This window comes from Clarias gariepinus, chromosome 15, assembly GCF_024256425.1.
Source record: "Clarias gariepinus isolate MV-2021 ecotype Netherlands chromosome 15, CGAR_prim_01v2, whole genome shotgun sequence".
Lineage (NCBI taxonomy): Eukaryota > Metazoa > Chordata > Actinopteri > Siluriformes > Clariidae > Clarias > Clarias gariepinus.
Window position 1 is genome coordinate 24,703,148 of NC_071114.1, and position 134,743 is coordinate 24,837,890.

Here is a 134,743-nt window from a genome sequence, read left to right on the forward strand (position 1 = left end):
TGCTCCACCTCTGAACTTTCAAACAGCACGAACACCGACAAAAACACAAACCTCACGATAAGGAAAGCGCTTGAAATGCTATCTTATCAGGCATGTGGTATTGCCAAATTTTTCTTTTGTAACACTTCTGAGAATCTGGATTATAAACCGTATTTTATGCATTAATTATATATTTTACCTCATTATAATGGTACTGTTACTCATATCTATTTAGATTTTCACAAACGTTGCTCCTTGAACATTCTTTGTATTGCTGTTCTCATACATTGCTGTTCTCATACATACAGTAGGAGGAGTAAAACACTCTGGGATGTAATGACAGGGTAATGATAGAGCTTAGTGGGTAACACTGTCACCTGTCATTTCAAGGGTTAGAGGTTTGAAAGCTCCCTCCTGCCCTTGTGCATGGGGTTTGCATGTTCTCTCTGTGCTTCTCTTGTTTCTTTTGTTGGGTTTCCTCCTGGTACTCTGGTTTTCATCACAGCCATGCATTGTAGATTAACTGGCTTTTCCAAATTACCTATAGCATATAATTGGATGTTTGTGTTGGTGTGTGTTCTTGTGCCCTGTTGGCTGGCATCCTATCCAGTATCCTACACCTTGTGCCCTGATTTGCTGGCATAGGATCGATGCCCCCCCACAATCCTACACACAATAAGCGGAATGGATGGGATGCAATGTTTGGGAAACTAGGGTGATAACTCCAGTTGGCATTGGCTCACATCACATCAGTACATAACTGATTATTTCCATATAACAGCATGCCCAAAAACTGTTTTAATCTTTACAATTTACCAATACCAATTCGTTTGCAAAGGTGCGATCACCTTTTCACAAAAAAAACCTACTGTATTAGTCTAACTAAGGTAGCTTTAGTCTATCTTTTTATACAGAAGATCCAAAAAACTGTGATAACACTCTAAACACTAGCACTCTAAACCTGTTTCTATGTCTAGACAAAAACCAATGATGTAATACTCAATGGAATCTGGTACATAATACAATACTATGTGATTTCGATAATTAGAGTAGAGATTCGATATTTGACACCACTACTGTATTTGCTATGTTTTAGGGTACACTTGGATTTCGTAGCATATCTGATCAATATGTGACCATCTTTAGTTAGAATCTGGGGTAGAACTGCAGTTAAACCTTCATTGACCAGGCTATAGACAATAACTCTTTAAAATATTGTTTTTTGCTTCAGTTTACAAAAAAATGAAAAAAAAAAAAATACATATGAGTTGTTAGTCCTTTAATATTAATCATCCATCCATCCATCCTTCCATCTGGGAAGCTCTGTAGTCCAACTAGGGACCATGGAGGCCAATGGTTACCATTTATTCCCATTTCATGACATTCACACAGCTGTTCATACACTATGGACAATTTGGGAACACCAGTTAACCTGCTCTGCATGTCTTTGGACTGTGGGAGGAAACCTGAGTACACAAAGGAAACCCACCAGGCACGGGACTCCATGCACACCGACCTCAGAGCAGGAATCAAGCCCGGATATCCTGGGGATGAAAGATGACAGTTCTAACCACTAAGCCACCATGCCGCCCCAAAATTGATCATAATCAGTACAATTAATTCATGTCAGTCAATGTCTTTTAAATAAGTGTATTGATTAAAAATTGATCTGTCGTTTTACCCCCCCATCACAAGCTTGTAATGAATATCCTTTCAACACACTTATGACTTATGACTTAACTATCGTCTCATCGTCTATACCACATTATCCTGTACTGTATACAGTGTGCGGGGGGCCTGGAGCCTACCCCAGGGGACTTAGGGCACGAGGCAGGGTACACCCTGGACAGGTTGTCAATCCATTTTAATTACTTATGTTGTTTTTGTTTACAGCGATGTCACCTCAGGCATGCTCATTATCGATATTTTGATTCTAAATCCAGATCCGGATTCCTGCGGAGCAACTTTGTGACATCTTTTGTTAAATTATCTTCAAATATAACTTTTGATTAAACTTAAATGAACAAAAGCAAATAAAAATGATTTAGGTAAATTTTTATTTTTATATGCCCGAAAGCATTTACGTGTTAAACATTTACAAAGAATTTTGATACTTGCAACTATGCTTTCAGTTACAAATGTAAATCTCAGTCATCTTTTTCTATTTAAATAATGAATTTAATGCATTAAAGCCCCATATAATCATTGTCTTTTGTAAAACTCTCACTGATCTCTCACTCAAATCCACTGCACTAAAAAGCAAACAGAGCTTTAGGCCCGGTGATGAATGAAGAGCTAAAGCTTGCCAAACATGTGTGGAATTGCAGTAGGCCACTAGATGACCCTTAGTGACCCAGATCTTGTGGAGGAAATTTCAGCCACTTGCACACTGACATGGGAACATGTCAGGTATGAACAGGTTTTTTAAAAAAGCTGTTTGCTCTGGATGTTTTGTCTGAGCTCACAGATGTGTGACTAGTGGATAAAGGCAGGCAATGCCAGCCGGAGAAATACCACCAGGTCAACGTGTTTGGTCTTGGACAAGGTTCAGAAGTAACGGCATCTTGAATCATTGTTGTAAAGGTCTCGATGAAGATCAGCTTTCAAACCTAATGCCTGGTTTCTAATTGCATTAAATTTGTGGTAATGGTTACTTTTTATTTTATTTTACATACCTTTTTTTATCTTGCCTTCTCAATACGCAACTGTCATTCTTAGTTGCCTTGTGCTCTTTATTATTTGACTTTACTTAAAGTCTTAGCTAGGGATACAGTAAAAATAATGTAGCACACTCACACTGGGTAAAACTTTAATATCCTATTTACTATTTACCCTCTGTCCTATTTAGTGATAATCTTTCCATTATTATATTAATCCAATAATGATTCTGCTGTTAATTTGAACAAATTACAAACCTGTTTTTCTGAACCTATAAACCCAGGTTAAATTAGCAACCACACCTTTTTTTGGGGGAAAAATATAGCTCTTACAGAGTCAACACATCAACAATGCACAGTATGCAAGGAGTGTTTGGAGTAAGAAAGCAGATGAAGAAAGCAGATGAAGAAGAAGAAGAAGAAGAAAAAACAACAAACTACCATGCACTAAATTATTAACTTCCCCATAAAAATGAGTGAAAACAAAAACTCATAATATTACAATTCCAAATTATTAAATTAACAATATCTGAAGTTGTAGTATTTTATCACTTAAATGTAATGTACTGTATTGATAAATGTATTGTTTTAGAGAAAGTTTGTTTTTAGTCACCATACTTTTGCATTAAATTACATTTCCATGTTTATAATAAATGTGAAATGCACTTCTATGGACATCACGTAAGCTATAAAATAAAACATAATGGTAAAATGATCAAGCTTATTAAAATGAAGAAATTAATTGTCATTATTATTATTTTTTTTTTAGTCTATTTCCTCTCAGGGTTTCTTCCTCGTGCCATCTCGGGGAGTTTTCTTGCCACCGTTTCCTTTTGCTCATTAGGAACTGTTAAAATAAGAAATTAGTACCATTTTCAATTTATTTCCAGATTCTTTTTTTTAACTGCTTTGTGAAAAAATTTATTGTTAAAAGTGTGCTATACAAGTAGTATTTAATTGAATATTAAATGGAATTAATGGTCAATCAAGCATAAAAAACAAGAATAGTGTAATAGACTTATTAAAATGTAGTCATTTCTTTTTATATTTTATGTTGTTGTTGTTTTGACACAAATTCTATTGAAAAATAGTTGAAAAAGCCACAAAAATTTTATTTTTATATTACTTTTCAACATAATTATCCTTATGAATAACTTATTTTGAGACTAATATGTTAAAAATTAGCTTTAGCCATTCAACTTTAACTTTTTTCTCTTGATTATTGAAAATATTGAAAATACCTATTGAAAAAATATAAAATTTTCTCATTGTATTTAATTTCAATTTCTCAGGCAAGCATTAAATTATTCCATACCATCTCCATCTTGGGGTGGTCATGCCATTATCATGATTATGCAGAATGAACCTAAAGTAAGTTGACACAACTCCTAGTGTATTATATTCAAATTAAGGATACATGTGCATAAAAAAAAACAGTAACACAATTCCGAGTCAGTTTTATAAATTATCAATTTTGTAAGAAGAACATATGGAAATACATTGTAAGTGCGTAACCCAGCACAAGACACAAGTAAACACAGTAAGGCACTTTAGGACAAACCAACGAAATTAAGGGGTATTGTTCAATATGTGCCGAGGTTGCAGTAAGGTTCACAACATCTTGCACAGTTTCTGCTCAACCAGTCACAGAAAACGCAGAACAGGTTTTACACAATGGCAGTAAATCATTAGATTAATTAAAGTGTAGCATTGGCAGCACAGGTGCTTTGTTGTTAGCACCGTTGCCCTACACCTCCAGGGTTGGGGGTTTAAATCTGCACTTCGTTCCTGTGTGAGTGGAGCTTGCGTGTTCCCCCCGTGCTTCGGTATAGGAAATGCATGTTCCCTCGCATGTACTATACTCTGGTGTCCTAGCACAGTCCAAAGATATGCAGTGTAGGTTGATTGGTGTCTCCATACTCCCTATAGTGTGTGACTGGGCGTGTAAGTGTGTGCTTGTGCCCTGCAATGGGTTGGGCTTCAGTCAGGTTGTACCTTTTGTTCAGAGTTCCCTGGGATAGGCTCCAGGCCCCCTTAGACCCTACACTGGATAGGCGGCATGGATAATGGATGGAAGTTTAGCATTCATGTCTGCTTTGCATATATACCTTATTTATTTCTTAGATCCATACTTAGACATGTAATTTTGCGTTACTACCTAGAACTGAAATTATATTAAGAATTAAAAGCATCTAATTCATTCCAAAAAAAAAAAATTGCATAAGTGCTCAGTCCTGTTGCTGTGAAAACCCTAAATTATTTCTGGTGCAATCAGTGTTCATGAGATTTGAATATAGATATTGTATATGATCTCACTAGCCCCAGAGCTTGTTATAAAAAAACTTACAAACAACATACCAAGCCTGGGGCAAAGATAATATCAGTTAGGGTTTGGTTATACAAATGCATTACAAACATTGAACGGTCTGGCCACAAAGAGGTCAAGGGTAACTCCGAAAGTGCTGGAGAAACCCACAGCTCAGATCGGAAATATGTATTGGAGACATGTACTTGGAAACATGTTAACAGTTTTTCTAGTCTGGTGAGAACAAAATGTGACCTTCATATGACCTTGGCACAAAGTGATACATTTGGCATCGATCTAGAACTACTCATCATCAAAAGAATGTCAGCACCACAGTGAAGCATAGTAGCGGTAACACAATGTTCTGGGCGTGTTCTAAATCAGCAGTGACTGGGAGACTGGTTAGAGTTAGGGACAAAATGGATGAAGCCAAATATGCTGCAGTAGACTTTAGAGTAAGTGGAGCTTCAAATTCCAACAGGATAAACAGGATAAACCCTAAGCATACTGCCAGCAGTGTTTTTCAATTCTGGGCCCCATCCTTCAAAGAAGGCATTTGAAAGTGGATTTTGTCACAGTGTAGCGAATAAGGCTCTCCCATTTTAAAGGCTCTTTCAAATATAGACAACATATGTGACCTTCTTTTTCCTGGCAACAAAGGATGCAACTACTTTGTAAGGAGGGGGAATTAAAGACCGGAAGAGATGAAGGAGGCTGCAGTACCCAAGGATTTTAAAAATAAAAATATTAGAAAAAGTATATAATATATAAATGTAAACATTTAATAAAACACAAATTATATATTTTTTTAAAAGAGTAATCCACTTAATTAAAAAAAAAATTGTTGCAAGTGTTGTTGCATACACAACCTACGACAAAACCTTTTTTTTTTTTTTTTACCATGATCATTTTGATTTATAAATAATTTATACTTAATATTTTAGTGATGCAATGGTAAGGGCAAAAACCGTAGAGCAGACAACTCCAAGTAGTCAGCAAAGGCCACAGGCCTAGAAGACCACCATGATTCTACAAAGAATAATACATTGTATAATATGTTTTAATGTATTGTTTTTTTTTTTTTTTTAAACCCTTAAAACTCAATGGGCATGTACATGTGTGGGCAACACAGAATTGGTCAATGACTGATTAAAAAATAAATCCTATGTTGTGTGTTGATGGGGGAGGCTTTAGACATCTAAGGATGCATCTGGATTTTCAGATATGTCATGTAGAACCAAAGTATTATTACTTTTATTAATTTGTTTCCTTTTTTATGGTTAAAATTAAATAATATTCTATTTATCATATTGTCTAGGTTGTGCTAAAAAGGATCTGTCAGTCTATATTGCACAACCCTTTAATATTCATTAAAACAAGCTCTGGGCTTTAAGGGATACTGTAATACATACTTTAATATTCCATTTATAATGATCTTTTAAAGGTACTACAGACAAACAAGAGACTACTTGTAAGGCATTGTCTATATTACTGTACCAAGTTAAAACGCTCTCACGCATTGTTATCAAATGAGACGTCTGCACCGATGAGAACAGAAACTCAGACCCTGCTTATACACTCCACACAATGCTGAGGAAAAAGAAGAATTTCTTAACACCAGGACGCAGGACTTTGTTATCCATACCCGGAGACATGCTTGACCTCTGAAACCAGCTTTGACCTTTGACCTTGCCATTTCACACCTACTAATAATGGACAAATCAGCTTGAAAAGATTCCACCTAGTAATTAAAATCTTCATAAAAGACTTAAGTGTTAGTTCTTATTCACACACCTGATCTCTTACAACCAGAATAAAAAAAAAAAGTTGCTGTACTGTATATAGCATGGGATGTTTTTTCTTTTGTAAGATTTGCAGAGTTATTTTTTGGTACCTATGGCAAAGCAGGTAGACCTTTGCAAACATTTACAAAGCACATCAGAGCACAAAACATGGATAAACACACGCTTTCCTCTGAGATATGCAGGCATACATTTGACCTGTCAAAGTCTATATGTGAAAAAGTCTGGAACAAAAAAAATGCCTGCCTGTACACAAAGCAGCAAGGTGCATTCAAATGCCAACAATGCACAGACAACTAAGATTTGTTTTCGGGTAAGCTATTCACGCCTTCAAGGGAAGGATAAATCAATATAATAATTTAAATGTTTGCTTCTTTTAGAGAATTTGATGCAAACTATGTCATGATTTAAGACCAAAAATGATCTATTAAAATTTGATTAAAAAGGTTTGTGCATTTGCTGAGAATCGAACCTGGGCCTTTTGTGCACAAAAGAGATGATGTTACTAATTAGTTCTTGCCTATCTGGCTGAACGGTTGTTCTAACTAGTATCAGCTGGTTTAGTTTATGTATTAAACAAAAATGCAGCAGGACTTTTACTTTATGAATCCGGGGTGTCCACCTCTGCACAACAAAAGTTAAAGCTTGCGAATTTTTTAAATGATTGTGTATGAGTGCTGCAACCCACTTTTTGACATGATGCCTAATTTCGCTTTTTGGCCACCAAATAAGAGTAAATAATTTTAAATTAATTTTCATTTTAAATTGACACCACCAGGTATTTTTGCACTTTTTAACTTTCAACACGATTTTAAAAACTGCCTTTAATAATTCCCCCATTAAACACACTGTGCATTCCTTCGGCAATTTTATCCGTTCGAGAGCGCAGTATGATTCTCATAGGGGACCACCTAATGTGGTTTCCCACACTCCACTTCAACCATCTCATCCGGGACTTGCCCCGCGGAACAAAAGAAGTAAATCAAGCCATACTGCTTCCCACAGATGGACTGCCTCCTTTTGTCGACGAAAGCATGCAAAATAGTATTTACAGACGACAGATTGAGCATAAAGAGGTTCCTTTTGAGAGCAGACGTATGGAGTGTGTGCAGACCGCATGCTCTCTTGAGTCCCTCCCTCCTTACATGGCTGAGCTCTTTCACAGCAGCCTGAGGATTTCAGAGCCAGCTGGCCTTCCAGAGCAGGCAAGGCTATAAGGTCAAAAAAGGGATGTGACATGCAAGTCATGTTCAGAACTTAAACAGAGCCCAACAGATGCAGAACATGTCGCACCGAGAAGCATAAGTGCTCATTAAGTAGGTGTGACATTCACCTGGATTCTTCGACTTTTTGTGTCATTGCAGACTGGGAACATGCTTCAAACAAGAAGAGTCAATCAATATGATGATTGGGGTAGAGTCTCTTTTTTGAAGACAGCCTTTGTTGTGATTCTTCTTTATTGTTGCCAACGAAACTTAAAGATCTGGCATGGATCATTGGCAGGTTACACAAAGTTGCACAAGATCACTCATATTACCGCGGGGTTTGATGTTGAGATAATATCCTCAAGCAAATCACATGTTTGGGAACATGAATGAAAATTAAACAATATTTTTTACGATGTTGTTTTAAGATTACAAATGTCAGATTTTAAGAGTCATTAAATATAAACTGACATGAACTTTACCTGACATTAAGGTAAATTCTTATATTGTTATAGGGTAGAAAAGGTATAAAAACACTGAGGCATTATGTAAAAGTAAAAAATATTCATCAACTCAATATAATAAGGCAACACAGTGGCCTAGTGGTTAGCACTGTCGCCGCACACTCACAGGTTCCGGGTTCGATTCCCGCTTTGGGATGGTGTGCATGAAGTTTGCATGTTCTCCCTGTGTTTGACGGGTTTCCTCCTACAGTCCAAAGACATGCAGATTAGGCTAACTGACATTCCAAAATGGCCCAGTGTGTGTTTAAGTGTGTGCCCGGCAGTGGAATGGCACCATTGGAAGTCTCCTGGGGTAGGCTCCAGGCCTCCTGCACCCCTGTTTAGGTTCAAGATGAATAAATGAAATACATTTCAGATTTTTTGTTATTTGAGAATGACAGGACTTATGCATATTTTGTCTGATTATAATTATCATGTTACAAGTAAAATAAGTAAAAATTTACAGTTCAATTAAATTTTACTTGTAAAGCGCAATTGTTAAAAGTGCTATACAAATAAAATTAAATTGAATTGAATGTACCTCTGACTGTGATAAAGACACAAAATCTTTACCGTATCAACAAATGACATTTTTCTGTATTAAATACCATCCCATTTAAAAAAAAGCTACACACCCGGGCCCAAAAAAGTCCAGTGTGGATTTTAATGAGAAAATATTTACCCAATTATTACTTTAATTTGATAATTGGATAATTACCGCAGTGATTGATATGTTTCAGCTGGCAGCAACTCGTTTAACCCTAACTGATGCAGTAAGTAGTTTCTTGTTTCTTAAGCAACTACAGAAAACATTTCCCATGGTCGTGGAAACGAAGTTACCCAGTTTTAAACCAGACTGACCCTATTCCAGAGTGATGGAGGCATCAGGGTAAGATGGGAAGTGCATGGACCAATGCAACCATCATGCATAGGGCCCACTGGTTAAGCCTCTAGAGGGAGTGTTATGATCTGGGGTTGCTTTTGTTGGTTAGGTATAGGCTCAAAACAAAAAAAAATTGTAAATGAATAGATTATTTTTCCACCATTTTGACCTTATTGAAAGTGTTTTTAAGAGTCTGCTAGAGAAAACTTTATGGACCGGCTCAATTCTCCTGTCATCAAAACAAGATCTCAGCCAAAGAAATAATGGACAGAAATAAATCTTGTGATATTGTTGTCAAAGCACTGAAACAGCAAATGCATGCTGTGATCAAAGTTAAGGGCGGTCCAATGAAATATTAGTGTGTGTGATTTATTTTTTTGGGGCCTGGCAGTGTATTTACAACTGAGGATTATAGTTATTATCCAGTCTGACTGGTCGCTTAAGTTCAGTTTGTTTAATTCCAACCTCAACAACTTAAAAACAAGTAGGTCTATAAATAATGCCAACTTAGCCCAATATGGCTATTAATAAATAGCAAGAATTTTGTTATGCAATTTTAAATAAAAGCCTAATTTTTTAATGGTTGTAATATGTTCAGTTAAAATAAACAGCATGCTAGTCACCGTTCCACCATCACCAATTTTTTTTTCTTATTTTTTCCACTTTTCATAAAAGTGTACTAGGAATTTTAAAAAGGAAACACTAATTAATATCATAAAAAAGACTGCAATAAAAAAAAAAAAGGCTGTGTAACGGCCAGATCAGAGTTCATCTTTGAGAGCTGAACTTCATGACACAGTTGTAGATGATTGATTCAGGGTGTCAAAAGCATAGGAAGCAAAGATAACAGCTTAACAGCAGTCCCAGTGTGTAAACTCAGTGTGTGCTCTTAGAAAAATGACGAACAAACACAGCCTGGTTGTCATGGGCTCATTTGTAACCATGCAGATGAAACAAGATGTCCAAGTCTGATTAAGCAACAAGATTTATCCAGGTTTACGAAGTGTTGAACAAACACAGTGCCACATACAATATGGGGGAGGTATTGTATTGTATTGTATTGTATTGTATTACTCTCTGTAATGTGTGTCTCAGGGAAGATCATTTGACCTGACATGCATTACCGAGTTCTGCACGGTGCAACTGACGGTACATTAAGCATTTATGGAGCTCAGCATTGCATTCTAGGTCAAATCAAAGGCATATTCTATGTTCACAAAAAGTTCTAAATGATGTCTATATAATAAGCATGCATAAAATAAATCCTCTGTGCAAAATAATCTTAAGACAAAGAAATCTATTTGAAGAATCTGTACGATATATACAGCAAATTTTATTACATCAGCTTGTGTCTGTCATACTGTACATTTCTGTGTCTAAATTGTTACTATTGTAATGACGAATGGTCACATTAATATAAAGCCAGAACCACCGTCTCAGCTTCTGTTCCAGAAAATTTATCATCTTCCTATGAAAATTCACAATAGAGACTACATTCATCTACAGTATACTGTATTTTCTGATTTTTCCCAAGTCAGCAAAAGGCAACAACATTTATCTTAGAGTTACTTGGAGTTGAAGTGGCTGTAGCTTTATACACACATCTGGATTCGTCCTTGCAGGTAGGCACATGCATAACATACACATGCACAAACACTGAGCGGTGTGAAGGTGTGCCAGCATATGGATGACATTTTCATAGCTTGTCACATGGATTGTGGACAAACAGGTAGGTGGCAAACATGCAAATATAATAGGTTTCCTCACTCTAGGTGAGGGCTGTGTACTTGGTTCACTTGTGTAAATGTTTAAATAGACCCATGGTTCTCACAAGTAAAAAGATTAACTGTTTGAAAAACAAAAAAAATCTTGTAAAACACATACATGCTAATGGCAATACTTTTTTTAAATGATTTAATTATTTAAAAAAAACTTTTATTTATTTATTTAGTTTTTTTGCAAGCATGTTACACTTAAAAATTCCACGATTAATCTTTTCTGATGTGTTTTATCATGTTGCGTTTTAATTAGTTAAATTTGCATTATAAAATAAAACAAATTGTAATCAAGCTCATCATGGTGTAGGGGTTTCCAGCTATTTTGATAATTCATCGATCGTAAAACTTGCCCTGACAACACGCCAAATTCATTAAGCCCTAGAACTCATCAGTTGCATTAAGCAAATTACACCCGTTAACCCAAGTCGTAAATATCCTGCAGTAGATAAATATATTGTCATATTTGTTTTGTTGCCTAGTTATTTATATATTAATGTAGAAAGTAAAGGTGTTTTGTGTCACAGTAGAGCTTGTTCACAGAAAGACTCCTCCAGGGATTTGGCAGCAATTTTATTATACTGAAATCATACCGTATAAGATTGCGTGGTGGAAATTTTGGTAGAGACCGCGATGGAGTGTTTTTTTTTTTGTTAAGGACTGTGTTCAAGACTTCGGTAGAGACCATGTTGAAGACAGACAGACTGTGTTTGAGATTGTGTTTAGGACTGATGGATAGTGTGTCTTAGATTGCGTTTAAAAATGCGTTGCAGACTGGCGTGTTTTGGGAAAAGATTCTTAAGTTAAAGAGTGTGTTTCAGACTTGCTGCTTTTGGGACATCGCTTGAGACAATGGCGATTGTGTTCAATATTGTATTAAGGACAAGTGATTGAGATTGTTTCATACTGTGGAAGAAAAGACTGTGATTAAGACCGGAGAAGTTTTGAGACAGTGTTGGAAACTGTTTGGAGACAGTGTTTTACACTGGGTCCTGGAGACCCCTGAATGATGGATTTGAGACTGTGGCGGAGGCCGTGTTGAAATCTCTGATGTTGACTATATTTGAGCCTGTGCTAAGATGTTTTTAAATGTGCTCAAAACTGTAATAAGACCATAGTACACTGTGTTGTAGAATGTTTTGGATACAGTGCTGCTATTGGTTATTGTATTGTGTGTTTTGAGACTGTGTTGAAGTGTACGCTAGAGATTTTAAAAGTGTGTGAGAAATGCTTCACTAAGTCATGTTTGAAACAACTTGTTTAAAAAAGTGATTTATGACAGTACAACTTCCATGTATTTAAGGGAGGGATGTTAAAAGAATGTTTAAAAAGATTCATTATGAAGGCACCATTGCTCAGATACCTATAAGAGACAGGTATTTAAACGATGTCAAAATTGTAGCGTTTTAAGAGGATCGTTCTGGCTAACACCCACAACGATCACAGTACATGTCATTTATGGTCCGATTTATCTGTTGTTAACAGCATTTATAGGTTTTTACACCAGTGTTGTTAAACACATGCAATAACCCACACTGTAATAAATCACTAGGGGAAGTCTTTAAAATGCGTATCATACCTAAGGTAAACTTGGATGAAAGAGACTTTAAAAATACTACTGTATCAGCAGGTAAAACTCACTCACTCATTATCTCTACCGCCGTGCACACACATACAGTATACACACACTTTATGGGCAATTTGGGAATGCCAATTAAACTAATCTGCATGTCTTCGGACTGTGCAAGGAAACCCACCAAGCATGGGGAGAACATGCAAACCAAGGCGGGAATTGAACCCAGGACCCTGGAGGTGCAAGGCGACAGTACAATAACGTGCAAACTAAATTGTAAGGTGTAAATGCTTCCATGCTATTACTCAGCGTGTTTATGTGAAAAGCTCATAAAACTTTCCACAGTTTGCCAACAACAAAGTAGTATGTTGTGACGTCAAATGAGAACAACACATTGTGTAACAGGGTATGGTTTTAATGCTACATAGTTTAATATTTTTCGTTACTTGTAAAATGGGTGGGTTTCAGCTATAAAAATCAGGGGGAAAACTAAAATGCTTTTATTTTCATGTTTTGATCATAAAATGTCTACAGTATGAATCAGAAACAAAAGACTAGACCTTGTCATTCCAATACGCTGAGAGAACATATGAATCACCACAGACTAGGGGGGATTTTTTTAGACTAGATAGGCTGGTATAAATATCACTATCAGTATCCAAAACTCCACTGAAATGGTTTTCCAAGTCGCCTAACGCCAAATAGTCCTGACAGTCTGTCCACCTTCTATGCTAGACAGACCTACTGTTCTGATCTCTACTTCTGTCATTCCCCCACAAGCCTCCTGGTATCTTTTTCACAGCATCTTGGGCTAAACTGCTCAAACAAAGAGAGGGGGGATTTTACACAGAGACTTTAACACGGGTACCTGTAGGGCAGGAGTTCACTTTGAAATTCTAGAGAGTCCCATGTTGTGTTGTCAGACTGGCGCTATGAGGACAGATATGGTATGTTAGTTCCATTTTTTTTGTAGCCAAGTATAATGGATAAAACACAGCCTGTGTGTGATGGCTTTTGGCACGTTGATGGTGCTTGGCACGTGCAAAGGGCAGTGGTGGTGGTGTTATTGTAGGGTGTGTATAGTGTCATGTTTGATTTGGGTATGTTGCCTTTTCTCACACTTCTCCTTAGACAGTATGGCTTTACAACGTGTTATATGTCTCATCAGCACTGGTCATGATTTGGCCACATGCCTTTTATGGGCTAATTTCCCATCAGCCCCATCAGGTCACATATCCCGGTTACAACGTATGTTCAACGGATTTATGTTTCACCCTTAATTTATGTTCTAATTGAAGTTATGTAGGTTCTCTATGTAGTGACCAACTTTCAGTTGTTTGTCACTATTTTTGCCACATTTTCCCAGGTCTTTTCATGTTCATGAAATTTCTAATTCTTGCATTGGCTTCAGTGATTTTGGTGTTTTCTTGTTAATTAAAAGTATGCTCCTGCATTCCTCTCCATGTCTACCTGATATAGGTTTTTGCAATATATATTACAATACTTATATATACAATATATAATACTTCTATACCTTTCATTTTATTCTACTATATTTTTAAGCCTCTTGCAATATAGTTTGGATTATCATGTATTATGCACATTATATTCCTTTTCCCACCATGCTATTTATCAAGGAAATAATAGTGACTAAATAATATGTTATGGGTAATAACCAAGTTTAGCTATAATGTTTAGGTACTTAATAAGAAGTTCCTTTTTTTAGATAATTAAGTCGCAAAAATTTCAAGTGTGTGACCATGCTTGATAGGTAATGATTTCTGGGATACTCACCTTTTTTATACCAAATCTATAGTAATAGTAATAATAGTAATAAATTTTATTAATATGGATTTCTTTTAAATAAAAATTTAACATGACAGTTGTTAATGATAACATTATCTTTACTAATGGTAAGTTGAACGAATAATACTTATTTATATTGAAGTAAAGTAAGAAGCTCATACAGGATTTCTTTTCCTCCTCCTATGTATACCCTGTGGTGCTAAATGGTGTTGTTACATGATGCAATCTAAACTAATTTCCTCTGTGTGTGCGTGCGTGCGTGCGTGCGTGTGTGTGTGTGTGTTTAGCATTACCCACAGGAGGTTACGGTCAAGGCTAATTTAAGGCAAAATTGCTATTGCTAACCATGGGAATTAAAACATCAGATCAACACACACTCCTACAGTACATGCAAAATGATCATGCAGAATATACACCAATCAGACAATTCCACAGCCTAAATGATTTGATGAAATTTGCACAAGCAACAGGGATGGCCACAGTCTTAAGAAGATTGGTGAGAAAGGCTAGTTTAAGAACTTGGGACAGCTTCACAAGAATGAGTCAGAGTCAGTGCATCAAGAGCCACCACAAATAGACTTCTTCAGGAAATGGGTTCCAAGTGTCCCAGATAAGGCACTTCTGACTACAAATACTAGGAATACAACAGTAGGAGCCATTTCCTGAAGTCATCTATGCATGGTGGCTCTTGGAGCACTGACTCCAGCCTCACTCCACTCCTTGTGAAGCTCTCCCAAGTTCCTAAATTGGATTAAAAAGATTGGTAAGCAAAGCCAATTTACGAACTTGAGAAAGCTTGGCTGAAGTCAATGTATCAAGAGCCACCATTCATAGACTTATTCAGGAAATGGGCTTCTACTGATGCATTCCTAGTATTCATAGTCAGAAGTGTATTTTTTTAGCTAAGTAGAAAAAGAACTAGACTGTTGCTCAGAGGTCCAAAGTTATCTTTTCAGAAGTAAATTTCGCATTTAATTTGGAATCGAGGTTCCAAAGTCTGTAGGAAGAGTGGAGAGGCACAGAATTCACGTTGCTTGATGTCCAATGTGAAGTTTTCACTACAGTATCTGTAATAGTTTAGGGAGTCATGTCATCTACTGGTGTTGGTACCCTTTGTTTTTTTAACTCTATAGTCAAAGCTACCATCTACCAGGAGATTTTAGATCACTTTATATGTCTGTCTGCTGATAGGCTTTATGGAGATACCAATTTCACCTCATAAAACTGGTTTCTTGAACATGACACTGAGTTCACTTTACTCAAATGTCCTACACACTCACCAGATTAAACAGTAAAACAGACTTGCAGCTGGCATGTTAACATTGACAAAATCTCTTAGGAATGTTTCCAGCACCTTGTTGAATCTATGACATGAAAAATTGAGGCAGATTTGGAAGCAAAAGGGGATCTAACCTGGGAAAAAAAGATGGCATGAAGATGCATTCATGTGGGTTTTACTTGACATATACTCGCTAACTGTAAACCATGTTTGAGATTAAGTACACCACTTTATGGAAACAGTATTTTCTTATAGCAGTGCCCTTATTCAGCAGGATAATGTTCCCTCTCATACTCCAAAAAATGTTCAGCAATGGTTTGAGGAACATTCCAACAAGGTTAGGGTGTTTACTTGGTTTCTGACCTTACTAGATCTCAATTCAATTGAACATCTGTGGGATATGCTGGACATAATTCTGATCTATGAGGACCCCCTGCTCACAACTTACAGGACCTAAAGGATCTGCTGCTAACGTCTTGGTGCCAGATACAGTACCGCAACATAACTTCAAAGATCTTGTGGAGTCCATACCTCCAGTACGTACACAGAGTTAGATAGATGGTTAGATATCTGTTTATGCTGTTATGGCAGATTGGTGTACAGTATATTTATTAATTCTAGCTTCACATTGATGCAACTATAAACATAAAACTTCCACTCACCCAAAGGGATAGGTAATAAATCTAAATGTGTCGACTGTATGTAGAGAATAAGCTATATATTCATTACAGCTCATTAATATCAACCAGAAGCAGTGGGACAAACAATGGTGGTAAGTGATTGTTTATTGGAAACCAAGGGGATGGTGATTAGTCATTGGAAATGTTGGCGCACACCAGCGCAATTCAGTCAGGTTTTTCACTTTGGTGGTAAATCATCTAAACCTGAACTTTTAACTAATTTAAACAGCAGCTGTGATAAGATATAGGAAACCATATTAGAACATTAGGACATTTAAAAGTGTATTTTTTTTGGTAATAAAGTTGTTAAATCGCTTTGAACGTCACATAGCTGGAAACACCATGAATAACATGGCCGCTTCTTGATGCCTTCACTAACCACCAACCACAGCCTTCCTCACATTGCTCGTTTGATTAGAACAGCTCTTCTAGTAAAATTTTACAACTAGCACTACGTGGGAAAAAAAATCAACAGATCTAGCAGATATCTATATACACATGTTCCATGAGTCATATAGATTTGCCTTTGCACATCTTTTACCTTCCAAGCTCCTGATAATGGGGGCTTCCCCCTCCTGAGCTCCTGGGTTAATGCACATGTGGCCATTAATTAAGGAGCCTTAAAGCCTCCCTCTGGCGTGCCAGCACAGGCCCAGCAACTCATCTCATTCTATTTAGGTCAGATTTTTGACAAGCCTCAAACATTACCATGTTTAACTTAAAAGCATGCAAAAGTCTTAAATTTGGAACGACATACAAAAGCGTTGAGCCGTAAATCTTACAAACAGTACTTCTGTTTAATATTTGTGCTTAACGGTTATAAAGGAAGAGCATTCAGACTTGGTACAAGGACAAATTTATAGGATTTTGTCTCCTATTCTTCAGCAGTAAAGCACAAACAGTAATGGGAACTCCCCAGCTGGAACACACAGCACAGTAAAATCCTCATAACACAGTTGCTGAAATATACCAGACTAAGCGAAAGCCCAAAAATCAACACAAGAAGCTGAATGTTGCATAGTGCAATACAATCGCAGTTATTTGTACTGAACACAAACCCCCTTATAAACTGTTATTTATGATAACACCAGATGATAGGTTTTTGTAAAGTATTACCATAACACAATTTCAGTTCTGAGGTTTTGGGAAGACTCTAGTTCTTTTTTCCCAGAGCACAATTCTGTAGAAATCATCCATTCCCTGGAACCACTAAAGCAGTGGTTAGTTAATCATTCTCACTTCCACATAGTAAACCCTATAGCTAAATTCTCCATTAATTAAAACTCCATTATGGGATTAGCTCTTTGTTAATTAGGTCTTTTATTAGATAATTAGATAATTATTGAATAATCAGATATTTTTTTTACATTCTTACTTTCTTCCGTCTTTCCCCTGAAATACGTTGTTGTGTCCTCATCCACATCTGGCCAATTAACAACTGCTCTAGCAAGAAATGGCTTTTATGCCAATGCCCCTTTTTTGTTAGCAAAGCAACATTTAAGCCATGCATATAGGATTTTAAGAAGTGGTACTTCAAGCAGAATTTTCAATTAAAGAGGGTCTGTACAGATTTCACATGTCAAGTCAGGCTATCCCAGTAACCATGGCATGGGGTTGAAATATGAAATAATAGGGATGGGACACCAGGTTCCACACACATTCACATACACAATTAGAAAAAAATGTAAATATTCAATTAATCTATTCTCATGGTTTGGGAAAGTGAGAAAAAACTAGTGAACAAAAATTAAAAGTGGCATAAAGTGAACATGTAGGTGACACTGACTGACACTAACCCAAGCTCAGGATCAAACTGAGGACCCTTGAACAGGAGATGGAATATGACAGCATTATACCTGGGTAAAAGTTCTTAGAAAACATTTAATACTTTTTCACAAAGTTATTGTATATCTACAAATCAAAAATTGAACGTTGGAGTGTTCAGAAAACATTTCTGTACTTCTTCGTTCTCATGCATATAATACAAATCAATCTTTTGAGAAGCCAATTTGAAATGGAAAGCATCTCTCTTCAGCCTCCAGCTGAATAGCAGCTCAAGTGCACTGCTTTGAAAGGTGATGAAGTCTGTTACTTGTCACAGGGCAAATAACCGATAGTCTCCCTGGTTCCTCCTCAGTCATATTGCTCCTTGAGAAGTGTCTGGTAACACATTAAGCTTTGGTCTAAATGGCTCAGTTCTTCATGTTTGGTGCCTGTCTCTTTCTCCCTCCTGGTAGAAAGGACTTTAAAAGCGTCAGTCGACACAAAAGGGATCTGGGGCATGACGTAGATGCTATTGTGCACCATTGTGCTGACTGGCTCTGATGTCTGTCAGCAGCAGACCATCTCTACTTGATCAGGCGACTGTCAGCCAGGGGCTTTGGGTGGCATCAATCACCAAGTCGCTTCTTGTCCCCCCCAAGTTGCTAGTTTTTTCACAGCTACACAAGGACAAGTGACATGCAAGTGTCATACTAGAACCCACTGCTGAAAAGACTTTCTTTTCCTCCTTAAAGGGTTTTTAACCTGCTGGGAAGGGGTTTCATGGATCTGTGTAGTAATTCTGACAACTTCTTTGGTTCATATTTGTGCTCCAGCAGACACAATTTGAAATAAGATTAACTCACAGACTCATTTATCATCTGTACCACTTTATTCTGTATTCGGTGTCACAGGGGTACTAGGGTTTAACATAGGAGACTTAGTGCATGAGGCGTTGTAAACCCTGGAAAAATTAGCCTAATCTGCAGGTCTTTGGACTGTGGGAGGGTACCCACCAAGCACAGGAAAAGCATGGAAACTCCATCCACACAGACAGGACTTAACCCTGGCCAGGATTCAAACCCAAACCCAAGGTGACTGCGCTAACCACTACACCACCGTGCCACCAACTCACAGATTCATGGGGTCTAAATGACAGATCTCTTTCATGCATTGATTCATGATGCCGGAAGATGGTGGTTTTTGAGCCTATCATAAAAACTAGATTCTAATTGAGGGAGGAAACCAGAGAACCCAGGGGAAAATGCACACCGACAGTAACCCAAGTTCAGGAAGTATAAAGACATCCTTTATAATTAGACTGCAATATTTTGTTTCCTATTTGGCTGTCCTCAGTTTCTTCTGTAATGAAATATTGTGTGCTCCTGTATATGACACGGTCATAGGTAGCAGTTATTTTGCAGACATTAGTCCAAATGTGTTTAATATTCCAAATGAAATGCTGCCTCATTTACAAATGAGTATAAGCCAAGATGATCTAGACTGTTCAATAGTTGGTGGCATTTCACCATTCATTCTGTTCCACCATTTTAATTAGAATACATCACCATTATATATTTCACCTCTATTTCATCAACCCCTCTGGACCGAACCCTTCACACCTCAATAAACAAATTTTGTCACTTCTAATCCGACTCAAGGGTCTAATATTATCTTCTGGGAGATTTGAGTGCTTTTGGGAGTATGCTTCAGCAACCCACTTTACTCTGAGCCTTTGTTCGTCAACAGCGCTTCCCTGTTTGCAGCTTAAAACAGAACTGCCTTTGGGACTAATGAAGGTCATCTTACTGAGCTGTAGATCAAACCCGAATGGCCATTGTCCCTAGGGGAAACATAAGAGAAGAGCATTTCTTAAGGTGTAATGCTTCTCTGACTACATTCCCCGGTGAAAGGCAAGCTATTTTTTCATTGTTATCCACGAACACACTGTGGGGCATTAGCGTTTATTTATATTCTTGTTGAACTGAGAAAAAAGTTAGTATTTACTCCAACATACAAAGATCCATCAAATTGTTATAATGAAACCTGTTTGTTTTTGGGGTTTCTGGTATGGACCTGACATTTAGGCCTGGTCCACAGATTTTCAATAGGGTTGTGACTCCAAAAACCTAAAATTAGCCTGCTTTACCCATTTTACAACCAGCTTTTATGTGTGTCTGGGGACATTGTCTTGACTTGTGTAGAGCTACAGTACCATCCTCTCACTCAGGTCTACACCGAGCCTCTTGGACTTTCGCATTGCACTGTGTGTTGGCTGATTGAATAAGTGCTATCACACAAACCCTTCTTATGTTTGCACCGAGAAGCAACCAGCAGTAGTCCATCAGGGTTACTAAGAGGAAGCTCAGTGGCCTTTGTTTTTGACACATTATAAACATATCAGGTTTTACAGCGGGCGGCTAGGTGGCGTAGTGGTTAGTGCTTTCACCTTGTACCTCCAGGTTCTGGTTTAATTCCAGCCTCGGGTCTGTGTGCATGGAGGTTGCATGTCCACCCCGTGCTTCGTAGTCTGTGTTTCCTCCCACAGTCCAAAGACATGCAGATTGAGCCATTTGGTGTCCCCAATTTTTCCCATTGTGTGTGTGTGTGTGTGTATGCCCTGCAATGGACTGATTGAACACCCATTTGAGGGAGTACCGCACCTCGTGCCCTTAGTCTCCTGGCATAGGCTCCAGGCCCCCTGTGACCCTGTGGACAGGATAAAGCAGCATAGACAATGAATAAGCAAATGTGGACTTTTAGCACCAATTAATTAATAAAGTGGGTCTTTTGTATAGTTTTGCTCCTGTATGTAGAATTTTAAATTTTCCTGTTTTGAAAATTTAAAACTTTAAAATTATTTAAACCTTGTGTTTCCTAATTATTAAAAAAATTAAAGATTTAAGTTGTATAATCTTTTAACTCAAGATAAAAGGATAATATTAAACAAATAATTGAAAGCTCATTATTACATAAGTGTATGCATATTTTAGACTGCAGTTGTAATGTACATAAACAATATTTTCTTCATTGCTCATATTGCTTGTTTAGAGTAAAATCAGGTAAAAAAAATATTTTTTTACTCGTGGCATGCACGGTAAGGTAAAGGAATACTATAGTGAGAAATATTGCACATAATACAAACTCATACTGTAGTCTCATTATTTTATTCTAAATGAACAAAGTCACACTAAATGTTGAATTTTAACTTCTGTGTATTTTACATGCTTTTAATACGCATCACTGGACTTCAGGTCTCAGGTCCCCCTGATTGAGAGCATGATTTAGGAATCACTTTGAATGTCAAAAGCAGCCACACACCCCTCTGGTGTTATAATGTATGTGTTATGCCTCTTAACAAGACGTGTGATTACCTTAAGCTGCTCTGAGGCTCGACACGTTTGCACTTTCATCATGTCTGAGAAACATGCACCCAGAGGGCAGCGTGGATCACCAGGACAGCTCAGCAAGCCCACTACATTACACAATCCCATGTGAAATAGAAGGGTAATTAACAAGTCAATAACTGACATGTTTTATAAGCAAGGTAGAGTAAAAAGTGTGGTCAGCAGTTTTTTAAAGGAAGTGTAAAGTTTTCTTAATAATTTCATTATGATAAACAAACACAAAAGCCAAACAAAAACAACAGAACTATAAGACTATAACAAGACTACAGTAGCATTAAAATGATTATGCTAATACTAATATTAAAGCAAATGCATAAAAATGGAGACAAACCTAGAACAAAAGTCAAAATCAGAAAAAGTTAATATATAAAATAAATTTCACACTTATTTTTAATGTGCCAAACAAAATGACAACCGTTAAAAAATACTGTATATTTACTTTTTTAAAAGAGTTTAATTAGATTTTAAGAATAATGTATTGGAAACAGATACAAGAATATTTAATAAAGCTCACCTAAAAGATTCAAAGCACTTCTGGTTGAAACTGGAGCTAAACATTGGGAATGGGATCCTGCACAACACAATTAAACAGTCTTGTGAGCGTAAGGTTTTTCCTTTCGTGTGGCCGTGGGTGAGCGCTCAGTTATGACGCTTGCATTACAAACAAATAAACAAACCTTCGTTACATGCATTTACGGTGCACAATTATTCATCATTCATTTATTCATTCATTCATGCATTAGAAAGCAGCTGATCAGTGTTGCAGAGTTTAAAATGACACTATTAGTTTGTTAATATACAGTATATAGGATCAGGTCATGCAATGCTATGAGAAATATAAAAAACCCAAGAGCTATCAATCTCAGACCCTACAGGACTTATTGAGCATGTTCAATGTTAAAGTCCACGACAGCACGATTAAAATAAGACTGAACACGTACGGTTTACTTCAAAGGGTTGTCAGAAAGAAAGCTCTTCTGTCTAAAAAAGAACGTGGAAGCATGGTTAAGGTTCGCAAAACTGCATCTGAAAAAACCACAAGGCTTTTGCCACTGTTGGGCCCTTGAGCAAAGCCATTAACCCTCAACTTCTTAGATGTATATATGTAATAATCATGTTCAATACGGGCAGAGTAGCTCATTCATTAAGGCATTGGGCTATGGTTCAGAAGGTCCCAAATTCAAACCCCACCACCACCATGTTGCCCCTTTTGGGCCCTTGAGAAAAACCCTTAACCCTCAACTTCTCAGATGTATAATAAGATTATTATTTTTTTTTTTTAAGTAAGGTACTTTGGATAAGAGCGTCTGCCAAATGTAAACTTGAACATGACCAAAGTGGAGTTGATTTCTTTAAGTTATTGCTGGTAAAGGTGGATTTACAAGCTATTGAATTAGGAGGTACTTTATATTGCCAGCCTTTTATTTATTTAATTCTTTTGGTTTCTTCTTTTGTTAAATAAATACACAGTAATGACACAGTAAAATTGTATATGTTGTTGTTCATCTGAGGTTGTATTTGCCTAATACTAAGACCATGTATAATCGAATGATTTTCATAATGTTTTTACATAAAAAACAAAGAATTAAAAGAGGGGGCACTAACTTTTTCACACGTATATATATCGTACACAAATGCACCAGCGATTATAGCTTAATGAATCTCCATTTGATGCTTTAATGTTTCTACAAGTTTTGTCCAGTTTTTAATCCAGTTCTTTTCCAAATGTTAATTTCGTCCCGGCAGCTCTATTAACGGCTCTATTTTTTTTAAATCAAAACTTCTATAAATTACTTATCTGACATTTTTATCGTAGGTGATTAACTAACTTATATGTGATTTTATTTAATCTGGAAAAAAAAAGTCAAGGGCGGGTTGTGAACTTAAATACCCTAAAAAAAAACTATGCAAAAAAAAAAGAAAGGAAGGGGAAAAAACCCTCTTTGTGGTCTCAGTAAACCACTACAAGCTCTAATTAACCGCATGTACACCTGAGAGGGGATTATCTAGGATCAGGTTGTGCTTTGGCAGGAGTCTAGTCGTTGCACATTCATTTCGATCCATTGGTGTGATAAGGCCTGAGGTCAGACACCTACACAATAGCTGGGCTGATTCACAGTCTGTGTCGAGACAGAGTAGGACAGCAAAGATTTTTGGCCCTCTTACCGAACTTTAAGCATATATTCTCTTTTTGGATTCCATTAAGCCCCAGAAACATCTCTGGTCTACAGAGTCTGGGCTAAATAGAATTTATTTTTATACAAGAGACGTGAGTCACGAAATCAAGACATCTGTGTGAGTGAGTGAGTGTGTGCACATGTTGCTATAATCTAGACAAAGATAGTGGGGAATTCGTATTATTCTATTCATTGACCATGTCATAATAGAGGTAGTGGGGAAGAGGGTTTATCTGGTGGAACGTTTCTATTGATGTGGGAAGTAGGAAATCACAATCATAAACACTAACACTACATGCTGCCTCAGGAATGTCATTTCAACAATGTTGGATTACTACTGATAAAGTCTCTTCCTTATTTTCCTTATCCACAGAGCCATAACTTTTTATTTATGTACTGAATGTCATACAGTCTTAAGTACAGTGCAAGACTCTATTAAAGACTGTATGAAAAGAAGCTTTCTTCCCCCGTAACTTAAATAAAATAGACATCAATATGCTGTATACAGTAGGTACAGTACCAATCAAAAGTTTGGACACCACATTGAATATATTTTGTTTACATTCTAGAACAATAATGGACATGAAATAAGACATATGCTATTAGGCAAAAAAGTAACAAAATGTTGTTGTTTTTTTAAATCACCAATTAACAAACCACCTCAAAAAAGCACAAAGCACCTCGGATTAGAGCCGTTATAGAGAACCAGTACAGATACATCTCAATATCAGCTGTTCAAAGGAGATTATTGCATATTTTGGATGCCTTTAGTATTGTTTTACAAGGTAGTAAGAAATAAATAGGGAAAATAAGGAAAGACCATAAAATTAGCCGGTGTGCTTGAACTTTTAACTGGTAGTGTAGCTGTTGTATAAAAGCAAATGCTTGTCATAGTTGCTTCTCATAGAAGTAGCACATATAAAATGGTTTATTAACATTATCTGAGAAATATCAGACAAAAAGTCGTTATGCTGAGAATCTATGGTGTGCTATTATAGGAAAACAGTTAACTCCAGAGTGGTAATGGCCCTTGTGATGTTGCAATTGACTGCATCACACCACCCAGTCATTGATTATTTTTCTATTACAAAACATTCTGCCGTGCTGTATTCCCTACTTACCTAATGTCTATTGGCTAACTGTCGAATTTCACATTGACTAGAAAATCCTACTTTAAAAGCTCAGAATAATTCAGCTTTATATTATATTAAAAGTATACTTTATTTAACAAAGTGACTTTATTTAAGTTCTCCTGAAAAAGCAGGGGAGATGTAGAGCAGGCATTCTTAAAATGTTTGTAGCTAAGGACCTATTAAAGTTGTTAAAATAACTGAATATGTTAAAAAACAGCCCAAATGCTGAAGATATCAGAGCAGTGCTGATATCCAGCACAACACCACTCCCTTGCCAGTGGTATTGCTTTTATACAACAGTTCCACAAACATTATATATTATCAACATATTATGGTTTGTATGTTTATTTAACCAGTTATTTTGCTCCTCTAACACATATACGTCCACGTCTAGTGAAACTAACTACCTGTACCCGGAGTCTGGCGACTGACAGCTAGCATAAATAACAGGCGTGGAAGTAGTTTTAAGATCTCACCAGTATTATGTACCCAAAAAGAGAGAAGAATAAACCATGGAGGAGGTGGACAGTCCTGAGAAAAAATTTGAGTACTTTTTATTTCCACTTATTTTGATTTAAATTATCCGCTAACTCCAAGGTTTCCCACAATCCCTTGTTCCACACACCAAGTAGTACCAAGTAGGGAGATTGAGATTCAGCCTTGTTTTAGAAGCTACTTAGCTTTGTAGCTTGTTTTATCCGTAGACAGGCAATGATGGTTTAGAGGCATTTCAGAACAACTTAGAAGCAATTATAAAGGAGACTAAGTGTTGTTTAAGATGGCGTAATATTATCAGAGGTCTTTTCTTGCTAAAAGTGTAAATGTGGGTTTATACGGCCAGCTGCTCTCCCCTCTTTCCAATACTGCAGGCTGTACTACATACTTTCCTTCATGATGGCAAAAAAAACAAAACAAAAAAAAAAACAGTGTATCGAGAGTAAGAACACCTGTGACATGGAGTGATGCACATAGTTAAATATCCCAGTGCTGTTATGCTCTATTATTAACACTCATGGAATGCCTCTATAAGCCAATCCATTTAGATTGCTAAATCAGAACTAACTGTTATATAATATACAGGTGAAATTCGAAAAAATTTGAATATTGTGCAAAAGTTCATTTATTTCAGTAATGCAACTTAAAAGGTGAAATTAATATATGAGATAGACTCATTAGATGTAACGCAAGATAGTTCAAGAAAAAGAAGTAGGATGTTACCAAAGTTCTGTATCAAAGCACATTAATAGAAAGTTATGTGGAAGGGAAAAGTGTGGAAGAAAAAGGTGCACAAGCAGCAGGTATGACTGCAGCTTAAAGAGGATTGTCAGGAAAAGGCCATTCAAAAGTGTTGGGGACTTTCACAAGGAGTGGACTGAGGCTGGAGTCAGTGCATTAAGAGCCACCACAGACGGATCCTGGACATGAGCTTCAAATGTCGTATTCCTCTTGTCAAGCCACTTCTGAACACCAAACAACGTCAGAAGCATCTTACCTGGGCTGAAGAAAAAAAGAACTGGTTAGTTGCTCAGTGGTTCAAAGTCCACTTTTCTGATGAGAGCAACTTTTGCATCTCATTTGGAAATTAAGAACCCAGAGTCTGGAGAAAGAATGGAGAGGCACACACTGGAAGATGTCCAGTGTGAAGTTTCCACAGGCTGTGTTGATTTGGGGAGCCATGTCATCTGCTGGTGTTGGTCCACTGTCAAGGGTCAACGCAGGCATCTACCAGATTTTGAAGCACTTCATGCTTCCTTCCGCAGACGAGCTTTATGGGGATGCTGACTTCATTTTCCAGCAGGACTTGGCACCTGCACACACTCAGCCCAAACCAAGTACTGAGCACAGATGCATCCTTGTACAATCCTTGTTTTATTGATTGCATGTAATATTCTAATTTTCTGAGATTGTGGATTTGGGGTTTTCATGAGCTGTATGTTATAATTATCTCAATTATTAAAAATCACAGCTTGAACTTTCTTGCTTTGCATGTAATGAGTCTATCTCATATAGTAGTTTTAAATTTAAAGTTGCATTACTGAAATAAATGAACTTTTGTACAATATAAAAATTTTTCGAGTTTTATCTGTAATATGAATAATTGTATATGCAAGAAGGCAGACAGTGTTTTCCACTAGTTGTGATATTTTGCCCTGTATCACGGCATAAGAAGCAATTTGGGGTGGGGGGGGGGGGGGTGATGCATTTGGCTGTTTTATGTGTTTCAGATAAATGATGGGGAGCTGTCTAAATTTCAGAGGGAAAAAACAGGGTTTTTTAAAATTATTTGTTTAAATGATTTATTCATAGACTGTGGTTCACTATGTATAAATTCATTTAAATATTTTTATGTTGTTAATTTATAAGCCACTTTAAGATCTTGAATTCAAAACCAAAAAAAAAATAATAATAAATAAAAAGATAATATTATTATCATTATTATTATGTCTAGAGGGAAAAAAAGAGAATTACAACAGGAAAGTCGGGCTGTTTGCTTAAATGCACTTGACTAAATCAGCTGAACTCCTTTCAAAACAACTCTTTCTTTCTTTTCCCCCTGATCACTTCTCTGCCAACATTTTAAAAGCATACCCCCAGGGATAAGAACAATGTGTGAGAGCTGATGCTATCTGTGTGGCTGAGGTCTGCAGCAGCAGGAGAATGGTAGCATTGTACATTGTACACTTACTGTATAGTGGAGATGGAGCACAGCGAACAAGCACCTGAGAGAAACCAGAGAGATCTGCCAGATCACACCAATCCCACCAGACCGTGCCTTTATTTCTCAAGTAATGGCAGGAAAAAAAAACTTTTTGGGAAGATTACGGAAGCCAAGTTGAACTGGAGGGTATTTATGCATGCAAACCTGCAGAATGTTTACAATATTTACCATTTGATAAATGAGCATGTTGAAAAATCCACATTTGTTCTAATATAAACTGAAACAAAGCTGATCACACACTAGCCTGGACGTGCACACAGAGAGGCTGCATTGTGGTCTGTTCCCTAGAGGCCATGCCTAAATAGATGCTGACATTTCTTCAAGAGAAAAAAAAAGCCATGTAAAGAAGTGAAAAGAGGACACTGAATGCACTACTTGACTCTGCTATGGTATGGTCATTGGAGGATTAGGTGTGGATGGTACACACATATCTCATGTTACACACTGTCAGACTTTAACAGTTGACCCCCCATCTGATGTTTGTGGGTCTGGTTTCACCTTGTGTAGAGCATGTTGTTGCAACACAAGGCATTACAATTTATAACCTCACAGTCAGTGATATTCAGAATCTAAAACAAAAAGAGTAACAAGTTCACTGTATGGTCATTTTATAATGGAAATAAAGTATGGACGATGGAGACTTTTAGAGTATAACTTTCTACAGTATTAGTCTGTCTAATAGCTGTATATGTATTTTTATCCATTTAAAAGACATTGTTTGTTCAGTCCAAATAACATAATAATGTATAATATAATAACATAATATATAATAGTTTCTTCATCCATCTAGGAACCTCTGTAGAACAACTAGAAACTGTGGAGGCCAATGGTGACCATTGTATTTATTCCCATTTTTGCACTTTGCTAAGAGTACTTTGGATAGGAGCGTCTACCAAATGTAAATCTGCATGTCTTTGGACTGTGGGAGGAAATCGGTGTACCCCACTAAGCACAGGGAGAACATGCAAACTCCATGTACACAGGCCCCCCAGGTAGGAATCGAACCCAGAACCTGGAGGTGCAAGGCACCATGCTATAATGGATCCTTTAATACCTTTAAAATTGTAGAAATATATGGAACAGTTTAATTATTTAAACTTTAATGCTTTATATATTGATTTAAATGATACAGATTATATATATATATATATATATATATATATATATATATATGCAGGAGCACAGGGCAGAAAAGTTTGTCTTTTAAAGCTATAGTTAATTACTGTACTTTGATGGTTGGCGCTAGGCTAAGGGCGTTTTCTCACTTGGTCCCGGGACCTGTTGATTTTTGTCTGTGATCATGCAATTGTTCCAATCGCTGGAACCAACCCAGCGACATGTGTACGCACCCATGCTCAAAAGAGAAAGTGACATCATAACTATCTGACTTCGTACATTTACATTTAGATTTACATTTAGGCATTTGGCAGACACTCTTATCCAGAGCGACTTACATTTTTATCTCATTACACATCTGAGCTGTTGAGGGTTAATGGCCTTGCTCAAGGGCCCACCAGTGGCAACTTGGTGGTTGTGGGGTTTGAACCTGTGATCTTCCGAACCGTAGTCCAATGCCTTAACCACTGAGCTATCCCTGGCTCGTACACAAACAAATGTGGCTGCTAAAGAATTTCTGTGAAGTAATGCTGAAGTACAGTGTTTGCTTGAATGTTATAATGTGCAGGCAAACCTGCAGGGGATTGGGGAGGGGGAGAAATCGTGCCTGGGAGTGGGACAGACAGAAGAATTGTTTCCAGTGAGAAAACACCTACGTTTTTTAGTAATCAAAATAAAGACCATCTCACAGTTCACAGTTGCCTATAAACCAACATCAGTAAAACACTTGCACTTATACCTCGGCTTATCCACATGAATGCTAGTGCAGTGTAATGCAGAGATGAATTTTGACCTCCTTGGTCTTAAGACATTTTACCATGGTACAGTATAGCTACCATGGTAGCCTGATGGTACCAGTGCCATGGTGTATATACAGTAATACCACAGTATTTTTGACTATCATTTTGCTTATTGCTGATAGGACATGTGCCACACTATGGTACAGGGTTCTATCAGGTGACATAGTTTGGTACAAAAGTGTATGTATTATAGTATGGTTCATGGTTCTACTTTATACTGTAGTATGGTACTATGGAACACATACCAGGATACTGTCAAAAATATATTATACATGTTTATGTACGGGAAGGGTGATATTTATATGGTATGGTACCATTGTACTGTATGTATGTAACATTAATTAATTAACATAACTCTTAATATTACATAAAGTAAAATTGTACTACAGTAACTGTGCTATACTATACCAGTAGTATTTACTAACATATCTTAACAGTAGGCTGATTGGCATTTGCAGTGTGTGAGTGAGTGTGTGTGTGTGCACCTTGCATTGAGTTCATCCAGGGTGTACGCTGCCTTGTGCAATTTTCCTTTCAAAAGAAGAGTATTCCTTTTAATTTTTCCTAGCTTTACTGCAAGACCATGTTGATTTAAGGACACTCACTGTGTCTAAAGATATCTAAAAGCTTTCTATACAATAGTAAGTTCCAATTAGTAATTAAATTAGAGAAAAGTCTACACGGAAACATAATGAGAAATGTTTGCGATGTACAGGACTGTCTATCACATCCTAGGTTTATTCTTCTCACTTTTGGCTACATAGTCCCGATAAGGATTTAAAACTACTTCCACCCCTGGTAATTATACCACATGTATAAATCACCAGCTCAGCCAGTCGCAGTTAGTCAGTTCCGCCAGCTGTGGATGGATTGTGTTGGTGGAGCAAAATAACTGTTTAAATCAATAAACTCAGGCTGTGCCCTCTCGCCTACGACCATATGGCAGCCGTGCTGATATCCAGCACAACAGCATTCCCTCTCATGTGATATTGGTTAAATAAACATATTATTCAGAGAATTATTATAGTTGGTACATAATACTGGGCAGGGCTCATCATTAAACAATACATACTTGGTTTGTTGAAGAAGACTCCTTCTTCTTTTTATTCTCCCAGAATATTACATTTCTTTTTGGAAGATGATACTGATACACACAACAAAAAGTACAGACAACATTTATCTCTTAAATCAGACCATTGAGCAAAATATGGTACATTTGGCCAGTGTCTTCATCCTTATATATATACTGTGTGTGTGTGTGTGTGTGTGTGTGTGTGTGTGTGTGTGTGTGTGTTATATGGAAGTAATCAAATCTAAACACATAGAAGGAACAAACATATATTGAGTTGTAATACCTACTATATACAAATACAGATAAGGAATAATGTATAAAATGTACGATTTAGATTTTCTATTTTTGTTTTTAATATATTGCTTTAAATGATATTTGGGGTAAAAAAAAAAAAAAAGAACTGAGTAATAATGAATGTTCTTACTTAAAGATATGAAGCCAGCCAGCCACTGCAGCACTCTCATTCACTCACTGATGCTCTATACTGCTTATCCTGTACAGGGTCAGGGAAGTCCTGGAGACTATCCCAGGAGACTCAGGGCACACAGAAATACTTGTCTGGATGGGATGTCTGTCCGTTGGACTCACGCACACACTTTCAAAAACTATAGGTAAATTGGAAATGCCAGTTAGCTTAATGTGCATGTCTTTGAATTGTGAGAGGAAACCAAACTAGGCGGAGGAAACACACAAGAGAACATTCAAACTACGAAGGCGGGAGGATTGTACACACTCAGAGGAAAGCACAATCAAACCTCTTTTAATTATGCTGGCTTACAAACACTCATGATTGGCTTGTGTTGTTGTGATCTACGGGAGAAAGACTATGCAGTCCCTCCTACACAGCGAGTATGGCCAAGTTTGCTCTCTTGAATCCCAGGCACAGATGGCTGTGGCCTTTAAGAACCAGGAATTCAAGAACCAGACAAATTTGTTAGAAAGTGCACTCACTCACTCACTCACTCACTCATCGCCTATACCGCTTTCTCCTGTATTCAGGGTCACGGGGTGCTTGGAGCCTATTCTGGGAGACTTAGTGCACAAGGCGGGGTGTTAGAAACTATCAGTACAAATAAACAAAAAAACGCATAAACAGGATTAAAAATAAATTAATTAATTAAAAATATATATATTAAAAAAGTCCACGAATTAAATCAGGTATAAACTTGAGTTTGGAGAACTGTTAGAACCAGAAGTCACATATTATGCAAAAAGTGCTGACATTTCTCCCTCGAAGTTCCCGAATGGTTTTCGAGTGTTTCTGGAGCCATGGAGGCATGGAATTCATATTTAGGTAAAGATTCATTACTTTCTCAGCTTTAACCACACCTACTTTGGGTTTAAATCAAACATACAAGTGTTAAAAGCACCAAACAGATACAGAAGAAGAAACAGATCTTGGCATTTTATTACACAACTCATACTGTATGCACATAGCTGTAAGTGATGTATTATAGGGTTTTTTTTTAAGCTAAGGTTAATGTAAGACCAAATTCCCCTTGGCTTAATGAAGGTTTAATCATTCTGTTTGGAAATCACAGCCCGACTTCAGTGTTCGTATTACAAGAAGTCGTAAGCAAAGCTTTCATGGGAGCTGCAGGAGACGTTTGTTTGTCTGAATGAAAGAAGGCTTTGTGGCTTGTTTTTTTTTTTTTTTTTTTTTATTCAGGCTTTAGCTGGGCATCTTTACACACAGCTGAGAGTCCGGCTGCCAAACACTAAGTAAAAGCCGGACAATGAGACGAGCTCTGGGTCTCTGCTCTTTACTCCAAGAGCCCTTCAGGGGATACAGGCAATCGCCGTTGTGACCCGCGAAAAAGAATATTCGCTGAATCTCAATACTGTTAAAAGAGATTTCTGGATACAATTTTACTAAAAAAAATCATTTTACATTCATCAAAGCAGAGTTTGCATGTTATAATTTTATATAATGGAGTTGAGTCCAATAAGTTATTCCTGGATTATGGACTATCTTTTTGTTTGTATGACTTAAAGACCATGTATGCGCCATGGTCATGAGCAGGATAGGTGTTCCACAAGGGACTGCATTAGCCCCTTTTCTTTTCATTCTATACACCTCTAACTTCAGATAAAACAGTGATCTGTACTATCTGCAAAAATGTTCTGATGCCTTAGGAATGGACGGGAGAATTAATCCAGAGATCTGACTGATTGGTGTAAATTGGACCATCTGCAATGGAACATCACCAAAACAAAGCCAAAGGTTATAGACTTTAGAGTGACCACATCCCTCAATGTACTGTCGCCATTGTGATTGAGTGTGTGGAGGTAGTCAACAATTACTAGTATCAGGGGGTGCATTTGGATAACAGACATAAAACACATTCAAAAGTTAACGCTTTATCAGTCTGTTGTAACCCTGTGTTATGTTAACAAAGCAAAAGAGCACATTACACATGTATGGAGCGTTTTATATATATATATATATATATATATATATATATATATATATATATATATATATATATATATATATATATATATGGACAAAAGTATTTGGCCAAATTTACAATGACATTGTACCCAAATACTTTAATAAGGAGTTTGTCAGGGAGCAACCCTGCGGTGTTCTGCTGTTGATGTTTAGGAGTCGTGTCCCATACATTGACTTTGTGAGTTCCTCACACACCTTGTTCTCAATCAGCGCTGGGCTTTATATCTATCCGAATTTATGCTTTTCCAATTAGCCGAGTTAAACTGCAGATGTATGTGTAATGTAAGTGCATGAACAGCTGCCGCAGAATTAAACAACGCCAGCAGAGAGCATTAAGTCTGAGAGCTTTTCAAAGCAGGAGGAATGTTAACCTCGTTAGAGGCCCATCTATGGCTCTGAGGAAGTGGAGGAGTGTCTAATGGGTCCTGAGACTTGATTATCTTCCAATGTGGTTCACTCGGGTATAAATAACTAGACAGGATCAATTTATCTTCACTCAGAAAAGCTTTCGGGGTTCTGGGAGCAAAATGTGCATATTAGCAAGCGGGAAAAGAGCACCTTAAACTACCTTAACTGTCATCTGATTCATTTGTTCGCAATAACATACTGATAACTGAGAGTGTGTGAGTTCAGCTGTGCCAAGAATGCAGCTGAGAGAGAGAGAGAGAGAGAGAGAGAGAGAGAGAGACTGCACATATGTGTTCATATTAGCTGTGTTTGTAGCTGGGCACAGCTGGCTTTTCCTTTTTTCTTTCAGTCCATTTCCTCTCATTCACCCAGACATTGACCTCACGAACACACACACACACACACACACACACACACCTACACACACACCTACACACACACACACACACACACACACACACACACATACACACACACCCCTACACACCTACACACACACCTACACACACACACACACACACACACACACACACACACACACTTGATGCAGAGCCTAACAACATCAATATGTTTCTCTAATATAACTAGTTGAGACATTAAATGAGTTTTTTCTCTTATGGAAAATTCCCTCTCAATCACCTGAGCCATGATCATAGGTTTCATAAAAACATCATCCCAACTGCAGTTTTCTAGTTAAACTAAGACTCACGGCTATTTCATTCTAAAACCAGACTAATATGTGAATGTGTGGTAGTAGTAAATATGCAGTGTCACTATTATCACCTTAAATATTTTATTACTTTATTTTCAGTTTTTTTTTTCTAGGTTAACCATCTTATCTTATCCTCACCCGTGTGCAGACCCTGATGCCTGCGTGCTACCATTACGTGCAAATAAAGTGTGCGGTCAACTCGCTGCAGCTTTAATGTTTTGGCAGGCAGTACTTCTGCTTGTCATATGCACTGGACGCTCTGCAATCGGATCTGGAGTTTCAGTAGCTCTGAGATGATGAGATTGACCTGATGTACCCTGTTTTCACCCTTCCTTCAGTGAAGACATAAAAGTTGATGATGATGCATGCTGCCAACTTTTACATTGGGGCGAAACATCTGTGACATGCCTATGATGGAACTACCTGCACACTACCTGATTTTAAGAATATATATAGCGTTTTAAGAGAACAATAGATGAAAGGGGGCCAAAATATATGGAGTCACTGGTAACACTCTGATGTTGCAAATATTCCTAAAAGCAGCATGTCCTCCATCCATTGTTTATACTGCTTATCCACCGTAGTGTCACAGGGGGTCTGCAGTCTATCCAGGGAAACTTAGAGCACTAGACATTGGTACATTTCGAATGGGGTGCCAACCCATTGCCACGCACATACACTCACACATCTAATCACACACTACAGACATGTCATTAATCCTACATGGCATGTCATTGGACATTAGGAAGACACCCAGAGTACCTAGAGAAAACCCACCAAATTCCTTGCAGGCACTGAGGTGATAATCCAACCCCCAACCCTAAAGGTCCAAGCCAACATTGCTAACCACTAAATCAAGCAATTTCGCAATGATCTACATTGTTGTTAAATAAAGAACATTGCCTTAGACTGTTTATCCATTTATAGTTGCATTTAATGTAGTAGACTGTCTACAAACCCTGTTTTAATTTGTGTCATAGCAACTATACAGAGCTGTCAACAGTTTAGCTTGTCCTATTACTGAGAAACTACAAAACTCTCCATCCTGTATTGGACACCTTTGAGTTGACACTGGAGACTTCTTATAGGAAATGTTACTTAATTCCATTCGGAGCATCTGCAATACAAATTCCTGCATAAGCTTATTGTTATTATAGAAATAATAATTTATTAGAGCAAGGGCACCAAAATTTCTCTTACACACCTAACATCTGCCGGAGAGCACTGTTATAGAAAACAAATGAACAACTTTTGACAAATAAGAATCAAGCATTGATATTGTTCCTGTAGTATAAGGATATGTGAACCATGATTAGGAAGAACACTAAGAACACTGTATACTGTATTGTATATTAATTTATATTATTATGATTAAAGTGAAATACACTTAAAGAATATATATTGGCAGTATATCATATATCAGTAGAATGTGATAAATTATTATTGAGAATTATTACTCTCTAGCATACAAGGTTATATACTGTATAACACAACTGTTAATTTATAACTCCAATATAAGCTGATTTTATAAGCTTTATACATCCACGTTTTGAACAAAGCATGACACATACCTGCCTGATTTTTTTAACAAAAAGCCGACACATTGTGACGAGTCGTAACACTTCTTTCGGTCATATGATCAGTAAGGCAAATACATTTCCTGTGCAACCCAACAGCTGCCAGGAGGGGTCTGAATGTGTTCAAACTGATTCTGGAGAATGTTGAAGCCAAGAAAACAAGATTTTTACTTTGTTACTGAAGCACTTTAGTATTAATTCAGAAGGTATGTTTTATTAACGTCCACTATACTGTACATTCTGCGGAATAGAACATTATGCAACTTAGATGTTGTTTGATCAACATGTTATATTCTTAACAAAAGTTAGTGAGATAATGTTGTGTAAGTCTTGTGGTGAAGCAGTTAAACAACAGTACAAAACTAGTAAAAGAGTGAATTGTGTACATGGGATGACATGGGATGTACTTACTGTGTGATGATGCTGTAAACTTAAGTTTTGTGCTGGTAATAACGTTTTTTTTTTTTTTCGCATAATCAGTAATAAAAAGGTTTCACTGCAAAAGCACACTCAATGCATGAGTTTGCAATTTTTTTATTTGGTTTGTTTCATTAAACCTCAACCAACATGATATTGATACCAAATTGCATACTTATATAACCACAAGCACAACTTTAGGCTGATTGCTCCACTGGGGCAAAACTGTGAGACTTCACAGAAAAAGAAAAAAAAACTTTCCACTTATATAACCCAAACTATTTCCAAATGAAACATGCACAAAATATTTTCTAGAATTTGCTCCATGCTTTTTCTTTCTATCACTTCTTGCATCATTTGGACGCATGTTTCACTCAATACTGCAAAAATGGAATTATTTCATTTTGCTGTCAAACTGTTCATTTGAACAATTTTCAGAATAACATTATGCCCCTGATCTGAACTTTATAAAAAGCTGTTCGTTTTTCCAGCCTGGTCTATGTTTTTTTCTTTTTTTTTTCCTAAACAAGCACAATGCTGATTTCCACCCTGCTAAAGGAAGGTGAAATTCCTTTCTGCATCATTACACCTAAACACAGTGAGCCTGGGTGGCCACACTAAAACCTCACTCACTGAAGACCTATAAGGGCTCACACATGCCCTGAGTCCAGAGCTCTTCATTTAACACATTAAAAACTCGATGACAGCAAAATGTTCCTGTGCTGTTCTGGGAAAATTGCAAACTATTATTTTACTCAATTAGTTTTTCTACAGATTATCATTTAGGAAACTATAAGAAGATGAGAAATGCATGATGGGAAATAATATATTCTTAAATACCCAGGTTTAATTAACATGATTAGGGGGCCATTACTGGCATTTTTGTTTTCCTCCAAATTATCTTTTAACCTAAAACATCTTACTTTCCCACCATACTATGTGCAGATTTATATTTAAAAAAAAAAAAAAAAAGTACATGGTGCTTTAGGGCATTAGGGCGTGAATCACAATGTACAGTATGTGAAATCTAAAACTTTAACTGTAAGACAATCCACCTCACCTGGGTTGTGTTATGCCAAGACAAATGTTCCACTGCAATACAAAGTCTACTCCAGACCTGTAACCATGCAGGTTCTTTATTACTGATATCTAATTATAAATCGAAATCAAATGAAAATGATATTGGGAGTAAACAGAGATTGTCCTTTAAACAGATTGATATAAACACATGAATTGTTTTCACTGCTTTGCTATGAATTTACAGCATCATTGGTACCTGCCTGAGTTGTGATACTCAATTTATTAGAAAAATAAAATCATTAGGAGGTGCAAACAAATCACAACTGCATGAACAGGATTAAAAAACAGCAGTCCATCTTTTAGTTAAAACTAGTTATAAACTCGAGTAAAGCAGCTGAGCTGAGCTAGAATTCACACACACCATACTGACAGGTCTGAAAGCTCTATGTCTGCGGGGTTTCCCCACTACAAATACCATCCATATATTTACCCTAGTGTAAAGGAAGCATACTTAAGTACTTTAATAGTATAATCAAAGTGCATTTTTTATTCAATGTACTATATAAAATATACATTAATTATACAACTGTTTATTTAAAAAAAATTATATTTTAACATATTATTTTAAATGATGTGCGTCATATAAAAGTAGATTTTTAAATTTAATTTTAGTGTACTGTAAAAAAAAAAAATATATATATATATATATATATATATATATATATATATATATATATGTGTGTGTGTATATTTCTACAAATATTTTACAAATGCCTAGAAAAATGTATACGTTCTTGCTTTAGTGTGCTGTGCGGAAATACAATCATATAAATGTATTTCTTCACACACTGAAGCATACTTAAACATAAACATATCTAGTTATCAATATAACTTTGTATTGAGTGTACTTTTGAAAATGTATATCTTATAAAATAATTATCTATCTTAAAAAATATATATATCTTATAAAGATTTATTTAAAATAGTATAATTTAGGAAATAAGCTTAAATAAAAATATTTCTTCAAATGTTGACACATAAATGAAAATATGAAATAAAATACACTTTAAGTGTAATGCAAATCTGTCTAATAATTGCATATTAAATGCACTTAAGTGAAACTGCAGTTGTATGAAAAAAGCACTCTAAAATATAACAAAATGCATTTACGTTATATTTAAATATTTATTTTTAAGAGAATTTAATTTGTCATAAGTTATTGGAAAATAGTAATTAGCATGAAAGTATGTACTTTCTATAATAAGTACCCTTCAAATACATGTTTGTTTGACATGGGTAACATCAACACATTATAATACTCATCCACGTTCTATACCGCTTATCCTGTACATGATCCGTGAGGCCTGGAGTCGATCCTAGGGGACGCGGGACAGTAGGCAGCTTACACCCTGGATGTAGTGCCAAGCCGTCACAGGGCATACAAGCATGCATAAACCCATGTAAAACATTTAAATATTTACAATTTTTCATTTTGTACAGTAATACACTGTAACTCATAGGCCTGTGTTCTTTGTCTTAGCAATTACAATAATCATTTCTGAGAAATAAATAAATAATCAAAGTTACTTTATCCATTCATATAGTGGTTTGCTTTTTTCGTTGGTTGGATAGGATTTCTTTTTTTGTACATCATCCACCAAAATAAAAAGATACCAATCTGACACTAAGTGGACCTGCATGTAATGAGTCTCTGTTGTTGCAATTCAGTCGAGAGATTGTGTGTGTGTTTTTTGTGAATGTGCATGTGTGTGTGTATAGATAGTAAGGTACAGGCATGTGAATGACAAAGTGATAAGCACTTACATAAGAGCTGTCTTGTATACAAACAAGAAAGAGAAGATTATAGACTAGATAAAGAAATAATAATAAAGAACTTGTTATCGCTGTCGCGGCAGGCTTATTGCTCAAAGCACCGCCGGGTAAGAATCATGATAGCATGCTAGGCTGAAAATACTTTGCAGTTTACAGCAGGGTAGAGGATTTGAGTAAACATGGATTTCAGGAACTAATTTGAGGTAGTAATGTTAAAATTATTGTAAATTATTTAATTCATTTAGTCCAAAAAAAAAAAAAAATCCCAGACCATTTCAAATGTTTTCTGTTTGCTTAGATATTCTCATACTTTTGTCTTATATTTACAGTATTTATTTACAAAAAACAAAGTGAGATAACTGAACTAATAATTGACATCTTCTTAATCACCTGAAGAAACTGGACATAACCTATGGGGGAAAAATATCCATATATATAAATTTCAGTTGACATTATATACTATAGTGTAGATATAGTAGAATTAAGCAATATCATGCTGTTGTTCTAAATATACGAGGGTGGAGCCTGATATTCAGCACAACATCAGGACGTCGAGTGTGATATCGCTTTTATACAACAGTTCCACAAATGTAATTTATTATTAACAAATTAAGATTTGTTTGTTTTTTACCCAATTATTTTTCTCCTTTTGAACAAATCATTCCATGATCGGTGGAACTCGTGTTGAGCTGGAGACAGTTAGCGTCTGACCGTGTAATTAACAAGGGCAAACTTTTTTTTTATTATTTATTATTATTCTTACCGGTACTATGTAACCAAAAGGTGAGAAGAGGAGAATAAACCATAGAGGCGGTGGATAATCCTGAGGAACTTAAAGAAATTACTTTATATTTCCTTTTATTTCACTTTTAGAATATCAGCTAAGTTCAGGATTTCAGAGTTGACTCCCAAACAGTGTTAAATGGAAAGCTAGTGAACTCTGCAGAGTGTGCAATCCCTTGTTCCACGCACAAAGTAGTGCCCTTCAAAGGAATGATTTAAAGGCAATTACTAAAAAACAAAAGTGTTGTTTAAGATCACATAATTTTATCAGATGTGTTTTCTTGCTTGTGGGTTTTGGCAAGCAGATGCTCTCTCCCTTCTTTTCAGTACCATGGACCGTATCAACCAACTTTCACTCATGCTGGTGACTGACAGGTCCAGTGCTCTTATGGACTACAGTGTGGGAGAAAATTAACTAGGCAATATTTAATGGCTATAGAACTTGTAGTATCGCTGGAGCACCACCCCATGATGCACCACCCCATTTTGCTCTTACTGTGCAGGCGTGGTTAGACCAGCATTTTCCAGGACATTAGCTGGGACAATGCAGACCTCAGGAGCAGCCTCCAAGAAGTCCAGATCTCTCTCCATTGGATTTTTTCTGTGGGGCAACACAAAGGACAAGGTTTACAGGACAAGGTCTCTCAAGATATGTAATAAAGTACATATACAAATTCGTTTTAAAGAATTTGTATTGAAAATATGGACTTTATTACCATAAAAGGTTTGTAATGCCTAGTTACTTTTCACCCACCCTGTATATCCCTACTCATCTAGTCCAATAAGATTATTCAGTTGGAAATAACTCTTGTAACTTGTGCCATTCTTGATCAGGTACCAGAAAATAAATCTGGAACACCAGACTTGACCTGGCCAATGAGAAAAGAACAGCTCAAGCTTTCTAGTGGCAAGCATTCCAGTAGATTATGTAGTGAAAAAATGTGCTCGATGTGTCCCGTTACTGATACGAGAATGTGGGTAAAATCATGTTATCTTCCTACAACTTTTAGTGCATTCCTCTCTGCTGCACTTTCACAGTTCTGTGACTTTGTTGTGCCTGAGTGCACAAAAGGCACCTTGTTACACCCCAACGATCCTCGACAGACATCAGAGAGGAAATGGTGGATATCTCGGCTAAAGGTTTCCTTCATGAAAACATTTTTGTCAAACAAAACTGAGTGGCCAAAGTTGCATCGCTCGATTGCAATCGCACCTTTACTGTATGTTCAGGAAAAACAAAGTAAATTAATGTCTCATGTGACAAGTCAATGAAAATATGAAACAACTTGAACAGAGAAATAGTTAAGCTCAGCATTTACCAATAGACCATTTGCTCTGATTAGAAGAAGATTACAGATATGGCCAGGAGAATAAGGTTAATTGTACAGCTAAGAGGATGCAAAAGCTGTAGTAATGAAAGAGGTTGGAGTCTCTTTTAAACGCTAAGGCTGAGCTTACAATGCATTTGAGAATATTTACAGTATACATTCTTTAAGTGTGTGTTCTGTGATTAATTTACTTTATTAATTTCATAAAATACACTCCGACCATGAAACAAGCTAAAATTGAAAAAAAAAATTAAAAAAGTATCTACGGGGCTATAACTGTAACCCATTTACAGATGTGCTTCGCTCAAATATTTATTTTTTAAGACACACCATATCCACATTTTCATACTGCATATTCAAAATTTATGATTAGCACCCATGTGACAAGGAAGTGTACTAATAAGTACTGTTTTTTTTTCTATGAAAGTATATACCTTATGCTCAAAAGGTTGGAATTACATGCAAATTTCTTTGTTTTTATTTAATGCTTGATTTCCTACATCCTACAACAATATTGGGGATTCCAAAACTATGGAATTACAATTATAAAATCAGGTAGTTATGTAACAACAACAGCAACAACAGTCACTTGTTATTTTAAGACACGGAGGTTAGCCTTTCTGGAATAATTTTTGCAATGCACAGTATTGTGTCAAGTGCATTTGCAAAACCCAACCAAGCATCGTGATGAAACTGGCTTTAATGAAGACCTTCCCAGGAAAACAAGACCAAAACCTACCTCTGCTGCAGAGCAGAAGTTCATTTAGCCTCAGAAATCACCAATTAACAACCAGCACCTCAGATTAGAGCCGTTATGAAGGCTTTACTGATCATGAGTAGTAGTATATATATGAATAGTAGTATGAGTAGTAGTACAGTGTATATATATAAACAAAGCATTACCACTGCAGGTTTTGTTCTGTGGTTTAATAAAAACACAGACTTGACAAACAAAAGGCAGCAAACCACAATGATCACCTGATCTCCTTCTACTGTGTATAACAGTTAAATAGTGTGGTAAATCACACCACAAAAAAACTAACAAGGCTATGAACTTGTTTGCGTTTTGTTGTTTGGTGCCAGCTTGATAAAACCCATTATGGTAGGAATTGCGCAATCAAAGAAAGATTTGTTTTGGATTTGTTTATACTGACAGGGTTGGGTATCATCAAGAGTACATCTATTGTCCCATTAGTATCTTTAACCTGTAACAAAGGTAGAGTAAAACATTTTTAAACATTTTAAAAATTATATATATATATATATATATATATATATATATATATATATATACCCCCATATTCATATATTTGTATATTTTGTAATTTTTTTATTATGCCCTTATTTGTACAGTTTGTATATTTTACTAGTTACATTTATTTTCTTTTGTATTTCATTTCTTTTTATCAATATTTATTCCTTATATATAGTTTTTTTTTTCTTTTTAAGGTCACCGGCGGTCGTACAAGCATTTCACTGCATATCGTACTGTGTATGACTGTGTATGTAACAAATAAAATTTGAATTTGAAAATAAAATTAGAATAAAATTTGAATTTAGAGGACTTCAAGATGGACGCAACTACTTTACCTTTTAAGGGAAATGATGCAGGTACAAACAGTGACAATGATAAGGTAAAGTAGAATTAGGTGCCTTTACTTCTGAAAGAATACATACAATGCACAAGGTCTATAGAATGGAGAGCTTTTTAGGGAAAACAGAAACACAAGTATCAAATTTTACTTTTCCTCTAGTTACATTTAATTTGTATTTTTTCCCCGGGAGGGAACATGAAGTATACATTGCCTATGCCTTAGATGCAATGTACATACTTCTGGCAGCAGCACCATTCATTCGCAGAAACAAAGGTGATGCTGAGGTGCTCTCATCACAGGCTGTCTTTTCTCCCACTAGCATGTATTTCAACATGGGAAGCTCTATGATGTACCTTTTACAGTAATTAGCTTTTAAACTAAAGAAACCTTTGTTGTCCCTAATGTCCAATTATGTACCTAAAATTGTCTTGCAAGCATTCTAAAGTCAGGTGTCCAGGTAAAATATACATATTAAAGGTACAAAAGTACCACAGCGACAACAAGAGTATAATTTGTTAGCTCTACTTCTAACAATGTGCATTGTGCATTGGCTCTAGCAAGGTTAAATCTATTATACATAATGATAGTATGTATGTCCTTAAATTCAACCTAAAAGTTGGAAGATGTACTTTTTACATTTTACCCTAAATTATTATTATTATTTTATCTTAATAGATTTTTTAAATCTATAAATATTTAATTGTTGTTTTGTATTGTCCCCATTTCAAACTCCTGTGCTTAAAGGAATGAAAGCAATGCAACCTGAGCTGGCTTTCTCTCCCAGCCTTATCCTGTTATCCACTGACAGATACAATTACACCCACTTTTCTTGCCCATCTGCTAAAAAAAATGGCTTAGCATTACCTCTTCTCTCATCTCATCCTTTAAAAACACTTTATTTTGGGAGGTAACATAGCATGCATTTTCCTCCAGTAGGATTCTCAGACACTGCCAGTTGAATACCTTGCAGCTATTCCTGCAAAGAACCAAGATCTGTCTCCCAACGGGTCGTTCCCTGTAGACCGGCGGGAGGCAGGTATGGGGTATCCTGGCTCTCAGATAACATAAACAGTAGCTCTTCTCTGAGCTCCTTGAAAAGTGAGCCGAGTCAAAAGGGAGAAAAGAAATCATTCCAGTGTCGTGACTTCATTCTCATGACTGTAGGTGAGGATGTTGATTGACTGGTAAATTAAGAGATTAGTCTTATGGCTCAAATCCATCCTCAACACTACAGTGTGTTAACAGTAAAGACCTTAACGTATCTCACACTCCCTTCTCCTGTAACTTCTAAACAAATTGCCTAGGTATTTAAACTTTTGGGAGCATGCCATACTTTTTCTGAGAGAGGAGCATTAAATATTAATGTGATAATTATGCTTATTCATTGATGCTCCAGAAGCCTACTTGCCAAACTTACTATCCCAGTCCTTCCACCATGTTTGGCACATATTTTAAAAATATAACTAAATAAGGTACTATTGGATAAATATAGAGTCATAATAAAAATCAAGTTTAATCCAGATCCATAAACACCTACCTTTCTAGGCATATTTTTTTTATTGCTGACTGGCCACCTTATTAGGTACACCTGAATATTTATGCAATTATGCAATCAGTCTGTCATTTGGCAGCAGTGTGGAAGCAGTGTTTGGACTGTTCAAAAACTACTAATCGGCTGGAATTCTCATACCTAACTAAAACAGGCATGTCACTAGGTCTTCAGCTGTCCAGTTTTGGTAACCCTCTGCTCATTGTAGACTCAGCTTTCTGTTTTTGGCTGACAGGATTGGAATGCGATTTGGTCTTCTGCTCTTCTACCATATTTGCATCAAGGCTCTGTGTGTTGTGTTTGATGAGATGCTTTTCTGCTCACCATGGTTGCCAAGAGTGATTATTTGAGTTAGCTCTCCTGTCAGCTTAAACTAATCTGACCAAGCTCTTGGCACATCAAACTCTAGTGTTTATGATAAACAGTTTTGTACCCAAGTCTTCCTCAGACAATAATTGGTAACCTCAAAGTGCACTTCATGTAAACTTAAATGCATTTTCTGTTAGGCAATTGCATTTTTGACCATATATTCTTCCTCATGTTTCTGCCTCATGTCATCTCAGGGAGTTTTTCCCTTGCCATCGTCACCTCCGGCATGCTCATTAAGTATAAATCAACAATGCCATAGATCTATACATTTTTGTTGAATTTAAAATGTATATAATGAATATGTATCTCAGGAAAGTTGCTTTGTGCCAAAATCTATTGTTAAAAATGCTACAAAAATCGAATTAAAATGAAATATTTTCACTTCTCAGCTGAAATGAGTTCAGCTGGGAACCAAACACCAATGCAGATTCAGTCTTACAACTGTCGATGACAAGAGACAATCAGAATGTCATAATTTCAATGTTAATTTGGACAACAAGATTATATGAAAAAGTTGAAAACAAAATGCCGAGATTGAGGTCTCAGAGCTAATCCAGTGGTTAACATTACTCAATTTTTAACAAATTACAAATTAAGTCATTTAGAGTGCAACTATATCTGGAATTATAGGATTTATTTGACTTATATACAGGCTTGATAAACATTTAACCAGAATTAGTTTGGTCTTTACAACTATATTAAGCTTCAATAATTAATCAGTTAATTAGAAACTGCAACAGCCTTTGAAAAGAAGTGTCTGTGGTGTAATCTTAACAATCACCCTCAAACCTTGGTACAAATTAACACTGACGTCAACAGTAAACAGTAAAATGTGATACATGTACAACAAAAAATAAGATCTGTGCAGTCTAACTGACTAAGTGCACCTTTGCCAGAGGTTTTATAATTAGTTTTTTTTATATTGCATGAACAACAGTCAAAGAGTCCAGGTGTTAATTATCCATATTACAGCTAAATCTCCTGTGGTTTATTGAATCTTACAGTGTTTATTTCAGTCCAGACGGATATAAATACAAACAGTCATCATGTCTTAATTCAACTCTGGGGAATTTTCCTGTCCCTGTGTGTGTTGCTATACCAGAGACTCGAAAACAGGGGCAATGTCTGAGTCTTGGCTGTGCATGGAGCTGAGTCCTGTGTCTGAATCATCATCATTGGTGCTACATGCTTTAGCAGCAAGTCCTCTGGCCTGCTCAACCCATGCACCATGTCTACTCTCTGCGTCTTCATCAAGTCTATCAGTGTCCTTCAGCACATCACACCCGTCCCCCTCCTTGTCTTCCTCTAAATCGAGTGAGTCCACTTTTTCGAGCAAATCTCTCAGCTCTTTGTCTCTTGCCCTCCAGATGTCCTGAGTCAAGTCCAAATCATTCCTAACTGCCTCTAAATCTGTGTTGAGCCTCAGGCCGATGTACAAACTCGCGTCGAGTTGAGTCCTAATCCGCTCCTCCTCCAAGAGCGGATCGTCCTTTGGAGGCATTTCACATTCGTTTATCTTCCATGTTTCATTTATTTCCCTGAGAGCGATGTTATTTTCACAGTCCTTGTTAGCCAGTTCGTCCTGTCTCCGCTTCATCCACCTCTGGTTTAGCTCCTCCTGGATATCTCTGGTGATGCTGTCCAGAAGAACCTGACGTTCGGTTAGATCCTCCTGCAGCCTGATGACCTCCTCACACTTTCGGGCGTACTCCTCCAACTGGGCAACAGTCTGTTCTCCATCGACGGGGCACGGATGCTTGTATGGCGCTCCCTCCACCAGGTAGGTCTCCTGGACATAGTTGGCACCATGCGTTCTTACTCTGTCCAAGTGCACCTTGGCCTCGTAGAGCTCGATCTCGCGGTCCAGCTCCTGGATGCGCTCCACCTGCTGCCGGATGGTGTGATCCTGAGAGACCACCAGATGCACCAGGGTCTCCATTCTCTCCGCGTCCTTGCACTGCGCCTTGGCACGCTTCTTATTGATTCGCTCCAACTTCCTGAACGCCTTTCGGACCACGCGCCGTTGCTTCTCGGGCGACAGGCCCATGGTGGCTTGGCGCACGTTGCCCTCGCGCACGCATAAGTTCTGGCGGCTGGGCACGAGGCGCGCCTCTGCGCTCCGTGGCGCGCTGCTGGCTAACGACGCGTCCTGCTTGACGAGGACAAAGCACACGTTCTCCTGCTCTTCGCCCCATGCGTTCCACAAGCGCAGGATTTTCGTCTTGTTCGGCAAAACGCGCTCGAATCCGCGCCACTTCTCCACAATGCAGTAAGCGCGCGCTGACGCGGACGCGCGCCCCTGCGAGTTTTGCTCCTCCAGCAGGACTTTAATAACGTCTGCACACGTGGTGCGCTTAGATAAACCCGACACGAGCTTCTCCTCCCGGCAAACCCACACGGAAATTCTGCTCTCTTCATCCTCCATCTCTGACACTCGAGCTCATCAGAAGTTTTGTGCGCTTCCAGAAATCTCGGTAACGGGTGCCGGTAAGAATCCACACACTCTGGGCATAAATCCGGTCAAAAGTCTCTTGCAAAATACTTTTTTTTTTTCGTCAAAAAAATAACAGATCACCATAAAGTCCCACGAGCGTCCATGTGTTTGCCGTGGACTGAGCGCGCGCGCACACTTCACACCGCGTCTCCTGTTCGCGAGCTCACTTCGCTGTTGTGCGTCTCTGTTTTGATGACTTGACATCAAAGAAGGAGTAAGCTCCGCCCATTTGGGGGGAACTAGCGCGCGCACTTGCTCAAGAAAAAATATTGTTTACAGCATAAAAAGAATATTTATAATGACAAGGTGCAAATCACTTTACTTCAAATATGCAACTGCAATAACAAAAGATTTATTTATGTGAACAAAATGCCAAAGTAAGGGACATCAAAATCATAACAGGGCATTATTATTTTAATTATAGTCTACATTATTATTATTACTACCTCCACTACTACCCTGTTATGATTTTTATTTATTTTATATACTTTTTTGATGATATTTATATATTTTTATTTATATTCTTGTATTATTACATTCTAATAATAATAATAATAATAATAAGCAGAAGAAGAAGATAAGGGCACAGAGGCCTAGTGTTTAACACTGTCACCTGTGGCACCCCATCAAAGGGTGCACTTAACTAATCACACAAGGCAATTTACAGCGATCTGGGTAAATGTTTCTACAGTCTTGCTGTACACACTGTTAACATTAGTATGCAGAAATTTCAAATGAAATAAACTATATTTAATTCAGAATGGGTAGAACTGCGCTTAGATCTGTGACTTTACACCTCCAGTGTTGAGGGTTTGAATCCCGCCTTTGAGTCTGTGCGCATGGAATATGCATATTCTCCCTGTGCATGGTGAATTGCCTCCCGGCCAATGTGTACATAGCATAAGTGGTGTAAAAAACGACTGACTGAACGATTAATTATAAATGGACAAAAAATTATTAAACAAAACATTTGAATTGTTGGAAAATTGCTGTTGTTGGAAAATTGTTGAACAAAATACTCATGCTGTAAAGGGTAAATAAACTCTGCTTCACATTGGGCCACATCACACACGCACATAATTGATTATTTTCTTTCAACAGCACAGCCCCCTCACATTTTATTCCTTACTTGTTTTTTTTTCCTTGGGTACCCTAGTCCATCATTAGGTGTGTGTGTTGGGGGGGGCGGGTGATTGTGTTAGCCTTCAGCTGCAGCTTTGCAAAAAAAAAAGATTTTTCACAAAATATTAAAGCTTTTTTACTTGACCCCCCTGATTAATGCCATCATTACAGTTTTCATTAGTGTGTAAATGTTCTCAGAGACTAAAAAGACAAATGACAACTTTACTGACATGAATAAATAAATAAGTTAAACAGCACTGGCACGAACATAAGCAGTGGCCCAGAAAGCTGTATCTTATTTTCATCCATATAATCTGGGCATGTTTGTTATTCGACTACACATTGTGAAATCAGTCGACATACAAACTATAATCATTCATGTGTAAGCATTTTTAAAAATCTTTTGTAAAAGAATAAAGGCATGCAAAAGAGCAGTTTCCTTGATATCAGTTTTCCATTAAAGATTGAAATAGAGCACAGCAACCAAGATTAAAAACTCCATCAGTTTTGAGTTTCTGGTGAATGGGACACGTCTGTTTACCAGAATCACCTAATAAATAAAGTAATCCTGGTGTTCTTTTAGACTGATCTCACATAACATATTATTTGATTTGTACTTTACATAGTTTGGACATGAGAGAAGTTCCTACAGTACATAGAGAATAGTTGATCAAGCTCGCCCCCTCGTGTCTGCAATCGGTATTACTTTATACATTACAGGTATATCCACTACTATTTTAAACATTAATAATAAAAAAAACGGTATAAGGATAGTATGGGTCTCAATTACTTTAAGCAAAAAAATAGATCTAAATAGGTCTTTCAAAAATAGATCAAAAAGAAAAGAGTATATATATATATATATATATATTTAACATCAGAACATTTTATATATCCTATCTTTTTCTCCTTTTAAAACACAACTATTAACCACCTGCCTAATATTGTGAAAGTCCTCTTGTGCCACCAAAACATCTCTGCTGTGATATCTGGCATGAAGGCATTAGCAGCAGATCCTTGATGTCCTGTAAGATGTGATGTGCAACCTCCATGGATCAGACCAAACCATCTATATAATGAAAATACAAATATTATTTACCAGACTTTCTTCCCTCTTTTTGTTCCATGGTGCAGTTCTTTACTCTCCTCACATGCTCATTCTAGGGAAAACCTAGCAGTTTAGGGATGCTCTGACCCAGTAATCTGGCCATCACAATTTCTCTATTGTGAGAGTCTTTTAGATCCATATGCTTCCCTGCATACCCATATGCTTACACTATACATAGGCCTTACATTTAGATTCATCACATTTTGAAGATGCTCTTATCCAGAGTGAAGTGCATTTCCCATTTATACAACTGAGCAGCTGAGGGTTAAAGGCCCAGCAGTGGCAGATTGGCGGTACTGGCATTAGAAAACATTTCAGAACCTTATGATCAAAAGCAAGTGTCAATGCTAGGACACGGTTATATAAAATATCTTTGCATACCAGAGGATTAGAATTTCCCTTTATTTTCCAGCATGACAATGTGCATGACAAGGTGAGCTCCACAAGAACAGGCCTGTTCAAATCCAGGCCTGAAGGGCCAGTTTCCAGCTGGGGAAACAGTTTGGGAAATTTTCTGCTTAAACACAGCTGATTCAACTGATCTTGTTAATTGCCAGGTTTAGTGGGTGTGTTTAAAATGTTGGCCCTTGAGTTCTGGATTTAAACACCCCTGATGTAGAACTCAAGATCCCTGACATTAACAGAACATGCCAGACCTCTTCGTGTTTCTTACCATAGGTAGGTCATAAATCCAGCAGAAAGCTTTTCCAGAAGAATGATTATAACAAAATGGTCACATGTGCATGAACATTTGTCCACAAATTGTACCTATATGCCATATTTATGGAAATATTATTTATTACATAAAAGTGTAACATTAAACATTTCCAGGTGTGGGAACTCTCTCGCCATCAAACTGCTGCTTAATTTCAAGGATGTACAGTCGTTTTTTCCTTATTTATTTTATTCAATATGGTATACATACAAAGTATCTAGAAAGCTACAAAATATCTACCACTTTATCAAGAAGGCATCAAAAATGTTACAGAGCAAAGACAAGACCATATGCAGTAAGGAACACATACACATAGCAGGTTTTCCCGTCTCCTCTCTTTCTCACCTTTGCTCCAGCGCTTCACTATCATTCATGATATTAAAAGATCTCACGCTTTTGTACCAAGAAAAGCCAGAATATATAATTTTATACAAAGCACCTTTTTACAAAAAAAAATCTCTGCACACAAACCCAATAGTTTTCTTTCTTTTTTTTTAAAAATGATACTATTTTGAACTAGAGAATAGTTCACTTTAAAGCCAACTTTTTAAATGGTAACGAACAAAGAAGGTACCAGTACCTACACATAGACAAAAATACAAACCAAGAAACAAAAGAGCTAGACTGCTGACGTGCGGTCATCATTCCTCTGGAAAGCGACTGCTCAGTGTCCATCACTATCGACAATTAATGTCCTTCTAACGTCCGGCGTACGATCGTTGTGTATTCAGCTCCCAGATGAAGTAAAGGCGGGGAGGCTGCGATCGTCTTCAGGATCTTCTGGAAGAGAAGGTTCGTGGTGCCAGCAGCGCAGCAGTAACAGCATCACGGCCACACGGGGCTCCCAAATATACTGATGTCATCACAAAAAAAAAAAAAGTACACATAGAACAATAATACATGAAAAAATAAAAAATCTCCATACGCAACTCACACAATGTGAACCAGAACAGAAGAATAAATGGGGGAAACAAAACCGAAATAATTTGCTTTTTTTTCCTGTTACGCATAATAAAGTCCACAGTTTACATTTAACAGTACAACACAAAGATCAGTTAAACTATTAAAACCATATGACAGCAGTTTAGAAACGAATGAAATGAAAGAAAAAAATGGGCGTATAGTGTTAAACTGTGCTGAAGATTCGTAGATTTCATCCAATATAATGGACTTTTAAAATCCACTTCATATAGTGTTCATATATTCTCCTAAAGAAAATGTCAGTGTTCTCATAAAAAAAAGGAAAATAAAATGTAAAAATATCACAAAGGGCTTCCAATTTACAGTAACAAGCAGTCTTTACCAAGATCTGATTGAACACAAATTAAACATATTTTACAACAGAACAAATAATAATAATGAATAATCTCTGATTAAAAGTCGATAACGTTATATTTTAACTATTTAACCACCGTCCCTTGTCGTTTACTATAAACTTTTAGCAAGGCATTGTGGTGAATATTTGACTTTACATCCACTTATTTGGTTCTGATCATAGTCATGCAAAATACGATTTGTCTTTTCTAAGCTGGAAAAAAAAACAAAAACAAACGTGAACCAAAGGCACTTGTATGCTACAGTGCAGGAAACGAGGAGGAGATTCATCGTGCCTCCAGGGATTCTTAAAAATTTTTTGGTCTTTACTGATAAGAAAGGCATGGCTAGTTCGGTAGTGTTTTACTAGATTTCTAGGATGTAGTGGTAGCTTGAGCTGATGTGCACGCTAGCCACGCTAGTCTTTTTCTCGTTAGACCACGAAACAATGATCTCAGCTCAGTTTTCTCAGCTCACGTGAACATAGGCATCCGTTAAGGCACTGTGCTTTGATACGCTTTGGCAGCTCTGTGACTGTACACTTCCATGGAACGACGTGGGACGAGGACGTGAAAAGTCTTCCAGCTTAGGAAAGAGCTCACAGTTTTAGTGGCATCTTTTTTTTGTTTGTTTTTTGAAGCAAAAAAACAAATCTCTCACAGCCATGGTTAAGGCTCGCAGTTTTAGGAGGCCACAGAGGCTTGGTGTTGGGGTTCAAGGCAGCAGAGGACACTGGGACTGGAACTTAAAGGACTGGTGACAAACGGGACAGGTTACTGATTAAACGGATGATAGAATCTTCCCTGATGTCTGGAGATAATATGATTGTGTCTCGTCGAATAAACTGAAAACATAGGTTCGCTTGATAAGGCATGTCCCAGAAGAATCCAAGTGCTCAGGACATTTTGACAATCAGCTCGCCTCTGGTGTTAGATGTAGTGCTTTCTGTTTTGTTTTTTTTATTATTTAGGGTGCTTTCATACATACAGTCCATTTGAATCGAAAGTGTTTTCGTCCTCGGTGCAGGTTTAGGCAGGTGAGAAGTCATTTGGCATTGATTGGCTAGCATTTCATATGCAGACGAGACTGAATTCTTTTAACCAATCATAACACAAAATGGCAGGATTTATCGTAAAATATAGGAAGTCTGACGTAACTAAAAAAGTCTCTCTCCAGTGTTTATTAGATTTTATAACATGAAGTAAAAATATGATTCGACTCTTCATCGAAAAACCTCTTGATGACATACATTGAATGTTTTAAACTGGTATTTTATGTTTGTTTATCTTGGTTGTGTTCACATTGCACAATTCAGATTTTTTTTCCCGCCCAGATCAGATGTGTCCATCTTAACTATTTACATTCATGACACATATCTGTCTTTATTATGAGCACAACTGTCTACTAACATCTCCCACATTCATAAAGACTTCTTAAACACTTCTTAAACACTTCCTAAACTCAAGGCGTGCTTAAGCGCTCCAAGCATTTATTTAAAATACAAATTAGAATTTTTTATTAAGCGGTTTTGCCCGATTGGAATCTGCTGAGAATATAACAGAGAAGGGAGATTTTTTCAGTTGGGTCAGGCTTCATATATTTTACCATAAATCCTGCCTTCTGCGTTATGATTGGTTAAAAGAATTCAGTCTCGTCTGCGTATGAAATGCGAGCCAATTAATGCCAACTCCGGTGTTCTCACAGAGTTTACCGATCAAGAATCTTGTCATCTCACCTTATTTTACCCCATCGTGGGGCAAACGTGCACAGAAAAGATATTTATTCCAACAAGAGAGAAACAATCGGATTAAGTGTATTCATTGCTAAAATGTATCTATTAATCAAATTATTAAAGGTTTACACCCCCCTCTTATTCCGATCGGGCCGGATAGTGTCAGACTGTTCCAACTGACGTTTACGTGATGCAGTTTTATTCCGATTGGACTATTATTCTAATTATTATTGGAATATTAACAGATCTGATCAATGGCTAATCAGACTTTTGTATGTTTCCAAACTCTGACCAAGCATGGCAGTAGCTCAGATCTGCTTTAAAAGATGATATTTTTTCTGTAGACAAAGTCCTGGTAGAAATAAAAAAAAAAAAACAGATCTACGTCTCCTTCACAGACATGACTCATCATTTTTGTGATTTCTACACATTTCTACTTGTCTTATTTTTCTCACTGTTCTTTCCGCACATATATTTCTGATTAATGAATAAAAATATGTATTTCAAAAATATGTAATCAGCCCTTCGTTTGGTTTGTTTAAATATGCGCGATGTGAAACTGAAAAGAAAACATAATGAAAGTATTCAATTCACACTGATTTGGGTTTGGCAAATGGAGTACTAGGTGTGAAAGCGCCCTTTGATCACTAAAACGTTAGCAGAAATTATTTGCAGTATAGTAGATAGAGTACAGGTTATTATTTATTTTATTGCAGCTGAGACACAGGAGAGTTTTCAAGGGCTGGACGTTTAAATTCCCTGAATGCTACAGATGCCAAAATCCAGTAACTGTATTATTATTATTATTATTATTATTATTTATTAATATTTTGATGGACTTTACAGTTATTCCTCTCTAATTAACCAAATGTTTGGAACTTAAATACTTTTTTCAATCTTTGGAAAGACTATGGGTATGTGGGTATGTACAGGTATACACAGACACGTACACATTCATAAACGGTATTGTTTTATAAGAACCTAAAGGCTAAATCTGTTTTAAGGTGTACATTAATTAGAATAGGGTTAGAACCTAAAACATCGTCTTTCTTGGACAGATTTAATCTAATTCGAGCCGACCTTGAGGTCTAACGATACTGCCGCTTTATATATACATACAACCTATGGAGAAAAGTCGATTCCTTTAAAATGATTCTTTCCTGTATCAAAACATAATACAACTGTACCGTGTTTCACAGCTGCAGTCAAAACATCGAACACATATACATTAATAAAAAGGCTGGAAAAAATAATAATAACAATAAGCATCACCCGGATGAGAGCTCGAATCGCTGCGGGTGAGGGTTGAACTAGAGGCACTGCCACTTTTTTTTTTTTGTGTGTTTGTTTTTTTAAATTGAGGTTCAGAGTCTATAGGACAGATCCGCTGGCTGGCATGAGCTTCATTCTTTCACCAGTCTGTAGATGTGATGCTGAGCTCCGTGCTCGCTGTTCGACACCTCAAACACACACGCCATGCACAGCAGGGTCTCCTGTGTGTCTCTGTTTGTGACCACCTGTGGGGAGAGACGGAGAGATTCAGAGGAGCTGACACTTAAATGAAGCTATTTTCAACTGAATCAACGAGAAAAGAATGGAGGAGTTGGAGGAGGAGGGGAAAAAAGGTGAAGGTCACGTGATGCCTTCCCGGAGAACTCCCTTTTTAACGCTAGTACAACAAAATACTACACAACAGGACACCAACGCCCTTATATCATATATACTTATACATAATTAAAAAAAACAATGGTTCCACTATGATGCCTTTAAGATTTTTACATAGTTGTTGCCTTCTGTGGATAAAATGAAGAAGAATCCAGTGTGGGCCGTGGGAATGTCTGGTTCACATTGTGGGAATCTGCATTCTATTAATTATGTATCTAATGCAATTGCACTGTTTAAACACCAGAGGACGCATATTGTTGCAGAGGACCTATTATGCCAAGTTCACTTTTTGTCATTTTTAAACAATGAGTCTCTAATACAGTATGTATGTATGTCCAATGAGAGAAAAAAACATTTCCTGCTTTCTTCAACTTTTGTGACCTCATATAAGAAGATTCTTATTCTCTGTTCCTTTTTGGGGGTGTGGCACAGTAACACCTCCAACAGTGCATTAAGAGGAGAAGTAAAATAAAGGGAGTTAAAGGTATTTAAAAAATGACCTAGGACCAAGTTCTTAAAGAAATAGCAAAATACAGGACCTTTAAAGTATAATTATTAAACCATTTTCTCTGATTCGGGAACATTCCTAATTCAGTGCAAATTTCAAAGAATCTCTAAAAAAAAGTTTTTATTATAATAGATTACATGAATATATCTGTTTGTAGAAATTTTTGACTTGCTTCATGCACTCATTGCTTATAATGGGGTGGCTCAGTCGACTAATGCTCTATGTTGTTGATTTGAGGATCCGAGGGATCTGGGTTCGGACCCTGCCATCGGTGGGTTGCGGCACCCTATACTATCCAGCCACTGCATACAGTTCCGGTTCCAAACCCGGTTAAAAAAATGAGGGGGTTATGTCAGGAATATCTGGCATAAAACCTGTGCCATGTTGTGTGCGCACTGGAGTGTCTGCTGTAGCGAACCCACTTGATGGGAGCAACTGAAAGAAAGTCTTTCAGAGTTTTTTTATTATTATTATTTTAATAAACAAATGTAAAAACATTTTAAACCCATTCACAATTGCTGAAAAAAATGGCAGGAATGCTGACCTGTCCCCATCCAGGAGAGTACGGGTGTGACTCACCACCCCCCTCTATGGGCTGGGGTGGCAGCGAATGATCCAGTAAAAACAAACGATCCAGTGACTCACCAATAGGATAGTGAAGTTCTCCAGCACGCTGTTCATCATGTACTTCTCGGGAAGGTGTTTGAGCTTGTGGATGAAGTTGATCATGTATTCGCACATGGGAGAGCGGCTTATCCGGTACACGAAGCGGCCGTTTTCAAAACGAGCGTATTCCGTCTGGAAATAATTATACAAGTTAGTATTTCTTATAAGGTCACTTGTTCAAGTTTTTAATAATGCCTAATCTAATCCCACCATAACTCTCATCCTGATTAGCACTAAGACAAACATATTGTACATAAAACCCTACCTCAACTTTCTCCACCACCTGCTTGCCAAATGAGCAGACTTTAGTGGAGCAGGTGATGGTCATGTTCTCCGGGCTCTCGTACTGGCTGGTGACGCCATAAAAGGCCCCGGTTTCCTCCTGAACGTTGCAGTTCAAGTCAGCCTGAAAAGAACCAAAAGGGTTTCAGTGAGACTGTAGTGCTACTAGAATTACAGTCTTGCACATTAATCGATACATACTGTACATAATAGACTAATGTAAAATATGGTGTCTGGTATACATCTGCCATCTAGTGGACATCTTGTGTAGTGCAGGCTGACACATCACCATCTGTTTAAATGCATTACGGAGTAAAATAAGGAATCATCGCTGTGAAATCTGTATCCCTTACATCGGTACTTTGTCTTATAATACACTATTCATGTTCAGCACCGCGCTAAGCTGACAGTCCAGTCCTTTAGACACCAGTTAAATAGCACCTTATCAGGGTAGCCTTTTAAAAGCAGATGATAAAGAAATATATTAAATGGAACGTTACTTAAAAGCTATTTTATCCTTGTGAAGAAAAAAAAAGCTTTCATTGGCCTGTTTTCTTTCATTAAGACATGATGGTCATTATAGAAATTAATAAGAGGGACAAAAAAAAAAAAAAAAACCACAAATATTCCTTTGCAGCATGCTCTTCCTTCATTAAAGCAGCCCTATTAGATTTTCACATAATACCCCAGAGAGGCATTATTGTGCAGATTCTAGGTTTCGTTTGAAATTCAGATCGGCTCGTCACTTCAAACGGAATTCGAGCGGGCTCGCGTTCGCCGACGACGCTGCCCACTTTAACGATTGCCACTAGTTAGCATTTGGTTTTGGGTAAAACATGCGCGATGTTTAAACAGCTATTAAAGCTGCAAGCCGGGCCCCTCCTGATTGTTTAGAAATATTACACTGAATTAGCGAGGGCTTTGATCTGGCACTTTTCCTGCTTACGCCACGCCAAATATAGCAGCCAAATGGTCCGGAGCATATGCAGACTCAGACTGAAGTGGGTTGTTGTATTCAAGCAGTTCTGGGCACGGGTTCAAAAATTCAGCGAGGGCACGGAACAGTGTGCGAATGTACAAAGAGTGTATAATAGACTGCACACTCGGGCGCTGGATATGAAAGTAGATTGCATATGCTGTATATATGCAGCGTCACTGCGGATCAATAGAGCATTCCTCTGACCGATCACGGTTATGGGCTCTTCCAGGATGACCCTGGCACAAAGGAGGCTCGAAGAGGATGTAAGGAATGTAAATCGTATGCTTTGCCCTTCACAGTCTGAACACTTACTGTATGAGGACTGTATCTCTACCACCTTTTTTTTTTTCAAGGTTTTGGTGTAGCTGTGTTCATAAGCATGTATTTGTTATATAAATCACAAAATTGATTTAAATGACTCTTAATTTAGTGCTTAATTATAAAAATTACAACAAAAACAAATGGCCTAACCTGCATAAGGGAGATAAAATGCTGTGTGAGCTCCAGGCCACTTACCCAGAACTTTATGAGGAAGAAGGAATTCTGTGGTCCTTTGCCAAAAAGCTCTTTCAGCCCTCCTTTCTTCTCTGGGAATTTGTCATAAATTTGACGGATGTCCACCGACTCCAGCAGGGCATCGCTGTAGGAGTGATTTGTCTGTCCGATGTGTACAAATAGGTGCTTATTGTACTGTAAAGGAAAGCAGACAGAGACTCAGAGACCCGGAAAACGTGATGCTTTTTAAACGCTGGAAACCTCCGCGCTGCCTTGGCGCTTTACATTTGCGACACACATGCTCCTAAAGCCTTCATATGAACTCGTAAAAGCTAATGGTCTGACAAATGAGCCGTGTCATCCGTTATCGATAGTGGAACGAAAGCGTCTGGAGAAGCAGACTAACTGAGACGGATCGACGCCGTCACGAAAAAAAAAATACCCCTGGCTTTGCTCTATCTCAGGGTCGGCATTTTGAGAGGCTTGAAATGCGTTTGGCCTTGTCCCTTGCCTTTTCGCTGGAATACACACACCTTGAACGTTGAGATTGTTCAGGACATTAGCGGCAATCGATAAAACATGTTTCATATCTGTAACATTGTTGTCAAAATAAAAATCTTCAGGCTTTCGATATACACATTTTCCTGGCTTAAGCTGAATATGGTTCGTTCCCTACCAAATAAGCTTGTCCTGTGCTAGCTTAGAAAAGTTGCCCTCAAAACCACATGTTCCAGAGCGACTGTCTGTATGATCGATATGTGTGATGTATGATCAATAAGCATTAAATTGCCTCTATGTGTCACGATAAACACTATAAACTATCAACACTATAAACACTGCCTGGCCCAAAAAGGTTTGATGCATCAATCAAAGAAAACAACTAAGCAAAACACTAAAACTGGGTTACGATCCCTTCAAGACATTATCAAAACCTGAGAGGATGGTCCTGGACCGTCAAAAAAAAACATGAACGTGAATCAGTTAAACTCTTGGTGACGTTGAATTGTTAAAAAAAAATCAAAAATAAAAACCAGAGCTATTTGATGTAAGGTGTGAATTTGTTAAAGACCATAAAAATTGGATTTTGGAGCAACGGCAAAAGGTCATGTCGTTTGATGAGTCCAGATTGATTTCAGAGTGATGGGCGTAACTGGGTGAGAAGGGAAATGCATGGAGCGATGCACCCATCATGCATAGTGGCCGCTTTTCTCTGGAGATAGTGTTGTGATCTGGGGTTGCTTCAGTTGGTCAGGTCTAGGCTCAGCAACGTTGTGTCGCAATAAAATGAAGTCAGCTGACGACCTAAATGTACCGAATGACCAGGTTATCACATGAATGGGGTTTTTCTTTCCTGATGGCACAGGCATATTTCAGATCTCAAATTGTGAAAAATGCTTCTGGGAGAGTGAGGAATCATTTTCACACAGGAACTGGCCAACAAACGGTGTACTGTAATTAAATCTAAAGGTGACTAAATGAAATCTTATTGTATGCACGGTATCTCTTAACCACAGTTAAAAAGTCTATTGTTTTTAAATGCTCCAGATGTTGAAGCATCATTGGAAGCGCTCCAGAACGACCCGTCCTTCACTCTTAACACTCACCGAGTCCGGCTCCCTCTGCTGCTCCAGAAAAGCCGAGAACTCGACCAGCCTGAGCTTGCTGGTTCCAATGGAGCGGCCCTGCCACGCTGGTACTGTGGGTGCTGGTGCTGCTGTGGACTCGTAACCTGCTCGGACACACGCAGAGGTTAGCAATAAGATACGGCGCTCGCGTTATGAGCCTCCTGAATCAAAGGGAAATACAAAATATGACGTACTTGAAATTGCTGTTGTGACGGTGGGCTGGATAGGGTACGCCTGCTGCGCAAAGGGCTTGATGCTGAAACAGAATGAAAGAGAGGTTTAAGACACATATCTCTGAAGGTTTTGCGAATCAAGAAAAAGGAAATAACACGCATAGTAATCTACAAAATATAAACAGACCATGGAATTCTTGGGAAGTAGCTCCGCTATTATTTTTACCCAGTGAAGGGGCCAGGGTCATGGTTTCTTGTTTTATACAGGCTCAGAAGTTACCACTTAGACTAGGCATGAGACGACAGACTATGCCCATGATACGAGACATGATATAAGCATGTCACATTCCGTGCTTTTATTGTACGTATGAAAAAAAGTACAACGTTGATCTTATTTTTTACATTCCTCCAAAGTTCTGGCCAAATTATTGATTGTTTAAATATCATGTCTCCAACAAAGATCTTTTTTTCCTTTTGCAAAAAACAAGGGTACTTTTGTGGAAGGTGTGGGAAATTTTTGCGAAAAATCTGTAAATTTGAGACCATTTATCGGGTGTAAGCTTCAACGTATCGAGTTCACTGACAGAAGATTTGACGGATTAACGAAATCAACTAAATTGCGCAGCTCTACTCCTGTCCCTTTCAGTGAAAGATCGTTTCCGACACGCGTACTTCCTTAACATTTGGCCCGACCGCTGTTGTGGCTGAGAATGCAGAAAGCAGTTTTTCATACAGTCTGTCTGTTTTATCAGCATAGCAAGGGGTCAAAAATCATAAATAATGGCAACCTACTGGTAGAGTGTGGATGCCGTTAAAGTGGAAGTTGAAAGCTAGATGGGAGGCAGATGAAAGGACGCTAAGGGGAAGACTAGCACAAAGAAAAGGAAAACGTTGACACACTTACTCTTGTGAGGATCCTGGCTGTCCCGTAGATATCATGCCCTGCCAAAGCTGGAGAATTAGATACATAAATAGACAACAAAGCACAGCGTATCCACACTCACACACACTTTCTGCAGGCCTGTGATACTCGGACGATCTGAGTGTTAGCCCACTTCCTGTAAACCCAGGTGTACTAACGTGCCATGCTGGCCTGTTATCTAGACTACGACAGTGGTGTACTTATCAGATGTGGATGTGTGCGATAGATATGGGCATGCTGAGTAAGTGTGTGTGTGTGTAATGGGATTGGGCTTTCTTACCCCAGCCGCTCCGGGGAAGGCGGGTCGAGGGATGCCTGGCAAGCCCAGCTTGTTGTGGATAGCCGTAGCTGAGACGATCTGTGCCGAGGACATGGATGCCATGCTCTGGAGGGCTTTGTCCTTCACGGTCTGATCCTGTATAAAAAGTATTTACGGTTCAAAGAGGATGGGGCGGGCGGGGGAAGGTGGGGGGGGGGCTTCCAACAGCAAAAGGGAAAGATGTGCTCGGCATTGTATGTTACGAAGACCAAGCCAGACAAGCAAAGGAGCTATAAAGTGCATCGCTTCATGGCCATGAAAGCATTCGCTTCGAGAAAAAAAGAATGTGCACTCGAATCAGACCCGGCGATTGATTAAAATAAGTGTCTGTGCATCGGCTGTACACTGAGAAGAATGTCTTTCATATACTTAAACTCGCATTCATTAGTCAGATAAGAAAGCAGGTCCATCCGTCCATCATATTAACCAGCGTGTTAGCGTCATCGCCAGAAGTGTCCGACAAATCGAATGTCTTTAAGCAGTACAAAGTACGCAATAATAACCTTATTTTCTCCAGCGTGTTACATTTTCCCTCTACATTGAGCCATCAAGGCTGCCGAACAGAGTCGACAACACGAAGCTAATGGTGAATGCAGGCGTGGAGGACACTGTGGTTGAGAGTCTTTCTCTTTTATATACTGACTGATTAACTTGAGCTTTAATTTCCTGATGAGGCTAAAGGCGAATCCTGCACACAGACATTTAGGTTTGTTTTTTCGATTCAAGGCATGCTTACAATTTTACACACATCACAGTGCCAAGGGTTAATTAAGAAGTTGGAAGAGTCGGGCGCAAACCTACGAGTGCACAAAGGCTACAAAAGACATCCTTCCTTATACCAACATGGTCTTATTAAAGCAAATAAAATATATATTTTATTTTAAATAAATAAATAAAATGAACATCTCTCCGTGCAATGTCAAAAAAAACGCACAAAGAGTTAGCAGATGATAATTCAGGAGAAGCAGACGGAGCTGAATGCCAGCAGGCCGGTGCAGATGTGATCGAACAGAGGCGGTGGGCGTGAGCTGGAGGTCAGCATGCTGGTAGGGTTGTGTGTTGTTTGTGTGTGTGTTGTTTGCATGTGTACTGTTTGTGTGCGGGCACACATAAAGGTGTGGCCTGGAGAAGATGCAGGCACGCAGAAAGCAGAGCAAGACAAGCACACTCAGGACAGGGTACAAGTACTTACCATGCTCATCACCTAAACAGAAACAGACAAGGCTTCACTGTAATCGTACACTTCACACACCGCTCACATCAGCACACAGCATGGACATGCGCCGTCATGTTTACCAACAGCTGGTTCATTTATTTTTCTGGTGAATTAACCAACCATACAGCTTCATAGGGTCCAAAACGTCTGAGTCGACTGCCAAGAACGGTTCTTTTAGAACCCGAGGATGTGAAAAGTTTCGGAAAACCATAACATGTAGAGATGCTCTGATTGCAATTTTTCTAGCCAGGTTCTGTTTTTTATCTATCCATTTATTTATGTATTAATTTTCCTTCTAAGAACCAAAATCGACACGGTTCAAAAAACCTTTTGTAAGTTCAGTTTAAAAAAAAAATCTAAATCAATTATATGTACAGTACTGTGCAGAAGTGTTGAGCTTTCTCTACTGTTCTTCATTCTTTTACTCATCGTCTGTACCGCTTTATCCTGTATTCAGGGTCACAGGGGGCCTGGAGCCCATCCAGGAGACTTAGGGCACGAGGCGGGGTACACTCTGGACAGTGTGCCAGTCCATCATAGGGCACACACACTTATTCACACTCAATACTTTCAAACAGTACTGTATAAAATAAAACATGTTCTACTAAGTACCTTTTACATACTTCCTAGGGTTGCTGGACGTTCTCAGTGTTTCAGTGTTACTGGTCAGAGATTTATTTTTTAAACAAATAAATTTGAAATTAAAAATTCAGCACATATTATATGAGAATAAAGCGCAGATGCACATGACTGGCTAGTGCTGCTAGGATTGACAGATGGCTATAGCACGATCCGACCCTGCGATCTTTGGATGAAAGAGCAAACGTGTTTGTGTAGCGCCACCCGGGAGAGCATGTGCGATCGGTATGGAACCATTTGCATTGGAGGCTGATCGCTCACTGGCAGATCGAACGGTGCATCTCTAATATGTACTTATCTGATCTTGCGGGATTTTCATGCAGAACAATCGCTAGACTTTACACAGGAAGCCCAGAGACTGAAATCTGGTGCAAAAGAAAACCGAAAAAAAATCTAGTAAGCGAATATTTCTTTGGTGGAAATGTCTGTTGATATTGTGATTTCAGAGGATAGTCGCCAGATTGGTTTCTCCTGCCATGTAATTGTAATGAACACTCTTTATAACCGCGTTGGGCAGAAAAGCATCTTAGAACATGCTAGGCGTGCAGGAGACCTCATAGTGTTCCTTTCCTTTAAATGTATGGAAAGCGCCACTATTTATTATCAAAGGTACGAGAAGATGTTATGATATTAATAGTGAATTTGTGGGTTTTTTCCCCTCGATAAATGTTCCCTCCATTCTTTGAAAATGGGTTTGCATCTACAGTACGTGTCAGTGTTTTATTTTACTCTTATTCAGCTACATGCAAGATCGAAAATGACGGAAAATCATTTTGTGGTTTCCTATTGACCCTAAACTTGATCTTTACAGTTAACCACATCAGTCTGAACTTGTGCTCTACTAAATAAATAAACCTATAATTAAACCTTTGAACAAGCCCTATTATGAAACCTTTTATACAAAAATCATTTTTTAGTCATATTTTAGACTTTCAAATGGGTCTCTGTCCTTTTCCCATTTTTATTTTGGCTAGGGTTTAACAAGCCAATTAAAGTCAGCCCTAATGTGACCTCATACAAGAATAGCCCCTCCCCCATCATGTTGCTCAGCTCTGCTGCTCTCTGGTGGCATGTGTCTCAGCAGTAGCTCATTTACATTTAAAAAAAATGTTTGAGTTATGGAAGAATGCATTATTTGAGGAGTACTTGAGCTGGAGCTTTAATCCCTATATGAGGAGCACTTGAAAAGCTTAGTCATCTTAATCAGGTCATGTCGTAGGGCAGAGAAAATAAAAACGTGAATTCTGTCTGGGCCACATCACACCCTTAAACACCAAGTAAAACAAAATGATTCTAGTGTAATGAAGAAATTATATGAGCTATATCACTGTATGCACTATTAGTGCAGAGTAAATGTTTAATATCTATCTTTTCCAACAGCTTGTCTTCGAGCTCTGCAGAATTTTTTCTTTTAATAAAGTTGTAGGTCTCTACTACAGCAGGGAATATAGTTTAGGATCTGGAGTCAATTACTGAATCACACCGAACGCTGACGTGTTTCTGAATCATTTTTAGACATGGATCTGACTTGCATCAAAAGCAGCAGACAGACATCAACTTCCACCAGAGTTGCCGCAGCGAACTTACGCTCTGTACTAAAGATTCCCTTTAAAAAACAATCTAATCAAATCAGAAATTATATATTCATTTTTTTGACTTCACTACTAGTCAAAAGAAGGACAATCCCTTCTTACTCAATGGTCTTTCCCCATTTTTATTTCTTTCTACACTGTAAGGCCTTGTTCACACGGGCGTTAAAATCGAGCGTTTTTCTTGCGTTCGTAGAGCTGAGGTTTTTTTTTACACATAGGAGTCAATGAGAGTGTTCACACGGGCTTTGGTGACGTGCGATTGCCCGGGTGCACGTTTATACGGCCTAAAAAAAACGTTGCATGCAGCTTTTTCTTGCTGTTCAAATCCCAACGAACGCATGGAAAACGCTTCTAGTGCGTTTTCTTCGCGTTCATTTTACGCTTCGGCGGACCGGATATATCCCATGATCCTACATGCTAAACATAGGGAAATGCGGGAAAAAAATAAATAAATAAAGAGGGTGAAGAAGTGCTAACAAGGCCTTAATGAACCTCTCGGGAACTTCTAAGAGGTAAGTTTTGGTCTTGTTTTCCTGGGAAGGTCTTCATGAGAGCCAGTTTCATCATGGAGCTTGATGGGTTTTACAAATGTACTCGACACAATACTGTTCTTGCGAGAACTGTTCCAGAATAGCCGATCTTCATGTGTTGAAATTACATCTGACTGTTGTTGGTGTGGTTACTTAATTGTATAATTTTTCAAAAAAAAAAAACTGGTAGAAAATAAATCCAAATTTGTGACTGGTACTGTACATATGGTTCTGTTGAATATCAAGAATGTTAATTACTAGAAAAATATGCCAGTTTGATCTGAACTGAAAGTTATTTCTTAATGACTAAGACCTCTTAATGAGTCAGAACACTCCTCTACCTTACTCATCACTAGTCATTAAGAAACGCATGTTTTATTTCCCCAAGTGATGAATGATGCAACAATGTCTAGCAGCTGATGAAATAAGAACCGTTCTCTTGGCAGACACCAGACTTTTGAACCCTACTGTAACTGAATCAGGATCAATACTCAGGTTTAACTCAAACATCATATAACATTCAGGATCAGACCGAAAGTCAGGAGCTGACCGATCTTAAAGGAAGATTTGCAGCTGATGATATGGAGGCTTTAGCTCATTGTGGCCACCTTTCATTACAAACTATCCCCCCGAGAGCAGCGCCGTAATGACTGTCATTTCACTTAACATGTCTCGGATAAAGGGACGCCGGGACGGTTTACTCTAATGCACCGGGAGCCAGCTCGAATTCTTCCCTGCTTCTAATTTGCTTTAGATGAGAGGAGACAGAAAGGCGTACAAAAGGCGGACTGCTTCTAGTCTGCAGCCGCCGGTGGCCCTGAAAGATCAGCCATTCATGGTGGAAAAACACACACACGGAAAGAGAGAGAGAGAGAGAGAGAGAGAGAGAGAGAGAAAGAGAAAGAGAGAGAGAGAGAGAAAAAAAGAGAGGGGCACTCATGCACACTCATGCAGCGACACAAATGAAGGGTCATTAATCCTTCTGAGTAAACTGGGAACTGTGGAAAAGTGTGCCAGTCAAAAGTGTTTGTCATCTCTTTAACAGGGAGAAGGGAGATAGAAGGAAGAAAGAAAGAAAGAAAAAAGAAATACAGGGTGGAGGAAAGTCAGAACGAAAGCTGAGGAACTTCAAGGTCACCCACGTGACTCCTTAAATAACAGGTCAAGTTATTATTAGATTACACATCATACAAAAGTCTTTTAAAAACTCTGACGTGGCCTTTATTAAAAAAAAAAAAAAAGGCGGGGGGGGGGGAGGGGGAGTGGGGAAGAAATCTGAAAAGTGTGTGCATGTGTGTGTGTGTATAAGAGAGAGAGATGTGAGCGGGGTGGGTGGGGGGTGGGATTTCAATAGTTTCATTAATGCAGCATGAGGTAAGCATTTGACAGCCAGATAAAAGAGGACAAAGAGAGTGAGAGAGCGCCTGAGAGAACCTGACGTTAAGCATGCGAATGGCTTTAATGGTCCATCTTCAGGCCCGAGAGGGGGGCGGGGGGGAGAGAAAAACAAAAACGACTTCATTACAGCACAGCCAAGAATGCAAGTGTGCATCGAAATCCCAGCCTCGGGTTGCAAAGGTCACGGCCACGAGTGTAAGGTTAAGCTTAACTGCTGACCGTCTGACCTCTGACCTCAGCAGCTCACCGCCAGCCTGAGCGCTCTGCCAGCATGCCTGCAAACATCTCAATCTCAACGAACCTCACACACACATACACACATCATGCATTCTACACTGAACGTTAGCTTAGACTCATCAGCTCTAACTGTATCTGTAAAATATAAATATGTTCCTTGTCCTAAATTTGGATAAAAGAATAATTCAGTGCGTTGGATTTTTTTTTTTTTCTTCTTCTTCTTCACTTCGCCTCCACCCACATCGCCTGCTCTCTATTCAGGTCAGCTTTATAAGCTAATAATAAAGGCACTCGAACTACACTCGCACTACAAAGAGGTCCCAAGGGTTAGGTAGCTTCAAAGCAGATGCACTTAGTGGTCAATGAAGGCACAGCAGCATAAACAGTCATAAAAAAGAGACACTAACCACCAAACGGCCACAGTGTAAGTGTACGTGTGTGTGTGTGTACGTGTGTGTGTGTGTGTGTCTGTGTGTGAGAGGGAAATAGGTAAAGAGACGGGCGAAGAAATGAATTATACATGCTAAAGCACACACACGATACATTGACATGCAAAAGGTTACAGGTGACAGGAAGACAGGAAGTCGGCGTGGCAACCACAGGGCCGAGAAGCAGAGAAGCGCATACCTTTAGCTTGGAATGAAACTCGCGAGATTTCCGCCGGGCAAGAACCTGAATGTGACTAGACACCTGTGGGGTCAGGGAGCGGGGGGAGGGAAGACAAAGGAAAAAACAGCCTGTAACCATAGTGATAAACTCCCCACCCCCGTGACAGGGAGGGGGGGGCGGGGGGGCGGAGTCAGACCTACCTTGATGGCGGCTTGGATTTCACGAACTTTCTTTCTTGCTAAGACCTGTATGTGACTAGACACCTCCATTTTTGAAAAGAAAAAACAAAAGAATACAGAAAAGTGATTACACGTTTTTTTTCCCCCACCGAAAGAACACTCAAGGAAGGATTTAACAGCAGGGCGTACTAGGAAAGAGGAAAAGCGCGGCCCATGCTCGAAGCCACCAGCCGCACCGGCTTGACTCGCCCTGGGCTCTTGAGTGAGCTGATTAAAGAGGATGCAGGCTCCTTAAGCACATTAAGAAACAGCAGATGTGCTCAGCTGCACGCTGAATGAGAACGGGCATGTCTAGTAGCCTTTAGGGACCGAGCGCTTTACCTAGCGGCCTGGGTAGCTTGCACTTCTGATAAGCGCTGCGTCACTGTGATTGGGGAGGTCGAGATCCCGAGGAGAAAAAAGGGAGGGGGGGGGGGGGATATTTGGCGTGCTAATAACGGCTGCCACTCCGCACTTACTTCGCCGCCACAAAGTCACTTGCACGTATCTGAGTGGCGCAAGTGCTCCTTTGACCTTTCCAATTTAATTACAACAATCACTTCAGCTAAGAAGAAGCTTATGCAAATCAAATTAGGATGTAATTGTGGCCATGTTTGCACATCTTTGTAATGCTGTTACCTCGCTCTTTGCTTGAAGTACCCATGAAAATGACATTTTAAATTAAACCATATTCTATGTCTGAACAATATTTTAATTAGGGATGGGAATCACCAGGGACCACCTGATACGATATTATCACCATACCTACAGCAGGTATGATTTGATTTGTATTGCAATTCTCTAAATATCGATACACTTACTTACTTATAAAAGTAAATATAAATATAAATAATACATATAAAAATATATTTGTAAAAAATTATATATACATTCAATATAAATATCCCAATAAAAAATCAAATTATTATTATTATTATTATTATTAGCTTTTTTTTTTTTTTTTACAATTCTAGAAAATTAATTTGCTCCTACACAGGACGCTATGCTATAAGTATCATGATTTTATTAATATTGATATATATTCAATGTGGCTTAGTGTGTTAAGGCTCTGAGTTATTGATTGAAAGGTCAGCGGTTTGAGCCACGGCTCCATCAGGTTGCCGCTGTTGGGCCCTTGAGCAAGGCCCTTAACCTCTCTCTGCTCCAGGAACAGCGTATAATGGCTGACCCTGAGGTCTGACCCCAGACTACTAACAAGAAGCTGAGATTTGCAAACAGAAAAGAATTTCACTGTGCAATAATGTATATGTGGCTGAACTTTTATATATCAATCTCCAGATTCAATATTATTATTATTATTATCATTATTATTATCATTATTATTTTGTTACAATTCTAAACAAACAGCAAATAATTCGCTCCTACCACACAGGATGCTGCCTGCCAATATGCAAATAGTTAGGAACGCACCACCTGTAGGATTATGCAGGAACTGCAATATTTTACTGAATCAAAGGAAATCTTCTATAAATTTTAAAAAGATTTTCAAAAGATATTTTAAAGTCACTGTGATGCATCACTGAATTGATTCCCTCATCTCTAATTTTAATGTTTCAAATAAAAAGGCATGGATCCCATCAAGAATCATCTGAAACAGCTGGCTGGATCGTTATGTCGCTGCTTGTCAGCTCGGTCGTGTCAGATGTCATAAATCAGGTCTGGGTGAACATTTTTATCGCAGCTATTTATTAAACATGGACTAAAACTGAGTCAGAAAAATGTTCATCACTAAGAGAAACTACGTTGTTCTATATATTACACTTGTCTAATACCTGAGGTTGGTTTGATTCGAGTGAGGGAGGAATTGGAGTGTCCTAGGCATGAGATTCTTCAGCTACTTTTTTCTTAATAGTTTTTAATGCAGATTATTGATCTGCAAACCATGAGTTTATAACCACAAAGTACACACCATACAAAACTTTAAGGGATGTGTCTCATTACCCCCTTGTTCCATACACCAGAGAACTCTGTGCACTACGTAGTACTTTAACTGAGCACAGGCTTTAACACGTAATGAGTCTCTATCACTACTGACTTAGACTAAATAGATGTGTGGGATGATGTTTTTCCCCCACTGTGAGAGAGATATCTTTATTGCTATTTCTTCTTTCAGTCTGTGTGTGTGTGTGTGTGTGTGTGTGTGTGTTGGTAAGTGTTGGCCAGAGCCCCAGTTCAGAGTCGTGCCGTCATGCAGCCGAATGAAAAAGCCTGCTGGAGGAGTCTCTGCATAGTGCTCCACTTCCAAGGTCAAATCAGTCCATTTACTCCCAGCCAGTGCATGCAGCAAAGCTCCATGCTAGCATGTGTGTGAGTGTGTTTAGAAAACTATTATTTTCTATGTAAATGCTATGTGAGGCTATTTATTTAAAAAAAAAAAAAAAAAAAACACCCATCAACCACAACATTAAAACCACTGACAGGTCAGTTGAACAACACAGATTATTAAATAACACTGGCACTTGTGAAGGGCTGGGATATATTACGCAACAAAGCATAGAGTTAGTCCTGGAAGTCGAGGTGTTCCTAAGCAGAAAAACTGGGCAGGAGTAAGGATCTGAGCGACTATGACTTCGGCCAAATTGTTATGGCAGGACGACTGGATCAAACCTTCTCCAAAACAGAAGGTCACGTGGGGTAATCACAGTATGGCTTGGTTAGTACCCACCAAAAATGGTCTGAAGAATGTCAACAATAACAACAGTGAACCAGAGACATGGTCATGGGCATCCAAAGCTCACTGATGAGGGTGAGGAGCAAAGTCTAGCTCATCTGGTCCGATCCCACAGGAGAGATACCTAGCACAAGTTGCTGAAAAAGTCAATGCTGGTTCTGATGAAAAGGTGACAGAACACAGAGTGTTCTGAGTAGGGTGGGGCTGAGTGGCAGAAGAAAGATCAGAGAGCCCCCTGTCTACCGATGAAAGCATCTACAATGTGCATGTGAGCATCGCAATTTGATCATAGAGCAATGGAAGAAGATGGCCTGGTCTGAAGAACCGTGTCTTCCTCTACATTATGTGAACAACCAGGCGCTTACCTCGGGAATCATGCACTATGGGAAGACAGCAAGAGGCAGTGTGATGCTCTGGGTAGTGATCTGCAAGGAAATTATTGGTCCTACCATTCACGTGGATATTACTTTGACGTGTAGCTAGGGCCGCAAGATTCTTGTTCTCCATGGGAATTGAGATGACAATGCTTACACAATTCTTATTTTTTTTAACCAAAACATTTATTGCACTAAATTAAAAAAAAGAAATGTTTTGTCTACAAAGGACTTTCAACTCTAATAACAAAAGTCACTTTCCTTATTTCCTAATATTTTTATTTGACCTTAAAAGCTGTTGAACATAAACAGAACATCAAAGATAATTCTATGTTAACAATATTACTTTTTTATCAGAATACATAATAATAAAACTAATAATTATTATTATTACCTTGTTCTGATACAAATAATAATATAACTGAACGCATGCAATGATAAAGTATACTTGCTGCCAAATGCAAGAACAGAAGAAAATGTAGTGGATTGGCCCATACGCATTAATTTATACTGAGGATTGGATCAAAAGGATCCAATCAGATGCAAGCTGTTAGAACGTACCCAATCTCTGATTAACCAGATTCTGATTGGCTGGTACGTCCCTTCTCTAGCCTCTTATTGGCTGTGGATTGATTGTGCATTAATATTGGAACGGCGTAAACAAGAAACCGAGATATGACAAGTGATCGAGCTGTAGGACCAAATCATCTGCAAATCTCTGACCTGATTGGTGAATTATGGTGTTTTGTGTTAACTAGTCACACTTATTGTGACTTTAAGGTAAGCCTTTATTGACACGTATACAGTATTTTACTGCTGGGGTCAGAGCACAGGGTCAGCCACAATAAGGCACCTCTGGAGCAGACAGAGTTAAGAGCCTTGCTTAAGGACCCATCAATAGCAATCCGTATCCATTGCTCAGTGCCTAAACCCACTGAGCTACCACAAGTAAATAAACGGACATGTGAATGCAGCATGATCTGAATGCTGGAGAATACATGCAAGTGAATTGCAGTCATTCAGAAACGAGATTGGATGTACAGTATGTTTGAATCGAGATAATGACCTGTTTTTCCGATTAATCGTGCAGCCCAACATTTTTGCTTGCCAAGTACAGCCCTTCATGAAAACAGTGTTCCCTGATAGCAGTACACTCTTTCAGCAGGTTAATGTCCCCCTATACGCTGCAAAGAACGAACATAGCTCAAGAATGGTTTGAGGAACACAACAGTGTTCTAGATGATGACCTGGTCTTCAAATTCCCCTCAATCTGATCAAGAGTGCTTGAGGATTTGCTGGACAAAAAAGTTTGGTCCTTATAGAGGGACATGACCTCTGTGGATCAGAGCTGTTTTGGTGGCACAAGTAAGGGGGCGAGCACACGATATTAGGCAGGTAGTTTTAATGTTGTGGCTGATTAAGTGTAATAACCAATCAGTGTGTGTTGGCGAGGTACTCTTCCACAATCTTTTATGCAAAAGCTCAGGCAGCAGGCAGGCACGCTCAACATACAGTAAATGGCCTTCCTCCATTATGTGCATGCGGCGCTGGTTCTTACCTGCTTCCTCGTCCTTGTCTTCCCAGTTCGCAGTTTGATGTATCTGGCAATCAGCTCGTTCCGACCTGAAAGTGAAGCAAAGTGAGAAGATGACCTATCCGCCCTGACGGCCTTCACGCATTCACCATCAAAATCCTGTTCTGCATTCAGCCTCACTATGTGTGATTATGACATGGCACGAGGCTGTTTTCTGTCCCCCAAACAAACAAACAAACATGTGTCATTTAAATGCAAACGCACGCCACACATGGTATTAGCATGAAAAAAGCCGTGTGACTCTATAGCCTTTCAAATTAATCTAATTTAAGGCCAATTTCTTCAAAGCCTCACGTCGTGAAAGGAAACAGATCCCGACATTCATACTGTTACGGCCCGTAATGGCAAAGGAAATATGTCTATTTAACGCAGTGCTGTTCTCGCTAAATTATAATTAAAGCATGGCTTTGTAGTGATTTCCAATTAATGACAGCTCCAAACATTCTTTCGCCCTTGGCTCACCCCTAATTGCCCATGCAAGGCACAATGACCCCTACTTCGCCCTTTTCATATGTTAATAACATGCCGCTACCTCAAAACTATTACGCAAATTATAGGTACGCAGCCACTCTAATTACGTGTCCAGCTGTATCCAACGGTTGCCATAGAACTAGCGTTTTCGATTTGAAATCTGGGCCATGGTAAGATAACCAGCTTTTATAAACAGGCACAATGTCAAAGTGGAGTACAAGTTTTACTTTAACATTAAACTATTAGGTTATTTTGAAGCCTGTGCTATAAATAGTCTAACTCAAAAATCATACACTAGAAAACCTTGTTTTCCTTGAACCAAGCATAGTATGTGATAAAAAAAAAAAAATACTGTAACAGATCCTATTAATATACTGTACAGAGGAAAAAAAGGCCCCTAGTTCGCTGTTTCTAAAGCCGATTGTCTATTATCTTGTAGCTATTAATACAAATTTATAAAAAATTTTAACTAAAGGCAGCTCATCCGCCCAGACATACAAAGGTGAGTCAATAATAACCCATAATAAAACTTCTTTTGGCTGTGTGGCCTTTTCGGCGTTTGCGTTTGAGGCTACTGTCTCCCCAGTCACTGCTGTGCAGGTGTGAACGTGTTAAATCGGTTTATTTGTAACTGTGGTGCGAGCAAAAATGGATGCCTCCCTTATGAATTGCACGAAAAGAAGAGCAGCGTGCAGTGATTCGTTTTTTTTCTTTTTCTGGGGTCCGAGGGTGTACATGGTGTCATTATTTATCGAAGACTTTCTTTGCAGTATGGACAAAGCGATACTCTAATGAGGGTGAAGGTTTCTCAAAGGGGAATCATTGGTGACGAGACATGGATTCATCACTACGAGCCTGAAAGTAAACGGCAGGGAAAAATCCTCAATCATCAACCAAGAAAAGGTACAAAAGTCAACCATCAGGTGGAAAATTTATGGTTACAGATTTCTGGGATTCTCAAGGACCAGTATTGGAACATTATCAGAAAAAACATTCAATAATCAACAGTGCTCGTTACAGTGAGATTTTTATTTAAAAAGCTGAAGCCTAAACTTCATCTTAAACTCAAGAAGACAGCGATCCAAAGGGGTTGTGATCCCGCCTGATGATGCACACCTCCACACTTCTGTCGACATGCTGCAAAAGCTCAGTTTTGAGGTGTTAAAGCATCCTCCCTATAGTCCTGATCTCACTTTTTCGGACTCTCACCTCCCTAAAAGCAGCCCTACGCGGACGATGATTCACTTCTGATGAAGAAGTGAAGACGGCAGTGCATTTCTGGCTTGCAGCTCAGCCTAAAAATTTTTTTTATACTTTTTTAACAATAACATGAAATTAAATATGAAAGCTTGTTGACAGGTAGACAAATTGTTTTGAAAAGCAAGGCGAGCAATGATGTATTTGTCTTTTATGGATACTTTTTGCTTCACCCTTGTAACAGAGACAGGGAGAGAAGACTGATTATATTAGATTAGAGTATAGACTTCGGTACAAGAGATGCTGCTGGCTGCGGCAATACTAGGGTGTGTGAAATGAGGGCACGCAGACACACACATACACACACACACGCAGGCTGCAGCCTCTGCCTGCTGTGCACAGGGTGAGCTCGCTGTGTTCAGGTGGGCTAGATGAAAGCCAGCAGGGACGGGTAATGCCTCTTGAGCTTCTGCCATTACACACCTGTCGCGTGAAAAAGAAGCTCTCTGTGTCTGTGTGTGAGTGTGAGTGTGGGCACTTTCCTTTGCCGGCTAAAGGAAGACCACCTTTCCATCAAGTACTGATGTCCACACACTCCGCAGCTCTGCTCTTTGCTTAATAAATAGCCTTCGATCAATGAGATTGATCAATGAATATTAATACATCCAAAAGATCTAAAGCTTGATTTAAAAGCTTATGTAAATTGTTAGACTTGTACATTATACTGCTCAGGAGCATGTTCTGTCTTTATATGCTTAATCACGATGTCAGACATACCTTTTGGGGAATGACAAAAAAAACACACACACCATTTTAAGGCCCCACCCGACAGGTGTGCACTACTGCCTAGCCTCGGGCCTGTGTCTATGTGTATGTGTGTGTGTGTGCACAAATTTTGGATGAGTCAAAGTGTGGGGGCAGTCTCTACTACTTCTTCGGTAAGGTACCAACAGTCACGTGACTCAAGAACAAATAAACAGCATCTGGGAGATCTGCAGCTCCAGCACGCCACCCCAGCATGCCTGCACTGTAATCTCTTCCAGATGAAGCCGAGGCCCTCGCCACTTTCAATAATTCACACACTGTGTACACATAACATGACAATAAGGCCCATTCATGCAGACGCCCCATTCCTAGATCAAAGCTCACAATCGGCCAGCTGTAAGCATGCTTACTGCTGAATAATTCATTCTTTTCACCGGTTTGCAGAGGGGAAAAAAAGCCACCATGCTCAGCGGGACAGTGTGCTTTCTCTCCTATGTTTGCAGTGCAAAACAATGCTGGCACAAAGAAAAGTGCACAAAAGAAAGAAGCAGGCCAAATTCAAGGCCTTCAAATCCCCTGCCGCACAAGCTACCCCCCATGACGTTTCGAAGGAGTAATTCTGTACGTCTTATAAGCTAATCAGCACTAGCGGTTTATTTAAGAACAGAGTAGAGCCATTACACGTGGCCCAAGTTGCCCCTGCCCCATGGAGGTTTCTTAATAAAAGTATTAAAAGGAGGCTTTTCGACGAACCCGGCATGTTCGGTACTAACTGTACGCTGTATTGGTCATGACTGCTAAACTTCGTGTGGCAAAGTTTGAGGAACTTACTTTTCTAAGAAATAAGATCAAAAGAAAAAGTGTTCAAACTATTAATCGCCAAATTGCAAACGAGACTGCCCGGGTCTAGTTTTAAATTTAGATTTTAGGCTTTTAATCCTGTTTAAATTTGAGCAGACATCCTGACGTTAGTCCCTATTGCTTCCACATGTACTTTTTTTAAAAACCCACAGCCTTGGTCCTTGTTATTATTACATGCTTTCCAGGCTTTGGCAGGGGAAAAGACATGGAGCTGCTTTCATCAATGCATTTCATTTGTAAGGTACATACTGTAATAAGACTGATTTAGCAGTCAGCTGGTCGTATCCCTATACAGCACCTCCTACTAGAATGGACAGTGTCGGGGAAAAAAAAAAAAAACCTAAACCACTCCTATTAAGATCCGGCTAGTAAAGAACTGGTTAAGGATGTCAGAGATGCCATTACTTAAAACAGCAGGGGAAGGATTATATATTTATGAGGTCACCACAAAGATTAGAGTCCTAGTTTTTGTGGGAGATTGAAAGTGTTTTCTCCACCCTCTTTGGTAAAGGAAAAAAAAAAAGTGTTGTATCTGAATAAGTTGTGGAGGTCTGGAGACATATCAATAGCCCTCCATTGGCAGTGGCCCACAATGGAGCCTTGAGGTACCCCCACCACCCAGAATGGCCTCCAGCAGCTGACTTCTCATTCTATTAGAAACCCAGTTCTACCCCCCCTTGTCCAAGGCTGATGGAACTGCCTCCCTTTCCTAACTCCCTGCTGAGGGGCTTTCAGGAGACCCTCCACAGTGTAGAGACTCCCTCATCCTTTACCCTTCATATGCAGAGAGAGTGAGAGAGAGAAAACCTCAAAGAAAACCTCTGAGCATGCATTAGAGGTGATGTTAAATCCAGCCACCAGGCAGGCAGAGGATCTTTCCCGAAACTAGGCGGAGCACTGATTATCTGCACGGTTTGAGCTCGAGATGTGGAAGTCAGCTGAGCGGGGGGATAGCTAACCGCTTTTATTGAAAAGTTCCCCCTTTTTCAATTTATCCCTCCCCTGCCTCTTTGCTTGTCTCTGTCCAGACCCTCCCTCAATCAGTAGGGTTTACACAGCTGCTCGGTCTGCACAGCTACCCTTGACTACCCCCTTCGCAGCTCTTCTAACCTCCACCCCCTACTGCTTACAACTGAGGCCAGCCTGATTTACAACATATTCACTTTCCACTGGCACTTTCTGACCATGTTCCATCACACTCCTTTCATTTAGGGGGAAGATTTCAACTAGACTGCTTTTAATTCCCTCCTCAGTGAATTATTTCCTTTGGGTTTTTTTTTTATTGCTTCTTTCTCAGGGTCGTCCAAACAGTCCAACTGGCAGAGCGCAAGCAGTTTTTGAACTTTTATTTCAAAGCATAAATTTGTAATCTTAATTAATGTGTCTAGACTCGCCCACTATTTGAGGTTTGCTCCAAGAGCCTGAGTCTTAAATTGAAGTGCCACTAAATGAGCAAGTCATTACAGTAAATAAAAGAGAAAATGTGTCATATTATGCACTTCATTATCACCATTACGCCGGTTGAAGGACTACCGTTCGAGCTGCAGATTTGGTTTCGGAAATGAATCGGTGGTCAAGAAGATCTACAGTCCCCCAGAATAAGCAACACGTGGCATACCCCTCCTTTTCCTTCTCAGGTCTCAGCCGTAGTCCTCTCCACCACTGCCAAACCTAATATCCATCTTCCACTTAAAGAGGATGAAGGACAACTGCCATTGATTCGGCACACTGGGAAAAAATAGGGGCAAATACGGTCCCAGCTTACTCCCTGCTGTCACAACTTAGCATAGATGATAAATCAGAGGAAGACGCTAAACAGCATCCTCATTTACTTACCACATATTCAAGCATTTTTTTTATTATTGCTAACAACATTGCTGTGCAATCTTATTTTGCAAAGCAATTATTTGCTCTAATAGGAAAAACCATGCTCGCATCTGGTCCAGTGATGATGTCAGTGCATGCCGTATTGTGCTAGCGCAGGGTGAGAGTCAGCCAGCGGCACTTGCACACATGCGAGGCATCTTTTCATGTGGAATTTTTTTTCCTTGCACAGCACTCTGGGACACAAGAGGTAGTTTTTCAAAGCATGCAGAGCTCTGGTTGATCTCCGCAGCACATCTGAATATGTCGTTAGTTCTCATTAGGTCGTAACTTGGTGCGTGTTATTTGTGACAGAGGCACCACCACGACAATTTTGCCTCTGCTTAACATTAATTAGCCCCCATGAAACTCAACATGCACACTGCATATACACCAGTGCAATTATCTGGGACAATGCTGTGGAACTTTTTTTTTTAATCAAAAGCCTTTAGCAGGAACTCTCAGTAAAAAAAATCTGTCTTGGCAGTTGGTAGTTTACTTGGTAGTTTGTAAAAATCAGACATTACACTAATTGTCTTGTGTGTATGTTTACAGTGAAACCAGATCCGTTAGTGTAGGAACATTAAGTCGGTTCGGTTTGATCTTAATGAAAGCAGTGGTGGCGACTGTCCTGTTCCAGTGTAGGGTATCAAGCCCAGACAATACTCCTGCTTTTCCTGTCATGCGTGATAGATGACTCAAGGGTCCTGGGCTTCCATTAGCATTAGAATGGACTAAACCAACAATATGGAGGCATTCAGGCAACCCCCAGACTCCAAGGATCACTGGCAAGGTTTGGAAGCCTGACAGTGTTGGTGTGTGTGTGTTTTTAAAGGTGGATAGGAAGGAAGTCTTTTACTCCCGTGTACCACAGAGTTCCACGAAACACTACTACTGAGGATGAGAAGTGGTTTCAAAAGAAGCTGAAGCTGAGTGTCTTAGAAGCTGAACAGGATTTAAATGTCTAAAGTGTCTTAGAAACATTAAAAGCATTTAAATGTCTAAAGTACCTTAGATACATCATACAGAAAAAAAGTATCTGGGATTTTCTTTTGTGTTTTTTCTTTTTTTTTTTCTTTTTTCGAAACATCGTTCTGGAACATGTTGCAATTGTTGCATCATTCACTTTATTTATTTTATTTTCCCAGAAAGCCAATGCACTTTACACAAGTCCCATATTTGACCAACATCTATAAAATAAAAAGTGCCTAAATATCAGAACTCATCTATTTAATCAAATTCAGAGTGAATAGGAAAGCCAAACCGGAGGGGCAAGTGCTCTTGTTCTGAGATGCATGCTAAATATGACCTCTTGAATAAGTATGGCTTAAGAGCTTTTGTTGGTTAGCGTGTGCTGCTCTCAGTCATAATTAGGGGAAGGGGGACAAGAGCTCGGTGTGCCCGACCAATGAAATCCATTTAGAAAGTGCACTGGATAACAGCTGCCAAGCCCAACATCTGACTCCTGCCAACCAGCTGCCGATTATGGCTTGCTTAAGCTCCCAAATGGTGGGGGCCTCAGGCTTTAGAGATGACCAAGCCTGAGAACGGCTTCAAGGCCAAAGTCACCCCGCCCGATGCTGTGCTGGTCACGCCCACAGCGGCCTTTCTTTTTGGACCACATTGCGGAACGCCCAGTCACCCTTGCCTTTACAAGCTCAAGGTTCAAGCTTATATGTTTTGCAAAGTGACCTAGTGAACTGTGGGCCTGATGGGAGTTCTTAAGTCTACTCAGGCCGTGGCATCAGACCTCGTGCCATCTGGTGCTCGCTGTGCAGAACAATGTCTTGCAATGTGTCAGTGTCTGTCTTATATATCCGATGGTGTCTTCTGACTGTAATTTGTCTCTTATTAATGCATGGCCGGTGTTGTCTTTTCCTGGACGGGGTGAAACCATAACCCAGACTTTTTCTGTAAACGGTAACACTCAACACCGCAAAGACAAACATCAGAAGCCTCTGTTGTGTTTTATTTCAAAGGTCCCCGGGGAAAACAGTCATTTTAGAATAAAGGGAAAAAGATCTCATTCTTGAATGTTGAATCTTTCTAAACTAGACTGATTCAGCAGAACTCAGGTTTAATCCCTGTGCCTTTAAGTGGCCCACAAAGCATTGATTCTTGGCCAATCTTCAAACAAGCAAAGTAAAAAAAAAAAAAAACCTTCACTTCAATCCAACCACATGTCAACCGAAAGACGAAGCCTGGTGAGAAATTACAACACAAAATTTCCTCTAATGCTCAGCAGAGAGTTTATAGGAAGGAAATTCAAAAAGCTCTCAGCTGTGGTCTAGGGCTAGAAGAGATCACAAAGTACTATATGTCAGAAAAAAAACACTAACGTTTCACATTCCACCATCACACCTACTGACTATATACACCACTCAATCACTGTCTCCCCAAAATGCTGCTCTTGGGCAGCGAATAATGGCATGGTATGCGAGCCGGATCTGCGAGTATTCACGCTCAACAGAGCAGTGAGGCAGCACGCTGTGAGCTTTCTCTCAGTCACAGGGCTTCCTGATAAAGGTCAGAGAGCAGTTACTTATGAGGCAACTTATTAGAAAATAAAGTCGGGCGTCAGTGTTGGATTTAAGACTTCATAATAGATCGTCCGTCTTATGAGTCACGCTTGACTGCAGATCATTTCAATTCTCTATTAAAAGACACTTAAGTGTAATGAATACCTTTTTAAAAATCAATACAAAGTTTCCAAACACAAAAATGGAATCGATAGTTAACTCCCGGTGACCCGGGTTAGCGCTAAAAGCCTGAATTATGGACGTCCGGGCGGACGAAGAGTGTCGTGAGGCTCTGGATTAATGACGAGCATCCATTGTGCATACAGACAAGCCAACGGCAGAAATCCGCAGGTGCTCACCCCGAGCCTTCTCAGGACCGAGAGGATTACATTAGATGACCTCTCGTAAATCCCCCGAGCGCGGCCGCGAGCGGGAGGGGATTTCGACTGGGCTGTGTTTGTCCTTTCTCTGTACACTCCTCGGTGTTTGTCAGCAGCGCGGAAGCCACTCGAACCTCGCTTATCCTGCACAAGCTCCCAGAAGGCCAATTAATGCAGCCAGTCCTCCACGGCCTTGCTCTATCAATTAGGAGGTGCAAGTGCATCATCATCATCATCATCACATACATTACTGTTGAGGCAGGTCTGGTCAGGGAGGGGGGGCAGTGAGAAGAGGCTCTTTCAGAAAAGAGAGAGAGAGAGAAAGAGAGAGAAGGGGAAATTCAAAGCAGTAATGAGGAGTCCCAAGAGGACCAGAGAAACGGAGGAACTCAAGTCCTGCTGATGTGTGAACACGCCACCGACTAGCACCACCCAGCACGCACACAGTCAGGAGTAGGGGTAAATCAATATTTTCAATCTCTCAGGATCAATCCTGCATCTGAACATGAAGAGAAACCTGTTAGCAGTCACCAATATGTGTAAATGAAAAGCCAAACTTCATGACCCTGATGCATCACACACACACCAATACACACACACACACCCATGTCCCACACCCTTCAATTCCCGCTCTGTTTCTCCAAGCTCCAGGCCTCAATCAATGTCAACCTCCCTCAGCGAGCTTCGCGGCTGCAAATTGCATGGGAATTTCTCTGTTTTTTCCCCCTCTACTCTGGCTTTAAGGTTCCACATCAAATCTGTGTTCAAAGTCGCAACAACAACAAAAGAAAAACTCAAAAGACTACATCTCGGCAGTGGTTTAACGTTCGGCAATCAAAAGATGCAAAAAAAAAAAAGAAGAAAAAAAAGCAAGTGGGTAAAGTGATCCAAAATCCCTTCGTTTTGATTAGAGCAGATCATTTATTTCAGTACAGTCTTTAAATAGTACAAAGAGCCCTGTTTTAGACACACAAAAGCAGCCAATTGGAGCTGTGCAACCTGAAACCGGGTGCTGAACAGGCTGTGCGCTGTGCTGGATTTACTCCACAGCCTCTTAAACGCCAGGCAACGCTCCTCCGGCCCTGCTCTCTGCTGACCCGCAAACACAGATCAGACAAATCCCAGCAAATCCAGGACAAAAGACAAATGAAGCGGTGAACATCCAGAGCCTGAGGTTTCCTAGATGTTTACAAACTGCTCCAATGATTAAGGTTTCGACTATAGAACAAAGAAAATAAAGATGAAACACTCAACGTGAACAAGAATCTATTTATATACACATACACACGTCTTGATCCAACCCTTCTTTATTTATTTTGCTTCCAAAGAGCCAGAATATAAAATTGATCTTTAGAAATAATTGTCCAGGCTTCCTAAAGGACCTTTTATGTGTCTCTTCCTGTGTCCAGTCCCTGTACCTGACCAGTTTCAAAGGAACGTTTTTGTTTTTGTACAGTGACCTATGTATAAAAAAAGCATAAAAATGAAACATTTAATTTAAGGCATGAACCAGTGAGAAACTGTTGCATGCTGGTGATGCTGAATGCCGAGTGGTAGAAACAGACGAGAGGGAAAATGAGGTTGCTGCTGAGGATTATTATTCTATCTCATTCAAGACTCATTGTTCAGTGCTGTATGCTGTAATTTCTTGGCGCGGTACTTTTGTTTTAGCAGTTGTCTGCTGTGCTGATTTCAGAAGGCACTGCTAGCAAAGTTACAATAGTGTTTAATAGGAGTCATTAACAACCTTACACATATGGTAAGGGAAAATTCTACACTACAGTAGACAAGTACGACTTGTTTCGTGTGGTTAGCGCATGAACAAAATGTGAAAACAGGCCATGAAAGAAATTGAAACTAAAAATGCAAGGACAGTCATTCAGACCAGGTTTTCCTTTAAAGGTTCCATAGTTGTCCATTTCTTTTCACAAATGATTACAAAAGTCTCTGTTAATGCTCCAACTTTAAGACTCCTCAAAAAAAGAAAAAAAAAGACATTTTTATAGCTTAAACTTTTTCCAAACACGCTGTTTCAGATTGCTAATCCATGTCCCTCCAGAGAACAGGGTCAGGAGTAGCTCAGTGGTTAAGGCATTGGATTACGGTTCGGAAGATCCTAGGTTCAAACCCCACAACCACCAAGTTGCCACTGTTGGGCCCTTGAGCAAGGCCCTTAACCCTCAACTGCTCAGATGTGTAATAAGATTAAAATGTAAGTCGCTCTGGATAAGAGCGTCTGCTACTGGCTTGTTTAAACCCAAATGTGAAAGCAGGGAATCTTTTTTTTCCCTAACGTATTATGCTCATACCCACGAGAGATGCATCTGAATATCCAAAATGTGAATTTTTGAATAATAGGTGCCCTTTAGGATTCACAGATACTCCTATCTGCTTTTTTGTACTATGGCCATTTACTTGCTAAAGAGAAAAGACTAAAGTACAAACAGTTTACATGATCAGATAAACTGGAAAGTTCCCTTTATCTTTTTCAGCTTTTGGCGAGTTTACGTGATTAGTGCGCGTAGTTTTGCTAATAGAGCAAATACGAGATTCCAAAGCGCATTCCTTGCTGATGAGGAGCCGTGTGAAGTCTAAAGCCACAGATTACTCGCAAGGCAAAGAAGAAAACAAGCCGGCGATCTTCTGGGAGTAAAAAAATCCAGCAAGCTTTAGTTGTTTTTGCTCTGGATTTCATTAGCAAACAAAATCTCAGATGGGTCGTAGAGTTTTACCCATGTCAAAGGCTAAAACTGACTGAGGATTGAAGAAAGAAAGTCTTGTAGCTTACTAACTTCTTTCAAGAGAAGAGCTGTGGATAATATTAGATCTCGTTGTGGAACTAAACAGAAGATTCGAATGCCTTGAGCGTTTGGTTTAAGGCGGCCAGTCGAGCATGGGTCTGGTCGGCTAAAGAATGATTTATGCTTTCGCATCGAGTTTAAACTGTAGGACTCCTGTTGTCTGCTGTGCACCTCCAGTAGCACCAACTGTACTGTGATTGGTCTAGCTTGCATTTTAAAGGTTTTTTTTTCTATTCATGCATTTTTAATGATGGTAGACAAAATCGAAGAAACGTACAAATTTGTGATATTCGCCTTCACAACTCTCTCACTCACCAGAGAGAGGCGAAGAGACTCAGCAGTGTTAGAGGACGTCCACTGCAACTAGCGTTATGGTGGTGTAACTGCAGCATGAAACACACACACTAGAGCACAAGTATAACCGTACAGAATAAATAGTTCACAGAGGCTCCGTGTACTCTAGACGCAGAAGTATAAATCATGCTTAACATGATGCGCATGGTCAGTCCAAAAACAACTCATTTGAAAAAAAGGACATAGATGGATGAAACAATGTCATCATAGCAAAAGCTATATTCCAGCAGCAAAGCATTGGGGATTGATTATTTGGCTCGCAAATCCCGTCATGTGCTCGTTTCTTTATATAGTTGAATAAATATTGCCTTTTAAAAAACATATTTCTATGTGCTTGTGAAGCATAACCAAATGGAATATCAGCAGTCACAAAAAAAAAAAAAAAAAAAAAAAAACGAGAGCTTAGCAGTTTTCAAACATGAGGAACCTTTAGGGCTTTGAAGCAATAAATTACACAGAACAGACCCAATCACCGAAATCAGCAGAAGGCCAAGGAAAATAAAACTGCAATTCTGTTAAAAGAAAGAAAGGACAAAAAAAGACAAGTTATTAATTAAAATAACCAGAGTGCCTGTTATAAAGGTATGGTAGTTAAATCAAATGGTCTGCACTATTAACAATACAAGTGTGACCATGACCTGGGGATGAGTTTTCAGAAGGCACCTTGTAGATTCTGCAAGGTTTTTTCTACTATAATCTTCACCTCGCTCAAGCATGAAATGGGCAAAACACCAGCAGGAGAAAACAACCGGCTTTCGTAATCGCTTAAACTGGGACACTAATAAAATAGTGCTGTGTTAAAACATCACTGAGACAAACCTGTAGACTGGTTCATTCTCATTTTTAAAACGATACCATCATTAAAAAAAAAAATGAAGAAGTGAAAACAGGTTAGAGGATAATACAGGATTAATCAAGTTCAAGGTTCCTAGGAACATTTCACTGTAATAAAGACACTGTGGAAGGATCGCGACTGGGTGCAGATGCAAATTCCCTTCGCGTTCAAGAACAAATAAGAGCCAAGACCGAGGACGTGTCCACCTGTCTGCATTAAAAAACCTGTTGCCTGTACTGAGAAAGACTCTGCAAGTCGTCTCCACATGATGAAGAGTAATCACAGTGTAATTGAAAACGTGTCTTTCGCAGGTGTAATAACTACAGAGCTGCTAGCAAGCCACAATGGCGTTCCGATAAAAGCCAGGGATTGTATACGAGGTGTGTGTGTGTGTGTGTGTGCGTGTGCGCGCGTGCATGTGTGTGTGCTTGTACGTGTGTGAGTGCGTATGAGGCTGAAGTTCTCCAGACTCCATTCGCGGAGTGAATGCAGGTAGCACAGGGAGCCTGAGCGGATCCCAGAATTCCTCATTATCCTCGCAGCGGGTGGCCGGGTTTGCGGCAGCAGTCCACGGGGGAGGCCAGGCTCGCTTATTACGCTTAACTGAGCCACAGCAGCTCTGCAAACCAAGTGCCACTTAGTGCCCGTCTGAGACGGCCGCTTGGCCCTGATGAGATGACTGAGTGTGCGGCGTGTCAGCGGCAGGGCAAAAACAAATGCCTCATCAAAGCGGCACGGCAAACAGGTCCGTCCTGTGCTCAGCTATTATGCATGGACCTTGATCCTGACACGAAACGTCTTATGGCTTTGGGTCGTGCTTGAAAAAAAAGAAAAGGAAAAAAAAAAAACACGGTATGATTAACGCTCGCCACCTCCTAAGCAAACAGATGCACCGTAAAAGACTGCTCGGGTGGCCAGGGCCTGACAGCAGCCGCTAAAAGCACCTAGTTCCTGAAACAGATGGTCCTTTCACACATAATAATCATAACAGCCTGCATGTGCTCCTGAGCATCATCCAAAACATACTGTGATATTTAGACTGCTTTAAGCAAGAGGTCTCTGGAAAGCTGGTTGTAGATTCTGCAAGGTTTTAAGATTATAATGTTACACTGTTCGAGATGATATGCATAACATCTTCGTTTAAATTTACTACAAACTACGCAAGAACGTATGCTTCATACCAGTGAAGATCCTCTATCGATAGACCTGTGATTAATGTGAAGGACTAGCCTCTACCTCTGCTTACATCATCAATCGGTGTGATCTGGGCTCTCGCAGAAATCTTAGTAACAGAAACTGAGTGTGACATTAAAAGGATTTTCTTGTCCATAATCACACCATTATCACGTGTGTTTCTTTTAATCAAATGCTGTCCTCTTTTCGGTGGCTTTAAGACAAACATCTGTCACTCTCAGATTTTTCTTTACTTAAAAAGAAATAAATAATTGAGTAAACCTGGCTTAAGATTCAAAATGTGAAAGTTCTTGTAAAAATTCACAGATTCACAAAAATACTTAATAAAAAAATCGGAGCCGCATTAAAGACGGCAGCTTACGGCGGCGCATTATTCAAAGCAATTTGACACAAGGCGCTCCCGCACACACAATAACCCCCATTAAATAAATTTTCTCTGATGTCCCATTTTGCTTTTCTTGTCATGTTTCACATCTGGCCATGTGTGCAGTGATGTACTCCAGAGGGTATGTAATTGCCTGCGGCCAGGCTGAATGGAGGCTCGCAAAGCAGGTGAATTATGTAAGTGCTAGGTCTTCGGCTCTCACTGCTAAGGGTTCTTGTCTCTTTCTTCCTTCATCCACCCCAAACACCCCCCTCCCTCATCAGCCCACCTCCCTGCGCTTCTCTCGCCACAAAGCAGAGGTTGTGATGTTTTTTCACTGCTGTCACAATTAACCTCAGAGGCTGGGCAGGGAGCCAGCGGCGAGCCCTTCAGGTAAACAGTACGATAAGCTTAGCTGAAAAAAAAAAAAATTAGATATTGTTTTGAAGCGAGAGGCAGTTGCTATAGTAACTGTTGCTAATTAACTGCATTCAGCTGGGGGAACAAAGGGCTTAAAGGCACTCAGGACAGCAGAGTGCACATGTGCAGTCCCTCTCTTTCGGTTGCTCGAATACCTGCGTCTCTCCCTTATTCAGCCCCCGCCCCTAAACGCATGCCAGGAGAAGTGCTGCAAACGGCCTATCAAAAACGGACACCGATTGTGGTCTGGTGTCCAAGAGCTCGCCTTTCTCTCGCTCTTAAAAATAAATACTATAAATAAATAAATAAATAAATAAAAAGATCAGGGTGTCCCAGGGCCAATCAATGTTCTTCATCAGCATTGACAGCCACTTGAAGTGAATCCTCATCATCTCTGGTGGCATTCTGGGAACACGGTTCACCAGAAACAGCGTTTTAATAAAGCAGACCTTTTAAAATAATAATACAGAACTCCCTCCTATTATATATATATATATATCTGTTTATACGTACATCGGAGACTATGAAGTCAAACTGTTGCTCGTGATTGTATAATATGAGAGCATTATTCTGGATGGACAGATACAAATACACATATGAACAGAAGGCACATTATTAATTTTTGCCAAAAAGGCATCTGGTTGGGACAAGAGCTCTGGGACCCGGATCCCATGGGATGGAAAAATAGGTGCTATTTTAACTTACATGTACATGTAAACCAGAGGTCAGATATGAATTTCACGTTAAGAATGAATAACATAAACATGTAGCTTTCATGTGTTTATCTTTAGCAACATTATGATCAAAGTCAAAGTAGTTTCCAATAGGCTACTACAGTAGCTTGTTTATATTTCGAGATATTAAACATCTCTAATTATGAACTCAAGTGATGGAACTGAGGTTGCGGAACAGTCAGAGCCAGAATTCCTACTACACACACAGTAGTATGTTCATAAGGGGACAGTATATGAACACACACAATGGGGAAAGTATAAACAGAATTTAAAAAATAAAAAATAAAAAAACAAGTATTAACAGAATAAAAAAAATAAAAAAAATTTACATGGGCGACTGCTTCGAAAAAAGACTCTGAATGTTAGTTTTGATTACTTTTCAATTAAATGCTCAGCTCTACCTCTGGGTTATTGCTTTTCCACTGTGTTCCAGGATTTTGAAGGACATAGTGACAGTTCAACTTAAAAAAAAAGAAAAGAAAAAAAACCTCATCTATTTCAGGTTTGAGGTTGAAATGTTAACGATTAATCGTTGCTCGATACAGTTAGGAATTTAACTGATTAAAAATTATTAACAGATAAGGTTTGTTTTTCCATGTAGTTTTAACCTCAAGATTCCATCTTTAATCTAACATTAGCTTAGCTATTCTTACTAGCCAGGTTCTTTAAATGCTTGCTAATAACTTATCAGTAGAGTCAGGTCTCTGCGATTCCTCTTCTGCAACCTTTACTTTTTTTACGGAGAGCTCTGTTCTGAAGTTGTTCTGAAACACTTTATAAATGAACTGTCATATTTTTTTGCTTAATGCAGTGCACAGCCAACGTGTGTGTGGAGACACGTCTTTATGTTTGTCTGTGAGATAGAGGCTAAGCAAATCAATGCTCTGCGTACAATTAAATTAAGGATTTTACCCATTTTATATAATAGAAAATAGACAATTAAGATGTAGACGTCATTGTTGATACTGTGACGGGCCACCACAAATAACTTGTGTATGGGGAAACACCGAGTTGTGCCTCTAGAACTTTTTTTTTTCAATACCACTGCCGAATTGATACTTTTAAAATGGTACCGGTGCCTAAACGGGGCCTGAACTGATACTTTCAGTACCAAACCCTACTTGTATTGCAGCCACAACAGCAAAAATAAAACTTTTTTTTTTTTAGCCAAACAAAGCAAATGGGCAGATGCCCATTAAGTTTTTACATGGTGTGCATACTTTTTCTGCTTATCACTACTATAAGGATAAACTCATTAAGCGTTTTTGCTCACATACTGTAACTGTAGTTCAATCAATGCTTGATGTTCACTGGATAACATTAACAAACAGCGCTTTTTTTCGAAAAGAATATTTAAAATAAGCAATATATTTAAAATGCACATAATTATAATAGATACAAAACACAACTAATTTACATACTACATAACATAAGTACAACAATTTAACACCAATAACAGCAAAGCAGTTGGTATTATTAGTATGCTACAAACCAGCTTCATATTTCAGATATTCTTTTGTAGAAATATGACCAGGTAATATGACCAACTAGGGTTGGTCTGTCTGGGGCTGGACACACACACACACACACACACACACACACACACACACACACACACACACACACACACACACACTGCCAGCTGATGCCAAGCTTTTAAACACAGTGCATGCCTCTGTTTTTAACTTTATCCCGCGTGTCCTCAAACGTTTCATTAGGTTTGACATGTTTGACATGTTTTAGGCATTTTTAAGCTTTAGGTGTTTTAATTAAAGTATGTTTAGCTTAGCTAGCTAACGCTACCTGTCAGAGCAAGTGTAATTACCGCATGCACGTGTGACATGCTGTGCGTTTGTTTATCACAAGTACGATAAGTACTTTATTTCTCTTACTCCCGGCAAACTGGGTATAAAAATAATGCAACCCGTATTACTGGAAATTCAATTCCAGTAAAGTTTATAAAAGATTTAGTCTTCGTCAGAGGTCTGACTGCAATGATACTGATGTAGAGCGACAGTGAAACTAACAATTGAGAAGGAGTGTGGAGTCATGAAATGTGTCATCTTTGACTAATTTAGTCTAGAAATCACACATTGAATGTCACAAGATCGCTGCAGTCAGACATTACAACACATAACACAACTCTGGCTTGTTTTTTTGTTTTTTTATACATATTTATATCTAATTGTAGTTGCTGGAAAAAGTACTAGACCAGTCATAAGAAAAGTGCTTAAACCTATACGACGACGGAGGAAAAAAAATCTAGAACAAGCTAGCACCTTTAGCATGTTATACATAAACATACATAAACTATACATTGTTTAAAAGGTTTTATTAATATTTAACTATATTTAAACTGAAAGTACACATAAATAATAATTTTAGAAAGCCTTATGTCCTCCTGCCATCCTAGATTCTCTATAATCAATTCTGTTAACTAACATAGCTACAGTAGTTTAGATAGTTAGCAGATCCTCTACAATCATTTCTGTTTGCTAACAGAGATACTCTGGCTAGTTAACTAACTATCAAGCTAAGTGGATTTTCAGCATTTTTAAGTCTTCCATTTTCCTCATTATAAGTTATCTATTTAACAACTGCCATTTTTACCAGAATATGCAGATTGACTTATGTAGTTTGCTGTTATAATAAATCACTTCACAGATAGCTTAAAACTAAGTTAGCACACAAACACTTCAGCTGAGGGCTTCTGGGTATCACCACATTCTCTAACCTCAGCTGAGGAAGTTACTTAGTGACCAAATTAAACCAAATCACCACTGCCTTTAACAGACCTGAGGGGAGCTGGTATAACACGCTAATCATTTCACAATAAGCTACAAGTAGTTAAGGACACAAACGCTGCAGCTGAAGACTACTGGATATCACAACCTGTGCTGTGAGGATTTCTTAAATGGCCAAAACTACGAAAAAGTTTTATAATCAATCTTTAGCAGAATTAGCTACCTGAGAGGAGTCAGTCCGTCAACTAGCTTAACTAGCTTAGCCTGCTAACTTGAATTTGGATTGCAGAAGCACTTAGCCTCAATAGTATCAGGACTACCTGTTGATTGGGAACAACAGAAATAATCAGATTTTTTAAATTCATTTAAATGGTATAAATAAAAGAATTTCTACATTTTCAAACGTAAAACGTTAGCGAAATACATTTATTTTAGAAAGCAGAGTCTGAAGCTTTCCAAGATTCTGTGAAGACTAGCCAGGAGTTCCCTGATTCATTTTATATTTTGTTGTAAAAGCATCCAACATATATATTAATATCGAATTTTACGATATTAGAGAACAAGGCAGAAAACAATTAATTAAAGTCTTAACCTACAAGCTCTTTAAATATAACGCAACAGTTTAAGAAACGGCTCCGATTTGTAAAAATGACACAGCCTTTATCGACACAGGTGTCGACTCATATCGTCATTATCACACAAAATATTAACAAATTCCTGTTTTTTAATTTGCTGCCCCCCCTGCTGACAGACGGCCTTGCTTGTTTTGACAGTTGTAACGGCCCTTGTTAATGCTTGAGCGAGTGTATGGGTCACAGTTCACGGTGCGCTGGTTTTGGCACTAGGAGCCCTGCGACAGCTGCATGGCTGAAAGACGAGCCCGGCCCCTACAAAGAGCGGCGAGCCGCAATCTGCCACCTTCAGCTCGCCGTCTTTCCCGCCAAACTAGTTTCAGCAGTGAAAGAATGGCACAGTGCCGGGAAAGAGGGGGGGGGAACACGCCCACACTCGGATTTTTAGACCCGCCCTCCAACCCTATATCTACACTCACACCTCTACTTACCGCTCACTCTTTTTCCCTGCATGCACTGTGTAAATGAGATGACTGCTTTACTCTCTATTCACACCAGCCTGCCGGTTTCCAGGTCAGTTTAAACGTCTATCACGAGGAAGGTGGGAAGAAGCGAAAGGCCGTTGAGTGCACATTGCAACCAGACACTGTGAACATCTGGCACAGCTGACCTCTGCTCAATCCTTGCACAGCCTAACAGGTCACAGTGAATCAAGACCGACACACAACCTTCACAAACACAGACGCACTTAAAATAGCACTTTGACAACTTAAGACAACACTAAAGAGCTCATTACTTCTTAATTTATTACAGTTGATATGTCTTAATGAAAACAAGTCTCTGAAATATTTCCAATACCTGGATATTCTTACTTGTACAATAACACTACAAATAAAGGCAGAATTCACTTATTAAAGTATACTATAATTGGATTTTATTTTTTTCAGGTTCATATTTTACGATTTTTTTTAGACAGTAGGTTATACGATGATTTTTTACATTTATTTAATGTTATTTTAGTATATTTGCTTTTTACCTGATATTCTCTATAACATTTTTCTATACTATATGCATACTTTGTATCTATTTGTGTGTGGAGCAAAAAATATCATATTTCAAAATTCTTTTATTTATCTATTTATTTATGTTAAACATCTTTTGCTTTCTCTAAATCAGTAAGCACCGTAGGCTCTTGTACTGGCCGTTAATCATTTAAAACTCGCCAGGCCAAGCCATTTGTCACGGTTTAATCCGAGGCAGAGGGAGAGAGTGTGAGTGAGTTTCTCTGGCTCTCCTGGTGTACAAGGAGAAGGAGGAGGGGCTGCAGTGCGAGTGTGTGTGTATGTATGAGTGTATGCAGTGAAAACCTCTTTGTAGCGGCAGCTGAGAGCCAACGCTGTGACTCCTAAACATTACATTTCATTTGGCCGGAGAGGTCACATGACAGCTGCAAAGGACGGCCCCCCGAGGGCCTTCGGCTTTCACTTGACACTGACAGGCAGCGAGAGACTACGCAAGAAAATATGCCCTCTTTCCATGACATCACCCAGCCAGGGTTTTTGGAAAAAGGGGGGTGGGGAGTGGATGTGGGTTTGTGTGTGCATGGGGGGGCACAGCTGGTGGCAGCCGTGGTGCCATCTGCTCCTGACTAATAGGTCATGCTGCCTTACTTATAGACTCCGAGCTCTCCACAACAGCCAGCAAATAAATACTACTGCTGAGGTCCACAGAGGCCAGACGGACTAACACATTCATTTACTGACTGACGATTAGTCTCTTTCTTCCTCCAATAGCTGTGAACATTACCCATTTAACAAATCGCGTCTGAGCTCTATTTAAACCAAGCTTTTCTGATTGTTTTTTTTTTTCTATGTCTAAGTCGAACCTTTTACCAGGCCACCACTCATCCTGATATTCTTCTGTTCTAAACCGAGGTCTTTAGGGGGCAGATCGGCTAGCAGTAACTCATCAACTGAATTATTCTCATAGTCATCGTCCACTTATTGTTCCCTCTTTGTAGCCTAACCGCTGCTCCTGGATTAATCATGAACACAGCAGTGTGGAGGTCACCTGGTGGGTTCATGTCACATCAACTCCAGTAGACTAATTTAATTTAGAGAAATTTCAAAGAACCTGTCCGGTGGCCTTTGATATCTCTAGTGTGGAATCGTTCATTAGCTATTGACTGCAACATCATCATCATCTTGGTTTGAAACTGTAATTTCTGAAGTTATTTTAAAACTAGGCAATGGTGGATAGCTTGTAGTAGTGGGTGCTTGCAGTCAATTCTGGGGCCCACCACACACTGGATGGGGTGCCAACCCATCTTTTAGCACAAGAACACACAATCATAGACAATTCTCTAAATTCCAATCAGCCTATACCACATGTCTTTGAAGGAAACAGAAGTACCCAAAGGAAACCCAACCAAGCACTGGAAGACCATGCAAACCGGGGTGGGATTTAAACCCCCAACTCTGGAGGTCCGAAGCGACCGTGCTAACCAATATGCTGCCCAATACCTTCTTAGCAAACTTGTACACATTTTGCATTAACAAACAGAATCAGATGTCTTACCATACATCTTGCCTTCATCAGAAAGGATGATCTTGCGACGGCCACAAGGTGGGTATATAGCAAGTGCCTCCTGGAAGCTCTGCTCGATGTCAGGACTCCACACGCCCTCAGCGTCATTGTCCATGGGCTTCTCTGCAGAGTCGCTCATCCTCTCCATGTCCTCGGCAGGACTTTCACTGCCGCTCCAGTTGCTGGGATCCATTTTGACGGTCGGGACCTCCAAGCCGAAGCCTGGAGCACACTAGGGTGAGACCTGATGGAAAACAAAAACCAAAATGGTGGTCAGAGATCGCTGTGTGCAATCCTTAAACATATACCAATGACAGCAGGTCCGTTCGACGTGTTGACTTTTACGCCACAGCGGTTAGCCAATTGTTTTTTCTTACAACAAAAGTAGGTTTAACAATTTTACTTTACCAGCATTTTTTCTCTCTTTCATGAAGTTAATAAGCCAAAAAAATGCACAGCCTGTCATGTTACCCAAAAAACTGCAAATCACAAAGCCATCTGTCTTGTTGTGCTATAAACAGCGAAATTTAATATTCATAATATTCACGTGATAGTAGTATGAGATGAATAATTGTAGATGAAGGATCATCAATTGAGTTGGACCAGGTGTCTCAGTAGGAAAAGCACCTGGCCCTTCAGGACAGGAAACCGTTCAACTGTGACACTTGAAAATACCACCGTTACCCCATTGTCTTATTTGTGAAAAGCCTATTTTTGTAGGCAGAATTTTTGCCAGCTCTTGCACCCCTCAGTCAAACAATGTCCCATTTGGGAGCAAGAGTTTTTAAGGGAAGCACTTGCAAGTAAATGGACGGTGTAGGTACAGCATGCTAGAATCCATTTTGTGTAATGACTCTAATGTATTTATATATAACAGATATATGTATTTATGTACGTATAATATATATATTACTTTATATATACGTAACAAATAGAATCATAGTATGGCATGTTTTATATTTAGCACTGGCTAATCCCTATCTACTCAAACACGTCAGGACTCCAGGGCAAGCTTGAGATCACCAAGCTATTCTGCGAATTGCGACACATGCTAAAAATGGTTCAAAACAATACTTCAGCAAAACTGCTATTTTGATAAGCTCAAGAATGTAAATGTTTTATATTAACTGCCCCATATAGCAAACACAGCAAAAATAACTTCCAAATTTCCCCAGATACTAAGATCACATTGCAATTTTTTTCAGATGTACTGTCACTGGACTTCTAAAAGGATCCAATTGCCTTGAGAAATGAGCTCGGTCGAACGAGGAGGCAGCAGACATATAACTTTAAAACACTCGGCCAAAACCACCTGGCATCTCCTGTAAAGCAGCGGACTTTCCTCTCTAAAAGGCCTTTACAGACAAGCCAATTTCAGCCCAGCTGTCCGTCCCCTCAAACCGCCCCTTAAATCTGAACGGAAATCATGTCCGCCGCTTGTGTGAAGCGCGACACGGCTGCTCGCAAAAACTTCCAAAGCAATATTGAGGGAAATCTTTTTCTTAAGCAAAAATCTCAATCTAGCCAAGTAGAACCTGGTTTTCTTGTTCTGATTTGGTTGAAGGCAAGGCCTTCTGACAGGCTTAAGCACAGTGCCAAAGTCGAAGAACACTATCACTTATGCGACTTGCCAAAGTGAGTTCATTTGCATGCTGAAGATTTTATAGTTTATACAGGCACACAAACCACCGAGAAGCCAAATGTGTCAAAAACATGAGGACTTTTGGACGTTGTCGCGGTCCCGTCCGGCCCCCGCCCCCATCCCATCCTCCAGACGAGCCTTTCCTCCCTCGGCTTGCTCCCGTTCAGGCGACACAAGCTGTTGTGGGACCAGCAGCATATGTTTCTTCTAGAATGTCAGTTCATGAGGGGGGGAAGGGAGCAAGCTGTTGAGGGAGGGGTAAAAAAAAAGCGAGGGGGAGGATGGGCAACCCAGAGAGAGAGAGAGAGAGAGAGAGCACTTTTCCTGAATTCCGTTTTTGTTTGCTGAATGCTGACGCTGCAGAACTGACTCACAGACTGATGAGAGGGGGGAAAGCCTATCCCGTTCTGACCACTAAATGGTTCAGGCCTTTTCTTTTTGGCCCTGCTTCACACTCCCCCCACCCTGCCTGCATAATGAACTACACTCATAATAACTTCCCGCACTGCGACGAGCATGTAGTGGCCGCCGGGCACGGTCGATCATATTGCGAACGTATGTAACAATGCCGACCAAACCCCGGCCTGGACAGACCTGTTTACTTCCATATAAAAAGTCCCATTTCGGAAAAGAAACAACAACGCTTGGTAAATATTCCTCGAGAGGCCTACTTTCAAAAATGCAGTGTCTGGGCATGTCCGTATCGTCTGCTAAGCTTTTCCCTGTAGGACAACTATGACATTACAGTCAGATTTTTTTGGGGGGTGTATTATATGCTTCAGAGAGGAATGAAGAGAACCAGATTTTCCACTTCCACAGGTGGTTACCCCCCCACGTCACATAAGGAACCAAATACTACCGCGTACCACCTTAGCGACATGTTTTACAACTTCACATCTGAACCTGACTCGAGATATAGAACAATAATTTTATCAGCTTGTTGATTTCTCCAATCTGATTGGTAAGAAGGTGTCATAATTACACTTTGTACTATCACAAGTTTATATCAATACTAAATATATAAAATGATATATAAAATATAATTCAAAAATGTATATTTATATATTAAAAATGATATTAAATTGAATCATTGCACTTAACATATTTTTAATATAATTTAAAAGATTTTACTTTTTTTTTTAATATATAAAAATACATATTATATTCTTACATATTAGTTTTTAATTTTATATCCAAATATTTAAAATGCATTTTGACTGACAGATGTGCATTTCCTCAGTCCCAGCGTATTATTTAGTTATTCAACATAAAGCCTATTAGTCAGGAACTACCATGAATTATTCAGCAGCTACAGTGAAATTAATAAGGTGGAAAAAAAATAAAAACAAGGAGAAATGCAGTTCCGAGGATGAGGAATGCAAGCCTAGACAAGCGAACAGGTCATGGGAGTTTTCAAGGGTTTATTATGTATTCCACACTCCCACCCCCACTCTACCCAAACCACACCCCATCCCACACCAAGTAAACATCTACATGACAAAAATGTTAGTGTGAAGACTGAACCCAGCTGATTTTTATGCAGACTGATCATTTGTCTGCGAAATGAACAGCTTTTACAACCAGGCACGTCATTGACTCGCTAGCAGAAGCCATTACAGAGAAAAGAAAAGTATAGAATATTTTGATCTCTTAAAAAAAAAATAATAAAATACTGCTATGTTTTTCGCTTTTGGGCTCATATAAAACATCTATTCACAGGTCAGTAGTATTAAGCACGCCATATTATTACAATAGACAAGAAATATACGGTATGCACGAGACAGAAAATTACAAAATGCTTTCTTTCTACAAGGCACTAGGCGAGTAATTTTGATGTATAGGTTCAGCATTGACTCCAGGCTTTTCACGCCATTCTTAGAGAAGGCTTTAATGCCACATCAATCAACAGGAACAAGCGTTAAAGAACATTCCGGGCAGAAATCAATAGTCTAAAAACAGCCTAATTATGGGACATGGCTTTAGTCCCTCTGTGGTCATTTACGCCTCGATAAATCATCTTAACCGATTTACCTCTGCCACAATCTCATACGCAACGTGGCCCTCGGGAACTTTCTTCCGCGTTCAAGTGCTCTTCATGATTGTATTACGTTATCATGCATAAAACCTGAGCATGATTTAGGCCTGATCTAATATGGGCTGCTGTTTCATATTTTCCTTTTCTCTGGATTACAGAGCTACTCAGAGTATCGAGGATGTAGAAAACAATTATTATTTCAATAGTTTTTATGCACATGCACCATGGGACAAAAATGCAACTAGGTGTGCTTTTACATATGCACGCAATGTCGAAGGCAAAGCTTGGGCTGTTTTTAGTGGTGGTGTGGTCAGTTTAGGCAGATGAGTATCACGCTAGGATGTGGACCGAAGCAAGTGGCCTGAAAGTATCGGACCGAATCGGCTCCCCAAGAGCTTTGATTCTAGTAAGACAGAATCTAGGTGTAACAACTTTAGTTTGGGTTGCATCATTCTTTTTATAAATAAGATATTTTGTTCTGTTCCACACTCCAGTCCAGTAGGTGGCAATAATGTACCAACATCTCAATCAAAAGAAGAACTAGCCATAATCTTAATGCAAACCAAAAATACTCTGCAGGTTCTGTAAAGCAATTTGTATTTTTTTGCAAAAAAATGATGTATATTTTTAAGACTTGTGAAACCATGATCCGTAAAATAATCCAATCACAGAAGCCTGCGATTTATTACAGGTATAGTCAGGAATTTATATAGAGATGTATTAAAAAACATGCTTTTAATGAGATCATTTATTTTCACATTTGTTCTTTGATAAATACATCTGATACTAACATATCGCTATCAGAATGTGAAAACATTCAAAAATAACTGATGTGATTTTTAAAAATCTAATCGTACAGCCCTGGTAACTTAACCTAAATAATGTTTTAAGTGAGAATCAATCCTCGATCGAAACCTGACCCGTTGATTCAATAAATTGAATCGATTACGATTACGTTGCATAACGGATTTAATCACACAGTGATTTGATTCAAACTCTGGTTTAAAAAAATATTAATAAATAGGTGCATTCGGGTTGTCTGACCTCAGATTGCCTTTAAGCGCTGATCCTATATCTAATTATGACTGAATCCTGAACTATTCAGCACAAAGCTGTGAACTCTCACACGTCCGCTCTAAATAGAGGCGAACTCAAGGTACACGTTTACTGGATCCACTTGTCTGTTTTGTGAGAAGAAACCATTACTCGCTTTGAGGGCCTGCGCTGTCCCGGTACACCGTCTATTTATTTCAATGAAATAATCGTTAAGAGTCATTCCGATACATCTGTTTCGTTTCGGATTAAAAGACAGACACAGGAATGTTATAATTACTGACCAGACAAACAGAATCTGGACCGAATATCTAATGTGAAAGACTTGTGATTTGTTCAATATGGCTCCAGATAAAGCCAAGCTCCATTCCGCGTGTCTAAGCGTTGATGACAGATGGGAGGAACAATATACTGTGTTTACTCTCCGCTCCGAGTGTCAGACAAACAGGCGACACCGATATCCTTCCAGTGACAAGCGAGATGACAATCCTGTAGGTCTAATTCATCGACTCGTCTGGCGAATATGATTTCAGACTGATGGAGCCATGTGATGTGTTGTTGCAGAATTTATTTTTAATACGGATGGAAATGCACCAAGTATGCAGTGATTACCGGCTACCTGCCAGATCACGATGTTTATCTCGTCATTATTGCAGACGCCTTAAAATATCCGCGGCATTCCACGAAGAAGGTACCATGAGGACAGACTCGTCCTAACATTCCTTCCGATGCGATCCAGCAATTCCGTTTGCAAAAACAAAGTTTACCGACAACAAATTCACCCAGACCGCTGCTCCGTCTGAGGAATTACTACACTTTTTATTTCGTAAACAATGACACATGATTACCTGTTCATAGGTATTATAATTCCTGTTATTACTTATTTTATTATCTGTAAACAGCTGTGTTTTTACCGAACTGCTGTTGGGAGTTGCTTTAAAGAAAAATGAAAAACATCCCATGTCACTTGTTTCATTCTTTGGGAGAGAAAATGAACATTTTTGGGGGGGGGGGGGGGGGATGTTACCAAAGAGAAACTCTGGCAGATCTTTATGTAGACCCTGAGGGACATGGGAGCGGAAGAATATAAAGAAGAAAAAAAATTTTGACCTTTCAAGAAAAAAAAAATATGAAGAGAGAGAGAGAAAGAGAGAGAGAGAGAGAGAAAGGTAACACTTGTACTTTTATGTCATTCTTCAACTGCTATAAAAACCTGTTGCGCTAGCAAAATAATCCTTATCTTGAGCTACAACCGTACTTAAAACCCACAAAAAATTCAGACCTACACTTACCATGAGATTCACTCATTAATAAATATGCATTATCTAACGATAGTTAAATCGTGCTAAACTGTACCAAAAAAAATAAGTCTTGCCTTCACGCTCTGGGATTAGCTTACATTTTACAAGCATTGAGGATCTAACCAATGGCAGAGGAGATGAAAAACACACGAGAATAAATGGTGGGATCCCAGCATTGAAACCAAAATTCAAACACAGTCACAGAGGCACAAGAACACACATCTGATAATGTTAAGTTTTAAACGAATACCAACGCTAGCAAAAGGCACCAAAACCAGGAGAAATCAAATATTTGTATTAGGTAATGATAACAAATCAAACTTCTGCTAATTAATATCCTTATCATCCGTCTTGCTTGTTTCTCTTTCGAACAAGTTATGAAGTCAACCACAACAACGTACTGCATAAGAAATCATCTGATCAGCAGAACAGAAGCTATCAACTGCTACGTTATTCTTTTATCTCTGCTACTAATCCTTTAGGCTGTAAAATACACCTTGAACGTAACTAACAATAAAAATCCATAGCAGCCTAATGTCGTCCTTTGTTGTAACTGACGCCACAGTAGTCACGTGCCTGTATAGAAAAAAAGGCTGTTTGTTTTTCTCTTTTTATGTCCCTTTTGTATTTTTGATCACCTCCTATGTGTGTTAAGGTTCTCAACAGATCTCAGATTATCCAAACACAGCAACGTGCAAACATAATAAGTGTTGGTGAGTTTAATCCGGCTTGTTTAAAGTGTTTTTTTCCTTCCCTACTTCAATCCGATCATCACAACCGATCAAACTGCCGAAATGCGAAAACGCTGATTAGAACGGAAAACAGAAAACCCGTCCAAAATCCTGTAAAATATCTTTTCCACGATTGCACTCTTTAATCACCGTTTCCTGCGATTTTTTTCCGTACCTATGAACATGTGGAAAATGTGGTTACTGTCTAATCTAAAAGAGAAGTAGTTAGTCCGTGTTTACCTCCTCTACGGCCGACGTGTTCTGCATGTTCTGCCTGGATTCACCTCCTTTGCTTAATACCATAATTTGAACTGAACACAAACTGAAAAATAAAAAATATATAATAATACATAGCTGTGCATAGTCCGGATAAACTGCATTATCCTGCTCAATGTATAAATATATAAATAAAAGACAGAAAATATCTCCTTTCAGATTAAATGCAATTTGCTGCCGACATTTAAACACGATTAATGAAGCGAAATGTATTCCTGGAAAACAAGCCTTAACCACCATCACTCAAAAGTGACGCACTGTGTTACACTGAAAAGGGTTTTATCACAGGCTTTGTTCTGTTCCATGATGTGTGTGTGTGTATGTGTGTGTGTGCTGTGTACTGTAAACTGTATTAATGCTTCCCACACACCTCTCCTAGGCACCATGCCCGGGGGAACCTGCACTTCAACAGACTGTGCCTGATTTTTTTTTTAAAAAGGGCAGCGTTAACCTGTGTCACGTTCCAGGTGAAATTTTTTCTAATCTTCAGCTGTGCAGTTTGAAAGTGTTCGGAGATGCTTTTCTGCTCACCGCGGTTGCAAACAGTAGTTGTTCGGGGAGCTCAGACCGTCCTGTGAGTTCGTACCAGTCTGGAAACGTGGCTTCTGTTTTTTTTGAGCCTGGAGACTCGGGAGATCGGCGGGGTCTGAAATACTCAACCGTCCGCTGTTCTCATTCCGAGACGTAAACATTCACTGAAGCTGTTGGATTTGTGCGCTGTGCATGTGCACCTGCGTAACTGAATTGCTTGCACCAATGAGCAGAAGTATTAGGTGTTCCTAATAAAGTGGCCAGTGAGTGTAGACGTACATTTTTATATATATGGAAGAAGGACTGGTTTTGATCATTCGAGTTGATAAAGGGTTAAATGGTTTCCTGCTTTTAATTATCCCTTTCTTGGTAAATCACAGATGCCAGATAACTAACCACATGCTTATAAGAACTCCACCTTCAGAGCACTCTGACGTGAATGCGTTTGTGTGTGTGTGCGCGCGCGTGTTTGTGTGTGTGTGTATGTGTGTTGGAGGTGCTTGGCTTCTCCCGAGGCTAACTCCCTCTCTGATAATGTTCTGTGCATGCTGTGGCCAGGATGTGCCCCAACACGCCTCTTTCACAACTCACTGCTATGCGCGCGCACACACACACACTCACACACACACACCAACAGTTCCAAGACTGGGGATTTGAATGCTTTAAAAAAAAAAAAAAAAAAGCCAAGCAGAGCTTAACTGGCTATGAGTCTGTGACGGTGTTTCTGCTATGGGTTCTGCTCGGCTGATAAGACGCTGATGAGTCCGACCAAAACAAGAGGCAGAAATGGGATTTCCATTTTCTTTTCACTTTTATGTAAAAGGAACGGAGCTGCCGCATATCTACACTTTACATGTTCCCACTTAATGTCTGTTTGGGGAGAATCTAATATTTTGAAGGGGGAAAAAAAGTGCACGAGGTTTCAAAGCACTTTGCAAATCTGAGTGCACACATACAGTAAGGTGCAAAAGTTTGCGCACCCCTTTACTCATACATGGCAAGTGGCAATACAACAGCGTGATGAGCGCCGTCTAAACTTAATCCTATGCAAATTAGGTATGACACAAATTCCCAGCAAGCAAAATAAATGAATTTCCAATTTTTACAATCCTGTGGTGCTGGTGTTAATCTTATTTCTTAGTCCTCAACCTAACAGAAATTAGTTCCCAATTATTGATAACCATGGATTAGGTGGCATGATGGGGCTGGGAGTTTGAATTTTCACTCCGTGTGCGTGGAGTTTGTATGTTCTCGCCGTGCATAGTGGGTTTCCACTGGGTACTCCGGTTTCCTCCAACAAGCCAAAGACATGTTATAAAGGCTTCTGTGTGTTTCCAATGTATGACTGGGTGAGTGTGTGTGTGTGTGTGTGTGTGTGTGTGTGTGTGTGTGTGTGTGTGTGTGTGTGTGTGTGTGCCCCGAGATGGATTTACCACCCCATCCACGGTGAACCCTGCCTTGTAGTCCAAGTTCCATGGTAAGTCCCTGTCTTAACTAGTTATTTTTAGGAGCAATATACAGCTAGCACACGTTCTCTTCTGAACTAAACACTAGAAACTAGAAGCAACATGGGTGAGGGGTTCAGGCAGAATAAAAAACAAAATGGAACAGGAAAAATAAAGAATATTTTCATTATACTGCTGAAGATTTTGTGCAATAATGAAGGAATGTCAGTAACAAAAACACAATGGGCCAATACAAGGAGTGTTCAAGTCAAACCGGGATTTGTGAATGAAGGCAGGGAAACGAATGACATTTACAGAAACAGTAACAGAAGTGCAATGATGAGACTCTTAGCCAAAGTAAAACATTTAAATTGTGAAAATGTTTTAAAGAAGGCTATAAGACTGTCGTTCCTGTGAACATTCAGTGAGTGGAATGCCAGGTCTGTGAAAATCAACAGATAATCTGTCGCCGACTTGTGAAAGAAATGTATTTGTCGGTGGGAACTGTACGCGCAATCATTCAACACATGCAACATCCTTTATACAGTCCTGACCTCCAATCTCCAAGCCGTTTTCACTTTGGTTAGGTTTGGGCCATTAGAGATGTTCCTGGGAGGCCAGGGTTTTAAACTTAAAGCAGGCAGCCTAATCATTGCTCTGGCATACTGAGAAAACGTTCTACCTGGATTGTATTCAAGCACTAGTGAAATGCTGGGGTAAGTGCATCAGTATAACAGGGGATTATATAGAGAAAAAAGGGAGTTTTAACTTAACTGTGTTCTGTTATTCTGCACAATTGAAAGTCCCGGTTTGGCTTGAATGCCTCTCACATATTTTTAAAAAACTTTAAATGTTCAAAAATTATTGTGGATACAAACTTGTGCCCTCAATTAAGTATTCTTTATTAAGTATAATATTTCAGGTGTGGTACAAAAGTGTTTCTTGTTTTATTATTCTTTTATTCTCAGGTGTTCAGTCTCTTCATGACACTTTGCCTGGGTGTCCATTACTTTTGAGTGACGTTACTTTTTAAAGTAACTAATTACATTACAAAAAAAAAATACTGTCCAAAAAAGTAATCTGTTACATTACAGCGTAACTTTCTGATGAAAGTAACTAGTTCGAGTACTTTTCCATTGCAGAAAATAAAAACTCCTTTGTGATTCCTCATGCATGTTGTTTTTTGGTCAAGACCTTTATAATTAGATCTTTATTATAAGATTGACTCATAATCTGTTAACTACTAATACTAGTCTCAGCTACGCGGTTTCGCGCGGTGGACGTAAGTACGGTTCATCATGATTCACAGCGAGTTTTGGCACTGTGATTAGGTTTCCATCCTTCCACGCGTCGGTCCTCACATAGTCAAACCGCATAGGTGAGATAGGAGTATAACAGCAGGAATAACAGAGGGGGGCGGGTTATCTGGGGCGGGGCTTGCAGGATGACTTTCTCACACACACACACAGACACTAAGGGATTGGGAATGACTGCTTTCTAGCTCACAGATTACATAAATTGTCTGAATAACGGATTACATTTTTGAAAAAAGTAACTAAATAACTGAGTACTTAAATGGCGGCCCAAACGCGCTAAATTACTCAAAAAAGTAATCCAATACTTGCTTACGTGTTACACCCAACACTGGTGTGGACTGATTGCATGTTCCTCATAATTTCTCTCCTTCCGAGAGTTTATAGAGCGTAACCAGTGGAAACATGGCAATTGGCAAACGTTTTCGGTTTGCTTGCTTTAAATTAGCCAACCATTTGGATGGAAACCTAGCGTGCAAGCAAGAACAAAGACCGCCACAGAAAATTTCTTAAGGGAAAAGAAATTGACCAATATTCAAGACTCAATCTGGACAAGATCAAGCAGAGCATAAAAAAAAAAAACTCCCTGCAGCTCACGGTCAGTCTGGTGGAAAGTGAAGACCAACGTCTTCACCATGAAGGGCTGAAAATGAGAAACATGTGACTCTGTACTCTCCTGTAGAACATGAAGCTCAGAACTTGAATACTTCTCTTTAAACAAAGCACGTGGTTAAAGATCAGAACCATGACGGTGCTGAGTAAAGCTCGCTGTACTCGATATGATAATTCACAATATGATAGAAAACTCAATTAATGCGTCCTTTGAAAGGCTCCTCTTTTGAGAGGCTGTTTGCATTTGAATGGAATATTTCTGCTAGTGCGTCTCTTTTGTGTACTGGCGTCTGCTTTGCTCTTAGGTACGCAGGTCCTTTAGAGCGCTGGAGTGGACAGCCGTGCGCTGTGGTGCATTCATTAGAATCATATCAAAAAGTCTGCCCTGTGGGAAAAAAAGAGCCCTATTTACTTGCTCATTCATTTAAGGCATATGTCTGTATAGCATCATTATATCCATCTCATCATTTAAACACAAAGCGTCGCACAAAAGCTGGCTGAAGAGCACAGGGCCTGAACGATAGTGATGGATTCTGAAACGGGATAAATGGCACATTTAGGGAGATAAATCCTGTAAATAGGTTCCGCACTATATAGTGGTACACCGCAGTCTTGATTCTGATTGGTCAGGTGAATTTTTCTATAAGCTAGCAGCCCTAGTGTTTGCTTTATTATCAACGCGTCTCTTTGGAACAACCGGCACACGTGTAACTGTTTTGGTTTTCCGCAGGGGGATGTTTTGCATTTTTTTGGAAGGAGTCTCCGGTGTTAGAGCATTGTCACGATCAGAGGTAAACCTGCACCATCTTTTCGTAATCAAACTAAAATCAAGCGCCGGACTAGTTGAAGCTAGCTACAGTAGCTCTTTCGACTTTTGGTGTACGTGATATTTTAGGGATTATGAGAATAGCATATGTAAACATGCTCTTTTAAACGTTCTCAATCCTGAGCACCGCGTGCTAATCTTTAATTCGGAATAGGAAACAGAATGGATGACAACAGAGCTGCTGGTGTGCACCAAACGACGCCGCCTCTCCAATTATAAAATCTCAGAATCACACAGCCTTCACAATGCACCTCTTCATGCTTCGAGTTTGAACATGGACTCGGGCGCCTCGGGCAACAGCGTAGTAACACCATTCAAAAGCACGCAGTAAGTGGCTCTCCTGCTGACCCGAGCTCGTCTTTGCCTTTGGTCACAGGCTTGTCAAAAAGCAAAGGGTCTGTTCGAACACTAATGATCACAGCTTCTATGAGGCAGGAACGCCACCTGTAGAAACTGTCGCAACCTCAAGAGATAATTGTGCGCTCCTCTCCGGCTGACTCGGGCTCCATGGAAATAGTCTTATTAGCGCAATAAAGAGAAGGGGGAGGGTGTGGGCAACAAGTGAATGCCTCAGCGAGAGACAAGCCGTGGCTGTGACACGGCATTATGGGAGATGACACTTATCAGCGGATTACAAGAAGCGCTACGTTCGAGGCCGGGCTGGAATGCAGCTCCTTAAATTAAGAGACCCAATTTCAGCCGTCGCACAAGGCCGGGGTAATGAAATAAAAGAGGAGAGGTCCGAAAATGTAATTTTCCGTGTCGACTCCTTTTGTGCGATTATCTCGGAAAGGTGCAGTGATCATTCCGCGAATGGCTTTCTCCAACTCCGTAATGACCCATAGTAGTTAAGGTCTCAAAGAGAAGAACTGCAATTACCTGGTAATTACCGAAATGCAAGGCACACAGCCTTATTTTAGAAATGTACCACCGTGGCTAGTTAATTACCACCGTAACACTCAAACTGTCTTGGAGTCGTCAGGTTTAGAATAAGTAGTAACAGGTTATGTATAGTTAGTGAGATGTAAATATCTGACATTCCACATGCTGTGTGTCATTATTGAAGCATATCCACAATCAGAAGAACGTAAAGTACAAGATGATAATAAAAGTTAAAGCGTGTGACTGATATCATTCTAATAAAAACATCCATTCATTTAAAACAGCAAAAAATCATTAAAAAACATGTAAAATTAATCACTTTCATTACTTAAGCAGTTTAGGATTAGTTAAGTTAAGGATTACTTAAGCAGTTAGTATTAGCATACTTTTTGTATTGTTGAATAAAGGTTATCAATTTATTTAAAGATACATTGATTGTAATTTTCTCCATTACCGCTATTCTTTTTTTAAGGCTCCCCCCTAAAAGCTATTTCGGAAAGAGCTGGTATTAAACCCTATTACATCAAAGAGCTACGTGTTTGTCTTAAATAACAGGGAATTTTTTTTTAATGACTGCTATATGGCACTAGTAAAGACTTTCATGTCACACCACTTGTGTCTGATAACAAAAAATAAATTAATTAATTAAAAAAAAAAATCTCTCTATATATTTTTAACTGCTTTTTCATTTTTTTGTGCATAAATCAGAAATCTGAAAAAACAAGCAAACAAATGAACAAATAATACAAAAATAGAATTCTAGGCCTGCATGATTTTATATAAAAAAAACACACATTGCCATCATTTTGACATAGATTGTGATTTAAACTGCGGTATGTAACTATTAAATGTACAGTTTTTATTCAAATGTATTTGTCTTGGCTAACAACACAAATTATCTCATTAAGAGAATGTTTGGCAAATTTCCTATAATAAATTGCAGCCTTTTGTGATTAAATAATTGCACTGGTCTATTTCACGATGTGCAATTAATTGTGCAGCACTAGCCGCTTCTGATTCCGCACATCCCACCCGCAAAAAAATAAATAAAAAATTAATATCTTACAGAAGAATTTTTTTTAACTTTCTTTATATGTATATAATAAAACATTTTCAGGTTAAAAGTCAGAGCTTTTTTGTACAAATAAAGTTCAAATGAAAAGTACAAATTCAACAGGCAGGCTGAAAGCTATTGGTACTTCCTCTAAGCTTCTTGAAGTGTTCCACATGCACTCTAAGGGGGCAAGAGTAAAGCACAAAGTGACAAATTTCCGATTTATCTGATTTAATCTACAGCTATTTTTTAAAACATTTAAATAAATTATTAATTTTAATTTAAACGCAAAAAAATTTTAAAACACACTAACATATGTATATATTAAATATTGCTATATCATCATTGGGTGAAAAAAAGAAAAAGAAACTACACAGAAGAAAACTAAAATGCTTAAACAAGTGTCAGAAAAGCTGAAACGCTGTAGGGCGTGTGAGTACAACGCATGTGTGATTCAACTAACGCACAAAAAAGCAGGCTGAGTAATAACTTGCCTAGAATAAATTTAGGGGGTTTTACATTTGATACACACTTTCCAACCCAAATCACAGCCCTAACACACTGTTATTTAAAAACAGCTATATATTTAAATGAGCATTAGTATGAAAATGACATGTGAAGGTGATCCATTCATCACAATAAAAGTTTTTCCACTTTCATCTAGATACCCTACAAGTGATCGATAAGAATGTTCCTCCTGGCTTCGTACACAGCTCGGTGCTCTTGGTAAAGCTCAAATCAGAAAACAAATGTCCAGTGGAGTGGACAGCCAGGGCTTCTCCTCCTCCTGGCAGCACCGGAGTGTTTATTTCATACCTCTTTAAACCCACAGAGCTGGACGCAGTGAATCCGTCTGATGCCATCCAGCTCAAGCCTCAGACCCAATCCCTGCTGCTACTACGGGCCACTCTGGGATCAATTTCTGTTGGCTGAGATGCTGGATTGATTTACAGGGCCTGTCAAAACAGCTTTCTCCACCTGCCTGCGACGTGCAACAATCAGCCGCACTGTTCAGCCCATTACACCGCCGCTGCACACGGGGCCGCAGGGACGCTCTCTATTTACAGCTCACGGGCTGGAGCGGATGGTGGAGCTCGATCCGCTACTCAGAAAGGGTCTTCTATTGTGGCATGCAGCAATCAAGGTAACTAAAACGGTGACATGAGATGGCTGGGCTGAAACTTACACCAGGTGATTAGCTGTAATTAGTGTAACTGCGGTCAGAATTAACAAACAGGTTTACCATGCTTTTAATGAAGAACATTCCAGAAATAGGCGACATTCCAGCATTGCTTTCGTGTTACGCAGACATGTTACGGCACATCGGGATGAACGAGGCGGCGCTTATAAGGCACAGGAAATTAAAGCTGTAAATAAGCGTGAGAGGAGATAAGAGATCTTTGGACATTTATGAAAGTAAGAGCAAGAAAGATATCTGCCTCCAATCCCCCCGCCTCAGTAAAGTTCCTCCGTCTATTTACCGCGAGTCACTTCTTCCTACCAGAGGACTAGTCACATGGTGATGCACCTGTGTTTAGAGGATCCTTCAACAGTGGTGAGAGCGGGATCCACGGAAAACATCATAGTGACAGCTAATGTCAGGTCAGGTGTGATGAACTTAATCGTTTGGAAAAGGTCCAGGTTGTAAAAACATTGAAAAATGTCCTCTATATGTTTCGATACACTTTTATATACAAACTGTATTAGAAATTAAAACACAGTAAAAAAAAAAAATAAATTAGTTTGTGCTATAAATAGCTAATTAACAAACACAATAATAAAAGTCCTCTCATACACAAATAAAGCTAAATATTCAAAATACAGTATGATTTAGTCTAAGTGCCTATTTCCTGAAACTAAGCATTAGCAAGTTAGGTTAATCTTATGCAAACCACTAACCAATCCTGCTAGTTAACTATTACACTGTGTAAACCAGTCACCAATGACATCATCAAGCATCAGACATCATCTAAGCAACACTAAGTATATACTGCAAATAATATTAACTATATACCATAAATTATATATTTGTATATATATATATATACACTACATATCAAGGTTGCTAGCTTAAACTAACTAATGTATTATTTATATCAACAATCAGATAATAGACTAGTTATCTTTTTAAAGCTAGTGACCAATTTCATTGGCAAGCTAGCTAAAATCAAGTTTACTACTAAATTGTTAGACCCAGAAGCCAATATCACTAGCAACCTAGGCTAACTAATGTATTCTATAAACTATTAGTTGATGGTAATACTACAACTGTTCTACCTAAAATTAGCTTAACCTTTACGATCAATATCATTAACAAGCTAGCTAACAGTAAAGTTAATTATAACTTTATAACTTTATTGCAAATTATATGAACCAGCAATCTAGAACACTAATGAGCTATCTACAGTACCATCCAGTACAGTAACAAACAGTAACAAACTGTCTAAAACAGAAAACAAAGATGACAAAAAACAGAACAATGACGTTTTTAATGACGCGATCAAATAGTAACCCGGCCAGAGTGAGAGGCGCGCACTTTATGCGGCAAAAATGTCAGCAGTGTGGAAGCACTTTAAAGTGTCAGAGAAAAAGGCAAAAACGGCCTTTTGCAGACACTGTTCTGCTGAATTGTCCAGAGGGGGTGCATCTGCAAAAACGTACAGCACGTAAGTTTAATTTATCACTTAAAATCAAGACACCCCGAACATCATGCAGAAAGACACGGCAGCGGCTACGGCAACAGCAGCAGTGAATTCACATTTTTTGCACTATTTAATGCACATTTGTTGTTGTAGACATACAGAGTTACATTCTTTCAGCAGTCAGTTATAGCCCTAACATAGGCTATTCAAGAAGGGGGGCTTCAAAGATGGCCAAATAAAAAAAAATATTTGACTAATTTATTTATTTTAAGTTATATTGTGCTTTGTTTGTATAATGTCTGCTGGAATGTAAAAAAAAAAATGTTCAGTGTTAAATAAATTTTTTTTAATTGTATTTTTGTTATTTGATTTATTTTTCTAAAAAAAGCAACACAAAATAGTAAAAAGCTAATTTTTACTATTTAATAAATAATTAATATTAATTGGCAAAATAAATGGAAAAAAATGCGAAACACCGCGTTCGGTATTCGGCCTTTGGCCAAGCATTTCATTATTATTCGGCTTCGGCCAAGAATTTCATTTCGGTGCATCCCTACTGTGTACACTAGCAAACAGCATCACTAACAGGCTCGCTAAATATTAATCAGTGACACTAGCAAGCTAGTTAAAATTACAATCTAACAAAAATATTTATAAGATGTTTAATAGCAATTAAATTTACCTGCAGGCTAGTAAAGCTGGTAAAGCGCCAGCAGCTACCTTAAAATATCATAATTCTTATTGGTGGTAAATAGTAATTAATGATACTAGCAAGCTAACTAACAAACAGCTAAAAATTATACTGTGTAAACTAATAAATGGTATCACTAGCAAGCTACCTACAATATCCTAATTTTTATAAGGTGGTAAATAATTAATTTACTATTTATTATTAATCTATCTATATTATTAAACTATCTATTTATTATTTACTAATTAATAGCACTACCAAGCTAGCTAAACCAGTAACCAGTAGCACTAGCAAGCTACCAAAATAGCCTAACTTTGAGAATGTGCTAAATATTGGTCAATAACAATATTTAATATTTAATATATTTATTTTATTATATGTTAGTATACTAATCTATATAATTTTATATTACTAAATATAAAATTATGATATATGATATATAATACTGGAACCATTGGAGTTAGACAGCTAGCTAACATTAACATTGGGATAATTATTAATATAGTGTGACTCATCAAAAGCACTAGTAAGTGAGCTAGGATTATGCTAATAGCTATTGTATTTTCTAAAGTAGGAACCCATGTTGATAGCAATTTAGCAAAGATTAAGCTAAACATATGTGCTAAGCTCATGTGCAAACAAATAAAAAAATAGATAAAATCTGGTTATATACAATATTGTTTTAAAGAAACCAATGACAAAGCTAAGATTAAGCTAACTATTATTTTGTTCGAAGCTAAAATAACTTTTCTGTAACATCTTGACAGAAAAAAGAAGGCAGGTTTGTTAGCATGCTAGTTAAGAGTTTTTTATTGTTTGTTTGTTTGTTTTCTTGTTATTTGTAACTGACAGCTTTGGTAACATGTCTAACTAAATAAAACGCCACAAAATCTTTTCATGAAAACACTAAAACCATCTTAAAGTCCTTATACAAAAAGCCAGTGTTACTTTTTCATGCAGAACTTTTGAACACTGTCCATAAGTGAGCTGCCAGAGACATAAACAGACAAAGCTCTGCATGTGTGTGTGTGTATGTGTGTGTGTGCATAATCTTTTGAAGTAGTGTTGAATCAGAGTGTTGGTGTTTACTAAAGCTACAGCCACACCGTGGCGAGAGTTCAGACCGTTTCTATGCATACTAATACAGTGAGAGATCCTCCATCGACCAAATCGCAAGCCAGGCTCTAGGACTCGGCTGGTCACAATAACAATGCGGCGACCATTGAAAGGTCTGCTCTGGATTTATTGTGGGGGGGGACGTCGTGCCAACGAACCCCGGATGCTCAGTGCTTGAATACAGACCACAAATTATAAACAGTTTGAATAAATGAAGTGAGCCAGTGGCTTTGTTGCACAGACGTACATCTTCCCGTTGATGGTTGCTCAGGGAAAGGAAGTTATTGAAGCCTGGATTTCCTGCTTTCAGCTGCGGCCAAGAACTCTGAGGTTTATGGCGACTTCTGGAACTGACTCATCTAATGATTCATGGATTCGATACTGTTTTTCATGGTTTGCCTACATAGAAACTTGGACTGTGCAACCTTTTAGGGCGAAGACAACTCAGAGGGGAAAAAAACAACAGGGAAATAAATGAACAACAGGGTCCGGACTGAAATGTTTGAGATTAAACTAATCGTTTTCTTATGTAGCTAGCTATAAAAGCCAAAAACAAGATACAATGAAGACCTTGATGTTGGAGTTAACATTTTACCACAGTGCTAATCAATTCTTAAATCTGATTGGCCAGGAGGTGTTAATAATTTTTTAATGGCATATGACAGTAGTTCTGACTGAAAGTTTGAGTCATTTTAAGAAAAGCTCAAACCTCTGAATACTCTTGTATAACACTTGTATTAAATGGATTAACAAAGAAATCCTGATCAGAATGAGGTTTCTTTTACTTAACATCTATGGAAGGATTCTCCAATGTCAGTGCATTGTAATCAAGTCTTCAGGAGCTTTCTAACATCTTGGTCAGCATTGAAATCCCCAGTATTAAGTCCAACTGGACCTATTTAAACACTGTATGGTGCTAATTTAACATTTTGAGTGTTATTTCATCACTGGGAATTTTACTGTGTAGGTGCTATGGGAGATTAAGTGTTGGCCAATGAGTAAAATTGTCTTACTGATAAATTGCTGTGGTATAAGAAGTATAAATCACATGTTATTGCAAAATAATCCCCATTGGGGTGTTAACAACAATCATACACCTGTCAGTCTGCATAACACCCTAGTTGATTATTTTCCCACAACAGCATATCTAGAAGTTTGTGAGTTCATCACTTGTTGTACTAATTATAGAATTTCCTTAACATTGTCGTATTAATTATAAGGAATGGAAATCACCAGGGTCCCCGATACCTTGGTGTTGATTCAATTTATATGGTGATTTTATAAAAATCTGATTTAATTTTAAAACCTTGAACCAATTAAAAACACAAGTAATTAAATGTCGTTCTTGCCTTATAACATTATTTTCCCCACTTAAAAACCAAGGGCAGCACTTAAACTATACAAAATACCCATATAAACTATAGAAAAAGTAAATATTTTAAAATTTGTTTAAGTGAAAAAAGGCAACTTTTTTTTAACCAAGCAAGTCTCTCTTTCTAAATAAACTTCACTTCTTCCACATGGGATGTTGTGCTGTCAGCCAATGTGAATAATTTAGACCATGCCACCTGTAGAATTATTGAGGAAAGGCAATGCTTTGCCACCTTAAATACGCAAACATGCGAGGGGTTTTCAAATCAAACCGGGACTTGAGATTGTGCAGAATAACAGAGCACAGTTATAATAGTAAAAAATATTTTAGGATCTCTTAATGGCCCTAACATTTGGAAATGGCTTAAAGCAAGGTAAGCACTATGAGGGAGATGTGCCAATAACTCCCAGCTGAGTTTCTGTAATGTGCAAGCGGTGCAGGGGGCAGTATGAGGTTGTGCATTGTCCTGCAAAAACAGAACTCCTTTGGTGCTCAATCCAGGCTGGTTTCTCCATTAAAGGAAAGAGTTATTAAATGAGTTGCTGTGAGGCCAGCATTTCAGGGGTGAGGCTGGTGGACCGATCATGAATCAAAACTTCATTGATGAGTGCATTAGTGTAGCAGGAAATTAATAGAAATATAAACGTAGTTTTATTCTCATAACTGTGTTCTGTTATTCTGCACGATGAGTCCTGATTTGTCTTGAACACCCCTTATGTATAATTAAATAATAAAATTTTTAAATTAAACTTAATTTTAGTGACACACTATGCCACAGGAATGAATTACAATACATAATTAAATCAACGTTCTGCCCACATCTCTTGAATACTTCTACATTTTTAAAATTATAACTAAAAAAAAATCTCATCACTTTTCTGCATAGCACAAAACTGCATGTTGTTTGTTTAAAAAAAAAGCCCTATTGCACAACTTTTAGTTAATATACAGATAAAACAATTACTTCTTCAAATAACAAAGTGTTAACCCTTTACTGTAGAAGTGAAATCAATAAAGTAAATGAGACCCCCCCCCCCCCCACCCCTAAAAAAGGTTAAGGGCAAAGTGTGCCGAGTTTGCTGCCACTTTATAGCCATGCATTTACATTTATTACCAATTTCACCCTTTTATGGCAATTTAGCTTTAAAGGGGACCACAGTCACAAATAGCATCGTAGACAAAGGTTAAAATAAATCAGATCTCACCATGACTTTAGGTCATCAATCAAAAACCTAAATCTAAAACAACAAACTGAAAACCTAAAATGATTTTAAAAAATGAATAAAAATTCGGTTTGCACTTGTGAACACTCTGTTCATGAGTTCTGAATCTAAGCAGTGACCAGAACTGTGTACGAAGGGCTCTGCCACGCAATGTTCTCAACCAAACATGCAAGATTTAATCCTCAAGATTTAAAGCCTATTATTATCCATGCCACTTATTAATTCACTTTAATCAACATTCACAGCTGATTTGCTCTCTGTCACGCTAAAAAAACTAACATTCATAATGCTAACAATCATTTGCATTCCTTTTTTTTTTTTTTTTGGAACTCATCACTTTTTAATTATTAATTCTGCAAAAAAGCAGCTAACCTTGGCAAGGAGTCCAAAGAAGAGTTCTTGTGTTAGCGTACATTCTTAATGTACAAAGCCGACAAAGAATCTGTAAAAATATGTCTGTGTACATGCACCTCTATAAAATATCCGACACACACAAGTGTTTCTTAGGGTGTATTTTGTCAAATACAACAAAAAGGGAGTCAGACTGATGTTTTTCGTCGCACATTCACCACTGGAAAAATAGCTCCAGAGTCTAATTCAGGAGGAAAACAAGATGAAGCCAGGTCTGCATGGAACACTTAATTATGCTTAATAATGTGCAATCATATCGGTTTAATTCCCTTTCACAAATGCCAGCCCTGAGACTTTATTAAGTCATTGTAAAACCTTATAATGCAAATGGAAAACTCATTTCGGAACTAAAAACAAGCCCAAGCCCTGACGCAGATTATACACACACGGACGAGCGGCTTTAAATTTCACAAATTCTTCAGTTACATTTTGGATGTTTGTCCCAGATACATGTCTAGCAGTCTGGACAAAAAATACACATATGGTCACAATTTGTCGTGTTCTACTATATGTATTTGTATACAAACACACACACACAAACAGGGTCCAAAAGTCTGTGAGAGCATTAGTGATATTTCTGTTTGCCATTATGTTGAAAAAAAAAAGGTTCTCATTAGAAATTATATAATCAGCAACAAATGAGGTGAATCTTAGATTAATTGAGCTAAATTTCAGAGTATTCTTAGAGTCCTGTTTTGTTTTAAAGGCCCCATATTTAACTATTTCTTTAACAACTTAGCATAGGTCTCAAAGCTCCTTGATATCTGTGTGTGTTAATGCTCCAGCTGAAATACTCCCCAGATAATGCACTTTTTTACTCCTCCTCCATAAACACTGTTTCAGTGTCTATGTAAATGAGCTACTGGAGAGACTCTAATTTGCTTGTTTAAACAAAAATTGAAAAATCAGGAAATTTCCCCCCTCACATTTTTGCTTGCACACACACAGTGGAAACTTATCTCAATGTGTAAAAATTAGTAAAAAGTCAAAGTTGTTTAATAGGTCCACGTTTAATGATGAAGCTCAGCTTCAGACTCCACACGTTTGTGTAAAACCTGATGATCCAGATTAGATCAAATACAATAAAATTGGTTGTGTCAACACATTCTTCAATAGAAGAGATAAGATACATATTGCACGTGCTTTTTTTTTGCTGAATTTCCTGTTGAATACATTAATCCCACATCCCAGATTATTAATGTTAATGACTTTCGGACCTCACTGTATTTACTTCTAAAACGACACAGCTTCCTGAAATGCAAGATCATTTGCATGTATCACAACTACAAGTAAAGCTCTAGCATTTTTAAGACTGATTAAAAGCGAAAAAAGAAGATTAGTAAGATTTTTTTTTTCAATTCCAGTGAAAGCTGTGCCACCCACCTCTACATTTAAAACCTAATTCACTTATAGAAAACACAAACTTACTACCGCAATCTAGAGAACGGGAAATGACTAATTATCAGCATCGCCCACAGACTCTGTTTCATCACCTGAAGTAAAAAAAAAAAAATAATAATAATAAAAAATTATCCGCAGCTTTTAAACCTGAGCCTCACTGTTGATTCTTTGCTGTTCATACGAACACTGATGTACATAATCTGTTATTCAATTACTCAGTTTTGCTCTGCTGCTTAAATTTTCTATATTATTAATTTACTTCTGTCTTTTCATAAGATCCTTAAACACGTAATTTATTAATAACTTAATATTTGGTCGCGTGTCACCTATACAGATTGTACAAGAAGTCTTCTTTATTTTGAAGGATGACAGACAAGTGTGAGCGTAATTTTAATCATGTTCATGATACACGGCTGTCCAAAACAGTGGGGATAAAAAAAAAATTGGGGACTAAACAGCTGTGCGTCCATAAGAAAACCACTAATCAAAGAAAAAAAAGGCTTCAGTATTTTGGAAAGAATAAAGATTGGACTCTGAATCAATGGAATACGGTCATGTGGTTCAGGTTGACCCTAATCCAGAGTTCTTCAGGATAAGAAGGGAAGGGCATGAAGCGGTGCACGTATCATGCATAGTGCCCATTTTACAAGCACTGTAGGCAATCTGCGGTTGCTTTTGGTTAGGTATAGACTCAGCAATGTTATCTGGCAATAAAATAAAGTCAGCTGACGACCTGAATGTACTGAACGACCAAGTTATCACAGTTTTTAATTCCATACTGGCTCTTATATTTAAAAAAGGAGCATGAGGAACCATTTTCACACATGAACTGGCCACCACATTGTAATCGAAGCTAAAGGCAGCTGAATGAATTTTTATTTAAATGGAAAGCCCATGCCGAAGTTGTGACAGCTGAGCTCACATGTCTTCGACTAAAATACAGGGCCTACATGTAATTATTACATTTCATAGTGTAACACTAGCCTTGTACACAACGGCTTCCAACTGCCTCTAATATGTCGTTTTGTATTAAAGCTACATGAGTCCCTTTTACGCCAAGTGAAACACAAATCGGAAAACCTGTGCTTGCTTCTGGAAAGAGTGAACACATCTTGGTATGTTTCAACCCACTTTTGATCAGTTTAGACCTTTATTTAGACCAGCTGCTTTCATTGCTGGGAAATGTGCTGATGAAAAAGGACAGGAATAGCATCACTCTTACACATCCACCAAAATATAATAAGCTTGGATTTTTTTTTTTTTTTTTGCTCATTTGGGCCTGCAATTATGTCAAAGTTTATAATCAGCATCTTCCAAGTCGTTTAATAATTTCCATCCTTTTTTTTTTGAAGCCCATGATCTCTCTGATTCTGCTCCGACCACAGATAGATTCTAATAGGAAATGATGTGGATGGTGAATAAAGCAGACAGGACGTGGCTGTTTGTGTTGGGCTCCGTCCCAGCAGAGTTGAGCAGTTCACGTTGTCCTGTGACCGCAAGATGGGAGGAAAAGCGAGTTAGCTGCTGCTAAAAGCGGCGTGGACGCTTGTGTGTGGTTCATTCATAACGTGTTGAGGTAAACCCTCAGCTCCTTGCATACAGCCATTATGAAATCTATTTGTTGCTTGCCGCTCACTAAGTGGATAGAAACGATTGCAAATCGATACAAGAACAGACACGCAGAAAGGAGCGCCAAAAAAAATACAGCTTGACAGCTCACTTGGTTTTTCATGGAGTCCAGATTGTCTTAGTAATTCGCTCACTTTTATCATCTTGCCATCATACAAAAGAACTGCTATATCCATGAATCTGATTGGTCAGAAAGTGTTGATTGACTTCTCTAACCAATTTTGACAGCAGCGCCATCTGGACCGCCAAACACAGGTTTGATTATTATACCATTACTGCACACTTTCTTTCTCTCTCTCTCTCATGCCCTAGCGTTTCTATAGGGAACAAAAAAAACTTATTCACTGGGACCTTGAGAATTTAATCCTCATGAGTAGACTTTTAAAATGAACAATGGATGGATGATGGCGAAAAGTGTATCAGCGATGGTCTGGTGAAGGTTTCTGTAAGAAGGCGTTCAACGTTTAACAAAAGTTGACTTGAGTGATTTCAAGTGCTTTAAGGCGAATCTGTTCCTCTACATTTTCCATTGCAAGGAAAGATTTCTAAAACAGATCGTAGCTATAGGAAAGCGAAGAAATTGAGAAAGGAAGCATGCGGGGATTGTTTACGGCTGTTATAACGATAATAATAACAGGAACTGAGTTGTTTCATGGACATTCCATGACATTCCATGAAAACTATATACTTAAGAAAAAAGTATATTGTGTTACTACTTAATAAATGTGATATTACTGTAGTCTAAGAGAAATAGATTACCTCCGGAAATATTATTTTAGAAAAAGAATAAACTTCAGGAAGGTAAAAGTAAGTTCTCATCACACCAGCTCTCCAATGAAAAATTTCCTACAACAGAACGACCTGGGCAGTTTTTCCCTAGAATGTTACATATGGTTTGATTGGGTGGGTGTCATTCCTCCTCATAGCATAGACAGTGCCTTGATTTGGATTTAAGGTAACCCACGGAAACACGTACGATTTGCATAATGCAAATTTTAACAAGCAAGTGCTCTCCATTGAGATCGCTTTGCACAGTAATTTCAGTATAAATATATATTCATTTTAACTAGCCCCATGATTGATTTGGTAAAAAAAAAAAATCCATGTTGTTATTATTATTATTATTATTATAAGACCACTCTGCTCAAAAGGTTTCCAAAGAAGAACTCTGTACTAATCATACCTTGATTACGTTAAAAGATTAAAAGAAAAAAAATTAACAACAACTTTTGCCAAAAGCAAATTCATCCTCAGCAACAAAACAGCTGGCAACTGAAATATGAGGCGTATTAAAATGCCGTTGATAAGTTAAGTGAGTCGATATCTTATCTGAAGCATACAGGAGCCATATGGTGCCACGGCCAGCGCCGCCTGTTGCTGGCATAACAATGGCCTGGTGTAGACAGCGAGTGCCAGCCGCGGCTTGACAAATGGCCGTTAGCCTGCGTCCTGGAAGCACTAAGAGTAGCGTTCATATTTGCATTTTTTACCCTTACAGGTGCAGAAGGCGACTAAACCAGATGTCAGCTTGAGCGCAGCACTGTTTGCCTTCTGCGGCTCAACAGCCTAGCCTACACACACACACACACACTCCTCCCTGGCTCAGCAACAGGAAAGACAATAGGGTCTCTCTGTGTTGTGTCCATTCCCCCACAATCCTCCATTCCCAGAGGTAACCCAATCCACTACGTCGAAGCAATGCACCTATTCTCTTCCCATTTCTCAAGTGAAAGACTGCATTCTTTTTCTTTCCAGCCATACTCACAGGCAGCACCACTCACACACAGAAAATGTGAAAATGAATAAGTTTTCATCTTCTATTTCACATTTATTATTAAAGCATGCACAGATTTGACCAAGCACTGTTTGAAGTCTGCAATTCGCTCTGAACGAGAGGAATGTCATTAAATGGGTCATATTTAAGAAATACAACCACAATCACACTTCATGTTTTTTCTGATATTTGGGTCGAACAAGAGAAATATCATTTGAAACCAGAAAAACTGAATTTCCACTTTGTATAAATACATCACATTGTATAAATGACCGGCATCAATCACTAAAGCATTAAATAATACTTAAACGTATTACATGTATGCAAACAAATAGCATGTGAATAGATGTGCAGTATTTTGATAAGATGTCATGTACAAGAGCTTTTTGACTTTTAAGCGAAAGAAAAATAATTGTTTTTCTTGTCACTGCAGTAGCACCAGGCTAAATCTTTTTTTACATTTAGTGTGTATTATTAAAAAACCTTTTAATAGGTAAGACGTACTGGTCCAAAGTAAAAGGTACATTAGTAGTCCTAATGTTCAGTGATGTACTTGAAATCTAGACTAATACACTAATAATAAACAGATACAGGTGTAAAAGTCTCTAGAGGTTCCCACTTCCCTGACAAGGTACAGTTGCAAAAAAATTGTATTCACATGCATTCAACACGATCTGTACATGACCATGCAATAGTGTTTCAATAATTCTATGCCACCTTTGCTAACCTTCGTGCTTTAAAATCAATCAGCATGTGCAAGCCAAAAATCCCAGACTCACATGTTCAACAGGTCCTCTCACTGCACAAGCAAAACACATATCCAGTACTGCTGCTAAACCAGATTTATTCTTCGTTTGGATCCTTTCTCAGAGAGCGGATTTGCTTTCCAAGATAAGGTCACGTCAGGGGTCAAGTCTCAATCTGTTTACTGTAGTCAATGATGACGGCCCAGTTAGAGGGAAACAAACAACACATTGTGTCATGCTGGACTTTCTTTTCTTTTTCTTTTTTAAATAAAGGCCACAGTGAAATATAAGGCAATAATTAACTGTGAGAAAGGAGGCTTAGACTTGAAACACAATAGTAACTTGTTTGCAGAAAGCTGAACAAGTGGGACAGTAACGTTAAGGCCTCTTCACTATTATAAGTACGTTATTTCCTTTAGGATATATAATATAAATAAAATATTAGGCTAAATATGCTTTTGAAGACATATTAAATAAGAGGTTTGATATTTATAAATCTTATTACATTTGATTGAGGTGGAGCACTGAGTGAGGAATGAAGCACTGAAGTTGGTCTATCAAAGTTAGAAACAGTTAGAGTTATATTTGCTAATAAAGCACTTTTTAAATTATGGTACAGATTTGGAATAAATTGAGGATAAAATTAAGTCGAACAAACCAAATGAACTGAGTTTATCCAGCTTAAAGGGTAAATTTTAAACAGGTGAGGAAAGTGCACAGCTAAGCATTAGCTTAGCCAAACAAAAACTACAGCAGAGGTCTAACGCTAAGTATCTGTTGTTGTTGTTTTTAATAAATGAAAACTTCAATTTCACATCAATTTCAATTGTAACAATTTCAATTTCTAGCACACTAGGTGTGTGTGTAAAGCACAAGTCTATGCTACTTTGTAACAAAACAGGGGTTTTAGAAAAAATGTTTGCTAAAAGCGCTACTTTGTTACACATCAGCCTCGCGCGCAATGTTTATTATTTTATTACTAAAGAAACAATGTAACCTTATTTCATTTCATGTCCTCTCGCGCAGCAAGGAAAAAAAAAACATCGAGCTGCTCTTCAGGCATTAGTGCACACAGCAGGAGAAGGAAGGCGGGCAATCCCAACAAAGGAAATGACAAACCCAAGGCTGAGCGCTTATTCCTTACTGTAAATAATAAAGAGCTGGAGTAATGGCGAAATCTGACTAGCTCATAGTAAACAAAGAGAAATGTAAGCTAGAATATGTTCACTAAGATCATCAAGAGCCTGAAATAATGTACTTCCCGTGGTCAAACGCAACAGATTCTCAAGAAAAGTTCTCCTTAAAAAGTTTCTGCCCAAAAGCACCGATTAGTAGTAATAAATCCATGTCGCTATGGGGATGAATCATGATATTTCATGACGACCTTTATCATAATGAAGACTTGCGTAAGAAGTGTAACAGTGCTTCTTAATGCAGGAGAGAGAGGCAAAAAGGAAACGTGGAAGCTACTCACGGTGAGGACTGAAACAGAACAAGCAGGCGAAAAAGAAAAAGACGCGACAAGAGCAACAAGTCTCTCCTCCCGGCGCTGGGTTTCCGCACGCTCCGAGGAGATCTGCAACTTCCGGCAGGGCGAACTGTGGGAAAGAAAACAGCAACATTTTGGATCCGTCATCCTGTTCCCAAAAAAAAAAAACAAATAATAATAATAATGATTTCAGCATCCAAACGTTTGGGATAAAACGCGGAGAGCGCTCTGAGGGAGCGGACGCGGCTCTAGTGCCGAGCAATGGCGCGCGCGAGCGGGTTCTAGAGCGCAAAAAATGTGAAAAATGCCAAAGATTTTTTTCGGTGCCATGTCAGGCGGGTTACGGCACTGAGTCACAAAGTGAAAGCACCCTGTTGCGGCGGCGTCGAGAAAGCACTGGAGGAGCGAACTCAATCCGTGTGAAAACACTTTCAGCCCGTCCTCTTCGGCTCACTTTGGTTTTCTCCCTAAACTGCGCTACATTGTGTCCATTTTTAATGACGACATACAAGTTTCCACATCAACCCGTTTATTAACAATAAACTTACCTTTAATGTCCGTAATCGATATTATTTGTTATTTAACAGCTCCGCCCCTTTGATTTTTTTTTTCTTTCTTTTTTCTTTCTAATATGTGAGAATTGATTTAATTTTTTTAATTTTTTTTTTGCAAACTGCGTAAAGTTCTCGTGGCGGTTCAGGGCCGGGCGGGAATGCGAGCGCGGATCGCCGACACACCGAGAGATGCGAAGAATGCGCGGAATGAGAGCAGGAATGAAATGAACGCAAGGCGTCGGGTTCGTGCGAGAGGGCGGAGCCAAAAGGGTGGCGTCATCCCCCCAGAGCCCAGCGATGAGAAGGAGGTGGGGAAGGGCGTGGCCACGTCCATGAGGATGACTTCACAGAGCAACGTCGGCGGGATCGTCCAATAAGGAGCAGGCCGAGGCGCGCTTCACGGTTCGAATGAATGCAGATTACGTTTCAGCTTTATTAACCTCTGAGAAGTGGAGGAAGAAATGAGTCCCCAGTGCGCAACTTTTATTAGCCTACCACTAAAGGTTTTCATAAATACACTCCTGAATAGACAGACTCTTTGTTTCTGATACAATTCTATATCGTAAGAATTTTTGCTTTAATGATAAATGTTCAGTAAAATACATATTGCATTCTAAGCATGATCCATTAGTCAGCTTACATGTAGGGGTGTCTTTAGTTATGCACACATATCCGATAGATAGATAGATAGATAGATAGATAGATAGATAGATAGATAGATAGATAGATAGATAGATAGAGTGTATACTGCATTTATTCATTCATTTATTCTTGTTATTATCATTATTATTACAATTAGTTACAACAGTGTTGTTATATATATTATTGAATTCAGTGTATGCTTATTACTTTGTTTCACTGATCACATTGTTTAATCCAAACCTTAATACCTTAATACATAATCCACGAGTCAGCCTACACATAGGGATGTCTTTAGTTATGCACACATAAAGCAGTTCTCAGTCACAGACCCAGCGGTCCCTGAAGCACAGCCTATAGATAGATAGATGTATTAAGGTGTCTACCGTATGCTATATTTATTTATTTAGTATTTATTAATTTGTTAAATGAATTATTGACATGCTTATTTTTCCGTTGGACTGGTCATGTGTGATTAATCCAACCCTTAATACCTCAAATCAAATACACCTAAATAAAGCTTGAATCTCACAACATGCGCATACCCACTCACAAACATGACAAACATGAAGCACCAATTCCCGTCCAACAGCAGATGACTTTGAATCTCGGGAGGAACCCACAAACAGAGAAGAACATGCACATTCCACACACACACTCACAGACAGGAGGTGAGATTTGGTTTGTGAGGCAACAGTGTTAACCACTCATCCACTGTGCTCTCCAAAATCAAAATTTCATAATAATCGTAATAAAGGAAATTTAAAAACATTACCCCAAAGCTTAGGAAAAGGAAATATAAATTGCAACATTTAAATATACTTAATAATTGTACATATATTTAATTGATGTCTGTGAAAAAAATTATTTACTGACAAGGTCAGTGAAACATATTTGACATATTTTAAAAGGGTTCCTCGCTACGAAAAGACAAACAATCTGTGTGGTATAGGATCTCTGGATCTGTGCCATTGCTGCTGTTGTTGTTGTTGTTGTTGTTGTTGTCCATCTGATCTGCAAATTGGACTTCCTGATGCAACCCTTTCATTTTTAGTCAGGCTTGGGACCTGCACTAAGGATGCCCTGCATTTAGTGGTTGGGTTTGGGGCATTGGCTGGGAATCAAATCCAAGCTTTCTGCATGGCAGGTGAGAAGCCAACCACTTAGCCGCCAATGGCCTTGGACATATGTTAATATTAAAGTTAATTAAAAAGATTAAAGTGGGATAAGATCCACTTTAACTAGATTTACTAATATTTATTCTGGAACCACTGTTTAGGTAAACTAATCATTTATACATTAAAAAAGATGTCTACTAATCTACAACATATATGTTGTTCTGTGTGCTCCTAAAATGGACAGGGGATTGCTTTAAATGCACTTTGAACACTTTATTAAATTAAAAATAATAAGCATTGATTTTCTAATTACACTGTTTAGTGTCACCCAGATGAGGATGGGCTTTCTCTTGAGTCTGGGTCTTCTCAAGGTTTCTCATCTTGTTATCTCAGGGGGGTTTCCTTGCCATGGTTACCTCTGGCTTTACCAGGGGAGGGGGGGAGGGGGGGGGACTGTATATCATTCGTCATCATAAATATTTGTATGTAATAACCTCTGCCAAAAGTTCAGAGATGTTCATTTAAGGCTCAGCAGAATGTTTTTGAGTTTACTACTCGATTTTATTTAGTGTTTTAAGTTTAATTCTTCAACACCATTTCCCATACACAATGCATAAAATTTGCATCTTTATGTCCGCAAGAGATTTGGAAATGCCACCATGCTTCTATTTCAGGCCTGTGATCTGTGCAAGCTTCCTAATTCTGTTTAGAGAGCAACATGTTTTATCAACTCTAATCATTACATCAGTTTGGCAGTTGAAGAAGGAGAAAGGGAGGGGGGGGATTAGGTGTCAAACAGTTTATCATCATCATCACAATCATCATCATCATCATCATCATCAACATCATCAATAAAAAATAACACCACCCAGGGACCTCTTTTGATGCAAATTAATAGCTAATGAATAAGATGTCTAAGCACATGATTCGGCATGATTCTTTAAGCACAATTGCTCTCCTTTTGACCGTCGTTTCTCAGTATTGATACTCAACCTGCTTTCCAGTGTTTTCTTATCTCATCTCCTGCTTTTATCTCAGAGGTGATGCGTGATGCCTTTCAGCACTTTAACTATTACGCATCAAAAGAGGGAGGTTTATCTATGCAAATGCCACAGAGTCCTAGAGGAGCCGGTCTAAATCCACCCCACCCCACACCAACCCCCCTTAATCCCAGGCAGGCGCAGGGCACTAAACACCTGCGTACAGTCACAGCCCTGATTCATTCACCGATACGGGTCATCTGCCAAAAGGTTTCATGCGCCTCTTGTTAAACATTAGCTTTCCGTATCCAGGAAGCTTGTGCGCTGGGTCCCTGCATAATAGCAGACTGTAAACTGCTTCATAGCCTTACACAACAGCTTGTTTTCATAGCCTCTCTCAGGTGGCAGATTGGATCAGGGTTGAGGGGCCAAATGAAAATCTGAGCGTGGTCGGGAACTCAGGTGGAAATGCGGTTTGTGAGGAGCGAAGCCATAAGAAACAGTTGCGGTTAAATAAGGCATAGATCACACCGCTGTCATTTTCGCCCTTCAGACAGGTCGCATTACGAGGGTGCCTTTGTTTTCAGAGAGGCGCTGCGTATTTAAAGTCAGGCTCCATAATAAAACTGAAGCAACTCCACATGTAGATCAAACGTTGGCGAACAGATTGGACATAAGCGCGAGGGATAAGCCCTTGTAATCTTTACAGATTACACTTTTCATGACAGAAGCTCATTTAAGAAAGCAATAAGCTCTCCACATTCAACTATCCTCCTGCGCCCTGATTCAATCAATTTCATATAACATACACCTAAGCAATATATTTCGCTATCTCCAGATACACCCTGGGCTTTACCAACTGCGATATATTGCATGGAACAGTGTCATGAAACAATATCGCTGTGTAGCTCATTTGGTTTTTACGTTCTACAAATTTCGTTTGAATATACAGTCGTCAGAAACAGTGAGGCGAAAACAGGCCTTGATTTAAAGGCGATACAAGGGTATGCCGACCAACACCACCACTACTTGTTAAAAAAAAAAAAAACTTGTATAGATTATTTTTTATATATATATTTATATATATATTTGTATAATATCGATATATAATATATTATTGACATAGCACATGAAAGAGCACATGACGGTAATAAAAAAAAGCCCCCAAAAAAGCCACATTTATTGCCAGCTTTTTATTTTTTCCTCTTGTGGAATTAATTTTTACAGCTTTTTTGAGGAATGAAGTAATTGAGTATTATTGGGGGAAATCTTGCTAGTAAAAGTATCTATGATAGTATAGCTACTATAGCAATACTTTATATTTCTATACAAACATACGTAAAAGAAATACTAAAAAATGACTTCAATATACAATTCAAAATATTCAAAATAAATAATTAATACTTGGGGAAAATCTTGAGAGGTTTTTGGTCTCGTTTCTTTCTCTCTCATTTTTTTCCTAAGCTATAAATGATACTATAGTAAACTATGTTATTTTATTATACTGTAACATTATAAAATATGTCGTTTATAAAAGGCCAAAAAAATTAATATAAGAAAAAGATGAAGAAATTCAGATGGAATCAAAGCCTAACCTCATGTTCCACACACACACACACACACACACACACACACAGCTAATACCGGGATCACCTGGCTTACCGCTGGGTGTGGCCTTGACACAAAGCAGTTAATGCGAGGCTGAAACCTGAGAGGGACTTGTGTTAGTAAGGTGTTTAGCGATGGGGGACCTTTTTAAAAAGCTGTGTGTTTGGGGTGGGAACCTTTTAAAAAGAAGTGATTGGGGGCTGGTCTCCACTTTCAGCAGGTGTGAACAACATGATAAAGAGTTTGAAAACAGATCTCACACCTTTAGGATTTTATGGTAGGATGTGCTCGTGTGTACTATGTAAGACATTGTTGTATTACAGATGTTATCAGATTGACAGGCCTGAATGTGGAAAACATGGCGTGTAAATATACCGAACACCAGTGAATGTAACGTATATCAGTATCATTTCTTCATTTTTCTCATTAATCATCAATAAAAACTGTCCCCAAAGAGCCTGATTATAAACACTCTCAATTTCTGCTTTTTGCCGGGGGTCTTTTCCATGTCCGTTATCAGCGGTGCAATCTGATGTGGACAGATACAGCCCCAAAGGCCTTGTGTATGTGTGTGTGTGTGCTCTTGCGCGTTTGTGTGTGTGTTTTGAAGACTGGAGCATGTCGCTCTGTTTGCCGCAGGGGGCAGAGGCGGAGCAGCGAGTTGGAGGTTGGGGTAGGTGGCTTGGCCTGCTTTAGTTCATTTCGCCATCGCCTTGTGACCTCGGCTAATCAGGAGGCCCCTGCGAGGCCAGGTGCAGATCAGGCCAGCCTGCTCACACAGCCAGCACTGATTGGCTTTAGCAAGAGATAAGGCCCGAGTCTGCCAGATTCAGCACTCGCTTGCTGATAAAAACACAGAGCTTCATTTCAGAGTGCTGAGCGAGAAGGGAGGGGTGGGGGGTTACTCGCCCCAAAGCAAAACCACCACAGGGGGTCTTTCATCAGATTTATTTTCCTTTCATGTGGCCCTGTAATCAGAGGCGTCATGCCCATTGACTTTAGAATGGCACGTGCCTGCCCAAGATTTTATGTAAATTAATTGATTAATAAATGGCTTTATTTTCCACCGTGATGGGTTTATGGGTGACTCTCAATCAAGCCGCTTTTTTCCAGGTTGCTCTAAAAAGTTCTAGATTGAACCTTGTCTCGCAGAAAGGTAGACTCACAGAAGAGTAAAGAGGCAGTCTACAGTCTTACAAAAAAAATGTCTAATTTTTCACCACATCTTCTATCTTCAGTAACTGTTTTTTTTTTTTCAGGTCAGGGTCACGGTGGAGCCGGAGCCTATTCCAGTGACTTCGGGTGCGAGGCAGAAATACACCCTGAATGGGACACCTGTCTGTCTGAAAATGTCCCTGGTTGGAGTAACATTGTCACTAAATTTGCTACAAAAGAGCTTCAATGTTCCTGAATGATTACACCGTTCTGAGAGTAAAAACTCTCTTTGTTTGTCTATATAATCCCCTGCTACACTAATGCACTTATCCCAGCATTTTACTAGTGCTTAGATAGCATCAAAGCTGAAAGTTTTGTCATTACACTTGAGCCATGATGAAATTGCTTGCTTTACTTCTGTAATTCTGGCCTCCCAGGAACTCCTTAAATGGGCCAAACATTTGGAAATGACTTAGAGCGAGGTCAGGATTGTGACAATAACTCACAGATGAGTTCCTGTGATGTGCAAGTGGTGTTCGTGAATAATCCCACACGTCCTACAGATGTGTCTTTTTCGCAAGTTGCCTTCTTTAATACAACGTTTGCACCATTTAAATGTTTCACTGAGACTATAAGAGTCTCATCACCGTACTCTGCTTTAAGTGTTCTTTCTGTACTTTATTCACCAGAAGTCCTGGTTTTATTTGGACGCCCTTCGTAAATTAATGTCATAATAAAGGAACGCAAAATATACATCGCCCTCTAGTGGACAGGTCGAGAAGTGTTTTTTTCCTTAAGTAGGCTTTCTGGAGCCGAGTGACCTTCGTGAACCTTTGTGCCTCAATAAACTGTGCAACGTGCTATACCTCACAATCTTGACATGCCTTTAATTCCAATCAACTTGATAATAGAACTAGGAAAGTATGTCTCATTAAAAAAAAAAAAAACTAAAATGTCAGGAATGTGTTTGGAGTCGAAAAAGTGTGGGCCAAACGTAATCTGCATACGAGGAGGCCGGGTATTCATGCTGTTACCTTAAACAAAAAAATTCATTAAGGAAAAATGTTGATTGGATGACATGTTGATGTTTCTCTCTACAGATGCTTTAATCACATTCTTCTGTTCGGCGTCTGAAAGATAAAAGGCTCACAACTGGCAACGCACGCTATAGCAATACAGTTAACAAAATTTAATTAAAACTGATTAGAATATCTGGGCAACATGCCTGTGATGTTAAGTTTAGGGAAATGCAAGAAGCCTCAGAGTTGTTGTTTTTTCCTTTTTCTTTTCACTAAACATGAAATTAATAAATTTGAAGCTAACAGCACAATGACCTGACGCCATGAGCACAAAATGTGAGTCCCTTTTCTTTACAAATGTGAAACTATCTTAGAAATCAGCATGGAAGCAGGTTATTGAAACCACCCCATTGCTGCACTTTACCCAAAACCCAGGAAGACCACCAGTCTCCAGGCAACAGACGAGGGTTTTGATGTCCAAATGTTTGTGCACTAAATGTCTCTTTAACTCAATTCTGTAATGCAGTGTTTGAAGATATGGATCTCTGCTGCCTTTGATGGTCGTCCTGGCACTCACAGGCATGTGGCTGGAACAATCCCACACTGTGGACTAGCTATAAATAAAGCTATAAATATATATATATATATTTATATATGTAAGTCTGTTTCTGCCATTGTTCCACAGGATTAGGAGGGAAAGAAGTCCGTAATCGGACGGGTCTGATCTAGATGTGTTCTGATCTAGCTAACAGCTGCCTGTGTATGGTTTAGAGCAGAGAGGTTATAGGAGGTCGGAGTGTGTGCAGGCTGAAAGCCGCAAACCACATCAAGGTGGTATATTACATTTAATAGAAATTATATACTTTTACATACATTGCCTTTGTGTCAAACCCTTTAAATTATATGGTTATAAATTTGACCTTGTCCGGAAAAAGAAAAAGGATCCGTGCATCTGAATACATTGGCAAGGATTTACACACAAAGAAATCATAAAGGAATAAAATTATATAATAAATTATACAATTTGTGTTCACTTTGCTCTTGCTGAAGGTAAAAACCTGTGAATTATTGTGAAGTGTTGAATTTATTTTATACCACGGAAATTTGCTCAATTTTATATTAATACATATTAATATTTTACATTAATGCACTGTTAACCATTTATAGTCAGATTTAATATTACAAGACACAAGACAGTGTTACAGCAGTTATAACCAGGCATCCCCTCTGCAGTCGCTTCTCCCCCTTTCTCTTCATCTCTCTTATAGTTTACGAAAGGCAGGGTAGGGGTTTTGATTCCAACTTCACGTCTGTGCATGGAGTTTGCATGTTCTCCCCAGTTTTTGGTGGGTTTCCTCTGGGTATTCCGGTTTCCTTCCACAGTCCAAAGACATGCATGCTTGTGGTACACCCGATGGACTGGCAGGGTGTACCCCGCATACTGCCCTAAGCCCCCTGGGATACATTCCAGGCCTCCCACGACCATAAAACAGGATAGGTTTAAAAACAATGTAAAACAATCAGATTTGGATATTAAAAAATGCTGTGGTATAAAATACTCTCATATCTAAATATAATAGAATTGTCGGAAAGAGTTTTATAATAAAAAAAATAAAGAGAAGCATAATTAAAGACATCTTTTGTACTCAAATCAGCTTTTATTTTGAATAAAAATATGCATATTTTATCAACATGGTAATCAAAGCAGAATTATCAAAGCCATCTTATATTGAGATTCAAAAAAATGATATAATATATTAATTAAAGGAGCAGTTTGTAATTTTTAATGCTGTCAGCTGCCTGTGAATCAAACGTGTGACCGCAGTGAAAGGATGAACATGCCTTCAAATTTCTTTTCGATGGCCTTATAAAAAAAGTGGGCAGCTGAGCAGACCTCACTTTTTGGGGGAAGGGGCGGAGCTAATTTTCAGGTCAGAACATTTTTCAACATTGTCTGTAAACCATTTCGCACTCTGATTAATATTAATGACCTGATAATTTAATTAATAGGTATTTGTATGCAGCTAGTCTAGATATTGAAACAGGTTTAAAAAAAAAAAAATTACAAACCACACCTTTAAATACACTTCATTACACCATTACATACTGTATGCTTAAAATAATGTCCACTTCAAGTTTAATAACTCCCATCCTATAGAATTTACAGCTCCCATAGTAGAGATTTCCCATAATAATGACAGTGCACATGCTTTTTGACATCTTTTTTTTTTCTTTGGTTTTGCAATTTTATAGAAAATATCAGAATTTTGTAATCCATGCAGGTGTAAGCGCACTCCCGAGGCATGTTAAGAGGACGCAATGGAGGAATCAATTACTCGTAATGACCCGAATCTTAAGCACGAATCAATATTAGCCTGGATAAGATACTCAGTTTCAGCCATTGTGTTTGGAAGTAAAGCAGGGGTTGAGGTTCTCTAGAGCTCTCGGCTACGCCTGGTGTCATGAAGGGGACTGAAGGAAAGGTAATTGCGGTAGGAAAGCTAATGGCTATTCAGGACACCCTAGCGCTGGACAATTACACAGGTGGTCTTTGCTGTTATTTAGGCTCTCAGAGGCAGCTCAGTGATGAAGACGCCCTCGTCTCTTAATCTCCCCCCAGCTCCAGTCATATAATGGGTCAGAAAATGTAGCAGAACAAAGGATTTTATCGAAAAGGCCATTGTCGGAGAAAGCGCTAACAGTGAAATTCACATTTAACACAGCTGGCTCTTAATGGGGGACCAAAGAATATGACAGGCGGTGTGTACTTTTTTTTCCCAAAAAAAAAAAATGCTTCTTTTGAAATAGTATTTTTGGGATAAAAAGTGTGCAATTTGGAAACGTGGAAAAAAAAAAAAAGAGTTTACAGCCTGGCACCGGAGCCTACAATTCAAGTTTTAGTTCAACAAAACCTGTGTGAAAGTGTAACTCAGCCACAGTTCTCTGTCATAAGCACATTACTCGGTGTAATTAAGATATTCAACTTGTTATGTCCATGAAGCCGAATGGAAAAAAAAAAACTATCTGCACATTAAAAATCCACAGCTGATGAAACCTGGAGGTTTTCATGCGAATTACACAGAGAAGCGCACCCTAAACGATCCACATTTCCTATTATCCCTTGACCTCTGGTATAACCTTGTTGGGCCCAGTGGTGCCGTACTGCCCCATTAAACAAGGAAGAATATGTGACCTTTGCTTTTGAGAAGACGAAACCCTTCCACTGTTTCAGCGATAGAACCCAGATTTCATCATGCGACTTTATTGCAGAACGAAGAGTGCCGGTCTGAGCCATTAAAATGAAACACTGCGTCTGCCTCAAGCGAGCCTTTTGTTTGAGGGGTTAAATAAAATGCAGCCTTTGGTCTGAAAGTTATTAAATGTGACTGAGCGATCGAGATCAATTTATTCGTCTTTCATTCGTTGAAAAGTACACACAGGACGGTCCCACAAAATGGTCAGTGGTGAATAAGGAAAGCACAAGGACAGGAATTCGCTTTTCCTCTCAGCCTGTCAGGCCCCACACACACTGCATTCAAACCGCAACAGTGAAACAAATGATCGCTCCGACCTTCACGTTAAACTGCACGAAGGAATCCTTTTTTTTTTTTCCAGAATAGTCATGTCGCATTCTTACAAACTAGTAGCAATCGTCTGCTTATGGTTTGAATTCTATGATTGCCTTGGGGGTGGAGAAGGCAATTTCATGTCTGTTTGCTTCAGATCTATAGAAGTTTCATACAAGTAGAAAAAAAACACATTGAAGCCTATTCAACAGCACAATAAAGTGCCTGAACTAGATAATTTGGTCTGTTCACTTAATAGAGTGCAAGACAGATTCCTCTATCCCAACCTCCATGCAACAATTTAAAATAAAAAGTAAAAGACCTTGCTTTATTTATTTCCTCGTTTTGAAACGCATTTAGTGATAGAAAATAAAAAACTGGAAGCAGCCTCGCTGTCACCAAAAGAGAACTGGGGACGCTGTCCGGGGTTTAGTCCAGATGTGGACGCATGGCAGATTCCTAGGTCACTATGTGGCTCAATAAACAAAAAACATTCCTCAGGTCAGGTACAGGAACTGGACTGAAAATAAAATCCAAAAACTTGCCCACAATGAGAGCCAAAAAAAGCTTTCAGGAAGCCTGGGGAATCATTTCTCAAGACTACATATTAAAAAAAATTGGTCTGGCTCTTCGATCAAACCTATCAGTTCCACATGTCAGCGTCTGTCATGTGTCCACGTCTGGACTAAGCCCTGGACAACTGTATGTTGGACAAGTATAAGGCTTTATCCTGGACCTGGGTGTAATAGATGGGAAGCCTGATTGGAAGACCTGATTTGTAGAGACAACTCTGATAATCTCTTCAGATTAAAAAAGCATAGAAATATCTTGATGAAACAAGAAGCAAGAAACATGCTTAGCATTAACCCACTATTAGTTTCATCACTCAATCCTTCATCGCTGTGTAAACAAAAATGATAATATTCAGATTTCATAGCATGTCGGATAAATGCAGAGCAGACTTTGAAATAATACTGAATACTGTAAATAATACTGAATATTGTAATTTAAACAATAAAAAAACTTAGCTAATACTGATTAAGCCATTTCCAAAGTGAGTGCTGTAGACCAGGAATTCATTCCACATTCCTGTACTTGGTAAAGAGGTTGTAGAGGACGCGTAACGTGGACTTAAGGTCACAGTTGACAATGTCTGTGAAGAAAGAAAGAAAAAATACAGTTAGGTTAAGGTTAGACCCTGTCAACTAGCTTGCTTGTATCATATGGCAAATTTTTTAAATGTAAAGTTTTGGCTAACTGACTACATGTAAATACAACTTTTAGGTTCTGCCTCATAGAGCATGCGGAGCTAGGGTACGCGTTCTGAGGAATTTATTAAAAAGGACATGAAAACGATATTTGCATGAGTGTTTTGCTAAATGTCCTTGATAGTCATGATAAAACAAATTAAATGAGGTGAGTAATGTACTGTTGATAATCAAGTTGCTGGATATGTACTCATGCAAACGAATACCACCAAGCTAACGTAGCGACAACACGTGCTGCTGTCATACAACATTTAACATTTAGCCTGCTGATCCCATTGCTACTTTCAGTGAAGAATTTAACCAATTACCAGCATCATGCAGTCCACCAATCAGTCGAGCGTGTTAGAAGTTAAAAGCCCGTTTTGAGGACAGCATGTCCAAAGGAGTTTTCACGTTGGGCAGGATTGATTTGTACCATGTCCAGGGACAATTGCTTCCGCCCTTCCAAATCCCCCGCTGGCCCGCATTCACATTGTTTCTGCTCTTTGTTCTTAGTGACGCTTTCCGATACGACAGGTGGCAGTATGCATGTACTCGGTTTATGAGCCGCCATTAAACACAAGAGAAGAAGAGAATGATGAAGTCAACTTTTACGCTATGCCCTAATGTACAAATGCCCCAAACGACAGAATATGGACAGGCCACAGCAAGTCACCTTCAAAAGACACCAACACAAGAAGGAAGTGCCATAGGTGGCTTCTAGACATCCATGGTAAATGTTGGCACCTTGACTCAGTTCTAATGCACTGATAGAGAAAGATAATGCCATGAGAATCATGAATGAGAAAGAGATGCAATTTCTGCAACATACAGCTTCCACAAACCTAGTGTACGTGTAGGGTTCTGCCTATAACACGAACACCATTTGCAGAACCATTTCTTCTTAATGAAAGTCAGAGATATGTGTTAAAGGCTCTTGCATTCAGAAGTGTTTCCTGGATTGCTAAACCTCACTCCTCATTCCTCAGCAATTTTGTCAGACAGGCCAAACCCACAGATAGTCACAATCCATCTGGGACAAGAGATGATCTGCTATACACCATTAGAAAGCAAAAATGTAAATCAAGTTCTTGAAGACCATTTTGAGGACATTAGGGCTTAGTTAAACCGTCCCTAGAGTTAGAAGGTATTTGTGCTGTGGCACTTTATGCTGTAGGTTGAAGTGCGCAACCTAATCCTTCCCAAGCCAAAGCAAGTTCAGGATGCTTGCCACAGCTCCTTTTAAGCCTGCCATAGTAAGCCAGGCAAGCTGGCAGGGAAAGTTGAAGCAGGAATTGAGGCTGATGACTTACCTGTTAGGTCATTGTCATCCTAAAGAAACCTCATAGATAAAACTTGGCATGCAGAGAAGATAGCACGACTGGCCAATGAGTTATAAGGAACTTTATTCTGAAGAATGCAAGCCACTGAGTTACATAGTCTCAGATGCTGGAACACTGATTTCAGCTGAACTATGCCTGCTTCCATGTTAGTCATTTGTCTAGAGAGCAACTCAGACTGCTTTCTGGGCTTCGGTGCTTACCAGTTGTCACAGGGCCTGGGTGTTTACAACCAACAGCCTTTTTAGACTGAGGTGATTGGGCCAGATTCAGTTCTGAGCCAAGACACAAAACTGCCAGCCAAGCATGTTGTGTTGTGTTGTATTGTGTCTGCACTGACATCATTACACTGTCAGCCCTGGAGTTGTCTGAATGGATGTCTGAATCAGACACAGTTTCCTTAAGATGGTCAGTACTAATGCAGTTGGTAAATAGCTGATGCCCATATTTGTTTTCCAAGGGCTTAAGACATTGTTCGTATAAGCATCCTGTAGCACGGTTAGCAGTGGCTGCCTGCTCGGTACAATGTGGACACTGGGGGCAATCCAACCCACACTGGTATACAGGGAATACTTGTGTTCAAACAAAAAAGCTCTGAATTAGCATGAATAGTAGTTAACAGAATGGTCACTTAGCAGCATGTTAGCCACAAGCTACATTAGCCAGTTAGCAGAACTCTGAAGAATGTGAAACAATTAAAAAGAAGATCAGCTAGCAGAAAAAAAGTCGAGTGGTGTTTGGTTCACTCGATATGGATAGTATCACT

At 38.8% G+C, this 134,743-nt stretch overlaps 3 protein-coding genes across 8 annotated transcripts in view; all 3 read right to left on the reverse strand.

Annotated features, from left to right (window-relative positions):
* Positions 1-45,297: 45,297 nt before the first annotated feature.
* rassf10b (Ras association domain family member 10b) lies at positions 45,298-47,328 on the reverse strand. The gene has a single exon (XM_053513461.1). It carries the CDS (start codon positions 47,101-47,103, stop codon positions 45,772-45,774), a length of 1,332 nt encoding a protein of 443 aa, XP_053369436.1. The 5' UTR covers positions 47,104-47,328; the 3' UTR covers positions 45,298-45,771.
* A 5,747-nt stretch (positions 47,329-53,075) lies between these two features.
* On the reverse strand, positions 53,076-121,562 carry tead1b (TEA domain family member 1b). 6 transcript variants are annotated; one of them, XM_053512812.1, is made up of 14 exons: positions 121,300-121,562; positions 120,737-120,860; positions 92,548-92,800; positions 71,861-71,925; positions 67,219-67,281; positions 67,037-67,099; positions 60,759-60,893; positions 60,461-60,498; positions 59,578-59,639; positions 59,363-59,487; positions 57,780-57,953; positions 56,268-56,408; positions 55,982-56,134; positions 53,076-54,680 (listed from the first exon to the last, which is right to left on the reverse strand). In XM_053512812.1, exons 3-14 carry the CDS (start codon positions 92,747-92,749, stop codon positions 54,567-54,569), a joined length of 1,335 nt encoding a protein of 444 aa, XP_053368787.1. In that variant the 5' UTR covers positions 92,750-92,800; positions 120,737-120,860; positions 121,300-121,562; the 3' UTR covers positions 53,076-54,566. The 6 variants fall into 6 exon arrangements, with proteins under 6 accessions (XP_053368787.1, XP_053368785.1, XP_053368786.1 ...); XM_053512810.1 differs by having other exon boundaries at positions 60,461-60,507; XM_053512811.1 differs by lacking the exon at positions 120,737-120,860 and having other exon boundaries at positions 60,461-60,507.
* Positions 121,563-130,604: 9,042 nt separating this feature from the next.
* parvab (parvin, alpha b) overlaps positions 130,605-134,743 on the reverse strand; it is a 20,844-nt gene continuing 16,705 nt past the window's right edge. Inside the window, exon 13 of the mRNA XM_053513098.1 lies at positions 130,605-132,543. Coding sequence (XP_053369073.1) covers positions 132,467-132,543 — 77 coding nt within the window. The 3' untranslated portion in view covers positions 130,605-132,466. The remainder of the gene's footprint in view (positions 132,544-134,743) is intronic.

Bases quoted from the DNA above. Each gene is read 5' to 3' on its own strand.
- tead1b (XM_053512811.1), bottom strand. From the start codon at position 92,749: ATGGATCCCAGCAACTGGAGCGGCAGTGAAAGTCCTGCCGAGGACATG. The intron at 59,488-59,577 runs GTACGTCATATT...GTGTCCGAGCAG, and splicing joins CGTCACAACAGCAATTTCAA to GTTACGAGTCCACAGCAGCA. The intron at 56,409-57,779 runs GTAAGTGGCCTG...GGTTCTTTTCAG, and splicing joins TCTTCCTCATAAAGTTCTGG to GCTGACTTGAACTGCAACGT.
- rassf10b (XM_053513461.1), bottom strand. From the start codon at position 47,103: ATGGAGGATGAAGAGAGCAGAATTTCCGTGTGGGTTTGCCGGGAGGAG.